The sequence below is a fragment of the Podarcis gaigeae genome (assembly GCF_964106915.1).
Source record: "Podarcis gaigeae genome assembly, chromosome: 16".
Classification (NCBI taxonomy): domain Eukaryota; kingdom Metazoa; phylum Chordata; class Lepidosauria; order Squamata; family Lacertidae; genus Podarcis; species Podarcis gaigeae.
Window position 1 is genome coordinate 29,078,895 of NC_139693.1, and position 142,800 is coordinate 29,221,694.

Consider the following 142,800-nt stretch of genomic DNA (forward strand, 5'->3'; position numbering starts at 1 on the left):
TATGCGCTGGAAGCCACCCAGAGTGGCTGGGGCAACCCAGCCAGGTGGATGGAGTATTATTATTATTATTATTATTATTATTATTATTATCATCATCATCATTTTCAGGGGGAACTCACAGGAACTCAGTTCCAGCACCTCTCAGGCGAGTGCCATTGCCATTCTAAGAGAATGAGGGAGGTGTTCATGGTGAGTTCTGGCACCTCTTTTTCCAGAAAAATAGCATGTATTATTCTATTACCTCCAGGGGCAGGGGCACTCTGCATCTCAATGCCAGTCACTAGGTGTGCTGGGCCCAGGCGTTAACCCGAGTAACGTGGTCCAGGTCCGATCCCGAATCCAAGGATTCCACGAGGAGTCAGTCCTACAGCCAAGGCAGGAAACCAGGCTAGGTCAGGCACAGGGCAACAGGCAGGTTCCAGCAAGCAGCAATGTTGCTCCCACAACCTGGGGCGGGGTCCGGCAGCCTTTTATCTCTGATGGGGTAACGGCCGGTCCTGATCCCCCGGTGACTCACCTCCCTGTCTCGCCCGAAGGCGAGCACTCCTCCTGTGAGTACTCAGGTCTCTCCTCTCAGACCTGAGTCTCTGCAGCTCAGGAGATGTCGGTGGGTTACTAGACCCAGAGGCTGCCTCAGCCTCTCCTGAACCAACCGGTAGTGGAGCAGCTGTAAGTGATTGCCCAGCTGGAGGCAACGAGGTCATCCCCACATCTGGAGCCAGGGCAGGCTCAGGCCCCTGATTCAGCCCAGCTGGTGCTTGTTGCAGGGCAACCTGTGCAGACTGGGGCTCTTCAGGATCAGGCCCCAGACTTGGTTCAGATGCCACCTGAGGCAGAGGATCCGGTGCGGACTGAGACTCCTCCGGTTCCGAGTCCGAGCCCAAGTGTTATGTACTGAAGTTCTCACCCTGGGCCAGCAGGGGGATACTGTAGATACCGTATTTTTCGCCCCATAGGACGCACCGGCCCATAGGACGCACCAAGTTTTTTGGGGGGGAAATAAAGAGAAAAAAATTATTTTCCCCCCCCAGGCGCTTGTGGGGCCGGCAGTAGGGAGAAACACTCTTCTCCCCGCCGCCCGCCTGCAGACCAGGTCCGGGGACAGCGGGAAGAAGCGCTGCGCCTCCCAGCTGTCCCCGGAGCTTGCAGGGCAGGCCGCGGGGAGAAGCACGCGTCTCCCTGCCGTCAGCCTCCAAACCACATTGGGAGACAGCGGGATGGCGGCGTTCCGCCTCCCTGCTGTCCCCCGACCTTGTGGGGCTGGGGCTGCGGCTCTCCTGAAGCCTGGAGAGCGAGAGGGGTCTCTCGCTCTCCAGGCTTCAGCGAAAGCCTGCATTCGCCCCATAGGATGCACACACATTTCCCCTTCATTTTTGGAGGGGAAAAAGTGCGTCCTATAGGGCGAAAAATACGGTAGTTTTCACTCAGGTCCACATATGCAAATAAGGAATTGAAAGTGATGTTCAGTGATTGGATATTTACAGAAAGTTGTTACTGTTGCCTTGTAAGGTAAAGGTAAAGGGACCCCTGACCATTCGGTCCAGTCGTGACCGACTCTGGGGTTGCGGCGCTCATCTCGCTTTATTGGCCGAGGGAGCCGGTGTACAACTTCCGGGTCATGTGGCCAGCATGACTAAGCTGCTTCTGGCGAACCAGAGCAGCGCACAGAAACGCCGTTTACTTATCCGCTGGAGTGGTACCTATTTATCTACTTGCACTCTGACGTGCTTTTAAACTGCTAGGTTGGCAGGAGCAGGGACCGAGCAACGGGAGCTCACCCCGTTGTGGGGATTCAAACCACCGACCTTCTGATTGGCAAGTCCTAGGCTCTGTGGTTTAACCCATAGTGCCACCCACGTCCCTCACTCAGGTACACATATGCAAATAAGGAATTGAAAGTGACGTTCAGTGATTGGATAGTTACAGAAAGTTGCTACTGTTGCCTTGTAGTTGAGCTCTATATAAGCAGGCTGGCTGAACCCTTCAGCTCAGTTCCGTTCTGGCCTGTGAATAAACAAGAGTTGTTTGAAGAATTGCTGTGTTGTCTGATATGTTGACCCACAACTTAACACCAAGTCCCAGGCCATCACACTAGGCAGCAACAGCGAGCGAGAGAGCTCCTGTGCTCATGCCCTGCTTGCTGTCTTTCCTGAGGCATCCAGTTGGCCACCGAATGGGAAACAGAATGATGAATCATAAAATCAAGGGGTCCTGAGGATCATCTAGTCCAATTCCTTACAATGGCAGGAACCGCACCTCACGGGGATCCAACCTGCAGCCTTGATGCTACCAGCATCACGCTTTAGATAGGCCTTTGGCCTGATCCAGTCCGGCACATGGCACTGAGAAAACGTCAGCGCTGGCCTGACAGCAAAACAAACTGACTTTTCTTGCTTAAGGGTAAGCCCTGACCTAGCCACTGTGATCCACACAATGGTCACCTCCAGACTGGATTATTGTAACTCGCTCTACGTGGGGCTGCCCTTGAGACTGACCCAGAAACTCCAGCGGGTGCAAAATGCTGCAGCGAGACTCCTTACGGGGTCCTCACTGCGGGATCACATTCACCCGGTGCTATACCAGCTGCACTGGCTCCCGGTGGAGTACAGGATCAGGTTTAAGGTGCTGGTTTTAACCTTTAAAGCCCTATACGGCCTGGGACCCTCGTACCTACGGGACCGCCTCTCCTGGTATGTCCCATGGAGGAACTTACGGTCTTCAAACAAAAACATCTTGGAGGTCCCGGGCCACAGAGAGGTTAGACCCGCCTCAACCAGAGCCAGGGCTTTTTTGGCTGTGGCTCCGATCTGGTGGAACCCTCTGTCACAAGAGACTAGGGCCCTGCGGGACTTGACATCTTTCCACAGGGCCTGCAAGACAGAGCTGTTCCACCAGGCCTTTGGCCAGGGCACAGCCTGACTCCCTCCTTCGGCAATCTTTGTGGAGCTCTGGCCCAATGGTTGCCATTGGTTTGATTTGAATTAATTTTATAATGAATGATTTTAGAGTGTTGTTGTGGTGGTGTACTGTTGTACTGTTTTAGTGTTGTTAGCCGCCCTGTGCCCGACTTCGGCTGGGGAGGGTGGGATATAAATAAATTTTATTATTATTATTATTATTATTATTATTATTATTATTATTATTATTCAGCATTTTCACCAGTCTGGTTTTTATTTTTTTATTTATTTGCACCCTGTCTTTCACACGCTGCAAGGAAACTGAATTCTGGATAAGCTTCAAGGGAGGGGGTTGGTTAAAGCAGTGGCTCCCCTGCCGCCCGCTTGAAACTGCCCCCCTCCCCAATTACAATAAAGTCTTTTTGATCTCTTTTTTTCCTGCAGTATTATGACGACTCCGATGGATTGCTATGGCAACCGGCCTACCAGGCCTGCATACTAAGCGGGGATGGCAGGAGCAAGGTAGCAGAAAGTGTTAATAATGTAAGTGCATACATACAATGCACATTCTGTGTGGTACTGATGGCGTAAAGGGGCTTTTTGCCCTGAGCGTGCATCTGATGGAAAGGAGGGGCGGGCGTGGAAGAGAGCAAAGTATTAAGTGTAAAATCGTAGCCAGCAATATTTCATGGGCTGGGGGCTGGGAGGAGGGGACAGACATACCCTCCAACATTTCTCCAATGAAAATAGGGACATCCTACTCCACAACAACAACAAATTTATTATTTATACCCTGCCCATCTGACTGTGTTGCCCCAGCCACTTTGTGCGGCTTCCAACAGATATAAAAACATAATAAAACATTAAACATTTAAAAACTTCCCTATCAGTCATACCTTGGTTCTCGAACACCTTGGTACTCGGACACACTTACGCATTTACGTATAAGCTAAACAAGCTATGGTTTAGGGCCCCACTCTCTTGGGGGCCCCACAAAAAATTAAAGGGAAAAAACCCCCTGGATGTACATTTCCAAAATATAAGATAAAAAGCAAATAAAATAAAGCAAGTTTCTAGAGACTAGATTATGAGTCTTTGTAAATTGTGTTTCTAAAGGAACTTTTGTTATTGCCAAATGCCAATGTGTTTGCATTATTAAGTTTGTTATGAATAAAAAAATCATTTTAAGTTAGAGCTTAATAATTATTTCCTTCTTAAGTGTATTTCAGTCCAACAATTACTTTGATGAAATACATATTTTGTTATCTGCAAATGGCTTTAGATACCTATTAGGTCCATAAATTACCATATAGCACATATCCAACACAAAAAACAGCAACCATTTGTTGTTGACAAAGGACAGCTGGGCATATAAAGGGCCCCATTACCTTCAGTAGCTTAGGGCCTCATCAAACCTAAATCTGGCCCTGCTTGGACATTTTGGCTCCCGAACGCCACAAACCCGGAGGTGAGTGTTCCGGTTTGTGAACATTTTCCGGAAGCCAAACATCCGACGCGGCTTCCGTGGCTTCCGATTGAGTGCAGGAAGCTCCTGCAGCCAATCGGAAGCAGCACCTTAGTTTTTGAACCAAAGGGACTCCCGGAATGGATTACGTTTGACAACCAAGGTATGACCGTACAGGGCTGCTTTCAGATGTCTTCTGTATTGTTATGTACTGAAGTTCTCAACCTGGGCCAGCAGGGGGATACTGTAGATAGTTTTCACTCAGGTCCGCATATGCAAATAAGGAATTGAAAGTGACATTCAGTGATTGGATAGTTACAGAAAGTTGTTACTGTTGTGTTGTAGTGGAGCTCTATATAAGCAGGCTGGCTGAACCCTTCAGTTCTGTTCTGTTCTGGCCTATGAATAAACAAGAGCTGTCTGAAGAATCACTGTGTCGCCTGATATGTTCACCCACAACTTAACATGTATAGTTACTTATATCCTTGGCTTGGGGGTTGCATAATGCCATACCCTCCAACATTTCTTGAATGAAAACAGGGACGTTCCAAGGGGAAGCGAGACATTCCGGGATCAAATCAGAAACCAAGATGGCTTTGGTAAATACAGGAATATCCCTGGAAAATAGGGACAGTTGGAGGGTCTGTGCGTAACGTCGGCGCTTTCCCATTGGGCTTCTTGGGGGCACCCTAAAACAAGAGCTTAGGTAGACTTCAAGATACCTGCATGGTGCCAGCTTTGCACGAGGCACAGGAAGCACATCCCTGTGTTCTTCCTGTTTGTTCCCAACACACACCCGGTTTCGTTGGGAACTGCACTTTCCAGAAAACCTAGACTCCGGTGAGCAATTGTTCAGGAGGCTGGAACGGCAGTGAAATCTATCTCGGAAAGGGCTCTATATATAATGCCCAATTGCCATCCAATTAAGACTCTAGCACATACATAATTTACGGGGATCATTAGTAAGTCAACGTCTGGCAGGCCTTCCGTGAGATAGATCCGTCCTTCTTGCATACACTCCCTCAACGGGAATGAAACACACTCCGGGGGTGTTGGGGAGGGGACCCTATACAACCCCTACAAGCCTGCAAAATATTATATCATCATTAATCAACAACACAAACGCCATCAAGCAGAATCACGACAACCATCAGTGTGCACTGATGAAACATGAAGCGGAGAAGTGGGTATATTACGGGGTGTGACAAAGTGGCTTAAGGATTAAATTGATTTTTCTTCTTCTCCATTTTGTTTATCAAGGGTGTTAGTCCTGCTTTTTCCCAGTCCCAATACTAGCTGTTGGCTCCTCTACCATCTCCAAAATTTTCACAAGCCCCAAAAGCAGGTACAGTGGTACCTTGGGTTACAGATGCTTCAGGTTACAGACTCCGCTCTCTTATAGAGCGAAAAATACGGTAATCTGATAGGTTAAAGGTACTGGGATCCTATGGAAACATGGATGTCAATCTTTACTGTCTTCTTTAACCCCATGAAAACTCCTCTTCTGTAAGCTAAGTTGCACCCAAACTTCCAATATCCTTGACCACTGCTTAGAAATGATTGTAGCTAAGTGGTATACCAATGGTTTAAATCAATAAATAGTGTGCAATTCTCGAATCAAACTGAAATGCAGCTGTCTTTTGAAATGTGCACTTCTCTGAATTTTGCTTGCAGGAATCTGTGTATTAGCCAGAACTGCATTTTTATTTTTATTTTTAAAAAGTGTGTCTTGGGATAAACTGACACTGAAATGCTTATGAATTTTCATGAGGACTTAGCCTGAAAATTGCAAGCTGCCGCAGAAATAAATTTAAGAATGCAGGGAAAGAGAAACAGGGAGAAGCCAGAACATAAAGATTTGCACATCCCAAAATGCTACCTGATGGTTCTTTTTAGTAGCCCACGTTGCTTATTGGTTAATTGCACCCCCCCCACTTTTTTCTGCAAGGAGCTCAAGGTGGCGACAACCCTGTGAGGTGGGTCATGCTGAGAAGCCATGACTGGCCTAAGGCTGTTCAGTCGGCTGTAGAGATTTGAACCCTGGTCTCCCAGGTCTTACTCTGATGCTGTCACCACTGTGCCACACTGTCTCTTGCCAAGCCACTTTGCCCAAAATGGCCAGGTGTATATTACATGCATTTCCAGTACCTACAATACACGATCACACATACAAAGTGTGGTCCTCTGCCCATCTCCCACAGCTATAAATGGGAGAGCTTGCAAGGCCCCATAGCTCAATGGAGAAGCATCTGTTGTGCTTGAAGGTCACAGTTTCAATCCCCAATGGCTGCCTGAATCCCTGGAGAGGTGCTGCCAGTCAGTGCAGACAACACTGAAGGAGGTGGGCCAATGTTCTAACTCTGCACAAGCCAGCCTCCAAAGCCCGATGTGTCTGCAAGGGTACCTGCGTGCCTTGATTTCCACTAATCAAAAGCTCCTCTTCTGTTATGTACAGTGGTACCTCAGGTTAAGTACTTAATTCGTTCCGGAGGTCCGTTCTTAACCTGAAACTGTTCTTAACCTGAAGCACCACTTTAGCTAATGGGGCCTCCTGCTGCTGCCACGCCGCCAGAGCATGATTTCTGTTCTCATCCTGAAGCAAAGTTCTTAACCTGAAGCACTATTTATGGGTTAGCGGAGTCTGTAACCTGAAGCGTCTGTAACCTGAAGTGTATGTAACCTGAGGTACCACTGTACTGAGTTGAATAGGATCCAAAAGGCAGTAGTCTGATTGGTTCTAGAACAATAGGATTCAGAATGCAGCAGTCTGATTGGTCCACAGGAGCCACCCAATCCAGCTCCATGTGGAAGGGAATCCGCAACCTGATTGGCCTACAGGTGAATCCCGGAATTAGCCAATCACGTGGGGCCCATTGTGTAAATAATGTGTATAAAGCAGACATTCTGGGGGGAATTCCATTCCTCCTCCCCACTATGAGCTGAATAAAGAGCATGAAATCCACTCTTGACTCCTAGTATATTTCATCTTCCTTTCCCCCCTTTTTCTTTTTAAAGCTTTGGACATGACTGAATAAGCAACCTTTGCCTGGGCCCGGTGCCTGGCGGGTTAAGAAGCAGCGTAGCTATTAAGGGCTCCCCGGTGGTTGCGGTGCAGCCACGTGACTCGGGGAGCACCATGTTGTTGCCTGTTCCCTGACCCCAGGCATGTAAACACAACCGCATTCTGGCAAGATGCTGAATGTCCCTGATTATGTAGAAGTTCTGGGCCAGCTGCCAGCCGGGAAGACCCTGGGCTTCTGCTTCCCTTGGCAAGGCGCCCAGGTCTGCGCTAACACGCCCGAGGTGGCAGCGGAGACACGCAGCAGGGGCAACAGCAGAGCCCTGTAAGGGATTCCTCCCGCCTCCCCTCCCTCTCCAGTCCCAGCAGGCAGGAGCAGCAGACGTGTAAAAGCCGCCGGTCTCTGCATCCCTGCAAAGGATGTAGCGCTGCATGGCCTTGTCCCCAGAGGCTGCCACATTCCAGCACGAAACTGAGACGCAGCCAGGAACGGAGGCTGTGCCCCCACCGGTCAAGCAGGTCCGGCGCGTTCCAAGCAACTTTCCTTCCTTTTAAGAACAGGGAGCCACAGAACGGCCCCAAGCACATCTGCAGATACAGTGGTACCTTGGGTTAAGTACTTAATTCATTCCGGAGGTCCGTACTTAACGTGAAACTGTTCTTCACCTGAAGCACCACTTTAGCTAACGGGGCCTCCTGCTGCTACTGCACCCTGGAGCACGATTTCTGTTCTCATCCTGAAGCAAAGTACTTAACCCGAGGTAATATTTATGGGTTAGCAGAGTCTGTAACCTGAAGCGTCTGTAACCTGAGGTACCACTGTACGTCTTTCTGTTTTGACCTGCCGGGCAACGTCCAAGCAGGTATTGTGAATGGGCAGCAGATGGTCAAGTTTTTCAGGCCACATTTAAAGCGTGTCAATGCCACCTGAACACTCACGGCTTCCCCTAAAGAATTATTGCTACTTGTTAAACTTACTAGTCGCTTTTCCTTTTTCTTTTTGGCACGGCAACTCAAAGTGACTTGCAATATTTCGCAACACGTTTATTTGGTCCTGTGTTTTGTGGACTCTGTCTGAACTTCCTCTCAAAGGAGCTCAAAGTAGCTGCTGTGCATTGCAGACCCTCCAAGTGTCTATATTTTTGAGGGATGTCCCAGAGAGTGGCTGAGGAAACCCAGCCAGATGGGCGGGGTATAAATAATAAATTATGATTATGATTTAGAGAAGCCGTCCTGGTTTCTGATTTGATCCTGGAATGCCCCACTTTCCCTTAAAGGTAAAGGTAAAGGGACCCCTGACCATTAGGTCCAGTCGCAAATGACTCTGGGGTTGCGGCGCTCATCTTGCTTTACTGGCTGAGGGAGCCGGCATACAGCTTCTGGGTCATGTGGCCAGCATGACTAAGCTGCTTCTGGTGAACCAGAGCAGTGCACGGAAACACCGTTTACCTTCCCACCAGAGCGGTACCTATTTATCTACTTGCACTTTGTGCTTTTGAACTGCTAGGTTGGGAGAAGCAGGGACTGAGCAACGGGAGCTCATCCTGTCACGGGGATTCGACCCGCCAACCTTCTGATTGGCAAGCCCTAGGCTCTGTGGTTTAACCCACAGCGCCACCCGCGCCCCTCACTTTTCCTTAGGATGTCCCTAGTTTCACCCGAGAAATGTTGGAGGGTATGGAGTTATCCATCCCCCGAGCCATCTGAAGGCAACCCTGTATAGGGAAGTTTTTTAAAAAGTCTAATGTTTTATTACGTTTTTATATATGTTGGAAGCTGCCCCAAGTGGCTGGGGCAACCCAGTCAGATATGCGGGGTATAAATAGTAAAATTATCAGTATGGAATGGGGCGTTTCTTAATTGGAGAAATGTTGGAGGGTATGACATGGTTCTCCCTGTTCCTTCTTTAATCCCCACAACAAGCCCTTAGACTAGCTCTGCTTTTTTTGGTTAAAAGGTTAAAGGTTAAAAACTATTTTTAAGCATGTGTCGGAATCCCTCATGACCATTTTGGAAGACGTGACTCCCAAACACATGGAAACGTGAAATGCAATCTGCTGGCTTGAGGTTTGGACTCTCTGCCTCCTTCCTTGTGACGCAGGGTTTGGAGAGAGCTAAAGAATTAATACTCCAAAGGTTTAATTAAAGACACCGAGATGCAATCACAAACTGCTGATATCAAGATCTGCCAATTGAACAAATTGTATGGTTGTTTTTTTGTTCCATTGCATCCATCCCTGCCAAGATATTTGGTAGATTTGCCAAATGTTAAAATGAGGGTGGCTTTTACTCAGGCAAGGCTAAATGTCCTTCCGCTAGAGGCCTGGGCAGGCCGGGTCGTCCTCTTATATACCCACTTGGATTGACAAGGCATGTGACCCTCACCTGAATCTCATAGCTCTCCTGACAAGTGCTTTGGTCCCCTTCTCAACTAAGTAATCAATTTAGAATTTAAATTCTCAAAACTTTCTTATTTGTTAATTCGAGCAAGTAAACTACTGCTCTCACTTCATTACAAACAGTATTTCTACCTGCAACACACTTGTAATTATGGGACCAACTAGAAGGATTACTTTTAATAGCACCAGTTTTCCTATAACGATATTGCTGGATAGTTTTGATGAACTGCAAAAGCATTTTTAGTTTGCTTTCTGTTGCCATCCTGAAACTTTTCTTTGTTTTGAACGATTCCTTGCAAATGAAGGAAAACAACTTTTCTGCTTGTATATGTTGATAATATAATTTTGGTTACTGAGGACAAACAAGATTGTACAAAAACAAGATTGGGTGCAGGCCTGGCCAGGACATAGGCGTCCTGACTGTGACAAAGGTGACTTGCTTGATTGATTAACAGCTGTTGGGAACTTCAAGGTCCCTGCTCTCCTTTCTTATGGCCTTTGTACTGGACCTGGAGACTCCAATAGAGAGCATTCCATGTCAAGAAGGAGGGCAAATGGGCACCCTATCAAATGACAGGGTAGGAGCCACACGGAGCAGGGCCTTTTCACTGGTGGTGCACATTGTATGCCTTGCTCTTCCTAGACCTGCTCTCTTTTGGCCTGTATTTTGGAGCTTTATAATTTAGGAAGACTTTGGAAGAACTGGTTGACAAGTCTTATCAGTCGCTGACGTATGAGCAGATTTTATTTGCTGGGCTTCTGGTCACTAAGGCTTTCACCAGTGTAATAGAGTTGGCCAGGATGCCAGAAGGGATACCATTTACAAGTTTTCTCCATTATCTGCACAGCAGGGGGTGTTGAGTCAACAGTGCAAAGGCTGAGCTGAAGCAATCCCTGCTGCTTTCAGCAATAGGGGTTGCTGTCAGTTGGTTAGCTGTCAGATTCTAGAGCTCCCTATTGGTGGCTCTTAGGTAATTCACAAAATACAGAGTCCATTCATAAAACACAGTGTTAATTCATAAAGCAGTAACATAAATCTTCATTGTTACATATTGGGTATATATTTCAGCGGTTCAATGTACAGGTTTATGGCCATGCTGTAGTGTAGTGCTTATGCGACTGTGAATAAAAGGTGGCTGGGCTTATTGTCTTGGGCTTTGGGGGGGTGACAAAACTGATTTCCAATAAGTGCCCCCCCCCCATTTCTTAACAAGTCCTTGAGTCTGTACTTTGAATACTGACACCGGGGACCTAGAAGGGGCAGGGCTTGTCAGTCCAACCCCTACACAGTCTCATCAGGGCTGACCTTAAGGCAAGCTAGATGGATTTTATTTATATCTATAAGATTTTGCAGAGTTTGACTGTGAACTGGGGCCTTACAAAAAAATTCAAGTTGCACCCAACTGCTTCAAATTGGCCCCACTGGCTAGCCCTGAGTCTCATAGTTGCTGGGCCTGAGTTGCCCTGCCCTCGCATGAAGTCTTGGGTTTGCAATTTTGGGAGAGGGGAGACTGAGGCACTAGGGAGCAGGCGGGCTGGCGAGGCCCCCTAGATATAGAGGCCCTAGGCTTCAGCCTACTTAGCCTATACATAAATCCAGCACTGTGAGTGATAAGGGATTCAAATCCTGGTCTCACAAGCACTAGTTTGACACACCAACCACTTTGCCACACTGGCTTATTAAGACCAGTGTTGCTGTTTTTTAAGACAATCTAAAAGAGATTTCTATTTTAATTATACCTCAGTAAGAAGTAATGGTTTCCCCCAAAGAATCTTGGGAACTGTAGTTTGCTAAGGGTTCTGAGAGTTGGTAGGAGACCCCCCTTATTCTCCTCAGGGCCTACAATTCCCAGAGTTCCCTGGGAAAAGGGGTTGACTCTTATACCACCCTGAGAGCTGTAGCTCTGTGAGGGGAATAGTTGGTCTCCTAACAACTCTCAGCACCCTCAACCAACTACAGTTCCCAGGATTCTTTGGGGTGGCTTAAAGCAGTATCATAGTGCTTCAGATGTATGGTGCCTCAGTTTTGACCACCATTTTAGAGTGGGTGGTTTCCCAAAGGGTTTCTGACTGTCTGTGGCTGAAGGCCAGGGGTGGGTGGGGTGGAATTATTAATGGCATTTATTTATTTTTAACAGGAGAAATTTGTTGTTGATATGGGTTGCATATGTTGGAGATACAGCCCAATATTATTTCCCCACACAGAAAAAGCCACTGAGATCAGAGCAGCAAAACAGAACAGAAGCACATACAGTGGTACCTCGGGTTACAGACGCTTCAGGTTACAGATTCCGCTAACCCAGAAATAGTACCTGAGGATTAAGAACTTTGCTTCAGGATGAGAACAGAAATCACATGGCAGCAGCGGGAGACCCCATTAGCTAAAGTGGTACTTCAAGTTAAGAACAGTTTCAGGTTAAGAAAGTTCTTAACCCGAGGTACCACTGTATTCTTAATCTCTCTGGTGTCTGCGGATGGAAATGCTGCACTTTTGGTGCTGAATGAAGGAAAATCTGGTTGCTCTGCAGCTGAATCAAAGAGGAACTTTGCTGTGGACTCCGTGGAAAGTACAGTAGATGAATTATAGAGGTGTAGGAAGCTGCTTTATTCCAGGTCAGACTTTTTGTCTGGTGAGCGCAGTAGCAGAAATCTATGTGGAGATGGAGTTTATATGGCATTAGAACATTGTCCTTTGTTTCTTTCTCTTTGCTGTCTGATGAGAAAGAGGACGGAGCTGAGGCAGAATGCTCCAAGTGTTTTATATGTAAATAAAAGTAAAAAGGTAAAGGGACCCCTGACCATTAGGTCCAGTCATGACCGACTCTGGGGTTGTGGCACTCATCTCGCTTTATTGGCCGAGGGAGCCGGCGTACAGCTTCAGGGTCATGTGGCCAGAGCAGCACACGGAAACGTCGTTTATCTTCCCACCAGAGCAGTACCTATTTATCTACTTGCTCTGGTGTGTTTTCGAACTGCTAGGTGGGCAGGAGCTGAGACCAAGCAATGGGAGATCACCCCGCCGCAGGGATTTGAACCACCAACCTTCTGATCAGCAAGTCCTAGGCTCTGTGGTTTAACCCACAGCGCCACCCGCGTCCCTTAAATAAAAGTAGATTAGCCAAAATGCTGAGCTACTGAGTTCTGTTATGTGAAGCACTAATACTCTGCTGTTCCGCAAGTGTGCTGATCCTTCTTGGTATCAGTTGCTGTGATGTTTGGGCTGGAGAAATCTTTTGAAGCTCCCGAACAATCGACCAGGAGGGAGAGAACATGTCAGCCAGGCATGTGTCTTTACCAAGGTCCTACTTGCGAGTAGGACGATCTTAACAATGGGGCCCATTCTGTATCTTGGGATCCTTGGCCAGTGCCTGAGTTCAGACATGAAGTCATGGTTTGTAAACCTACTTCAAACTACGGGGTTCTTTAAAGTTTGTCTTAGCTAGCTGATACCAAACCATGGTTTGCCAGCTCAGACATGATGCTGAGCCATAAGTAAGCCTCCTACAACCATGGTTTGCTTCAAGGTTTGAATTGGGCTGGAATAGTTGAAGGGAAAGTCATTTGAATACTGAATGCTTTCGAACCTTCCTCCAGCCGTGGGTCTGCTGCTGAACTGTACTGGTTTCCTTTGGAATGGAAAACATTGAAATCCTGAATGTCATTGATGGAAACCACCACTAACAAAAGAGCACCAAACCATCTCTCTAAAAACTAGGGTGGGTACAAGAAAAGAAGGGGTTTTCCTTGGTAAATCAGGAAGGTTGGTGCATCCCAGATGAGATGCCGTTTCCAGACAGCTTTCAACTTCCCACTAAAATACCCCTCCAAGTCCTGGATTCCCTCTGCCACAAAATGTAACTCCTTCCGTAAACTCCGAGCGCTAATTTCCTTTCCACCAGTCTCTCTTCTCGCTGGACAAACACCTTTTTTGTATATTATTGAGTAAGAGAGAGAGGTTTCAGCTTTTACAGAAGAACTGTCCCATAAATATACCTAGTGTATAATTACATATATTTTAGATTTCTTGCTTTATTTCAACAGCTGTCATTAAAGCATGTAATTGCACTATTTAAAAAGAGAGGGGAAATTACAGCCCCATTTTATGCCCTCCATAAATGAAACGAGATCTGGAACACCCTCGTCCTTGCATCCTTTTAACATCGGTGACGGGGAGCCTTAGCCTGGGGGGGGGCCAAAGGCAGCTGTTCCAGCCACCCCCTCCTCTGACTCTGCCCCAAGCCACACCCTTCATAGGCCCTACTTTGCACCCTCCTTGAGTGGTTTTGCCTAGCTGGAAGGTGCCCTTCAACACTGGCCATGCCTCTTGCTTGTCTGAATGGAGGATGGAGAAGGGCTTGTGAAATGTATTTCTTTGTATTTGTATTTGACTTATGAAAAATGAGGACCCTGGTGGCGCTGTGGTCTAAATCACAGAGCCTCTTGGGCTTGCCGATCGGAAAGTCGGCTGTTCGAATCCCTGCAACGGGGTGAGCTCCTGTTGCTCAGTCCCTGCTCCTGCCAACCTAGCAGTTCGAAAGCACACCAGAGCAAGTAGATAAATAGGTACCACTGTGGCGGGAAAGTAAACAGCATTTCCTTGCATTCTGGTTTCTGTTACAGTGTCCTGTTGTGCCAGAAGCGGTTTAATCCTACTGGCCACATGACCCGGAAAGCTGTCTGTGGACAAACGCCAGCTCCCTTGAACTGAAAGCAAGATGAGCACCGCAACCCCATAGTTGCCTTTGACTGAACTATTATATATATATGTATATATATATGCAGGTTTACGAAAGCAAATATCTTACCTCTACGGGGAGGAAACCTTCCCCTGCATTCCTGTACCCGTGAAAATCTACGAAAGCAAATATATATATATATATATATATATATATATATATGAATGAGAAAGGTGTGTTAGTGTGGTGCAGAATTTATCTTGTTTTTATATAATAGTTTTTATTTGGTTTTACAAGTTAAAGTTTACATTCAAAGTCATAATTAATACAAAGGTAAATAAACAAAGATTAACCCGAATCTCTGGACTTTCCCCCACCCTTCCATGGGTTCCATCTCTAGTCCTTTTCCGCTGCATATTTTAAGTCATTCCCATTCTTTTTTTCAGCATCCCATATATTCCTAGTTCTTGTTACACTACAAGTGTTATTCAAATCCCGCTAATTGTTTACAGTGGTTGATCTGGGCCATTAATCAACCCCCTCCCCCCTGTTCAGATAGGTACATTACTATTTATTGTTAACTTATTTGCATATTTAATGATTGCTTGTTGCATTTGTGTGTCTTTCCGCTTGCATTTTCCCTGTTGCCTCTTCAGCTTCCAACGCCTCCTTCTCCTCCCAGTTTTCTCTCTTTTCTCCCTCTGGCCACTCATCAAAATGCCACCATCAATCCCCTGGCTCGGAGTTTCTTCCCCTGGGGGTTCCCTAGGGGCTTCCCTGGCTGGTACCTCCCACCACTCCTCTGCCTCCAGCCGGTCCAGGGCAGCTGACTGGAAACTTACTTAACACTTCATTGGATGCAAACCACAAGGCATAGTTCCCTTTGGGTTGTATTCACACAAGTCATATTCTGAGTAGACACCACTGCAATTAATGGACAATAACAACAACAATCTTTATTACGGTCCAGAGACCCAACAAATCGTTACAGGCAATACACAATTCATACAGCCTACCTCCAGGTTAAACAAGCATTTCCCCCCCAGAATATAGGGATCATTGGTTCTTGCAAGCACTGATAAAAACTTTGCCACTGCTAATGTTCTAGCATTTGTCCGGTCTTCCAGTAGGAACCTGACATAGTGAGCCTCTGATTTTCCCGGGAAAGGTACCAGCAAGGGTAGTATCAGTTCAGCCCTGGCTTGCTCATATTTTGCACAGTGAAACAAAATATGCTTTATGGAATCGATGTCTTGAGCACACGAGCAAAGTCTGTCCTGGTAGGGAACTCCTCTCAACCTGCCATCCAACACTGCAGAAGGGAAGATGTTTAGTCTGGCTTTAGTGAAAAGCCTTCGATAGTTTGGTACTGTCAGGTTTTTAATGTAAGATGTTAACTTAAAGACATGCCCATATTGTACTCCTACTGCCAGCGGACTACAGACTGCGTGTGATCGAGATTGCAAGTCACTGTGTGCATTATCCCATAATCTTTGCTTTAATATCTTTTGGGTGCCTTCATAACCCAGGTAATACAGTTGGGGGGGGGGGAGACAGACCAATAGAGGTGGCTTTTTTAGCCATGGTTTTCTGCCATTTGCTGACAAATTCCTCATTGGTCAGGTGTTGGTACAAACCCTTCCCTATGGATAATAATATATATATATATATATATATATATATATATATATATATATATATGCTTTCGTAGATTTTCATATATAAATATATATAAATAAATAAAAATTATACCCCGCCCTTCCCGGTTCAAAAACCGGCTCGGGCGGCTAACAACAAATTTAAAACACTTAATTGTAAAAGCAGCATAAAATACAGTATAAAAACATGAGTAACAATAAAATTCAAAGTTCAGAAATCAATTTAGGGGAAACCCATCTAATAAGCATTAGATAGTCACCAGGGCTAGCTGGCTGAATTGGTCCTACTTGGGCCAGCGAAGAGGCCAGGGGAAAATTAGCTGTGGGGTCTCAGAGCGGGTGATCTTCATAAAAGGGGAGGGGGAGGGAAGAGAAGGGAAATAAAAGATCAGGCCATAGCTGTCAACCTTCCCTTTTTTTGCGGGAAATTCCCTTATTCCAGCGCCGTTTCCCGCTGCTTCCCGCTGCTATCCTGGATTGTTAGATATCCCGTAGACTGTCCCCGGGACAGGTGAGGCTGCTGATCCCTTATTTTCAAATCTGAAAGTTGACAACTATGGATCAGGCTGAATTCAAATTAAAGGCCAGGCGGAATCAGTGGCGTAGCGTAGGTTGTCAGCACCCGGGGCAAGGCAAGTAATTTGCACCCCCTAACCCGTGGATTTGCGCCCCCTAGCCCTAACCCCCAGATGTTGCGCCCAGTGCGGCCGGCCCCCCCCCTGCACCCCCCACACTACGCCACTGGGCGGAATAGCTCTGTCTTACAGGCCCGACGGAAGGAGGTTAAATCCTGCAGGGCCCTGGTCTCATGGGACAGAGCATTCCACTAGGTCGGAGCCATCACTGAAAAGGCCCTGGCCCTGGTGGAGGATAGCCTGAGTTCCTTAGGGCCCGGGACCTCTAAACTATGGTTATTCTTGGACCTTAAGGTCCTCTGCGGGGCATACCAGGGGAGGCGGTCCCATAGATACGAGGGGCCTAGTTAGTTGTGTTCCCTGTTTTCATGTGCACGCATAGTCTTGGAGGAGAAAAGAGGAGAGGTAACTCTTCTAGAACAGTGCTCGCTGACTGCCATTTTTGTAAGTAATTGTGCTAAAAACAATAAAGCTATCAAATATCTCTTCAAATTAATCAAATTGATTCCCATTTGAGCCATTTAATCTGAGCGATTGATCAACTAAATGATCGTTCCCTCTAATACGGAACGCGGATGGTGCGTGCCGACAGGATTTGAGCAAAAATGGGGCCAATGAGCAACAGGAAGGAGGTATCGGCACGCTCAGGGAAATTGTGTACAAAAGTTTAAAAAAATTAAAACCTGAAGGGTTAATGCCCCGTCCCCTCCAAAAAAACTCAGCGAGGACTGAGCGTGGTCAGTGGTCACAGAATGTCAGGGGATAATGAAGACAGAAAATCAGGGAGAGAGGAGATGGAAGGGCCTGCTTGAGGAAGCTGAAATATAAGCAGCCCTAATAGGAAACAGGATATATGCTGCAACATTTTGTTACAGTTGTACAGTCCTAATTCCCTCCCCATGAAAGCTACCAATGAGGAGAAAATTAGGCATGGATTCTTTCCTCATTTTTCTTAAAGGGAAATATAAAAGGGAAACACAGTTATACAGACACATGCTGCATAGACATTTAAGACATATTCCCTGCCCCTGAAGAATCCTTGAAACTGTAGTTTACCCTTCACAGTACTACAATTCCCAGCACCCTTGACAAACTACAGTTCCCATGATTCTTTGAGTGGGTTTTTTTAATGTGTGGTGGGCATGCAGAGGTGGTTATACATCAGCAGATGGCCTTAGCTTGTGGTGATCTCTAATAATGTGCAGGAGCGAGAGCTAAACCGAGGATAATGGCATGGGGCCAGGCATAGCAGAAAAGGAATTTCACTAGGAAAGGTCCACAGTGCATTGCATATTAAGAGCTAAACAAGGAGAAGGGGACGGCAGAGGACGAGATGGTGGGACAGTGTTCTCGAAGCTACCAGCATGAGTTTGACCAAACTGTGGGAGGCAGTGGAAGACAGGAGTGCCTGGCGTGCTCTGGTCCAGGGGGTCACGAAGAGTCGGACACGGCTAAATGACTACGGCGGTGCATATCTCCAGACACACCACCACTGGAAACCAGCTATAATTAAATATAATTGTCACAGATGTGCCAGTGCACTGTTCTACCTAGGTTAGACTGGCAGCGTGAAGTTTGTTTAAATGGATTCCTTTGGTTTTACCGCCATCTAGTGGTGTACTCCAGCATTGCTTAAATAAATAAATAAGTTATTAAACACCACTTCTTATGAAGAATGTGAGATTGTAGTTGGGGAGGGGGGAGGTATTTTGACCAACAATTAAATCAAACGAATTTATGTGCACACTTAAATCTCATAATCCAGCAGACAAAGGGACCTGATCTCACCAAGCAGGCTGTTCCCCAAGGATCACTATTCATGGATCGCAAACTAGGACGCATGAAGCTTCCACAATTTATGCAATGGCTCAAAACGAGTCCCTAAATATAGAATTAGTGGACAGAAAGGGCTGCTTAGTACATGATCTTGCAGCCTGCAGCATCCCTGGCAGATGGTCATCTAGGCCCCGTTGGTGATATGTGATATACCATAATTTTCTGTGTATAAGACTAGGTTTATCCCCTCAAAAAACATGTAAAAAAATAGGTCTTGTCTTAGACATGGGTGCTTACAGCGAGTGGGCAGACGATTGCGGGCTTTGCCAATCACGCATCTCAGTCTGGCGGGTAATTTTTGATTTGCAATCCCACCCTCCAAAGCTCAACAACTCTGGGAAATTTCCCCCCATTTTATTTAATTCAAGTCCCCCAAAATAGGGGGCATGTTAAAAACAAAAAAAATATGGTAAATGTAAAGCAGTATTATACTGCTTTTTATTTATTTATTTTAATAGATATTTATTAAAATTTCAAAAATTATATAAAAACAAAACAAAACAACAATACAAACAAACACAAACAAAAAACAAGTATAATTTCATTCCCTTATTTTCTTATACCTTAATTCCCCGACTTCCTCATACCTCCCCTTTCTGTATTCCAATTTCTAATTATTAATTCAGCAAATCCTCTCCCTTATTTTTCATATAATTTTTAACCTTTCTTTTCTATTTACTTAAACCATTACAGCTGGGAACCACATAATTTCTAAACGTCATTCTAACATTCATTAATTTTGCAATGTTTCCTAAGATAGTCCTTAAATTTCTTCCAGTCTTCTTCCGCTGTCTCTCTTCCCTGGTCTCGGATTCTGTCAGTCATTTCTGCCAGTCCCATATAATCTAACACCTTCATCTGCCATTCTTCCAAGGTGGGTAGATCTTGTGTCTTCCAATACTTTGCAATGAGTATTCTTGCTGCTGTTGTAGCATACATAAAGAAAGTTCTATCCTTCTTTGGCACCAATTGGCCGACCATACCCAGGAGAAAGGCCTCTGGTTTCTTCAGGAAGGTATATTTAAATACCTTTTTCATTTCATTATATATCATTTCCCAGAAAGCCTTAATCTTTGGGCATGTCCACCAAAGGTGAAAGAATGTACCTTCAGTCTCTTTACATTTCCAACATTTATTATCCGATAAGTGGTAATTTTTTGCAAGCTTGACTGGGGTCATGTACCACCTATAAATCATTTTCATAATATTCTCTCTTAGGGCATTACATGCCGTAAATTTCATACTGGTGGTCCACAACTTTTCCCAGTCAGCAGACATGATGTTATGACCAATATCTTGTGCCCACTTAATCATGGCTGATTTCACCGTTTCATCCTAGTATTATACTGCTTTTTAAAGCCCTGGGTTCCTCTCAAAGAATCCTGGGAACTGTAGTTTGTTAAGGGTGCTGATAATAATAATAATAATAATAATAATAATAATAATAATAATAACAACAACAACAACAATAATTTATTATTTATATCCCACCCATCTGGCTGGGTTTCCCCAGCCACTCTGGGCAGCTTCCAATAAAACACTAAAATACAATAGCCTATCAAATATTAAAAGCTTCCCTAAACAGGGCTGCCTTCAGATGTCTTCTAAAAGTTTGGTAGTTATTTTCTGTGAGAATTGTTAGGAAACCCCTCCCTGCAATTCTGCTAGCAGCATTCCTTAGAAAGATGGGTTGTTACTCTGGGAACCGTAGCTTCACAATGGGACTTAGGTAGGGTTGCCATACATGCCATACATTCAGAATCTCCCAGACATACCTGGAATACCGCAGTCGGAAGCCGTGTCTGGGAGGAAATCGGCAAAATGTCAGGGGAAATCCAGATTTATGGCCACCCATGTTGTTGATTATTCTTAAAAAATAGCTCAGAAACGTAATGGGGGGGGCATTTTGGGCAAAACTAAAAAAAGCTCAACTTTGGCCAAAAAAAGCAAGCAAGCTCAACTTTTGTGTCCGAATTTTCACTTTTTGAAATATGATGACCCTAAATTAGGTAAAGGTAAAGGGACCCCTGAACATTAGGTCCAGTCGTGACCCACTCTGGGGTTGCAGCGCTCATCTTGCTTTATTAGCCGAGCGTACAGCTTCTGGGTCATGTGGCCAGCGAACCAGAGCAGCGCACGGAAATGCCGTTTGCCTTCCCACCAGAGCGGTACCTCTTTATCTACTTGCACTGGTGTGCTTTCAAACTACTAGGTTGGCAGGAGCAGGGACCGAGCAGCGGGAGCTCATCCCGTTGCGAGGATTCCAACCGCCGACCTTCTGAGGCAAGTCCTAGGCTCTGTGGTTTAACCCACAGCACCACCCGCGTTCGAAAGCTCGTCAAAGTGCAAGTAGATAAATAGGTACCGCTCTGGTGGGAAGATAAAGTACGTTTCCGTGCGCTGCTCTGGTTCGCCAGAAGCAGCTTCGTCATGCTGGCCACATGACCCGGAAGCTGCCAATAAAGCGAGATGAGCGCCACAACCCCAGGGTCAGCCACAACTGAACCTAATGGTCAGGGGTCCCTTTACCTTTAAGGTACAATGGTACCTCGGGTTACATATGCTTCAGGTTACATACACTTCAGGTTACAGACTCCGCTAACCCAGAAATAGTACCTCAGGTTAAGAACTTTGCTTCAGGATGAGAACAGAAATTGTGCTCCGGCGGCGCGACAGCAGGAGGAGGCCCCATTAGCTAAAGTGGTGATTCAGGTTAAGAACAGTTTCAGGTTAAGAACGGACCTCTGGAACGAATTAAGTACTTAACCTGAGGTACCACTGTATTGTGAAGCATATATGTGCTGCTGTTGCTGTCAGTGGTGGTTCATGTGGAAGCTCAGACTCGATGACCTTGGTCATAGATAGAGAGCATTAAAAAAATACAAGTGGTCCATGCAGCATTGCCCATTTTGGATATGTCACGTGAAAGCTCAGATACAATGTGGAACTGAACAGTTGGGGAAAGTTGTACAAAAATGGAGTAAACTGCAATATGAATGCAGCGTGTCCTTTGGCCACGGCGGCAGAGACCTGGATTTTGGATCTGGCTGACCACTGTGAGAACAGGATGCTAGATAAGATGACTTCTGAAAAGAAAATGTTAAAGTATAACAAACAGAGGGACATGGGTGGCGCTGTGGGTTAAACCACAGAGCCTAGGACTTGCCAATCAGAAGGTCGGCGGTTCGAATCCCCGCAACGGGGTGAGCTCCCGTTGCTCGGTCCCTGCTCCTGCCCACCTAGCAATTCGAAAGCACGTCAAAGTGCAAGTAGATAAATAGGTACCGCTCCGGCGGGAAGGTAACCGGCGTTTCCATGCGCTGCTCTGGTTCGCCAGAAGCAGCTTAGTCATGCTGGCCACATGACCGGGAACTGTACGCCGGCTCCCTCGGCCAATAAAGCGAGATGAGCGCCGCAACCCCAGAGTCGGTCACGACTGGACCTAATGGTCAGGGGTCCCTTTACCTTTACCTTTATAACAAACAGAAACACACCCCTTGACTCTTTTCTACAGATAGCACCCGAGATAGAAAGCAACCAGAATGCTAAAATACACACAAATGTTACTAAAACCGTATAATAATAAGATTTTTTTAAAGTGTACATGAAAAGCAACAGTGATTAAATGCCAAACAGTGGCCCCGCGATCAATGCAAATATAAGTTGTGCTTTAAAAAATCAGGGTGAGACTGCACAACAATTCTCTTCACTTTAGCCTTTCATGATTCTCTTCACATCCTGTTCAAAACCTAATTTGAATCCGGTGCCACTCAAACCACTTCCCCTTTCTCTCACTTTCCAGATAAACTGGCTTTATGAAATGCAGTTATTTTCTGTGTGCATTTAAATCTGCATGAATTAAAGATAACCAGCAGAGGGCACCGCTTCCAGTGGGTGACAAACCAATGCTAATTTTCAGCAATTGATTTTGAAATACTAAACAGCTGAATCAACATTCTCTCAAGTGTGTTGAACACATTTTCTGGTTATCTGAATTAATATTCTTTAGCCTATTCCATCCCCAGGATGCGTCTTGTCACAGCGTAAGTTTGAACCCCTGGAATGCCCTCCAACTTAGATAAATAAGAAAAATCCAATTTCAAAGGGGCACTGTTGTCATCGTATTTGTTAGTAATAAAATTGTTGTTGTTGATACTAATATCACAAGGACTGAAACACAACCCCTGCCTTCAAGCTTGCAATCAGGCAAAGCACAAAAGGCGGGGGGGGGGGAATGACTGGTATTGGATGGTGACGTTTTAACTCCATGCTGAATATTTGTGGCCCCAAAGTTACAAAGGATGAAATAACGGTGTCAGACCTGAGTTAAAAAGAAAGTTCCACATGCAACAGGTTCTTCATCTCTAAATTAAAGCTTACCAGTGAATTTGATGGATAGGTTTTCATTGCAATTCCTAATAAATAAATAATATCCCAACCCATGGCAAAGGTAAAGGTAAAGGGACCCCTGTTAGGTCCAGTTGTGGCCGACTCTGGGGTTGCGGCACTCATCTCGCTTTACTGGCCAAGGGAGCCGGCGTACAGCTTCCGGGTCATGTGGCCAGCAGGACTAAGCCGCTTCTGGCGAACCAGAGCAGCGCACGGAAACGCCGTTTACCTTCCCGCTAGAGCGGTACCTATTTATCTACTTGCACTTTTATGTGCTTTCAAACTGCTAGGTTGGCAGGAGCAGGGACCGAGCAACGGACCGTCATGGGGATTCGAACTGCCAACCTTCTGATAGGTAAGTCCTAGGCTCTGTGGTTTAACCCACAGCGCCACCAGCATCCCACGGTACATATGTTCAAAAGAGTGCAACCTCCATTTCTCCTTTTTCTCAAAGAAGCTTTGGGTGCCCTGCATTCCTCACTTCAGAAAGTGGTGTGTGCTTTTTATTTAATACTATAAATACTAGCATTTATTTAATACTATTTGCACAAATCTGCAAACTGCTTAACATTAAAATAAATAAATACCCCAAAGGGCAAAGAATATAAAATCATGGAAATGCCACTAAATGCAAAACAACAACATCAGAATAATAAGTTAAAATATCAATGGTACATGTTTGGGTCAGAGTTCAGGTGAAGCCTGTTTAAACACAGAACTTTTTCAGCTTTGAAAACTTTTCACTGTTGATTGTAACAAAACTATTTTTTTGAATGAATGAATCTTTATTTGTGTCAGCCATCAGCCGTAGCAGTAAAACAACAATACGATATACAAGAATAGAAATTAAAAGTCAATTATATAAAATACATTTTAGGGATTTGAATCAGTAGTCAAATAATGGATCTTATTCTAATTGCCCCAGCTATAAACCTTGCAACCTTTGCTGTCACCTGCTTGTCTTGATCTGCCAAGAGAAAGGACACTGTGGCAGTGGCTGGGCGACCCGGAATGGACAATAAAAGAGGGGTGATAATGTCATTCTTCAAGTCATTATAAAGAGTGCAAGCCATCAATTTGGTGCTGCCATCTCCACGGGGACATAAGCGTTTTGTGTGTGGAATCTGTTGGAATCGTCCCTCAAGTACAGCCGAGGGCAATACATTCAATCTTGAGAGAGTAAAAGTGTGTCTATATTTTGGAATTGCTAGATTATGCAGAGAGGGTGCCAGGGAGTCGAAATGGGAAGGTGCAAAATAGTCATACCATGGGCAAAATTTCCTTATTGTGGCCAAGTTGTTCAGATGCTCGATACCATTTAGGCATGGGCAAATTAGACTGTTTACTTTACTAAAACCCAAAGTGAGTGGCTGTAGTGGTGATAAACCACAAGAGTGAAGTTTTTGATAGACGATTTTAGTCCAGGCACTCTTGTGAAAATCTTGTAGCACTAGGGATATTAGACCGGGGGGATTGGAGCTTAGGCGAAGCCAATAGTTAAGTGTCCTAACATAGCCACCATGTGCATTGTGCATGGGATGCTGGACCAGATAGGCCAGTGGTCTGATCCTGCTGGGCTCTTCTTATGTTCTTATGACACCGTCCTAATATTGAAAGGGAGGGAAAACCAGAGGGTATATATCAGCCTGAAGCCAAAAGCATCTTCATCCCCACCCCAATTTCAAGCCCTGCTGCTGCCCCCCTCCTTCCCAACTAGACATGTCCATAACAGCAGTAGAGCACATCCTTTTCCCCACAAAAGGAGCAACGAGATCTTCTGCTGAACTGTTTTGCCAGACTGTTAAGCTTTCAGGGCAGTCAGAGGATGGTTTTGGCTTGGCGCATAATCCATCCCCTTTGTTCACTAGGCTAGGTTTGGTGGCACTGTGGCCTAAACCACCGAGCCTTTGGGCTTGCCGATCAGAAGGTTGGCGGTTCGTATCCCCGCGACGGAGTAAGCTCCTGTTGTTCTGTCCCAGCTCCTGCCAACCTAGCAGTTTAAAAGCACACCAGTGCAAGTAGATAAATAGATACCCCTACGACGGGAAGGTAAAATGGCGTTTCTGTGCACTCTGGTTTCCGTTACAGTGTTCCGTTGTACCAGAAGTGGTTTAGTTATGATGGCCACATGACCCAGAAAACTGCCTGCGGCCTGAAAGCAGGATGAGCGCCGCAACCCCATAGTTGCCTTCAGCTGGACTTAGCCGTCTAGGGGTCATTTACTTTTTTATTTTATTTTTTAAGCAAGTAAAGGTCACCTAGTGAACATCATAGCTGGTCAGGAGCCCAAGCCCAATTTGCCAGCTCCCTATTAGTCCACCCTAATGAAGTGGTTCATTATTAAGCTACGTACAGTGGTACCTCGGGTTACAAACGCTTTGGGTTACAAACTCTGCTAACCTGGAAGTAGTACCTTGGGCTGAGAACTTTGCCCCAGGATGTGAATGGAAATTGTGCGGCGGCAGCAGGAGGCCCCATTAGCAAAAGCACACCTCAGGTTAAGAACGGTTTCGGGTTAAGAATGGACCTCTGGAATGAATTAAGTTTGTAACCTGAGGTACCACTGTACTGCTACATCTGAGGTACACCTGTGCTTCTTTCTACTGCAAACAGAGGGAGCATATTTTATTGGGGTTGGCTCCTATACCGTCGTACCTCGGTTCTCGAACACCCTAGAACTCGTACGTTTCTGTTCCCGGACAATCGAAAACCGGAAGTGAGAGTTCCAGTTTTCGAACGTTCTTTTGGAAGCCAAACGTCCGATGGGGCTTCTGATTGGCTGCAGGAGCTTCCTGCAGCCAATCAGAAGCCACACTTTGGAAGTCGAACATTTTGGAAGTCGAACGGACTTTCAGAACGGATTCCGTTTGACTTCCAAAGTACAACTGTATTTATTTGCTCAACAAAATGTCTACACTGCTTGATTGTTAAAAAAAGGAAATCCTCAAAAGCGGTTTACGAAAACAGCGAAACCTGAGGGGGGGGGGGAATAAATAAATATCGCAGCCATGCTTTGACAAAAGCCATGCTTTTACAAAACGTTTTGGGAATTATAGGGACAGAACTACCCAAACTGTATAGAAATCTATTCATGTATGCTACTACAGCGGCAAGAATGTTACTTGCTCAAAAATGAAAGAAGTCCCAGCAAAAGAAGAACAGATACCAAAACCTATGGAATATGCAGAAATGGCGAAACTTACCGGGGGGAAAAGAAACCAATATAACCTTTTTTATGAATAAAAGAATGGAAACCGTTTACTGAATATTTACAAACTGTAAACAGATAAGAACATCGACAGGATTGTTGCAATAACCTGCAGTTTTATAAGAGCATACATCTAAAATAGATGAATCCCTGAGCAAATTAAGTTAATTTGGAATATGCAGGAAAATATATAAAAAATAATAATTAAGGAGCTGCAGGAAGGAGTTCTGAAAAGTTAAAAGGACTGTAAAATTTGTGATGTCAAATAGTATGTTGTTAGTTAGGGTTCCGTTGTTATGAGGGTATGGTATTGGTCTGTTCTGTGTCGGTTTTTTATGCAGTATGTTTTTTATGTAGTATGTAAATTGTTCTGCAAAAAGCTTTAATAATTTTTTTTTAAAAACACGACTGTAAAATTATGGAAACGTATAAAATTGAAAATCAAGAATAAAATAATAATAATAATAATAATGAAACATAAAGTTAAAATTCCCCAAACTGGAAATTCCAAAATCATGTCCCTGCGTTATCTATCGGCAGGAGGTGCCTGCCCCATTATAAACCCCTCGCTATGCGCGGTGGGGGGAGCGACTCCCCCCCACTCCCAAACGACGCCTCCGCCTCCCCCTCCCCCGCGCGCCTCCTCCTCCTCCCCCCTCCCTCCTTCCCGCCCGGCGCGTGTCAACTCCAGGAAGCGCAGGGTCTATGTAGCCGCCTCGTCCGCAGCCGCCGCCGCCATGCATTGTGGGGCAGCGGCAGCAGATCCAAGATGGCGGCCAGCAGGAGGCTGATGAAGGTAACATCCGAGAGCTCGCCCGCCGGGCAGGGCCGGGGCGGGGTGGGGAGCGGCGGGAGGCTCTTCGCGGGCCGGGCGGCGGAGGAGAGCGGTCCCTTCCCGGCTCCCGAAGCCCCCGCTCCCCCGCTTTTCCCCCCGGCTCGGGCCGCCGGAGCCGCTTCCGCTTCGCTCTTCCCTCTCTCTTTTTTCGCCTCCTCCGCCGGCGCCTGAGGGAAGCGTAGGCCTCGGCTCCCGAGAGCGCCTCGGGAAGGGGCTGGAGGCCGGCGGCGGCGGCGGCAGCAGTGGCGGCTTCTCCTCCGCCTCTTCCCTCCTCACACCGGCGGCCCCGGCCCGAGAAAGGGCTCCGGCGGTGACTAAGCAAAGGGCGGGATGGCGGCGGCGGCGCCAGTGGCCGCCGCCTCCTCGCTCCGGGCAACCCGCGTCCATTGGGGCGTCTCCGGGTCGGGGGAGCTCGGGGGCCCCTCCGTCCAAGCCAGCCCACCCCACTCGCCGGGCCGGGGAGGAGGGAAGGCGGCGAGCCCAGACCCCGCTTCGGATTCGGGGCGGAGTGTCGCCGGGAGTGGGAGGGAGGAGGTGGGTGGTGGCTTCCAACGCTACAAAAGAGGAGACTCTTTCGAAGTCGGTCCTTTGTGGGAACTGTGGAGGGGCGGGGGGAATAAAGAATAAATCGTTATTTTTGATCCAGTAGGCCGTGTGGGGTGGATCTCTCTTTCCCTTTTTAAAATAAGAATGGGAATTCTTCCACGTTTCTCGCCACCTCCCTCTCTTGAGTAAGCTGAAAACGGGTTCAAAAGTCACTTCAGGTGGGGATGGCTCCTTCCTTTTCCCGCGGCCTTCCTTCAAAAAGCCTTCAGATCTTCCAAAGTTTCTTCTTCAGGCACGGGATCAAAGCGGTGGCTTTTTATTTGGTTCTGGGGTTATGTAAGGAAGGAGATCTCCCCCCCCCACCCACCGACAAGGATGGGCAACAAAAGAGGATGGGTGGGAGCTTTGGAAAGCATGTGCCACAATAACGGCTTGGCGTATACTTGGGAGTAAGTGTGACTACGTTAAGTGTGTTTGCAGCCCAAATCGGTTAGGCTTTTTAAGATGACACATATCCTGTGAATTAGTTTCGTTTTGCCCCGACAACGGATTAACACTGTACTAGTCCAGAGGAGGCTATCTTGTTCCCCTGGAGTGATACAGTCATATCTAGGATGAGAGAGTGACATTTGCTCCACAGCCTTCATAAACACAGATTAAAAGCTGTTCTGCATATGCATCATCATTTTTTTGTGTCACTATTAACACATTCCTTTCTCTAACTCATATAGTTTACATCCAGATACAGCTTTTGCAGCTGTTGTAGCATGACAGATTGTATTATGATTGCGCTGCAATATTTGACGAAAAAGGTGCCCCTGATGAATTTATCACAAGTTCATCAAATTCCCATTAGTGGCAAGCTTCATCATAGCAGAGGCATTTCTCATTTTGTCTTTCACAAGAGGGAATGCCTCTTCTAAGATACCTGTCATGAGTAAAAGTTGGTTTTGTTTTGCTTAAGAGATTCTTAATCATAAACCTGAAGGAGCGTATCCACCCCCCTCGTTCAGCCCAGACACGGAGGTCCAGCACCGAGGGCCTCCTGGCAGTTCCCTCACTGCAAGAAATGAGGTTACAGGGAACCAGGCAGAGGGCCTTCTTGGTAGTGGTGCCTGCCCTGTGGAATGCCCTCCCACCAGATGTCAAAGAAATAAACACCTATCTGACATTTAGAAGACATCTGAAGGCAGCCCTGTTTAGGGAAGTTTTTAATGACTGATGTTTTAATGTATTTTTAAATTGTTGTTGGAAGCCGCCCAGAGTGGCTTATAAATAATCAGTTGTTGTTGTTCTGTGCATATGTAATTAGTTATATGGCATTTAGCCAATGAACTATGTTTATAATTGGGTACAGGCATAGTAAGGTTGCTTTCTAATTTATTTGGTGAGTAAAGTTTACTGTCCAGAACTTGGGAAATGTGTGGACAATTGAATAAATTATGTCATTGAAATTGTTTTAATTCTTCTTAGGTGCTGACTGGGAACAGATTTCACTTGGGAAGCTCTTACAACCGTATATAAATCCTAACAGTTTTACCATTTGTGTAGTCAGTTTTTACTGTCAGCATGGCTTTAAGCTTATGTGTAAAGCAAAAATTGGGGTGGGTTCTTGTTTCAAGAAATAACCTGTTCTTTTAATTTAAAAAAAAATACTTAAATCCACTCTCTCTGTATTGATATGCCAGAAATAATAGTCTTGTACTTTTAGGGGAAGATTGAACCGCCCTGAGGTATATGGGTCTAGGGTGGTATACAAGTTCAACAAATAATTATAATAAGAGTAACTATTTTTCCTTGTCATCCCACCCGCACCACCCATCTGTCCTTAAACCAGTTATTTGCATGTTTTTGACTAATAGTATGCAGTTCCTAAAAAGTTTAAGAGGCAAATATATGAATAGTGACCAGTCTGCACAGGAGAGAGTGCAGGACTTTCAGTGTGTTTTTTGAACCCATACCTATGCTGGTAGGATTTACACACATAATTATAATATTGGTGTTATAGACCTGTAGAGATTGTAACTAGAGCTGGACTTCTCAAGCCGTTTGCTGCATATGGTAAATAAGTAATTTTGGACAAAATATAACATACAGCTCTCCAGCATGGTCCTGATGCTGTCTACCAGGATGGGCAAATTCTTGCCCTAGGACTGCTTGCAGCCTTCTGCCTAAGTGTAGGTTTGTGATGAACCTGGAAAGAGATGTGGAAACTGGGGTGGGGATATGCTTAAATGAATGGAGCAATGAAAGGAGAGGGGAAGAAATCTCTCTTGTCAGTGATTATTTCAGGCTTCTTGCAAAAGAGATCTATCTCCTCTTAACCCCCTACCTGGTAGCACACTAGATGGAGAGGAAAAGGAGGAGAGAGAAGGGTGTGGCAGAAAGAAGGAATAACATAGGCCTTGCTCAAAACTGGTTGTGGCCCTTTACACTCCTGACAGGTGGCCCTCAGTGGATTACCCCTAAGGGAACATGGCCTTTGACAGTAAAAAAGGTTCCCTTCCCTTGCTGTAAGCCTGAGCTACTGATGTTAATAATATAGATGTACAGAATGCTTCCACAGCATGTATATACATTTGTGTGTTAATCTTCCCTCACCGCCCATGCATATCTGTTTGCTATAGCAAAGGAGGTGGTGTAATCAGCATTTCCTTCTGAAGAAGGCCAAGAAAGGACATTATTCTTTATTGAAAAGGAAAGTGAAACTTTCATACTTATATCTGAAATGTCCCCCTCCAGGGTCTGTTCTTTGCTTAGTCTACTTCTCAGTTTAATAATATTTGCTGAATGAAGCACGGACCAAAAACATAGGTTTTTTTTAAAAAATAATAATTTTTATTCAAATTTCCAATAACCATTCCGTTTATAATTAAACATCCAATTTAACTTATACATTCTTTTAGACTTCCATCAGCCTATCTGACAATTTTCATATTTATCACAACTTCTCACATTTCATACATTTATGTTGCACTTTGACAATCCCTGTTTTATCTTCTCTTTTAAGCGACATTCCAGTCTATTTTTTCACAGAGCTTCTTGAAATCCAACAAGCATTATTTCCTGATCACACACAGTTTTCATATACTCTGTAAATTTATTCCAGAAAAACATAGTTTTAACCTAAGTTGCTTTTAATCTATATACTCTATTAGAAGTTATTAGTAAATTGCCAATTATATTCCTCACTGGTTCTAAAACTTAAACATGGCTCATTTAATGTTGATTTCAGTGAGAGCTTCACAGAATAATAATTATCAGGTACAGTATTTTGTATCTGAGCCATGAACCACTTTGTCCATAATGAACCCCTCCTTTATGTTTATTTAATTCTACTTGTATTTACCACTACTAGTCTGATACTGGGTTTTGATCTAAAATAAAGTTTCCATAATATGAGATAGCATCATGGCAGCGTAAAGCAGTAGAAATTCTGGGGACTGTGTGTCCTTTTATTGACTGGCTTCTGTAATTTGTCATTCCCTCTATTTTTAACTTGGTGGGCTACAGGTTCCACAACCCTGAATTAGATCTTGGCATATAGATGAGAATTAGCAAAAGTAAATGTTGAATCTGAAAGAAAAGAAAATATTATAATAAACTTCCTGTCTGTTACAAGAGTTATCTTATATACACTCTTTTATATAGTATTTTGAAACAGACAGTTACTGATGAACTACTAAGAACTATCTACAGAAACTGAAATAACTGGAATTTATTGGAAAGCAGAGATTCTCAGGCCTTGTCAGAGCAAACCTTTCCCCATGGTAAAATATTTTTAAGATAATTTAAATAGGGTGATTACATATTCAGACAGTTAGGTGGTTGACAGAAGTAAGTAAATGGAATATAAATGTTAATAATTGCCTTTTAGAGCATTTCCAGAATATATTTTAGTAGAAGGGGTGGGGAATCTGTGGCACCCCAGATGTTGTTGGACCTCCAGCTTCCATCATTCTTTGCCATTGGCCATTCTGGCTGCAGTTAATGCTGCCTGGGTAATACTCCTGCTTTAAACAGTGAGTGGACATCTGAAACCTGGTTTTACATGGAATCTAGAGCTCTCTCCTCAAGTTTGTACTTGTGTTTAGAAGTTAATTCATTTTCTGAACACTAAATGGAAGTGTCATCACCCTTCCATTTCCCACCCTACCCTAGAGTAAGCTCATCCATTGCTATTTCAATAGCTTCATGGCAGGTGATTGTCTTAAGTGCAGCTTGTGTGTGTGGGAAGTGGTCTGTAACTGGTGGTAAGCCAGACACACCTCTGAAGTTTTGAATGTTTTTATTGTCTTCCATAAACACGGTTTTAACAATGAGTCTGTAAGTGACTGTGGAGGCCAGTTCTGGATCCACACGTCCTTCCACAGTGGGGACATTGGTTTCCGGGCGGGAGTTGATCACAGTGTGGATTTGCCAAGCATGCCTTCCTCTTAGCACATTTCTCCCTTGCGTCCTGAGTTTGAGTGTCTTCAAAGGCCATGACACCTTTGCTAAAGGCTGCTCTCCAACTGGAGCGCTTGCCTGCCATTGTTTTCCAGTTGTCAGTGTTTATACTACATTTTTTAAGATTTGCCTTGAGACAGTCTTTAAACCTCCTTTGTTGACCACCAGCATTACGCTTTCCATTTTTAAGTTCGGAATAGAGTAGTTGCTTTGGAAGACGATCATCACATGTTAAAACTGTTATTATGGAAGACAATCTTACTCGGCTACGAGTGATCGCCAAAGAAGAAGAAGAGGGTTTATTTTTCTTGGAGGTGTTGCTCATGCCAAACTAGGCTGCCACTCAGCAGCAATTCCCGTACCATAGGTTTTTTTATGTTTGTTTTTTGCCGATGAGGCTGTTCTGCTCAGTGTTCAAAATTAGACAGGCACCAGGTGCATTATGCACCTAGCTATCAGACTCTTCTGACCAAGTAAAGATGCCTGGAGGTGCATGCCTGGGGATCATTGGATCTGGACTATTTTCACATACTAATACCACATCCTGTATAATTCTATCAGTTATATTTAATCTGCACAATTGGAATCAATTTCTGGAACCAAAAGGCTTTTTCTGTGCAGCCTGGGTAGGAGCAGTCACCAATAAGAAAAAGAGGAAGGAATAGGCCAAAATATATGTGAACTGTCCCTGGATCAAGGGACTTTTCTTCTTCAAGTTCTCAAAGCTCTTAACCTAGCTCAAGGTTGTCATCTGAACTAGCCAGATGTTTAACTGAGAATCAATCACACTCAGTCCATCATTTGAAAAATAAGGCTTTAGAGCTCTCTTGCCCCCAAATGGCAGTTAGACATCCCATTTTGGCGACTGTAACTGGTTTCAGGAGCCATTTGGCGCCTAGCTTATATACCTGAGTTTCCAACACAGGTTCTGTTAAGTAATAGCATCTTTTCACATGCGGATTGGGCAACCATTTTTGCCACAACTTTCTTTAAATGCTTTAATACTCCTCCCACCTTAGCTCTGCACTTACGCTCAGTCTTGGTGTGCTGTCGCACCCTGATTTAAAATAAACTAAAAATGATAGGATATCTTGACTATTATCTGAGGACTAGATGACATGTTATTGCTTTTGACTAACAAAAGTGTAGTTGGGTCATGCACTCCCTGATCTGTCTGTATGAACTCTAATTCTCATACAATATATGTAGTGTTTTACAAATAATATTTCCTTTTCTTGTATTATGGATTTAACTAGAAATCTATATCTCGGTACCAAGAGAGAGTAATTGAAATCTATACCATAGAATTTTGATGACTTGAATCTAGAGCATGGGTTCAGATAGAGGCTAACTAAAGCTATGACAAAATACTGGCCTTTCTGTTTTCAAAGTGGCTGCCTCTTTGGTTGATTCTGTTCTAGTACAGAGTATGACCAAATGTGGCCTTCGGTGTCCCAGTCAAACAGCTGCCAAAGCAGGCTCAAACTCCTGTTTCTAATACAACACAGTAATCCTTTACATTTGGGGGCAAATGGGCCAGCACGGTTCAGCTTTGTCAAATGTCATTTTACCAGGATGTAAATAAAAAAATGATATCTTCTCCCAGAAATGACAGAGGTAGGATAATTCATATAGAAAATTTATTTGTTAATACTTCAGTGTAAGAGCAGGGAAAGCAGCAATATGCCTAATGCTGTTTTACTAAACATTTCTTCAAACTATTTATTTAGTATGCAATCATTTCCCCATAAAAGTCGTTTGAGGTGCACCTGAGACCATCTGCACAACAGTGTGGTGGTGTTGCTACAAGATCCTTGTTCAGTAAACATAAGTTGCCAATGTAAAAGGGCTGGTAGTGGCCTTGTTTCATTCCTTAAAAAGCTGTTCTGTGCTGAAGGTTATGGGCAAGTCCCAGCATAGCAGTGTCGTTTGGCCACTGTTTTGCTATTGGTGGAGTCCTTCTGTCCAATTCTGCCAGCCACTGTCTCAGTGTTGTGTGTACTGATACCATATTGTGTCATTAGCATGTTAAAATCTGTACATTGTCCTAGTTCGGGCATGCAGCAAACCCCCACATGGCGGTGTGGGGCTAATGCAGGGCTGCTGCAGAGCTCATAAGAAGGTACTCTTTGCGTTTTCTGTGCATAAACACCCAAATTCCTTTAAAGTGCTGCCACCATCATGGGAGTTGAAATGACCCCTCCAGAGCACTTCCACGAGAACCTTTTTGTTTCTGTTTCTCATGGAAATGAAATGGACCGCTTTATGTTGGTGGAAGATATACAAATTTATAGAAGATTCTTGGCTATATGAAACCATGTATATTATCTACCAGTTAAGGTTGGTGAAATGAAAGGAACTGCCCCATGTTTACAGCAAATCATTTTGTGGCATCAAAATGACACCAGCTACTTAGGGAAATAAGTTTTTTTTAAAGTTTTTTAAAAACCCAATTTGTGATTTTCACTTTTTAAATTTGGAGTGTTCAGAAACATTGAAATGTTAACACAGTTGTCTTCAAATTTCTGCCTGAAAGGCAAGGAAATAGCAAGCAGGTTGATTTTAAAAAGTTTTTGCTTGAACAGCTACATAGTCAAACATTTACTCAGCTGAACTCCTGCATAAACTAACAGCGGCAAACACTCCCATGAAACTAACTTGGAGCATTTGTATTCAGATCTTTTGTAAATGAGTTGTTGTCTCATCAAGCTATTTATGTTTTTGCTAGTAACTTTTTCCTGTTTAAAAAAAATCTGATATGTATGTGTTTCGTTCGATACTCTGATGTGGTGGTACTGCACCAAGCAACTGGGCACAAGCTCACTAATATAAATATATAATAGTATGTTTAATTGTTTTTTAACAATTCTGCCCATGTTTTTATCTGTTCTTATTTTTATATGTAAGTCGCCTTGTGTTCCTGTGAAGGAAAAAGACAGGAGATATATATGTCGTGTAGACCATAATGCTGGGACATGTTTGGGTAAAAACAATGAGTTTAAAACTTATAGATTAGATGGAGAGTGCTGGTCCATATATTCTTTTCTAACTTTATTTTCAGCTAAATTTTTACTGCCAGATACACCACTGAACACATTATTTGTTAAGCAAATAATATAATTGCATGTAGTGAGGAGTTTCAACAGGTCATTGTTTGCTGTGACCCCCCCCCCAGTTCATTGTTTTAGCCCATCCTTAACGTTAGCAAATGTGCTATTTTTAAATATGCATGCCAGCACGAATTAACATTCAAATTTATGCAAAGTTAGATGGGCGTAGTAATATATGTCTGTGTCTCATTTGAAAATGCATTTGCATGGTTACTGCCACTGGGGGGCTCTGGAGTTAACAGCGACGTCATTGTTCTGAATACTCTCATCAATATCAGTATCCTGACATATTATAGTTCCAAGATAGCCATATTGGAATTATATGCCTAGTTAGGAAGCTGCCTAATACCAAGTCAGACCCACTGATCCATCTAGCTTAGTGTTGTCTACACTGACTGGCAGGGAGTCCATACAATATTCAGAACAGGGAATAGAATTCCTCCCCTCCCCACCAATAAAATAGAGGAAAGGATCTTTTCTCAAATTTTAATTGCAATAACTTGAGACTTAACTCCTTTTTGTGGAGAGGGGGAGGATATTCTGAATCACTTCTTATTGGGAGTGGCAACATATGGCCTCCAAGCCGCATGTAGCTTCCAGTCATTTCCTTGTCTCTTTTTAGATTCTCAGTTTTTTTCTATTTCTTTATTTCTTTGTTTGATGAAAGAGTCTTGTTAGAGTGAAGGCTGAGATTATGATTGATTTGTGTATTTAAGGTTTAGAAGCAAGAATGCAAAGTTAGAGCTTCCAGTGTGTTTTAAATCTAAATGTGTGCTATCATTTGAAATATTTGAGCATAGTAATACTAGTTGGTGGGTGGAGATTCATTCTTTGAGATATGCCTCAGGATTTGTCTCCTGAAAAGGAAATGATGGGCAAAGTGCAGAGTGAAAGGTACATGAGTGATTTCAGCAAAGGAGGCTGAAGTGCTTTAATGGTAAAGATTACAAGCAATACTATATGCTGGATTCCCGTCATGTTGTCACTCAGCATTGCTGAACTTCTGCTTCTCTTTTAAAATTGCCCAATTTCCTCAAAAGGGACTGCTCTAATGTTAGCATCCATTGCTAGCTAGCTGCTTCCTTCTGATTTGTGACATATTTTCCCCATGAAACTTCCAGAAGAGCATGTTGCCAACGCCGGAATCTTGTCAACAACAGACAACATTGCAGGTGGTGTAGGAATGGTTAACAAACAGAAATAAATGTGGCGGTATGTTGTTGCTTGTTTTAAAAGCCACCAACTATTGAAAATTCAGTATGAAGCCAGAGAGACAATAATATGTGATCCATATTGCCATTATTCAGAAGTCGGGGGGCTTCAAAATGAAATAATGAATTTCAAAATGGAGATTAAGCAAATAAAAATGGGTTACCAGACAAAACTTGGCAGAGGCCTGGGTTCCACACCACCAATTTATCACATGTGGGTAGGTGGGAATCACTTGTGGTGTGGAGGTGCCAACTTCTAAACAAAACAAAACTTTGCTATGGAATCCCAGTACCACCCTTCCTCATTTTGCCTGCCAAAATCCCTTCGCCATTCCCAGTGTTTCCTCTTTGGATCTGAGCATCTTCCCCGGACCTTTCCACTGCCCATCATGTGGACTCCTCTTTGAACACCCTCTTACGTGCCAGAGTAGCTGTTTCCCCAAATCCTGACTGCTGCCCCAGATTTCATTGCTATATCCCAATCTCATTCTTCATAGTCACTTCCACCGATTCTATGCCCCTTTCTGTTTCACAGAAATGTGAGAAAATGGGACACTTTATACAGTTATTGTGGCTTGTGCTACTGTTTTGTACCAGAAAGGGGAAAGGGTGTTGCCCTCGTGGCCATTAGTAGGTCAGCCCCTTTTATGCTACTGAAGGCATTGCTTCCTATCTCTGAAGATGGTTCAGTAAGATGTGGGAAGTCTGCTGTCTGCCTTTGGGATACCATGGGTGAGCTCTCGGTGCTCTGTCCCAGCTCCTGCCATCCTAGCAGTTTGAAAGCATGCCAGTGCAAGTAGATAAATAGGTACACTCCGGCGGGAAGGTAAACGGCGTTTCTGTCCGCTCTGGTTTCTGTCACAGTGTTCCGTTGTGCCAGAAGCGGTTTAGTCATGCTGGCCACATAACCCGGAAAACTATCTGCAGACAAACACTGGCTCCCTCAGCCTGAAAGAGAGATCAGTACCGCAACCCCATAGTCACCTTTGACTGGACTTAACCGTCCAGGTGTCCTTTACCTTTTTTTACCCTTAATCTTCCCCAATATGACCACTCTGGCTTGGGTTAAATAGGAGTTTTAATTCAAAACACCTGGAGGGCATCAGGTTGTGGAAGGCCAGGCTTACAGATTGCATTCTGACAACCAGGAGTCCCCTTTTCCTGTTCATTTTCAGTGTTAGCCTTGCCCATATATGTTTTTAAATATATATACATGCACAGCCCAAGTGCTGAGTGAACTTTTAATAGCCATGTGTGAACAACTGAGCAGATACCATATCTGAAGACCCTCCTTATTTTCTTTACAAACAGCTGGGCTGCTTTTTTCAGTGCCCTTACATGTCTTATTGAGACCCTCTTATTGTCTGTACTAGTTTGTTTACTGGCAGGCCAGAGGCCTTGTAACAATACATATCTTGACAGTTCTTCAGACAAAACTCTGTACGTAGTCATAACTATATTGATAGGCTATCAAAACACATAATTGTTAAATGTGTGCACTATAATGTTTCGTTCACATTAAATAGTATGGAACCACATCTCCTTAAATATCATTTTTTGTTAGCTTTTTCTAATTGTTCCTATTAGGAAGACTTTTAAATACATTTTGATTCAGAATGGCTAATTGGTTTAGGATTAGGGAGGTGGAGACTATTTGTATTTGGGTTTCAGCTATGAGAAGCTACTCTCTTAAAGTAACCGCTTAAAACTGAACCAATTGCTTTTTCTTACAAAGAACTGTGGGGGAAACATCTTTGTTGATCATTGCATGGCACAATAGATTGTGTACCTACTTTATCGCTTGTTGCTAAGGGCCTGGGGCTGGGCAGACTGCCACAGGTGTCATCCACTGACAGATCTGGGTGACTGTGACTCATTTTTTTGTGCTTAATAGCAGTCTGATCTCTTCAGTTGGTTCTTTCAGTACTGTAAACTAGGACTGGCCAGCCTGTGGTCTCGCAAATGTTGAAGGTTTTTAACTCCCATCAATCCCAGCCTGTGGCCAGGGATAATGAGAGTTGTAGTCAAACATCTGGTAGGCTTTAGGTTCCCTAAGCCTGCTGTAAGCATTTTACCATTTCATGGGCCTTTACCTTCAATCTCATAGAGAACACTGCTGAGTAACGATTACCAGACCTTTCTTCTGGTTGAGATTTTGTACTTCCTTGTGGGGCAAGAGTCGGGTAGAAAAGGGCAGTTGTATAAGAAAGGAGACAGGCAGATCAAAACAGAAAGGAAACCTGAAAAGGAGAAGATCCTTTGAGTATTCCAGCTAGCATCTGTCTGCAAAAGCCTACCATATTTTTATGATTGCAGCAATCAATTAGCATTTATTTTGAAGTATATGATCAGCCAATAGGCTTGTTTGAAGAAATCTGTGATTATAATTGGCATTTTTTTCCTTGGTGATTTGAATTAACCTTGATACTAACAGAGTAGCTAGTTTCTATACTAAGGGAAGTGATTAGTCACACTAAAGGAGAGACTCAACAAAAACCTGTTGCCTAAGTTTCGCATTCCATTGGCTGTTTCCTGCTTGTTTTATGTTTATTTCCATAGGTGTACAATAAGCTGTTTGCAGAGTGCCATGTCAGATTGGACTGAGCTTTGCACAGTTTTAGCAGTTTACTGAGACATTTTAAAAATAACTATACATTGAGCCTTACAATGGACTTCCATCAGAGTACTTTTTCATTTCATGGGAATGCAGCAAAAGTTGCAGTTATTTTTTTGTTATTGTGTGGGTACATCATGACAGTAGGCACCAGTGATAAATCCAGGTGGATCAGGCTTTTTTTTTTTTTAAGTCCTGGTCACTCACCTTATATCTGCTAATAGTTGGCTTTGTTGTAAATACAACAGGGAGGACTATAGCTTAGTAGCCGAGGCTAATGCTTGCATGTAAAAGTTTTTGGTTCAGTCCTTGCCATCTCCTAGGATTTCCCTTTGCCTAAGACCTGATAGAGATGTTGCAAGTTTGAGTAAGCTAGTCCTTCTGAACCTGGTACCTTCCAGCTATTTTGGACTACAATTCCTGTCAGCACCGGCCTGCATAGCCAATAATCAGGAATGATGGGAATTGTAGTCTAACATGCCTGGAGGACATCAGGTTGAGGAGGCTGGAGTAGACAATAATAGGCTAGATGGTATATAGTCTGGGAGCTAGAGTTTAAAAATGGGATGATTTCTATCTTCCCGCCCCCCCCTCATAGCCCTTGTCCCTAGTAAAATTACCAGTCACAATGTCCATTAGTAATTAGTAGCTGTCCCTGAAAAACATTTTAATTATGTAAAAATAGAAGCCAAAAGTACATAGTATATATTTTAGGTCTATGGGTGATACCTAAGTACTAAATAATCAGATTAGGCCCCTAATAAAGCAGCTTGGTTATATCACTTACACCAGGCTACAGAGACTGAGAGATCCCCTGTCTTTAGTTCCACCAGGTTACCTGAACTGTTTCCTCGTCATTTCTGTAACAGCAGAAATGTGAAGAATTGGCACCTGAGTATGTGTGTGTTTTCTTCCAATCTCCTCCTCCTTTCTTTTGTGTGTCACGCTCTTCAGTTTGTAAGTCTGAAGGTGAGGACTGTGTTACTACTGATCATTGTAAGCTGCTCCGAGAGCCTTTTCAGTTAAAAGAGTGTGGTAAAATGCATTAAATAAAAGCAAAGGTTCTCACGACTTTCAGGTAGGCTATTGCTAGGGAGGCCTGGCCAGTTTCCAAGGGAAATAAATTCTCCTTGACTACACAAACAGTGCCTCCTTAGGGAAGGGGAAGTCAGTGGACCACATGCTTTTGCTTCTGTAGAATCAGTCTGAATGCTTTCTGCATGGGATCTCATTTTGTCCTTCCCATTTTACTGATGTGAGGGCTTCTTGCATGCATGAGTCTTGCCAGGTGAATAGCTTGTTTTGGGAAGGCTTGTCGTGATGAAGTTTGAGAATCTTTTTCAGTGCTCTTTGTCCCCTTTGTTCATATAAGTTTGGATAGCATGTCTTTCCATAATGCCAGTCTCTATTTATATACAATTATTATTTGCTGGCATCTTTGGCTTTTGACAGTATAGCCAGTGTTTGCCTTTTCTTTGCTGTTCCTATGTGTTCTACTTGGGATCAGTGGAGAAACACCATACCAGGTCTGTTTACCTTTAGCTTTCAGCAAGCTTACAAGAAGTAAAGTATTATTGCTATGGCAATAGCAATAGCTGTGACCTACCATAGTTAAAGGAACGCGGGTGGCGCTGCGGTCTAAACCACAGAGCCTAGGTCTTGACAATCAGAAGGTTGGCGGTACGAATCCCCGCGACGGGGTGATCTGTTGCTTGCTCCCAGCTCCTGCCAACCTAGCAGTTCAAAAGCACATCAAAGTGCAATTAGATAAATAGGTACCGCTCTGGCAGGAAGGTAAACGGTGTTTCGGTGCGCTGCTCTGGTTCGCCAGAAGCGGCTTAGTCATGCTGGCCACATGACCCAGAAGCTGTATGTCGGCTTCCTCGGCCAATAAAGCAAGATGAGTGCCGCAACCCCAGAGTCGTCCGCGACTGGACCTAACGGTCAGGGGTCCCTTTACCTTACCATAGCTAAGTTTGCACCTGTCTCTTCATGATGAAACTTCCCAGTCAGTGTACCTGCTACTAGATTATGGCACAACATCATAAGTAAGCAGGCACACTGGGGCAACTTAAGTATGACGGTATTTCAAAATTTCTTCAACCCAGTTCAGAGGACCTGTGCTCTCTAGCAGTGTTAGAAACTGAGGTATGAAAGCTGGCACCTTACACCTAGGTTATGGGCGCAACAACAGGTGCGCTAGGTGCGCTTTTTAAATAAAGAATAGAAAGCTGAAAATGAATGAACTGCAGCTAAAATCTTATGTTCATTTCCCACATGGTCTAGTCCTCATCTGAAGACGGCAGAAAACAAAGCCATGCTTCCCTTGCCCCCCTCCCTGATATTCTTAAGAGGGTCTCTTCAGAGAGTGGCTGGAAGTGAGGAAGCAGAAAAAGGCCCTCCTTTCCTTCCACTGTGCAGTTTTAATCTGAAATCTTAGGTGCAGGACTGCGCCCAGAGCTCAGAAACTGCTCGCACTAATGAAATTCCCTGTCACAAAATGCACCTAGAGCAATGGGAGTTTCGAACGCTGTTCTCAAGACCCGAGCATGCAGGGAATAACATTGGAGAATGTAATAGCAGTGCTGCTTCGTCAGAATGTTGGCATTGCTGAGTAACACTCTTGTGCAATACCTCTGGATTAAACATTTTTTGAAAAACAAATGCAAATGAAAGTTGCCTCCCTTCCCAAACCATAAACTTCCCTGTTGCCCAGCAGGGCTGAATGAGGTGGTCTCTGGGGTATTGTTGGAGCACGCCAGGATAATATTCCTAGAGGACTTCAATATCCACACAGAAGATACTGAGCCAGCTAGAGACTTCATGGTCTCCGTGACAATTATGCGTCTCTCTAAAATGCTCATTGGTCCAACACATCAGGCAGGACACGCCTTTGATGTAGTCTTTGCCCCCCCGCCCAAGTGATATGAGGAATGGACTATCCTCTGAGATTGATGGAACCTGATGTGTTCTCTAGGGTTTTTATTTTTTTTCTCTCTTGGTGTGTTTAAATCATGATTTATTTATTTTTTACTTTTTTAACAAACACTGTCCCCCTTTTTCATTACAAAAAAAATCTAAAAGTGGGTTACAATTGCAATATGTTAAATTAATTATTTAATAACTGCATTGGTTTGAAACAGTCAAACCTGCTCAATAGTAATCTTCATCTCTTGGCTTTGGCCTTAAGGTAATATACTGCAGTATGCTGATATAATTCTGACATATGCTTGGTTCTTCTATGGATTACTGCATTTGGGGTATGTGAAGCACTTTCAAGTCTCAGTAATTTTAGTGGGAGTACCTGCTGGAGTCTTTCTCATTGAAAATAGTGGGACTGAAAGTACATTATTTTTATCAGTAGTGGTATTTATTTTATTTTATGTCTGGCACAAATTAGAGAAACATAAACAAAACTTACTCTCAGCATAGCCATGAAATGTAACCTACCAAAAGTAAGAAGAGTGATGTTCAGCAGTTGATTCATTTTTCAATCCCCATCTACTTAATACGAAAGGAAAAAAGTAATGTGTGTTTTCCTAAACTGTTAACTGTTTTCTGGCTTTTCTTTCTAACATTCTTTTTTTTGTTATTCTTGATTTGTAGGAGCTTGAAGAAATCCGCAAATGTGGAATGAAGAACTTCCGTAATATCCAAGTTGATGAAGCTAACTTATTGACTTGGCAAGGGCTTATTGTTCCTGTGAGTGTGAAAGCAGCTTCTTTTGGTTCCAAAAGTGCTACTGAGGTCGTTTGTACCTGGTGATAATAATAATAATAAATAATGTTATTATTTTTACCCCATCCATCTAGCTGGGTTTCCCCAGCCACTCTAGGCAGCTCTCAGCATATATAAGAACATAGTAAAACATCAAACATTAAAAACTTCCCGATACAGGACTGCCTTCAGGTGTCTTATAATAAAAGTCAGATAGTTGTTTATTTCCTTGACATCTGAAGGGAGGGTGTTCCAGAGGGAGGGTGCCACTACCAAGAAGGCCCTCTGCCTGATTCCCTGTAGCCTCATTTCTCACAGTAGGGGAACCAGCAGAGGACCTTCGGAGGAGGACCTTAGTGTCTGGGCTGAACGATGTGGGAGGAGACGCTCCTTCAGGTATACTGGGCCAAGGCCGTTTGGGCTTTAAAGGTCAGCACCATCACTTTGAAGTGTGCTTGGAAACGTACTGGGAGCCAATGAAGATCCTTTAGGACTTGTGTTATATGGTCCTGGCAGCCACTTCCAGTCACCAGTCTAGCTGCCATATTCTGCCATATTAGTTGTAGTTTCCGGGTCGCCTTCAAAGGTAGCCCCACATAGTCAGTAGTCAAATCGGGAGATAACCAGAGGATGCACAGTCTACAGGCAGGTAGGGTCTCAACTGGTGTGCTAGGTGGAGCTGGTAGACCTCTGCCCTGGACACAGAATTGACCTGCACCTCCATGGACAGCTGTGAGTCCAAAATGACTCCCAGGCTGTGCACCTGATCCTTCAAGGGCACAGCTACTCCATTCATGACCAGGGAGTCCCTCACACCTGCCTGTCCCCCCGAAACAGTACTTCTATCTTGTCAGGAGTCAGCCTCAATCTGTTAGCTGCCATCCATCCATCCTCCAACTACCTCCAGACACTCACACAGGACCTTCACTGGTTCAGATTTGAAGGAGAGGTAGAACTGGGTATCATCCGCATACTGGTGAACGCCCAGCCCAAACCCCCTGATCTCTCCCAGCAGCTTCATATAGATGTTAAAAAGCATAGGAGAGGACCGAGCCCTGAGGCACCCCACAAGTGAGAGCCCAGGGGTCTGAACACTCTTCCCTGCAACATCACTTTCTGGACACAGGAGGAAGGAGAGTGCTCCCAACTCCTCTAGACAGTCCAGAAGGATGTCATGATCAATGGTGTCTGAGGCCTCTTGAGAGATCCAGCAGGACCAGGAAACAGCTTTCACCTTGGTCCCTGGCCCACCAGAGATCATTGACCAGCACAACTAAAGTTTCAGTCCCATGATGAGGCTTGAATCCCGATTGAAAGGGATCCAAATGGTCCACATCCTCCAGGCGTGCCTGGAGTTGTTCAGCAACCACCCACTCAATCACCTTGCCCAAGAATGGACGATTTGAGACTGGGCGATAGTTGGCCATATTGGCCAGGTCCAAATATTTTTTTTAAAGAAGCGGTTTAATAACCCGTCCACATCCTCAGAGGTAACAGATTGGAATTGATCCCATGCAACTTGACCAGACAGGACTCTAGCACTTTCCCACCCTGGCCTCACTACCACAGCAGAACCTACGTCTTTCCGAATCTGAGTGACTTTATCTGCAAAAAACTTTGCAGAATCATTGCAGGAGATCTTGGGTTCTTCACCAGACCCCAGTGATGAAGGTGGTTCTGTTAGATTGCGGACCACCCAAAGAAGTCTGCTGCTGTTTTCTGCAGATGCAAAAGAGGTGGCGAAGAAGGTCCTCTTCGCCAGCGCTTTCACCATTTATTAGGCTCGACGTTGAGCTCTAACTCATGTTCGGTCCGATTGGATAGTTGCTCAATGAAAGCAACAACAAATTACTGTTCCCACTTAAAATTAGGCTGCCAAAATGAAGAAAGCTAACCAGGAAAGGACATGTGGGGATAAGCGGTGACCTCAATCTCATCCTGCTGCTAAAAACATTCCTAAGCTTTGTGGATCTTCAGAGGCCTGCCCATCTTTTGCATTGATAAACTTGATGTCTAGCCGCTCCTGCCTTAGAGGCAGGATGGCTAGAATTTTAAAGGTTACTGAATCTATGAGCACACAGTTGGTATGGATCCAAAAGAGTGGGGATTTTCCAAGATGTTTTCCTTTGTGCAGTAAGCCTCCCTCCATCCCTTGGTTTCAGTTGTGATTTGCCATGTGGCGTTCTCAGTCGGCAACACAAACACTTAAGCCTCTTGGGCGGTGCAGGGCTTTCCGAGTGCTGGCCATTGGATTCGCCTCCCTGAAGAGATGTTCCTGCGTAATTTTTAATCCCTCCCATTTTTAAACGATCTCAAACTGTCTTTGCCTTCTGGTTCCTTTCAGCCACTGTTTCCATGGATTCATTAGTTCATTTGTTCTTTTAACTGGTGTTGCTCTTGAATGCAGGTTTCCTTACTGAATTTTAAACTTCAGCTTTAGGGAAAGTTTGGTTTTTAACACGATGTTTCAGACCAGTGAGGCGCAAAAATGGCAGCCGGCTTTTGTGTCTAGTGAGTGCCACGCGGCCTAGGCACCCAGCTCTTTCCCTGATGCTTTTATTTCCTGGCAGAGAGAACGCTGTTATTGCAGCAGCGTCAGGGAATGAGGCAGAGAGCGTGAGCTAGGAGTGATCAACAGGGAGAGAAGCAGGAGGGGAGAGGAGTAGAAAGAGCCAGGAGGCATATATTGAGTGAGCCAGAGGGACAGCATGGTGTGGGTGTACTATGAGCAGGGAGAAGGCTTGAAGTGAAGGAGGGTCGGATGCACTAGAGGGATGCTCGTTACACAAACCACACATCATAGAATGGAAGCATGTGGAATTGTGCCCTTCGTTGTTGTTTTTTAACTGCAAGGGTATTCCATACACAAGTCGGATTTATGGGGTGCTGGCCCTGTTCCCACTCACTGAAGAACTGGCCTTTGAAGGAAAGGGTATTTGGGCTGTTCTGTAGCGGCACCCCAGAAATCTGATCTATGGAATATCCTTCTTGAAGGCTTGGCAGGGAGTGACTACCTTTTAGACACCAAACAAAAGCTGTTCCAATCCCCAGGTCATTCAATGGATAATTGGCGACTCCTCATTGCTGCTGTTGGATTTTTGCTGTTTTTTGTTTATCCCTCCCATCCTCGCTGCTATTATATTTTTATGATGTATTTGTATGTTATTGAAAATGAGGTTTTATCATGGTAAGTCAGTGGGGGAAATAAATGTGTCCTTGGGTGGGGACAGAGCTTCAGTGATAGCCAGGAAGGCAATTCTAAAAGTGGGTCAAGCTACACATGACGGAATAGAGGGGCATGGAAATTCTCAATTCCCACACTTAAAGCTCTCCTTGGAGGGAGGCAGCGGTGGTGTTTTTCCAGTGACAGCAAGTTGCTTTGAAAAGCCTTTCTCTTGACTCCCCTGGCCTGCAGTTCTGTTGCTGGTTTCTTTTAGCAAACCACAGCTTTTAGAGTTCAGTACAAATCTCCCAAGTTGCAGTTCATTCTGCAAAACACTGTCCTGCATGTTGCTTCCAGTAGCCGACTTCCTCACTAGACTCCTCCTGTGGCATCTTTTCTGTGACACATAATACAACTCCTGGTATATTGATTTTGAATCATTCATATATTAATGTTTATATGAATGAAAACATTATAGTCACAGTTCTGAAGCCAACATTTTGTGGGTGATTCCTCTGAAATCTACCTGTCCCGTATTGAACTGTTCTCAATATCTTCTCATTCCAGGACAATCCTCCGTACGACAAGGGTGCGTTCAGAATCGAAATCAACTTTCCAGCAGAGTATCCATTCAAACCTCCCAAGATTACATTTAAAACAAAGATCTATCACCCTAACATCGATGAAAAGGGGCAGGTTTGTTTGCCAGTAATTAGTGCTGAAAACTGGAAGCCCGCCACCAAAACTGATCAAGGTAAGACTTCCAGCAGATGGCCATGGTTTCTCTCAGACTAATTTATATTTTTAGTGGGAACTTAAGAAGAGTTAACTGTAAAAGGTTTTGTTTAATGAGGGCTTTAGTTCTTATCTGCAGGCGGTGGGATGCAGCCGCCACAAGGGATGGCATACAACTTCTGACCGTAAACCCTCACAAAACATTGACACCCTTGGCTGTACCATGGTTAGACTTTGACAGCAGCAGTTCTGTAATAATAATAATAATAATGATTTATTATTTATACCCCGCCCATCTGGCTGGGTTTCCCCAGCCACTCCGGGCGGCTTCCAACAGAACACTAAAATACAATAACCTATTAAACATTAAAAGCTTCCCTAAACAGGGCTGCCTTCCAATGTCTTCTAAAAGTTTGATAGTTATTTTTCTCTTTGACATATAATAATAATAATAATAATTTATTATAATGTACAAACTCTTTATTGAAAGCTGGGAGAAATAAAAAAGGAACTGCAAAGTAAACCTGGGAAAAGGACACTATCGCTGCACAGTCATAAGATTAATTCCCTATTTTTCTCATAAGTTGGTCAGAAATACAAGCAGACATTGGACCCTTTTGGATGCAATAACGCCAGCTTGCCAAACCATTGCTGAGCAAGCCCAGAATGATTGTCAGGTTCACACTCTCCTCCCTTCGTGTTTCAGCTTCAGTCCATCGGTGTTTAGGGCTGCAGTTTGAAAGTTCAACTTCTCGTGGGTTTTAATAGCTTTGTTTATGTGGTATTAGTAGCACCTTTAGCGGGAGGCCATGGGCGATTGAAAACCTCTGCTTGTTTAAAAGTAAAAAAACCAATAGGCTTGGGTGTACTGAAATACTCTCCCCCCCCCCCAACCTGGCTCTCACACATCAATACTGACATCTTGCGTGCTTTCTTTCGGCAGTAATCCAGTCCCTCATAGCACTGGTGAACGACCCCCAGCCCGAACACCCGCTTCGGGCCGACCTAGCCGAAGAATACTCTAAGGACCGTAAAAAATTCTGTAAGAACGCTGAAGAGTTTACAAAGAAATATGGTGAAAAGCGACCAGTGGACTAAAAAAAAAAAAAAAAAACCCTGACAGAGTTGATGTCAGCCATGTGTGATAGAAGATCTGGAGCAGTGCATTTCAGACACACCACAAAGCAGGACTCTATGGGAAATTGACAAGTGCCACCTCTCGGTGTTAACTTGTGGCTGTTACTAACTTTCTACAGTTTCTTAATCAAAAGTGGGCTAGGTAACCTGTAAAGAAAGGATTAAAAATTTAAGATGTTCTAGTTCTGCTTTCTTTGTTTAAAATCACTGCTTCAATATACTTTTAAAGGATGCTGTTTCTCTTTTTTTTTTCCTTGTCAGAATTTATCAAAAATATCGTAGACTTATAATCTGCCCTTAAAAGTTCAAAAGGTTGTGGCTGTTATTTCTTATTTTCCTTACAATTCCTTCCTCCCACATTTAAGTTTTTCCCCTTATCCTTCCCTCTCCCCACCCCAAAAAAAACCCCACCCCAAAGAAACAAAATCCCACCATCGCACTGATGTCTTAGCAAAATTATCTTGTTGTCCTGGCAAAAGAAAAGAAAAGAAAGAGTTGAATGTTTGGCAGTTTTGCTTCCTTTATCCCTCTTTAAAATGTTGCACTGTGCTTTGTGGAACTTGGTCTCAAGTTTCTCTTAACTCCAGTTTGTAACATAATAAAATCTACCACGTGTACTCCGTAAAATAATCAGAACCGAGCCTAGATCTCGTCTAAATTCGGCTGATGTGATTACAATAATGTTTATTAAATGGGGAACTCCAAGCTTTGTGTGCATGAGTGAATTACAGTATGACTTAAGTCCTGTTTCTGAGAAATTTTTGATACAGGATTTTCTGTAGCAAAAAGGAATAGTGGGATGTGGTGATTTTTTTTTTTAGATTTATTTTACACTTTTATTCTTAGTATCTATGCAGACTATTAGAAGATTTAATTATTCGGAACAGCATTGCAATGGGGAAATTTGCAAATTAGGGACCAAGAGGTACCAAAATGGAGGGGAGGAAAACAAAGTTCCCCCAGCCAACCCCCGCTTTTTCGGGAGGGTTACAGAAGTAAAACGTCATGCAGTGTTAATTTCAGAAAACAAATTGCTAGTCATTGAACACAGTTTCCATCTAATTACCCCTCTCCTGTGGAATTTACCTTCCCGTAATGATGGATTGTCTGATTGTTACTGGAGACACAAGAAATTTCTGTTCAGCAGTAAGTGGCCAGGGCATACTGCCATTCATAAAATTCTTATGCAAAATTCACCGTTCTAAAATTGAGCTGTAATCATTTTCAGGGGTCAGCCAAACTTAAATGTATTTCTTTCTTTTTTTTTAATCCCAGGCATTTCTTCTCAAGTAAGGTGAAGTTCTACCCCCTTATAACTTGAAACAACACCCTTCCGGTTTCATTTTTAGTGTTTTAAAGTTTAGGATACCGCAAGATGCGATCTAGCCATGTGACCAAAAGTGGCTTCTGAGCTGCTGAGTTTTAAACGCCTGGTTCGAGTGAGCATTTGGAACCCCATCCCTGTGGAAACTTAGTAGAGCGCAAGTAGAACATATCATATTCTATTTTGCAGGAACTTGCATCAGTAAACCTTTCCATGGCCAGGTGGGTAATTGTAAGGAGTTTGGAAGTAGGGCTTTGCCTTTGCTACATTTTAGGGCTAACGTACGTCAGGGGAGCAGTAGAGTAACCTTTTGGATTTTTAATGTTTTGTGTATACCCCTCTCTCCCCTCCTCCTCCCCCGCTCCCAACTTTTGATTTCAAACCGTAAAAGATTGACAGCCAAGTACCTCTCTGTTGAAAAGTAAACAAAAAACAAAAAAAAGTTTTTTCTTTTATAAGTTGGGATATGAAGCATCTCTGTTTTAAGTGTTCTTAGACAAAATTCTTTGGTAGGCGATGAAAGTAAAACAAAAAACAAAAAAAACTACCTTTTACTTAATGGACACTTGCATTTCCTTAAGTGTGTGTGTTCAGGCTTGGTGACCAGCACTGTCTATTTACCAAAATTTCCACAATTTTTTTGTGTCTTCATTTGCAGAAAGTTGGTACTGACTTTGTTTCATTCACGCTCACGCAGATTCAAAATAAACAAAAAAAAAATGCCAAATTTCACCTGTCAAGCTGAAGTGTATGTAAATCCTGCATCGCCACGCTTCTCACTTGAGCCCCGTTGGGTTTTCACTGCCAGTCGCATCCGTTAGCATGGTTAGCCCCCTAGTTCCGTACACGCACAGCTCTTATGTTATCCGTCACTCTTGTTAATGTTGCTAGTGAGAATATATAGCTTTTCAATTGTAAACTTCTCAGGTCAAAACTGCCTATATGTGAACTGGTGCTCTCTGAAAAGGGCCTGTATTGTTCAAGGAGCCACTGTTGAGAATCCCCACCTTTGTGCTTCTCTGGCGTTGCTTCCTATTACACCTAGGAATGGAGGCATGCCTGTTTTTGACCTCTTGTCTTGAGATCAGGCAATGTATAACAGTTCTTCGTTTGAGAGGCTAGTTCGCATGCTAGAAATGGATCTGTCCTGAGAGATGCATCGGTGCAGAGAATGTTAACACACGACCCAGAACCTCTGCAGGCGCAGACATTACGACAGCAGTTTCTGTAGGCACGGCGATGCACATTTTACTTTAGATTCCCCAGTTACGGAAATTGTTTCTGCAATTGCATTCAGTGGCTTGCTGTCTCAGGCAAGGCTTCCCACTCTCCCCTAGAACAGCTGGGCCGCATCTGATGGAAGAAAATTCAAAACACGTGAGAACCGGAAGGCTTCAGATCCTGCTGCTACTTCTTTAGTTACAAGATTATCCCGCTTGCCTTCAGCTGTGCCTCTCAATAGAGCCCACAAACTCCTGCCAATCAGCAAGGAAGAGTTTTTGTAGGTGCATAAAGCGGATGGTCAGGTGTGCTTCTTGCAAAGGGGTGTCCCATTTAAACTAGTTCTCTTAAGAGGAGGGCCACAGTGGCTAAGGCCAATTCTTGCAGCACTGCACGCAGTCCAGAGATTCTTCACTTCCCACTCGACCTCAGTCCCTGAAAGCTGAGAAATGGTCTTCTTACTCCTGGATGTTAAGAGGTTCATAAGGACAGGAGTTAGAGGGAAGTGGGAGCCTGCAAATCCAAGCCCCGTTTCTTTTACACACAGTTGTGGGGTGGGGGTTGCACCGGCCAACAAGACTGCCCCCCGTACACCGTAGAGCAGTGTAATTTGAGGCATGCATGAAAGAGTACAATGGCGATGCAATGTCAACTCAGGCGTTCACACTTTTTTCTTCTGGTTCTGTCTGGTTCTTCAAACAGCTGAATTCTAAACTTGTCGTTTTGAGATCCAAGTCTACACCACCTTTTCTTGTATTGGTCTAGGCTTTCTTGCAATTCCATTCTGCTACCCTGAATAAAAATGCTCTCAAAGGCTTTGTGGCATGGCTTACTTCCCTTGCATTTATTATTATTATTATTTTTAACGTAGGCTTTTCGGTCTTGGTGTTAGGTTTGTTAAAACTTTTCCACCAAGCAAACGTTAAGCTAAAGTCCTTCTATTTCCTCCCCTCCCTGTGCAACAATTCAGTGTTAATATCCTTTCAAAGGTGTATGAAGAGAGGGTAGGAGGAATACTCTGTGTCTGTCTGGGTTAAATTCTAATGCCCTCTATCCTGTTGTCATGCGAGGTTTCATTTTGTAACATGAATACGTAAATGCCACAAATATTCCTGTAGCACCTTTTAAGACCATTACAAGACAAAAGTTCATGGAGAAGAAGATAGCACGTCATCAGCTAGAGAAAAGGCTGTAGCTAAGTGACTGAGCACCTTCTTCTAAATAATGATTATTATTTGCATGTAGAGAGTCTCAGGAGTCTTTCTAAAACCCTGGAGAGGTACTGCCAGCAAGTGTAGGCACTATTGAGCTAGATGGACCAACTGTCTGAATCAATAAAAACAGCTTCACATGCTTCTAGATGTGGGAAGAGTTAATCTTAGTTCATCCAGAGGCATGATTGAAAAGGAAAGGGGAAATATCTTTGTAAACTGGGTTATGCTGGGGCTTTTGATGACTACCGTGCTCGCAACAAGCAAAAACTGGCTACCTGTTCCCTAACATGAATTCTACTATTTATTTTTATTTCTCAGAGGAGCCTGAAACAGTGTAGATGGGACTCTTCCCCTTCCTTCTCACAGCATCTTTGTGATGCAGGGAGGGATAGAGACCCAGAAAGCTTTCTAATTAGGGCAACAGAAGCAGCTCACCTGAGCTAGCCAAAGGATCTTGGGCTTCCTGCACCTCTGTGATGTCAGGGCAGTTCAGCCAATCACCAGAGGCTTCATCAGCACCAAGGCCCCTAGTTTTGCTGCAGGTAGTGAAGATGCATGTAAGGGAAAGCAATGATGAGGAAGGGAAGAGCTTGTAAATTCATGCTGTAATTCAAAAGTATATAGCCTCCAGTATCAAAGGCAGTATGTCTGAACAATCCCTGTTCCTGAGGACGCAAGGACAGAGCATGACTGCATCCAGGTACTGTTTGTGGACTTCCTAAAGGCATGTTGGAGGGTTGACAGGACTTTGGCCTGATTCATCAGGGCTCTTGATGTTCTCAGACAATACTGAGCTGGATAGACCAGCTGTCTGATTTTGCATAACACAGCTTCCTTTGTCACAGCAGTGAGATTTACTTCTGAGTGGGCATACGTAGGATTGCAATGTACAATCCTTATGGAAAACCTGTTATCAACTTAGTAGATTCGGTGAGTCTTGGGTTGTTTCTGTTCTTTGCCTCCCACTTCCACCCCAACCTTTCAGTCCAGCAATAATCCACAACTGGGAATGTTGAAAAAGAATAAGGAAATACAAATTTATTGCGACTCTGATAATGGAACTGCACTGGTGACCTCAGCAGAGCGACGTGACATGCCTGGTCTGAAGTAATTTTAGCGGGTCGAAACTATCATCGTGCCTGTTGCCGGCATCCGTCTGTCTCGAGAGACAATGGAGTGAGCCTTTGGGGGGGGGGGTGAAGGCAAACAGCTAAGGTGGCAGCACTGAAATGACCTCTCCAGGGTGCTGGTCGGGTATGTATGGAGGTCCTGGGCTGACAAGACCCGTCCTCTCGCCCTCCTCAATGTGGTCCAAAGGAAAGCATAGCAATACGCTTGGCTGGGCTGCCAGAGTTGCCAGAAGGAGGCGTTCCAAGACACCATCCAACCTTCTCAGGGGCTCCACAATGAATTTGTGTAAGGTTTGCTCCATAGATGGGCTACCTTCCCATCTGCCCCTCACTTCCCTCCACAGCATGAGCAGAAACCACTTACTTGACCCTTGGGCCCATTATTGGTTTCATCCATTCGGTCCGCCAGAGCCTGCCTTCGCATGCAGGGGGAAGTCACCTGGTTTAGCCGGCCAGTCAAAGCTGTTCCTGGGGTGCGGCTGCTGTCACATGCTGACAGCTTCCAGGAGCCGCAGGTGAGAGCTAGGTGTAGGGTGGGGCCCAAAGGTGGACAAACCATGACGTGTCCCCCACCAGAGGCACTATCCTTCCCCTGGCACTCCATAAACCCCATGATTGTGCTTAAGAGGTGGCTATTGGGATACATAAGTGGGAAGTGAGACAGATCAGGGGTATTTCACTGGGAGCCAGACATGACTGACCACACCCTTTCTCTCACTCCCTGTATGGCTGGTTGTCAGCTGACACTAGGGGATCCCACTCATCTGCATACCCAAGCAGCCTTTTGGTTCTGTCTGTGTCCCAAGGATAACTCAAAGGAACAGAACCATATTAAGCCAAGAGTTGATCTGATGGCCATCTCAAAGCCAGAATAGACTGGATGCAGATGTTCAGTGACTATAGCATGCACAGTCCTCTTTAAAAAGAAATTGGGGCGGAGGGAACTAATATTTTGTTTCCACATTGCCTGCATGTGCTGAAACCTTCGTTTAATTTGTGGGTAAACCCAGTTTGCCTCCAAAATGATTGGCACAGGGCCACTTGTTTTAGAATCATGCAACAATGGATCCCTATGGTCTAGGTCTCTGCAAAGAATGACTTGTCTGTGTATGTCAGCTCCTAACACACAAAGCACTAAATTCGGGGACACCACTGTACCCCAAGATGGAATCCTTCAGGAATATTTCTGCCATTGTGCCAATAAATTGATTTGTACATTTCACATTCTGTCCCGTATCCTCATGGTGCAAGCGGTGTTTTTCATGACAGCATTCTACGCCAACCCAACTGCCCACAACATTCAGCAGCCTGCAAATTTGTTCAACAGCCAAATTTCCAGACTTGTGACACTGAAGCTAGCATTTAACATCAGGACTCTTGTGTGTCTCCTTGCCTCTCCAGAAAAAGTGAAATAAATTGTCTGAACTAAGGACACAGATGCCAATTCCCCACAATTTATGTACGTGGTCCAGTTCAGCTTTTATTGGCGAGGCAGGTGGCTGACCTTAGTGGAGAATGTTTATTTACGCTTTGTGCTGAGTTCAAATGCTCCCTGCTTCGAATCCCCTGGATAATGGACCAATATCTTTAGACCAGGCACGTCCAACTTCCAGAAGACTGTGATCTACTCCCACTATAAAAAAACTGGCAGTAATCTACCCATTGAATTGATCACAGTTGTTGAGCTTTTTGGGGGGAGGGGGGCCATCGATCAGGATACCGTGATCAACCAGAGACACCCTGCGATTGGACATGCCTGCTGTAGACTAATAGTATGTTTAATTGGCAGATCCAAATGTGTATTTTTCTATACCAGAGTTCAAACCAGAGGCCCAGCCCACAACGACAGACCCATATAGTTTCCTATGCAATCGTTCCTGCTCCTAGAACCATTTGCTCTACAGATCCTATCCTGCTGGTCCTGTTACTGTCCAAGCTTTCCCTTCCTAGGGATACAACTTCTGCTCCCCAGTGCTGTGAAAATGGGGCACCGCCTCTGTCCTGAGCTGCAAAGGGTGGAAGCTCTCCTTGCAAAGGGAGCCTCTGTGCCACACCATGCGGTCTACTTGGGGGGAGGGGATGGTTCTTAACTCTGCACCTTACTCAGCATCACGCTTAGCCTGGCCCAGCCCAGCCAGCAACAACTGCAGCGTCACATCCCAAGGTCTTTAAATGCACAGAGCTGGATGTTCCTTGTCCTGTAGTGGCTCTGCAACTCTGCTTTCTGGAGCGTCTCAAGTTCGTGCAAGCGTTCCCAGGACTGCGAGAAATCGTCGGGTCCCTTGCCGCAGCCCCCAACTGGTGGGACGCTGGGGTACCCTGGATGCGTCATCAGCTCGATGGTTACAGTTCTGGTTTCTTGATCTGAGCGCGATGGCGAGCCAGGAGGAATGGAGGAATCTTCTTCCGGCAGGTAAGCCGCTGTAGCGTTATCAATGGCCCCCAGGATGTTGGCGATGGACATGTTTTTGCCCATGGTGCTGAGGCCTATATATATATCCGGCCACCTGTGAAAGGAGGAGATAAGCGTTTAATCGCACAAGCAGTGCTGAAGGAGCAAGCATTTTCCATCCCCTGTTTTTCTGCCCAATCATGAAATGCAATCTATTTGGAGCGAAATATTGTAATTTTGAGATTGCCGTGGTGCCAGACCCTTCCTGCTCTGTAACGTGCTGTGAGGCATAAAGATCACAATCGGTAGAAGGGGGGAAGGGGGATTCATCTTCGAGCTGTCAGTTGATTAATGGAATCTTGGTTAATTAATCACATCAGTTTTACTTGGCTGATTAGCAGCTCACTGATCATGGCTGCCAGACTCCAGTCTCCTGGGATGGCATTGCTGAGGCTGCAGTATACATGGGAGAGGGAAAGGTGGAGATGTTCTGGCCTACAATTCCCATACTACCAAATTCAAATTCAAATTTATTTATTTACGGCTATTAGCCCATAAAATATGTACAAACCTAAAAGCACAGAAACATAAAAACCAATACATCTAACAACAGAAGGGGAACACCACGATGCAAGGGTGGGTCATTGAGCAGTGACAAATAACAGCTTGGGGCCCGGAAAGATCCAAGGGACGGTTCACAGAAAAAGGAGAACTGGAGACGAGATCCGTCATGCACTCTCATCATAACTGTCCGATTAGTTTTTGTTGTTGATGTTGTTTTTTGGTGGTTTTTGTGTGTGAGATAACCGCATTCAGGAATCTCGCCACCTGCAGAGTTACAGAAGGATCTGTATCCTGCAAAAGCAGTGCGGCATGTGACTCAACAGGCCTGCCAACCAAGCGCAGTAAAGCAGGACCCAGGAATTTAGTCCTGGCTATGCTATGTAAGGGACAGTTGAACATTATATGTGGAAGAGATTCAACTGTTTTCCCGTCACACTCGCATAGCGGAGACACCAAACCCTTGGAAAATCTGTGGCTCAGCAGGTTCGATGGAAAAACATTGAACCTTGCACGAATAAATGCAAGTCGGTGTGGTACAGATGAAAGAGATGGCATGTATGATGGAAGGCTAAGTGGTGGGGTTATTCCATGATACCTGGGGGAGCAGACACCCCCACCCCAGGGGTTAGGGTTAATTCAACAAAACAGATAGACATTATCTAGTGATACCAGCTATTTTTCTTTTCTTTCTTACACCTCCAGTGCCCTCCCCGCTGCCTCCTTGCCTCTTAGCGCCACCCTAGGTAATCTCACCCACCTGAAGCGGGTGGTACTGCCCAATGTTTTAGAGGAAGAACGCTTTTGTTGTTGCAGAACCTTAGAGAAGGGGAAAGGGAATACCTATTTGGGGATGATGTTTGCCATTTGCAATATTTGCAAGAATTTATATTTTTTGGGGTGAGGTGGGGGGAAATCTGTTGTGCAATTAGTCTCTAAACCATTTCACCCAAACAGAAGGCTCTCTCTAAAAGACACACCAAGCCTTCTAGAGTCACTATGACTATTCTGCTTATGAAATCTTGTGTTTCGGACCCATGACTCTTCTTCCCCAGTCTTCCACTGGATCGCTTTAGTAATAGTAATCATTCGAGTTGTTTTAACTTGCTGGCCAGTGACTCTCTCCTCTCCCTACTCTTATTCTGGCTTGTTTTTTTAAAAATGATTGTACCTTGCTTTTATAATAATCGTATTTTAGCCATTTTTTAAAATGCTGCCCTATGGCCGTAATAAACGGAAATTCTCTTTAAGGCACTCGGTGAGCTGGAAACTACGGGAACTGAGAAGAAAGCCAAGCACTGGCAAAGACCAGAGTTGCAGGTGGCTCACCTTATTTTGTGTTTCCTAAACACATCCACTGTGTTTAGGGAGTCCTTCTCCACGCCCAGGTAAAAGGCCATTAAGTGTGGGTCTATCCAATCGCAGCGGGGAAGGTCTGGCTCGATGGGGACTCGAGTATAGGTGATCCCATAATCCTCCAGCACCTGTGCAAATACGTTTCTGATCTCTGGAAGAGAAAAGGTTACTAGGAAGTCCCTCTCCAAGGAAGTAAAGGGACCCCTGACCATTAGGTCCAGTCGTGGCCGACTCTGGGGTTGCGACGCTCATCTCGCTTTATTGGCCGAGGGAGCCAGCGTACAGCTTCCGAGTCATGTGGCCAGCAAACCAGAGCAGCGCACGGAAACACCGTTTACCTTCCCACCAGAGTGGTACCTATTTATCTGCTTGTGCTTTGATGTGCTTTTGAACTGCTAGGTTGGCAGGAGCAGGGACCAAGCAACGGGAGCTCACCCCGTCGCGGGGATTTGAACCGCCAACCTTCTGATCGGCAAGCCCTAGGCCCTGTGGTTTAACCCAAGGAAGTACAGGCCTTTAAAAAAGAGAGAGCATATTTTCTTTTGAGTCCAAGTCCATTACCGGCTCTGCTCTCTTGCTCCTGGCCGATTCAATTCCCTTGGAAGAGGAACTGACTGTGAAACCCCTCTGTAGCTCTGTGAGGGGAATAGGGGCCTCCAGACAACTCTCAGCATCCTTAACAAAATACAGCTCCCAGAATTCTCTGGGGGGAAGCTACGGCTGTTTGTAAACAGCTGTAGCTTTCCCCTCAGGGAATTCTGGGAGCTGTAGTCATGGTGCCGTCATGGAGAAAGCAGTGTGGTGCAGTGGTCTGAGCAGGTTAGTCCAATGCATGGGACACATGCAGCCCAGGTGCTGGGCTTTGGGAAGAAGGGTCTGACAGGGTCTGAGAGTCCTCCTTTCTCCTTTCCAAAGCCCTGCCAGTCCTCCCAAAGAACTGCGGGGTGTTTGTATGTGTCAAATTTTGGCCTCACTCCCCTCCCTGCATGAAGGCAGTGTGTGGTATGAGAAGTTGGGCCATCCCAAAGGACCACGGCTGCGCAGATTCTGTTAGCCCAGAAATGGAAAGATGGTACAATTCTGACCGAAGAGGAGCGGCAGACAAAACTGATGAACTATATGCTGAGATGGCAAAACTTACAGGAAATATCAGAAACCAGGAATAGGAGGCCTTTAATGAAGAACGGAGAAAGTTTATACAGTCATACCTCGGGTTGAATGTGCTTCAGGTTCAGCACTTTCGGGTTGCGCTTCGCGGCAACCTGGAAGTAACAGAGCGCGTTACTTCCAGGTTTCTCCGCTTGCGCATGCGCAGACGCTCAGAATGACGTCACGCGCATGCGCGGAAGCGGCAAAACACGACCTGCGCACACGTGCTGTCGCGTCTTACGTTCCGTTCAGGCTGCGAACGGGGCTCCAGAATGGATCCCGTTCGCATCCTGAGGTACCACTGTAATTGATTTGAAAAACGATTGTAAACAATTACATACACGGTTAGGATTGACAGAAAACTTGTAGTAAAAATCTGAACTATGGACTGGCAAAGGATTTATAAGAATAGAGTTATGAAAGAGATGCAAAGGGGGAAATCATGAAATTAAGATCCACAATGGGGAGGGAGGGAAGTCAAAGGGGATTATATGTCTATGTTTTTCATTCGTTTGTTTATGTCAACTAGAAAATGGAAAAATAAAATTAGAGTGTCGGGCTAAGACCTGGGAGACCAGAATTCAAATCCCCACTCCGCCATGAAGCTCACTGGGCGACACAGCCAGAACCTCTGCCTCTCAGCCTAACCTACCTCGCCAGGTTGTTGTGGCAGATTGAATGAGGATGGGGAGAACCACGTATACCACCGTGAGCTCCCTGGAGAAGAAGCGGGGCGCCATAAATGCAATAAGATAAATAAATATAAATATATAACATGGCGCTTCAACTCTGGGAACTGATTTACTCTCTTTCTCTTAGTTTAAGCCTTTACAAACCGCAAGGTCTCAATGTTTGGGATTGGAGTATCATTTCGTTTCGTTTTATATAGGTTTTATTAATTTTTCTGTTTTCCAATTTAAAATACAGTGGTACCTCGGGTTGCATTTGCTTCAGGTTACATATGCTTCAGGTTACAGACTCCGCTAACCCAGAAATATTACCTCGGGTTAAGTACTTTGCTGAAATTGTGCTCCGGTGGTGCAGCAGCAGCAGGCCCCATTAGCTAAAGTGGTGCTTCAGGTTAAGAACAGTTTCAGGTTAAGAATGGACCTCTGGAACGGATTAAGTACTTAACTCGAGGTACCACTGTACTAATTTTTACATCCTTAAGATATCAAAGGCTTCCCCTTCTTCTCTTCCCATTGTTCATTTTACATACTATAAATCCTTGCATATTTTACAAAAACTATACCATTCAGTATTCCATTATTGCATCCATCAGAACTTATTTACACTGTTTAATTCATCTTAATGCTGCCAGCACTTTCAGCAGTACGCAATGATTTCCCATATATCCAATAAATGTTTCCCAGTCTTCAATGTTATGTTCTTCTTGTACTCTTATTCTATATCATTTTGTACCATGGCAGAACAGCTTGTAATTTCCTGAAGGCAGTGCCCTGGGTGTGGGGGTGGATAGGGCAGGAATACAGAGAACCACTGCAGATGAACTGCGGACTGAATGGGAGCAGAAAGAGCTCCTCTTGGGATGGGTGTGAATGACCAGATCCATTCTTAAACCAGCTTCCCAAGCACCGAGACTGCGGCACTGCCGGGTACTGTGAGAGACAAGGCTGGGACCTCCCTGCTTTCAGATTGTCACTGGAACACCTGCTCTTTGAGCTGGCGAAGCAACGAAATAGACTCCCAATAGATTCTCGCAACAACAGCAGCGAGAATGTTGGCGGCCACTTACTGGAAAGGAAATAATATCCCAACCAAAAGGGAATGGTTAAGTAAATTATGCGAGTATCTGGAGTTAGCCAAATTGACAGACGTAATAAGGCATAAATCTAAAACTATGGTACAGAAACAACGGGAATGCTTAAATGAATATTTACAGAAACAGGGCTCAAATACAAAAGTTTGCTTGTGCTTTTAGACTAACCTTGTGAAGAATATAGAGAATACAAAGAATTGATGGATTACGAATGAACTTAAAGGAAGTGACTGAAGAACAGATGTTAAAATGAACTAGATAACCAAGAGACATGTTGTGAATGCGGTGGAATTCTGTTATAATATTTTAACTAGGATTTATATACTGAAAACGTTTGAAATATGAATTTGGTATTTTGGTTATGGAAAGTATTTTTTCTCTTCTTTCTTTTTCTTGCTTCTTTTCATCTATCTTTCATCCCTTTTCTTTTCTAATCTACATTTTGAAAAATGCGTAGATAAATGTTTTTATGTATTGTTCAGTATTGTTTCTATTTCTTTTTTCCCCTTTTATTTTCTTGTAATATTCAATAAAATTTAATAAAGACGTATTAAAAAGGGGGGGAGAGAAATAGACTCCCGCCAGGCTTAAGGCAATCTTAGCAGGACAGGTAACCTGACCCGAGGCAGCTGCCTGCAAACTGTGAGCTCAAGCCCTGGAGAGGTGCAGGAGGCAGGGGGGGCCTCCAGTCCTTCAGTGTCAGAGCCCCCCCATCATCTAAGGCATTAGGGCTAGAGAGGGAACCAGCCTTGAGTCCAGAAGCCTGTCTGTGTGGTCCTTGGCACTCTCCCCCCAGAGCTTGTCTCCTTTCTAAGTCCAAGCACCCTCTCCCCAGACCACGGCCTTTCTTCCCTGTTTCTGCCCGACTAGGGATGCAGGCGGCGCTGTGGTCTAAACCACAGAGCCTCTTGGGTTTGCCGATTGGAAGGTTGGTAGTTTGAATCCCATCAACACCACGGTGTGAGCTCCCGTTGCTCTGTCCCAGCTCCTGACAACCTGGCAGTTCGAAAGCACGCCAGTGCAAGTAGATAAATAGGTACCACTGTGGCAGGAAGGTGAACGGCCTTTCCATGCGCTCTGGTTTCCGTCGCGGTGCTCCATTGCGCCACAAGCGGTTTAGTTCTGCTGGCCACATGACCCGGAAAGCTGTCTGCGGACAAACGCTGGCTCCCTTGGCCTGAAAGCGAGATGAGTGCCACAACCCCATACAGTGGTACCTCAGGTTAAGAACTTAATTCGTTCTGGAGGTCCGTTCTTAACCTGAGGTACCACTTTAGCTAATGGGGCCTCCCGCTGCTGCTGCACCACCACACAATTTCTGTTCTCATCCTGAAGCAAAGTTCTTAACCCAAGATACTATTTCTGGGTTAGCAGAGTCTGTAACCTGAAGCGTATGTAACCCGAGGTACCACTGTAGTCACCTTTGACTGCACCACAGCTGTCAACGTTTCCCTTTTTTTTAAGGCAAATTCCCTTATTCCGAATAGGATTCCTCGCAAGAAAAGGGAAAAGTTGACAGCTATGGACTGCACTTAACTTTCCAGGAGTCTTTTACCTTTTTTTACCTCTGCCTGACTGGAATGTGTCCTGGAACTCGGACCAGGCCTCTTGCTCCCCTGAATGGAGGGGAGAGAGTGCATGCGGAAAGATAAAAATCCAGACGTGCGGCCCTGGAAAAGGTGTCTCATCCTTGCCTAAGGTGTGGATTTGCCTTACCTGGGAGGACGTGAACATGCTGGTGTCCATCCATGTGTTGAGGCAGGTGGCCTGTGAGCTCACGGAACAAGTCAACCTGCGCAGTTAGTTCGTGTTTCACCTGGGAATGTAAAAGGAAGGGAGGGCAGATGAGGAGAGTTGCCGTCTATATGAAGAAGACGCCCTTCATTTAGATAACAAAAACAAAAAACAAGTGAAGAAGCAGGGCCAAATGGAGATGTTCAGAGGCTCTAAGCACTGGAAATTTACATAAATTAATAACTTATTTTTCTTATACGCCACCCATCTGACTGGGTTGCCAGTAGCCACTCTGGGCAACGTCTCGCAAAAATACAGGAACGATAACAAACGTTAAAACTTTCACCAAACAGAAAAACACCTACAGAAAAATTATATAATTCTTCTTTCAGATTTGCCAGGAAGGCATTCCACAGGTAGGGCGCCACTACCAAGAAGGCCCTCTGCCTGGTTCCCTGTAACTTCACTTCTCACAGTGAGGGAACTGCCTATGAAATACTACATAATTATTTAACTCTTTCAGATCTGCCCGGAAGGTGTTCCACAGAGAGGGTGCCACTACCAAGAAGGCCCTCTGCCTGGTTCGCTGCAATTTCACTTTTCACAGTGAGAGAACCACCAGAAGGCCCTCACTGGTGGACCTGAGGGTCTGGGCTGAACGACGGGGGTGGAGACGCTACTTCAGGTATAGAGGGCCCCCACCCCTGTAAGTAATTCAAAATAAGAACAATACTAAATAAAATCTTATTTGAGATGACGCAAAACTTCCATGTACGCTGAAATGTGCATGCATGCGCATGGTCCACCTATCTCACCATGTTTCGACACCAAGGATCTCCCAAACCTGGCCCAACAGACCTCCCCACTGTCCTGTGAAGGTGTTTTGGGGTAGCCTTGCCTACCTGCCCCTACACCTGACGTCAGACATAATGTCAGGTGAGGGCAGGTAAGGTCAAAGAAAGCTTAAAGTGGGCTTTAGTTATTAACTTTCTGCCTAGGTTTAATGGTGGTCTTGTAAGGTAATAAAATAATTCTGGGAAATGATATATAATGAGATTTTAAAAATGTTCAACTTTTGCAAAAAACAACAACAACAGAGGCTTTTTTATCAGGAATTATAGGTGCAGATATTCCAAGGGAGCAGAAAAGATTTTTCATGTATGCCATGACAGCCGCCCAGATGTTATTAGTCCAGAGATGGAAAGAAAATAAAGTCCCTACCAGAGAAGAATGGCAAATCAAATTGTTGGACTAGGCCGAAATGGCAAAACTGACCAGGAAGCTCAGGACTCAAGAAGACCAGAACTTTAACAAATAATTGGGGGGGGGGATATAATTTATCTTGGAGACCACTGTAAGCAGATGAAAACACTAGCAGGATTACAATAACACTTGTAATGTAGCAATGGAGACAATGGGATTATATAAAATATGGATTATTGGAAAAGATGCAGTAGAAAAGAATAGAATCTGCAAATGTGGAAACGTATGATGGTATTGTTATAATTTTATACTTGCAAAATCAAATAAAAACTATTTCAAATAATAATAATAAGCGCCACATGGTTTCTCCCACAGTCGATACCACCAGGGCTAGCAAGCAAAACCCTGTATGCGTGTCTTCCTACCTCAGACATGTTCAGGAGACCATCGGCTAATGCTCTTTGGATCCCCATCTTTCCGTGGAAAAACCCTTCTTCGTTGAGCAATGTGGACTTCGCTTTCAACGCAGGGCAAACAGGAGAACCCTCAGAAAGGTTGGCATGGAGCCCTATTGGAATGTGATACCTAGGGAGGATATATTTCAAAACACCAGTTAATTTCCAGCTCTCACTAACACACCACGTTCTGTGACTGATGGGTTTGCAGGGAGAGACTGTGTCATGTCTTTCAGCCCAGAGGCTCATTAGTTCCTAAACATCCTTGCAAGATGGGTAAGAAATACCTCTGTTTTCTTCAGAGCTACACTTAACATCATAGACAGTGCTTCCCTACATTTAAAATTGAGGTTGTCCAGCAAAAAAACAAAACCAAGACCCAATGTTTTGGGTATTTTGGACTTCTCAACATTTTCACATAAAGGCATTGTTTAGTACAGTGGTACCTCAGGTTCAGTACTGGTACATAATTCGTTCCGGAGGTCCGTTCTTAACCTGAAACTGTTCTTAACTGAAGCACCACTTTAGCTAATGGGGCCTCCTGCTGCTGCTGTGCTGCCAGAGCCCGATTTCTGTTCACATCCAAGCAAAGTTCTTAACCTGAAGCACTATTTCTGGGTTAGCGGAGTGTGTAACCTGAAGCGTATGTAACCTGAGGTACCACTGTATAAACCTGTAGTGTTGGGGATTAAAAGCAGGACAACAACAAAAAGTCGATTAACGTGAGGCTTTGTGGTGCAGAATGTGCCCTTGGACTCCGATTGTGCTTTCTCAATTGCCTGGATGGAGAACAGAGAGGGGCCTGCGAGTGTGAAGAAATCAGCCCACTGTACAAAGGTAAAGAGGTATTGCTCCACCCACTTTTGCCTTTGGCTCCACCCACCACCGGCCCTGGGAAGGTTGCCTAGGATGGAATGCGGACCTCAGACTGAAAAAAAAAAAGCCCTTCATGGCCTAGGATTCTCGTACCTACCGGACTGCCTCTCCTGGTATGCTCTAGGAGGACCTTAAGGTCCATAAATAGCAACACCCTGGTGGTCCCAGGCCCTAAGGAAGTTAGATTAGCTTCAACCAGAGTCAGGGCCTTTTCAACACTGGCTCCAGCCTGGTGGAACGCTCTGTCTTATGAGACAAGGGCCCTGCAGGATCTGATTTCTTTCCGCAGGGTCTGTAAGACAGAGTTGTTCCACCTGGCCTTTGGCTTGGAGCCAATTTGATTCCCTCCCCCTCTTTCTTTTTCCTTTTTCCTTTCTCCTGTGATGAGGCTGCATTTTAATATTTTAATGTTTCAATATTTTAATGTATTTTAAACTTGTTTTTAAGTTATATTCATTCAACTTGTTTTTATTACAGTGGTACCTCAGGTTACATACGCTTCAGGTTACAGACTCCGCTAACCCAGAAATAGTGCTTCAGGTTAAGAACTTTGCTTCAGGATGAGAACAGAAATCGTGCTCTGGCGGCGTGGCGGCAGCAGGAGGCCCCATTAGCTAAAGTGGTGCTTCAGGTTAAGAACAGTTTCAGGTTAAGAACGGACCTCCGGAACGAATTAAGTACTTAACCTGAGGTACCACTGTATTGCTTGTTAGCCACCCTGAGCCCAGCCTTGGCTGGGAAGGGCGGGGTATAAATAAAAATTATTATTATTATTATTAAAAGCTTCCCAACCTTGGCAACCACCTGGCCCAGTTCATTTTTTTTATTTTGCAGGATCTGCTTAGGGGCCATATCGGGTGCTTAGCCGCCCCTGGTTTAAAGGACAGCTCAAGATAAAGGCAGGTTATCAGAGGAGGCTTTGCCCTTAGAGAAAAAACAACAGAGTAATTATTTCAAACTAGCCCAGGCTTCTAATTTATGTAATAGGCCCGGGGATGAAGGAAACCCTCCGTAGGTGGCCGATAACCCAGGAATATTTATAGCAGCAAACGCCCACACAGGGACAATCCTTTTAGTCAGCAGAGACGGGTAAAAGGATTAAGGTGCTGGCTTTCAACGACTATATTTATCAGAGGAGTAAGCAAAAAAAGTGTGACCCAGATCTGAGCTGCTCTCTTAAACCGAGGCTATGGGACCTCCAGGTGCCGACGTAACAAGGTTAAGCTCGCATCCACGGTGCAATACCTCGCATGCATAAGTGCTGGCAGGAATTGTTAATTACTCACGCATAACCTAATTAAGTGTCCAAGGCAGGATCTGCATATGTTTTCTGGCTCCCTGCATTAGATTCCCAAGGTAGGAAAAGCCAAGAGGGGGTGCTGGCGTGCTGGGAAGGAAAACCAACCTCTCAGAGTGGCTGAGATAGTGCAAAAAAGCTGCTGCCACTCCGAAGGCTCTGACCTGGATTCGAAGAAGCCGTTTCAGACTGGAGTCACACGGCCTCGCGGGCCGGACTCAGAAGGACTTGTAATCAGAAACGGGGCCAGGTGTTTTCTATATTTACAAAAAGTGTGCCAGTAAAGGCCGTCGGCTCCGCAGGCTGCTTTCAAGAAGAGGAGAGCATCGGAAAAGGCCGTGGGTGGCACTCAAGGTTTCCCCTGCCACAATCTCCAGCCCTAAAATAGCAGAGCTTTATTAGCTGTTGTTACAGTGTTACCTCAGGTTACATACGCTTCAGGTTACAGACTCCGCTAACCCAGAAATATTGCTTCAGGTTAAGAACTTTGCTTCAGGATGAGAACAGAAATTGTGCTCCGGCGGCGCGGCAGTAGCAGGAGGCCCCATTAGTTAAAGTGGCGCTTCAGGTTAAGAACAGTTTCAGGTTAAGTACGGATCTCCGGAACGAATTAAGTACTTAACCCGAGGTACCACTGTATTTGTCATTATTACCCTTGTTATTCTTACTATTATTTTGGCCTTGCACATGTGCTTCTCAAGGCGGTGTATAATAAAAGCAGATAAAAATCAGTTTAAAAACAATACCAAAAACCCAACGTGTGTATGCACGTGCGCACACATACACACAGATACCCATGGCAGAGACCTATTCATTCAACTGGAAAAGCATGTCAGAACATAGCTTCAAAGTGTAGACTGTGAGCGCCTGCCATATCTCAAAAGGGATGTTATTTCACAGATCAGGAGTAGCCAAACTAAAAGCACTGCACTTAGTTGTGCAGGCCAGGCTCCTGAGACCTTTGAAACTTGCACGTGAAGCACTCTCTGTATATAAGCGACAAGGCAGTGATAGGAATCTGCCTTATCCTGAGCCAGACCAATGATCCATCTAGCTCAGTGTTGTCTGCACGGGCTGGCAGCAGAATTCTAGACATTGCCTTTAAGGTAAATCCATTATTTTCTGTGCACGTACACCAGCAACTGATTTGGACTACGCCAATATCATCTTTTGAGATGACTTGAGTTGTGTTTTCCCTGAAGCTCCATTGCAAGTAGCAGATCTTGCACAACATTCTCTTGAAATGGAAGCCCTTTGTGTTCTGTGTTCCTAAACGCTTAGCTTTGGAGCATATGGAACGACGCCTCAGGGCTCTTCTTGCGCCAGAGCGACCCTGAGAGCCTATGCTCAGTGGCTGACTCTCCTCCTTTCACTCTGATAGGCACCAGCCAGCACAAAGTGAGGAAAAGGCTTCTTTCTCCGTGGTTAAAAAGCTGCTTCCCATGTTCCCATGTTCATGTGGCAGAACTCTGAAGCTCAGAAGCCTTGGATCTACGGAAGCTGTCCAATCAAAGTTCTTAAGGCAAATTTTCTCTGTACCACCCTGTGTCCCAAATGCATCATTGCACCTTAGAGGCTAATCTTCCCTCGGTAGAATTACGGATCTGGCATAGGACAATTACCGTATTTTTCACCCCGTAGGATGCACCGGCCCATAGGACGCACCTAGGTTTTTTTTGGGGGGGGGAATAAAGAAAAAAATATTTATTTCCCCCCCAGGTGCGGGGCTGGGGTGGGGGAAGCCCGAGCTTCCCCTGACCCCTGACCCCAGCCCCCAGAACAAGCTGCTATCCGCAAGCCGTGGGAGAGCTGCGCGACTTCGCACAGCTCTCCCACGGCTTGCCAAGAGCTGCGCGAAGCCCGAAGCCTGGGGCATGAAGAGCTCAGTGCGCCCCAAACTTCTGGGTACAGGCAAGCTCCCTGCTAGCCATGGGACCGCTGCACGAAGTCTTGCAGCTCTCCCACGGCTAGTGGAGAGCTTCCTGAAGCCTGCATTTGCCCCATAGGACGCACACACATTTCCCCTTCATTTTTGGAGGGGGAAAAGTGCATCCTATAGAGCAAAAAATATGGTAACTATTGGCTTCGCCTAAACTCAAATCCCCCCCGGTCTAATATCCCTAGTGCTGCAAGATTGTCACAAGAGCGCCTGGACTAAAACCATCTATCCAAAACTTCACTCTTGTGATTTATCACAACAGCTACTCACTTTGGGTTTTAGTAAAGCAAACGGTCTAATTTGTCAGCGCCTAAATGATAACGAGCGTCAGAACAACTTGGCCACAATAAGGAAATTTTGCCCATGGTATGACTATTTTGCACCTTCCCATTTCGACTCTCTGGCACCCTCTCTGCATCACCTAGCAATTCCAAAATATAAACGCGCTTTTACTCTCTCGAGATTGAATGTATTGCCCTCGGCTGTACTTGAGGGACGATTCCAACAGATTCCACACGAAAAACGCTTATGTCCCTGTGGAGATGGCAGCGCCAAATTGATGGCTTGCACTCTTTATAATGACTTGAGGAATGACATTATCACCCCTCTTTTATTGTCCATTCCGGGTCGCCCAGCCACTGCCACAGTGTCCTTTCTCTTGGCAGATCAAGATGAGCAGGTGACAGCAAAGGTTGCAAGGTTTTAGCAGGGGCAATCAGAATAAGATCCACTACTCGACTATCAATTCAAAACCCTAAAACGTATTTTATATAATTGACTTTTTATTTCTATTCTTTGTATATTGTATTGCCGTTTTACTGCTACGGCTGATGGCTGACGCAAATAGAGATTCATTCATTCATTCTGAAGCCTTTTAACTGGGGATGCCAGGATTTGAGCCCAGGACCTGCTCTGCACAAAGCACGGGCTCCACCACCGAGCCAGTGGCCATGCTCAATTTCATGCCTGGCAGGGCTTTGTGAAACAGGCGCCTGCGTGAGAGCAAGAGACAGAAAGCAAGGGAGCTCTCACCTCCTCGCCAGTTGTGCTGCATCGGACGCAGCGCTGCCGTTCACCAGGAGGGACACGTTGGACACACCGCCGGAGAGAAAAGACTCCACGATGCCTTGGTTTCTTCTTGGGCAGTAGCCAAAGTCATCTCCGGTGACTATGAGCTTCACTGCGGCTCTGGGCATCCTTAGGAGTCAGCCCTGGAAGTGGGGGCAGGAGGAGAGAATGCAAGAGGAAGTCTCGAATGAATAAATCACACAAGAATCAAGCCCGCCAGAGCGCCCTCAGGAAATGTAAGGACAGGTCTGGAGCGGATCAAAGCATGAGTCAGCGTTGGCTACAGCTGTTGCCACAGCACAGAAGTGAGCAGTCTAGGTGCCGGTTCCATAATTGCTAGTATCACCTACGTTGCTCTGCCCATCCTCCTGGGAGGTGCAGAAAGCAAGTTTATTTTGCTATTCGAGGAAGGGAGAAAGGAAGGGCGCGTCTGTATGCAAAGTTACTCAACAGGATTAGCCTGGCCTCGCTTTCTCACACACAGCCCTCCCTCCAGATTAAAAGGTCAACAGGTTTAAAAATTCCTGCAACGGGGTGAAAGCCATGCAGCAGGAGCAAAGAGTTAGGTGCTTCCTGCTAAAAACTGACACCTTCACTGGGTGTGGGTGATCATTGCGGAGGGGCAGAGTTAGGCCAAATCCCACTTACACCTGGGATAAAGCAGAGTCATTCCTCTGCCCTGCTCCAACAGCCAGTGTGGTGTAGTGATTGCAGTGTCAGACTAGGACCTGGGAGACCAGAGTTCGAATCCTCACACAGCCATGAAGCTCATTGGGTGATCTCAGACCAGTCTCTCTCTCTCCCACTTGCTTATCTTATGGGATTGTCAGAAGCATAAAAACCCAGCCTGCATTCAAACCATAATACAGTAAGGTGTAATATAAGAAAAGAAAGAAGCAATAGAAAAAGCCAACTAAAAGCCAATAGCTGCCTGGAGAGCTCAGTTGGTTAGAGCACGGTGCTGGTAACATCAAGGTTGCAGGTTCGATCCCCATACAGGACAACAGCATACCATCTCTTCCAACTCTTTAAATTCTATGATTCTGTGAAGGTTAAATTTGGACACTCTGCGTACGAGGGCTTTGCAGGAATCGGCAAATGGGTCCTGCCAAACGAAACCAAGGTGAAGCTGGAGGGTTGGGGTTCGAGAAAACGCTCCCATCCCACGATAAAAAAATTGCACTGGGACTGAAGCTGCCTTAAAACTTCAGCAATGGAGCAGAGGTTTCCCTTCTGCTGTATTGACTTCCCTTTCCCCTCTCCGGCTTTCAGAACAGCTTAGAGCCCCTGTACCGCTCCTTCTTTCCCAAAGTAGGAAAGTCCGGCATTGCGGTGTGTTTGCCCAGCGTCTAGGGTGAATACAAAGAAGGCACTGAGACTCCTCCGTTCCATTTGCGGAAGGAATGAGCTGTACTTACGGGCATCCTGTTGAATCTGCTGAGGAGCAGAGATGAAGGAGACTGGTTTGTCAGGACCGGCGTGGTTTAACCGCTCAAGAGTGTGTTGCCTAAGATAGAAGGAGACTGTCGAAAGCATAGTCTCGATTTCTGGAGGCGGGGATAGGCGTGGCCTGAGCAAACCTAGGCGCTTCTTTGCACAGTCATCTGGACTCTATAAGGAAGTAGCTAGAGAAGGCTTTGCCTTAGCCTTCACGGCCGGCTGGGGCTGATGGGAGATGTAGTCCAAAACATCTGGATTCTAAGCAAGGTTTTCAAAAGGGCTCACAAATAAAAAGGAAATGGGTTAATTGACTGCTGGGGTAGCTCAGTTGGTAAAGCATGGGGCTCTTAATCTCAAGGTCAGAAGTTTGAGTCCTATGTTGGGTAGAAGATTACTGCATTGCAGGGGGTTGGACTAGATGACCCTCATGGTCCCTTCCAACTCTACAATTATACCATAGTAAGAGCTTTGTAAGAGTAAGAAGGGACGTGGGTGGTGCTGTGGGTTAAATCACAGAGCCTAGGACTTGCCGATCAGAAGGTCGGCAGTTCAAATCCCTGCAACAGGGTGAGCTCCTGTTGCTCGGTCCCTGCTCCTGCCAACCTAGCAGTTCGAAAGCACGTCAAAGTGCAAGTAGATAAATAGGTACCACTCCGGTGGAAAGGTAAACGGCGTTTCTGCGCACTGCTCTGGTTCGCCAGAAGCGGCTTAGTCGTGCTGGCCACATGACCCGGAAGCTGTACGCCGGCTCCCTCGGCCAATAAAGTGAGATGAGCGCCGCAACCCCAGAGTCGGTCACAAATGGACCTAATGGTCAGGGGTCCCTTTACCTTTAAGAGCTTTTAAAAAATAATAATCCAGATTTTAAAAACCGAAAGAGCAAAATGCCAGGGAAGGGTAGCAGCTCAGTGACACAACATCTGCTTGGAATTGCTGGTTTATTTATTAAATTTGTCTACTGCCCCCTACGTCTGCAGATCTTGGGGGAGTTAATGATAATAAAATCACAGTATAAAAACCACAACATGCATAATAAAAATAAGAACAAACCTCAAAATCCCCCCTCCCACAACACATTTTAAAAACAAATTGGACGTCAATCTGCCAAAGGCTCAGTTAAAAAGGAATGTTTTTGCCTGGCGTCTAAAGGTGTATAATGACGATGCCTGGTGAACTTCCCTGGGGAGAGCATTACACAGACAGGGAGCTACTGTAGAAAAGGCATGCTGCTGTGTTGACGTCTTGTGGAGGAGGCACACGAAGAAGAGCCTCAGACGATGTTCACAGGGTCCAGAGAGGTTCATATGGACAGAGGTGGTCCTGAGCAGTTTAAGGCTTTATAGCCCAAAACCAATACAGTGGACGCTCGGGTTGCAAACGTGATCCGTGCGCGATGCATGTTCGCTACCCGCAGCGGAACACACGGTTGCGATTTGGCGCCTCTGTGCATAGTGCAATTTAGCACGTCTGCACATGCGCGGCTGCCGAAACCCGGAAGTAACCCGTTCTGGTACTTCCAGGTTTCGGCGCGTTCGTAACCTGAAAAAACGCAACTTGAAGTGTCTGTAACCAGAGGTATGACTGTACTTTGAACTGGGCCTAGAAACTAATTGGTAGCCGGTGCAATTGGGCCAGGATCAGTGTAATATGCTCAAACCTTCTTGTAACCTGGCAGCTATATTTTGCACCAGCTGAAATTTCCGAACCACCTTCAGACGTGTAACACATTGCAGTAATCTAACCTAGAGGTTACCAGAGCATAGGCAACAGTAGTTAGGCTATCCCTGTCCAGATAGAGGCATAGCTAGGCAACCAGCCAAAGGTGATGGAAGGCACTCTGGGCCAATGAGACCACCTGAGCCTCAAGCAAAGGATTCACTCCCAAGCTATGAACCTGCTCCTTCAGAGGAAGTGCAATCCACCAAGAGCAGGCCATCCAGTCTAGGGAACCATCCACTAGCAGTGCCTCAGTCATACCTGGACTGAGTTTCAGTTTGTTGGCTCTCATCCATTCTATTATCGAGGCAAGACACCGGTCCAGCACTTCCACTGCCTCACCTGCAGGTGTAAAGAAAAAGTAGAGCTCTCTGTGTCATCAGCATATTGCTGGCAAGGCACTCCAAAACGCCGGATAACCCCACTCAGAAGTTTCATGTAGATGTTGAACAACATACTGCAGTGGTGTCCAAGAGGGCCAGATTTGATGAAGTGAAGGGCCGTGAGGGCCGACCAAAGTTGTTGACCTTTTTTTTAGGATTGAAGTTTTGAAGTTCACAATTTTCTACCCCCAGGAAATAAACTGCCACAAGGGCCGGATTAGGCCCGCGAAACGGACTTTGGACATCCCTAGCCCAATCGCCTTCTAAATCCAGCCTGTGGATGGTCCGGGAATCAGTGTGTTTTTACATGAGTAGAATGTGTCCTTTTATTTAAAATGCATCTCTGGGTTACAGTGGTATCTCGGGTTACAGGCGCTTCAGGTTACAGACTCCGCTAACTCAGAAATAGTACCTTGGGTTAATAACTTTGCTTCAGGATGAGAACAGAAATTGTGTGGCGGCAGCGGGAAGCCCCATTAGCTAAAGTGGTACCTCAGGTTAAGAACAGTTTCAGGTTAAAAACGGACTTCCAGAAAACATTAAGTTCTTAACCTGAGGTACCACTGTATTCGTGGGGCCTGTCTGGTGTTTTTACATGAGTAGATTTTGTGCTTTTATTTAAAATGCATCCCTAGGTTATTTGGGGGGCATAGGAATTTGTTCCTTTTCCCCCTCAAAATATAATCCAGTCCCCCACAAGGTCTGAGGGACAGTGGACCGGCCCCCTGCTGAAAAGGTTTGCTGCGCTCTGGCATAGGGGATAAAACTGAACCCTGAGGAACTCCACACTGAAGTCTCCACGGGGCTGAAGAGCGCTCCCCAAACATCACCTTTTGGAAATGTCTGTACAAGTAGAACCAGAGCCTCCACAAAGCGATGCCATCTACCCCTAACTCAGACAAAAATGCCATGGTTGACGGTATCAAAATCATAGAATCAGAATCATAGAATCATAGAATCAGAATCATAGAATCATAGAGTTGGAAGAGACCACAAGGGCCATCGAGTTCAACCCCCTGCCAAGCAGGAAACACCATCAGAGCACTCCTGACATATGGTTGTCAAGCCTCTGCTTAAAGACCTCCAAAGAAGGAGACTCCACCACACTCCTTGGCAGCAAATTCCACTGTCGAACAGCTCTTACTGTCAGGAAGTTCTTCCTAATGTTTAGGTGGAATCTTCTTTCTTGTAGTTTGGATCCATTGCTCCGTGTCCGCTTCTCTGGAACAGCAGAAAACAACCTTTCTCCCTCCTCTATGTGACATCCTTTTATATATTTGAACATGGCTATCATATCACCCCTTAACCTCCTCTTCTCCAGGCTAAACATGCCCAGCTCCCTTAGTCATTCCTCATAAGGCATCGTTTCCAGGCCTTTGACCATTTTGGTTGCCCTCCTCTGGACACGTTCCAGTTTGTCAGTGTCCTTCTTGAACTGTGGTGCCCAGAACTGGACACAGTACTCCAGGTGAGGTCTGACCAGAGCAGAATACAGTGGCACTATTACTTCCCTTGATCTAGATGCTATACTCCTATTGATGCAGCCCAGAATTGCATTGGCTTTTTTAGCTGCCGAGTCACACTGTTGGCTCATGTCAAGTTTGTGGTCAACCAAGACTCCTAGATCCTTTTCACATGTACTGCTCTCAAGCCAGGTGTCACCCATCTTGTATTTGTGCCTCTCATTTTTTTTGCCCAAGTGCAATACTTTACATTTCTCCCTGTTAAAATTCATCTTGTTTGTTTTGGCCCAGTTCTCTAATCTGTCAAGGTCGTTTTGAAGTGTGATCCTGTCCTCTGGGGTGTTAGCCACCCCTCCCAGTTTGGTGTCATCTGCAAATTTGATCAGGATGCCCTTGAATCCATCATCCAAGTCGTTGATAAAGATGTTGAATAAGACCGGGTCCAAGACAGAACCCTGTGGCACCCCACTAGTCACTCTTCTCCAGGATGAAGAGGAACCATTGATGAGCACCCTTTGGGTTCGGTCAGTCAGCCAGTTACAAATCCACTGAGTGGTAGCATAGTCAAGACCGCATTTTACCAGCTTCTTTACAAGAATATCATGGGGCACCTTGTCAAATGGCTTGCTGAAATCAAGGTAGGCTACATCCACTGCGAAATTGAGGACAATGAATGGGGATATATTCCCCGCAACAGAGGTCATCATACACGGCAACCAAAGCAGTTTCTGTTGCCAAAACTGGGCCTAAACCCTGATTGATGCATGGAAAAGGTTCAAGGTGCAACCTCTAATGGCATCTTCAGGTAGAGAAATCCTGGAGAGCTGCTGCCAGTCCGTGTAAGCAGTACTGAGCTAGATGTACTCAACAAGTCTGAATCAGTGTAAGGCAGTTTCCTATTTTTCTTGTTGTTGTTGTTTAGTCGTGTCCAACTCTTGGTGACCCCCTGGACCAGAGCACACCAGGCACTCCTGTCTTCCACTGCCTCCCACAGTTTGGTCAAATTCATGCTGGTAGCTTCAAGAACACTGTCCAACCGTCTCGTCCTCTGTCGTCCCCTTCTCCTTGTGCCCTCCATCTTTCCCAACATCAGGGTCTTTTCCAGGGAGTCTTCTCTTCTCATGAAGTGGCCAAAGTATTGGAGCCTCAGCTTCAGGATCTGTCCTTCCAGTGAGCACTCAGGGCTGATTTCCTAAAGAATGGATAGGTTTGATCTTCTTGCAGTCCATGGGACTCTCAAGAGTCTCCTCCAGCACCATAATTCAAAAGCATCAGTTCTCCGGCAATCAGCCTTCTTTATGGTCCAGCTCTCACTTCCATATATCACTACTGGGAAAACCATGGCTTTAACTATACGGACCTTTGTTGGCAAGGTGATGTCTCTGCTTTTTAAGATGCTGTCTATATTATTATTTTTCTTACAGAAGGCCAAAAAAAAAGTTTCCAGGCACAATTCAAGGTTTAAAGCCCTAAATCAGGGGGCTGGAAACAAAGACAGCCCTCGCACTTTTTGAAATACACCGTTTCAGAAAATGAATTCGTAGCATAACAAACACACTGAGATAAATTGAGTGACTGGAATGAATAGGATGCCATTCAAACCTAGAATGAAAGTGATCACTAATGTGGTTTTTTTAAGGTGACTTTTCCCCAAGAAGCTCATGCGCTTATGTCAAGAGGTCTTTGGCCATGCTAAAATTAGTATGCTAATCGTTTTCAGCGCTGTCACTTCCCCGCCCCCCAAAAACACCATGCCTCAGAATATATCCTATCTCAATAAAAAAATAAATTTCCAAGTAAAAGCTTTGAATTTGCTTGACTAATAACACTTGAAGCTCCTTAAATGGGCTTTGTTGATTTGAAATATTCAGCTCCAATTCTTTTCGCTACTGGAAAAACTTCTGAGATTTACACAGCACATAAAATTCACATGGTGTTAATTTAATTGAACTTTTTGTAAGTTTTATTTACTACATGCAAGTCAGACATCCTAAATCAGGTCTTAATTGATTTAGTTGCGGGGGGCAGGGCGGGCGGATTCTGGAAAATGAACCAGCATCTATTTTCTCTCTCTTTCTCTGTCTGCAAATTGAAGATAATGCTTTTTTACCTCTGAGAAACTGGGCTTGGATCCACAAATGTTTTGCCGTAATATAATCATTTAGTCTTTAAGGTAGTAACAAAAACCTTATTTTACTGTACCAAAAATCGAACACCGTCTGTGATTTATTTGCTGGGGCGATTCCAGGCCAGCACACCCAATTTCCTTACCATCATTATCAAAAGACGTTTTATATATTTGTATAGAGCTTTAATTCTATCAAGGTTTAATTGTTTTTTAACGGTTGCTCCCCCCACCCCCGGCTGTTCATAGTGGTTCTTATTGCCACCTGTGAGCTGCCTTGAGTCCCGTGGGGGGGGGGGGGAGGCATTGTATAAATGAACATATGATTAAAAATAACAGCCACCAGAAGGTCCGAGGGCAGTTCCCAGCAACACAAAATAAAAGCAGTTTAAAACCAATTGCAATCTCACAACTGATGTGCAATGCCTATGTATACAGATAGATCTATAGATCTACAGCGCTCAAGTGTCAGAGCGTGATCATTACCTCTCCCAGGTGATGGTAAACAAGGAAAAAGATCGACCTCCCTATTTCAGTTCCCCTGCTGGCCCCGATCCTCCGAGGCACTCCTCCTAAGCTCACCGGCCTCTCCACCCGCAAATCTTTCCGCAGCATTCCTCTGTCCCCAAACGCAGGGCGCCATCGCAGATCGATGAGATCCCACCTTCTTCCTTTGCCCCCAAGGCGATCCGCTTCTCCTTCACACCTCCAGGCGCCTGATCCATATTTTGCAACGCTCAGCCTGGGAATCCTTTAATGTCCCCGGCGCGAATTGCTCCCAGCCCAGCCTAATGCAACGGTGCGATCCTGCGCGCTCCAGAGAGAGGGAAGCCCCAATGTTTGCAGCGGGGCTTTTTTTTTTTTTTTTTTTTTTTTTGCAGCACCTCAGAAGGGATCCTGCAAGAAGTCGCAGCTATTTGGCCAGCCCACCCCCGCAGCGACACCCCCCACCCCAAGAAGGGCAGGATCTGCAAGCGTGTGTGTGTGTGTGTGTGTGTGTGTGCCCCCTAGATATATATATATTTATTTTTGCAAAGGTCCAAGGAAGGGCAAGGGAGAAGGGCCCGCTGGTCTCCCGTGTCCCCCCCCCCCCCCGCCTGGAGATCCGAATCTCCCTCGCAGCGGACCCCACAGGGGACTGCAAAGCTAGGGCGAGGACCCCCCCCCCACCGCCCCACCACACTCCTAATCGCCGCCCACGTGTCCCAGGCTAACAGGAAGGGGGATCTCTCGCACTCACCCATGGTGGAACAATTGCAGCAACAGCAGCATCCATGATCCGCTTCCAGCAGCAGGAAGCTATTTGCAACCTGGGAGGGGAAAAGAATCGACTTGGTCGGAACGGGGCGGCAGCGCCCCCTGACGGCACAAAGGGGGGACGCGTTGGGATTTAAGGTGGATTTTTTTTTTCTTCTGGGGGGGGGGGAGAGGCAGGCAGCTGGAATTAGTTTAAGGACCCCATCTCCAGCGCCCGTTCGGAGCACGAGGCTCCCTCCCCATCTCCAACCCCCAAATAAATCCTGGGAACTGTAGTTCGCCCCTGCCAACGTGCTACAGCTCCCAGCACCCTTAGCTGTTGTTGTTTAGTCGTTTAGTCGTGTCCGGCTCTTTGTGACCCCCTGGACCAGAGCACGCCAGGCACTCCTGTCTTCCACTGCCTACTGCAGTTTGGTCAAACTCATGCTGGTAGCTTCGAGAACACTGTCCAACCATCTCATCCTCTGTCGTCCCCTTCTCCTTGTGCCCTCCATCTTTCCCAACATCAGGGTCTTTTCCAGGGAGTCTTCTCTTCTCATGAGGTGGCCAAAGTATTGGAGCCTCAGCTTCAGGATCTGTCCTTCCAGTGAGCACTCAGGGCTGGTTTCCTTCAGAATGGAGAGGTTTGATCTTCTTGCAGTCCATGGGACTCTCAAGTGTCTCCTCCAGCACCATAATTCAAAACCATCAATTCCTCGGCAATCAGCCTTCTTCATGGTCCAGCTCTCACTTCCATACATGACTAGTGGGAAAACCATAACTTTAACCATATGCACCTTTGTTGGCAAGGTGATGTCTCTGCTTTTTAAGATGCTGTCTAGGTTTGTCATTGCTTTTCTCCCAAGAAGAAGGGGTCTTTTAATTTCATGACTGCTGTCACCATCAGCTAACTAACCCAAATATTTGCTTCCAGCGTGGTGTAAGAGCCAGCTCCAAGGGGCCGAGCTCCTTTCTCCTCCTCCCCATAAAATATTTGAGGGGGCTGCCCCCCCAAGTTGATGGGAATTGCCATTCAAATGGTGTGTGTTCCACATCATGTGATCGGTTATGCGGTTACCTCCCCCCATATTTTATTCAAGTCGGCACCCCTGCAGTGTGGTGTAGTGGTTAGAGTGTTGGAGGCCAAGGTTCTAGTCCACATGAAGCCGCTGGGTGACCTTGGGCCAGGGGAAGGTGAGATATAAATGTACAAAATACAATACAATAGGAGCTTCAGGGAGTTCTAGAAGTGCCTTTACGGCCTGCTCCTTTCATCACTGTTATCAGAGCCAAAGAATTCCCAAGGTTCTTTGTCAGAAGTCATGTGCACTAGGTAAAGGTAAAGGGACCCCTGACCATTAGGTCCAGTCGTGGACAACTCTGGGGTTGCGGTGCTCATCTCGCTTTATTGGCCGAGGGAGCCGGCGTACCGTTTCCAGGTCATGTGGCCAGCATGACTAAGCCGCTTCTGGCGGACCAGAGCAGCACACGGAAATGCCGTTTACCTTCCCGCCGGAGTGGTACCTATTTATCTACTTGCACTTTGACGTGCTTTTGAACTGCTAGGTTGGCAGGAGCAGGGACCGAGCAACAGGAGCTCACCCCGTCGCGTGATTTGAACTACCAGCCTTCTGATCGACAAGTCCTAGACTCTGTGGTTTAACTCACAGCACCCCCTGCGTCCCCATAACATCACTGTTATCGGAGCCAAAGAATTCCCAAGGTTCTTCGTCAGAAGTCCTGTGCACTGACTGGACTTTAAATTTGTGGTGTGGATTTGCCTATTAGTTTATATTTTTATCCTCCTGACTGTATGTGGTGTAGCTGTGGAAGGGAGCATAGCTCAGCGGTAGATAGACAATAGTGAACTGGGTGCAGCGATGGTTTGACTCCATATATAACAGCTTCTTATGGTTTAACCCCATCTTTAGTCTTCATAACAACCTTGCAAGGCAGGCAAAAGGCAGAGACCAGCCCAGAACCACCTCCATCCCAAATTGCCTGACACAGGACGCGTCTGCACTACACATTTAAAGCAGTATCGTACCACTTTAAAACTTTAAAACAGTCAAGGCTTCCCCTAAAGAACCTGGGAAACACAGTTACAGATAGGTAGCCGTGTTGGTCTGCCATAGTCAAAACAAAATAAAAAAAATTCCTTCCAGTAGCACCTTAAAGACCAACTAACTTAGTTGGTCTTTAAGGTGCTACTGGAAGGAATTTTTTTTATTTTGTTTTGACTGGGAAACACAGTTTGTTTAGGGCACTGACACTTTCTTGGAGAACCCTATTCCTGCACGGAGCTACAGTTATCAGAGGGGTTTAACAATCAGTCCTTCTTTCCAGGGAAAAAGTGCCATCTGTCTCCCTAGAACAGGCGGGCCCTACAAACACATGTGGCCCTCAGCTTACTTTTATGTGGCCCCCACCCCAAATTTTTGTTGTCATTTGTTTATTGAGTCATTTCATATTGGGGCCACCTGACAAGGTGCTCTGCACAGCTGCATAGAAGAAAAACGTTTCACACGTGATAGTATGAAATGGCACAAGTTCAGAACAATTAAGATTCCATACCAGCTTGGGAGAATGTTTACGGTCCGATCCAACAAGGTTCTGCCTAGAGATACTGGATATTCAATCTGCAGAAGAGTATTCTACAAAGGTGAGTCTTTGAAGAGGGTGTATGAGGAATATTTGTTAGATAAAATGTCAATTTGGCCGCTTGGTGGGCTAGAACAGATGTTGTGCTTGCATGTTCACCTGAGAGGGTACCAGTGCGATGTCTCAGGTTTACGCCCTGAGAATTGGTGCCCAGGAGGTGAGGATATTAATAGGCATGATTTTAAACTGTTTTTATATGCAACAACAGTGGCAAGAGTATTGTTAGCCCAGAAATGGAAGCAAGAAGAAATTCCGACGGAAGAAGAATGGCAGACAAAATTAATGGACTACGCAGAATTAGATAAAATGACAGGAAGGATTCGAAACCTGCAGAACCAGAGATTCACAGAAGATTGGAAGAAATATACAAACTATTTGAAGAGCAATTGTAATCAACAAATTACACTAGTAGGACTACAGGAAGTTTTGTCAGGAGAAATATATGAAATATTGCAAAGTAGAGAAAGAATAGAGATATTAGTTATGAGATTTAAATGTAATAGTGAAAGTAAGAAATGTATATTAATTGATTAGATTGGAAAATTTTCAGATGTGATTGATGGAAGTAAAAAAACGGTATAAGATATGAAAGTGTTTAATTATTGTTGAAATGATATGTTGAAAGCTAATAAAAATTTATATATAAAAAAAGAGAATCAGTGCCCAGGACTCATACAATGGAGCGCTTCTTCGTGGTGTCTTCTCAATTATTCTCCATCTTGCTGAACACAGCAATCGCTCCCTTTCCCCAGTTTTTAAAAGTCATCCGCTGAAAGTAAATAGTTTAGGCTTTCTGAAAAAAACAATCTAGCCTTCCTTTGCCTGCCAGCTGGGTTGGGACATGGGCAAAAAAAAGAAAGGGTAAAGGTAAAGGATACCCTATGGGGTGCAGCACTCATCTCACTTCAGACTGAGAAAGCCGGCGTTTGTCCACAGACAGCTTTTTGGGTCATGTGGCCAGCAGGACTAAACCTCTTCTGGCACAACGGGACACCGTGATGGAAACCAGAGCGCACAGAAACACCGTTTACCTTCCCGTCACTGTGGTACCTATTTATCTACTTGCACTGGTGTGCTTTTGAATTGCTAAGTTGGCAGGAGCTGGGACAGAGCAACGGGAGCTCACCCCGTCACACTGATTTGAACCACCAACCTTCCGATCAGCAAGCCCAAGAGGCTCCGTGGTTTAGACCACAGTGCCACCAGAGCCACATGAAAGGGAGCATCAGAGAGAAAATGGGACAGAAGAAAGAGGGAGGGGAAATGGCCACGTCACAACAACCCTGCGAGGTAGGTTAGGCTGAGAGGCAGTGGCTAACTGCCCCAAGTTGTCCCCCATGAATTTCATGGCTGGGTGGGGATTTGAACCCCCTACTGGAAGCGGGTGGCACTGTGGGTTAAACCACACAGCCTAGGACTTGCCGATCAGAAGGTCAGCGGTTTGAATCCTTGCAAGGGGTGAGCTCCCGTTGCTCATTCCCTGCTCCTGCCAACCTAGCAATTCGAAACCATGTCAAAGTGCAAGTAGATAAATAGGTACAGCTCCAGCGGGAAGATAAACAGCGTTTCCGTGTGCTGCTCTGGTTCGCCAGAAGCAGCTTAGTCATGCTGGCCACATGACCGGGAAGCTGTACGCCGGCTCCCTCAGCCAGTAAAGCGAGATGAGTGCCGCAACCCAGAGTCAGCCACGACTGGACCTAATGGTCAGGGGTCCCTTTACCTTTACCTTACTGCTCAGCTCAACATCCAGATTTGCATTGTTCTCATATCGTCCTGTAGATGGCAGCAGCCACACATCAGGCTACCTGTGGTTCTGAGGACAGCGGTCGAGACCTGAACTGCTCTCTCTAGTCCTCTCCCTCCACCAAAGGGCCCCTGGAGGGTTTCATCCTGCACGCACACCCCAGGAAGAATGCCACTGCAAAGGGAGCTTCAACTATCAGCCAGAAAAGGAGCAATGGTCTGGATGTTGCCTACTCCCCTTCCTATCAGAATTGCCTTTTTTGCCAATGTAGACAGGTCCGGTGAGGACAACCTGTGAGCATCAGGGGTGTTGATGGACCACAACTCTCATACCCTTGAGCACTGGCTGGGGCTGATGAGAGTTGAGAGTCCAGTGACATCTGGGAGGGGTGTGCTTCTCTCTTGCTGTTAAATATAATAATATAAAATTAGAACAGAGCCTACCTCTATAAATACATCTGGCAGAAAACTCTTATCTACCTGTAAACAGACATCTCTTGCAGAAAAATGGCAAGGGGGTTGTGGAGGGGCATGGTCAGTGGTCAGAAATGATGGGGACTGGACTCCAGCAACATTTGCTTAGTTATTTATGTTTATTTTATATAAAAGGTAAAGGATCCCTGGACGATTAAGTCCAATCAAAGGTGACTATGTGGTTGCGGCACTCATCTCACTTTCAGGCAGAGGGAGCTGGCGTCTGTCCACAGACAGCTTTCCGGGTCATGTGGCCAGCAGGACTAAACCACTTCTGGCGCAATGGAACACCGTGGCGGAAACCAGAACGCATGGAAATGCTGTTTACCTTCCTGCCACAGCGGTACCTATTTATCTACTTGCACTGGCTTGCTTTCGAACTGCTAGGTTAGCAGAAACTGGGACAGAGCAACGGGAGCTCATCCTGTCACAGGGATTCAAACTGCTGATCTTCCAATCGGCAAGCTCAAGAGGCCCAGTGGTTCAGACCACAGCACCACCTGCGTCCCTAGGTTATTTTATATACCACTTTTCATCAAAGTGGTCGCCAATCTCCCTGCTATTCTCTCCCACGACCAAACACATTATCAACTTCCTAGAGTTTCCCCTTCCTACTCCATGTGCTCTGGATACATCCAAATCCAGGATTGTGATGTGGCAGGACAACTCCTCCAATGGGGGTTGCGTGATGACAGCCTTGCATTTGTATGTATACAGGAAGATAAGCACCGTTGCAATAAAAGGAAAAGACAAGTTGTCTGTTTTACAATAATCTTTTGCTACTCCATCTAACTCCCCACTGGGCAAGGTGGTCCTTCAGACGTTGAGGGAGGGACTACTATGGGAGCTGGAAGGGGGCAATTCCACAAACGTCTCCTCCCCACTTCCAACTCTGTTATTGTCTCCGAATGGTCACTGTGAGACACAGGGGCTGCATTAGACTGGCCTTTGACTAGATCCAGAGGGGCTCCTCCAACATTCTTATGAAATTAGGGCCGCAAGAACATAGCAGGCTGGCTTATGCTACTGGTTCACTGATTGGCAGCAGTTATCCAGGGTTTCAGCCAGGGGCCTTTCCCAGTCCTATCAGAAGTTGCTGGAGACCTTCGACATGCAAACAGATGCTCTACTGTTGAGCTACCACGTCTTCTCTCCTTGGCAACATTGGTCCATTTAGCTCAGCATTGTCTCCACTGACTGGCAGCTATGGCCCTTCCCCACAACTGAGCCACTAGGGGATGCTGGGAAGACAACCGTCTTCCCCCAAGCCAGCCACGCTTTCTGCTCACGCATCTCCTGTCCCTCCCATCCCTGTTCAAAATCTGCCATTCTTATCAGCTGGAATGTTGTCTTGGACGTGCCAAGACGCAGCAGACAAGGAATCTTTTTGTAAAACACACACACACACACACATACCAGAACTCTTTTTTTCTTTTTATGAAGGGGAATAAATCCAAGCCATACACAAAGGAATATGCAGCCAAGCGGCATTCTTCCTGCAATTTTTGCCTTACAGATAGTTGTGTGGTGTGTTGGGACGGGCACGAAATTCAGGTTTCTCTAGTCGGGGTAGGGTCCCAAACCTGCAGAAAACCTATTTGTGCACCGGCGTGCAAGAGAAAAGCAACCTGTGTGGGAATGAAGTTATATGGCTTTAGTAGAAATGTTATAAGGAATTAAGTATAAATAGATTATTAGAGTATTAAAGGAAAAAATGAGGTTAGAATATGTTAAGATAATTATAGGATAGAAAACAGAGGAAGATGGAAGGGAATTGCTGAAACAATTAACAGAAGTGGAATACAAAAAGGGAGGTGTGAGGAGGTCGTTGAAATAAGTGAATGAAAGATAAGATATTGAAATTGTTTGATGTGTTTTAAACTGTTTTTGTTTTGTTTTGTTAGTTTAATGTGTTAGTGTTATGTAGTGTTTTTGTATTGTATTGTTCTTTTTTTGTAGTGTTTAAATTGTTGGAAAAGTAATAAATATTATTATTATTTTTTTAAAAAGAGAGAAAAGCAGCCTGTAGCCAATGAAAGCTTGCATAAAGGGCAAGGGGTGTTTTTCATCCCCGGGGGCTGCAAACTCCTCAGGGCAAACCACTGGAGGCTGCATGCCAGTGGGCAAAAGTGAATATTCAATGGCACTTGGGAGACTCTTCCACCAAGTGCACAGCCCCAGCTTCCAGTCTGGTAAGGTAAGAAACTGCCTCATACCAGGTCTCCACTGATTTCTCCCTCCAGCCAAGGCTGAGAGCAGCTGGCTAGGATCTGGGGCTGAAAGTTTCCCATTGCCTCCTACCTGATCAATTTTTCAAAAAGAGGAGATGCTGAGGACTGAACCTGCGGCCTCCTGCCTACGAAGCAGGCTCTCTGCCACAGAGCTATGGCTTTTCAAATGGACAAGTGGAGGCTGGTGTGGATTTTAGAAATGCCAGTTCAAAGCAAGATAATAATAATAATAATAATAATAATAATAATAATAATAATAATAATAATTTATTTATACCCCGCCCATCTGGCTGAGTTTCCCCAGCCTCTCTGAGCGGCTTCCAATCAAGTGTTAATAACAATACAGCATGAAATATTAAAAACTTCCCTAAACAGGGCTGCCTTCAGATGTCCTTTAAAAAGAAGATAGCTGCTTATTTCCTTGACATCTGATGGGAGGGCATTCCACAACAATAAATGCAAATAATTTATCTGTATGCCACTCATCTGACTGAGTTGCTTCCAACAATTAAAACATCAAACACATTAAAACATCATTATAAACTTACCTATACAGGGCTGATTTCCAGTGTCTTCTAAAAGTTGTATAGTTATTTATCTCCTTGACTTCTGATGGGACGGTGTTCCACAGGGCAGGCGCCACTCTGCCTGGTTCCCTGTAACCTCACTTCTCACAATGAGGGAACCGTCAGAAGGCCCTTGGAGCTGGACCTCAGTGTCCGGGCTGAATGATGGGGCTGGAGATGCTCCTTCAGGTATACAGGACCGAGGCCGTTTAGGACTTTAAGGGTCAACACCAACACTTTGAATTTTGCTTGGAAACGTACTGGGAGCCAATGCAGATCTCTCAGGACTGGTGTTATGTGGTCTCAGCGGCCACTCCCAGTCACCAGTCTAGCTGCCGCATTCTGGATTAATTGCAGTTTCCGGGTCACTGTCAAAGGTAGCCCCACGTAGAGCGCATGGCGATAGTCCAATGCCTAAATGCTGCCCTGTTTTTTAGGACAACATCTGATCCAGGCTCGTAATTCCTTCTCTCCTGCCCATTTAATAATAGCTGCAGCTGGGTCATACACAGTTCTATTTTTCTAGAGAAAACTAGAACTCACCATGAGAGCCGCCCTTGTTCTCTTATATTGGCCATGCTGCCCACTTGAGAGGTGCCGGAACTGAGTTCCGGCTGAAAAAAGCCCTAATCAAACATGTCTGGAGGATACAGAGAGTGCCTTTCAGAAACATGGAACGTATAGCTCCCCTCTGGCTGTGATTTCCCTCAGATTGTGCTTTCAGAGAAAGATTTCCAAGTCTGGATCTCTTGCACCAACAAACTAGCTCAGTCTTGGAGAACCTCAAGTTCAGGGCATAAATGCATCACTCTAAGCCTCTCTCTATCAGGTACCTGATGTGCTCATCAGACCACACCTCTCCAGGCCACACCCCCTCTTCCCAGGCCACACCCCTCACCAGATCTATTTTGGATCCTCCTTTGGTGGTTTGGCTGGTAGGAGTGGGTCCTTGATCTCTGCTCATTAGTCTCACTTATCTGGATGGAGGACTGAGAGGGGCGTGTCTGTGTGTTTGTAGAAACCAGCCCACTGTAGAAAGGTAAGATTGGCGTTCATTGCTCCGCCCCCACCTTTTGCCTCCGGCCACGGCCACCCCTCACACCTGGCCCTCTGGGCATTGCCTAGAAGGGAATGTGGCCCCTGATCTGCAAAGGGCTCCCCACCTTTGCGCTAGCTGAACTCGCGCTTTGAGAGCTGGGCTTTGCGATAGGAATGTTCTATGCAAATGAATGGAATCGCACAGGCAAACAGACAGGATCCATTACCTAACAATGACAGAGCAAGATTCTCTGAGAGGCATAAGCAGTTCTTTGGCTTCCGTGTGAACATTTGAGGCAAGAGACTTCCTCACGCTGGCAAAACCCCTCGATGCTAGGTAGCCCGCTGGGCAGGATCCTCAACGAGGAATTTGGAGAGGTAAAGAAACCCCAGGCTCACCTCTTATAATCTGGGATTTTTCACCCTTAATGAACACTATTGTGAGTAGCAGTTTGGTTTTTTCAAAAAAGGCTGGCAGATTGAGTATGGGACGTACTCGGATATGGAAGGGTTTGGTTGTCATACGTGCATTAGAACTGGGATTTTTCTATTCTGATTGCCTCAACTTTCAGAGTTTCTAGCCCTCATGAAACCAAGTGCAGTGGCACCAATCTGGAATACTGCTGCTACTGATATCTGACAGGTGCCTACAATTTCGATATTTCACCTCCTGCTTAAAACTATTTGGTTCCACTGAGTGTTTTTATAGAATTGATTGAGCGTAGCTCAAATCGTTCTGTTTTTATGGCTATGTAATTTTACAACGTTTTAACGGTTTTGCTGCATAGCGTTGTGATGTTTTGAAAGTGCGGGCGGTTTATAAGTATTATATATTTATATCAAAATTAAACCCTCTGTCCCTTGCCAGGTCCACATCTTTTGCTACCAAACTCCGATATCATTCACACACCAAATATTTTCCCTCTATGAAAATGTTGATGAGCACTTTCCTTCCTAGACTTTCATCAGGAATTCACTTTTGAATTCACTTTGTAAAATAATAGTAAAGGTAAAGGTAAAGGGACCCCTGACCATTAGGTCCAGTCGTGACTCTGGGGTTGCGGCGCTCATCTCGCTTTATTGGCCAAGGGAGCCGGCGTACAGCTTCCGGGTCATGTGGCCAGCATGACTAAGCCACTTCTGGCGAACCAGAGCAGTGCACAGAAATGCCGTTTACCTTCCTGCTGGAGCGGTACCTATTTATCTACTTGCACTTTGACATGCTTTTGAACTGCTAGGTTGGCAGGAGCAGGGATTGAGCAACGGGAGCTCACCCCGTCGTGGGGATTCGATCCGCCAACCTTCTGATCGGCAAGTCCTAGGCTCTGTGGTTTAACCCACAGCCCCACCCGCGTCCCGTAAAATAATAACAACACTCCTATTTTTGTGTGTCTGTTTGTGCAGGAAGAGGAGACAGAAGGTGTGAAAAGAAAGGAGAGGACAGCTGCTGTCCTTTCAGCACCATGGTGAGTCGTAGATATTCCGGCTATCTGGCAGATGATGAGAGCCTCAGGGGACCTCAGGTAAGGCCCAAAGAGAGACAGAAATGGGTTGCCCTTGGCCATCCCATTCGAGGAAGGGGAGTCACCCAAGCTGAGTCAGTGTAGTGGTTAGAGTGTTGGACTGTGACCTGGGAGACCAGGGTTCGAATCCCTACTCAGCCATAAAGCTGACCTAGGGCCAGTCACTGACTCTCAGCCTAACCTACCTCACAGGGTTGTTTTAGGGGTTAAATGAGGAAGGGGAGAACCGAATATGACAGGCACATTGAGCTTCATGGAATAAAAAGTGGCATAATAAACGCAACAAGCAAAGTTCCCTCTGGTGCTGCCCTACTTTGACATTGGACTTGCCAGTCTTAGGTGGCAGGAGGGGGTTGCGGCACTCAAAGTAGTGGGCAGCAGCAGAGCCAGCTGCCGTCCAGGATACCTCAAGGACTGCCTGATCCCTTATATTCCTGCCAAATCGTAGAGTTCTTCAGGGGAGTCACTGTTAGTGGTTTCCCATGGCTCTGATGCATGGCTCATAACCACTAGAAGCCACGAGTTGAGTATTGTGGGCCCAGTTTTAAGGAACCCGGTTTTATCTGAACCTACCTGAATTTTGGGGACACTGGTGGCGCTGTGGGTTAAACCACAGAGCCTAGGACTTGCCGATCAGACTGTCGGCAGTTTGAATCCCCGCGACGGGGTGAGCTCCTGTTGCTCGGTCCCTGCTCCTGCCAACCTAGCAGTTCGAAAGCATGCCAAAGTGCAAGTAGATAAATAGGTACCGCTCCGGCAGGAAGGTAAACAGCGTTTCCGTGCACTGCTCTGGTTCGCCAGAAGTGGCTTAGTCATGCTGGCCACATGACCTGGAAGCTGTACGCTGGCTCCCTCGGCCAGTAAAGCGAGATGAGTGCCACAACCCCAGAGTCGGCCACAACTGGACCTAATGGTCAGGGGTCCCTTTACCCTTTACCTTTACCTGAATTTTGCAATGCGGTTCTCCAAAGAATATGCATCTATGAACGAGAAAACATGCACAGAATGCATACATTAGTGAAAATAACATACACAGATGCATTAGATTTTAAGGAAATTGCTTACAAAAACGTGTATATTAGTCAAAACTGCATGTAAACCTGTGTTCATCAGGAGAAATTTGCACTCTGCCGATATATTTTCATAGGTTTTTTAAAAAGGCAAATTGCTGCAGAAATGTGGAGAGCTGAAATTAAGATTGAAAAATGAGAAAACTAGGGAACCAAAATCGACAGATTTGTTGACCTCTTACTGGGGCTGAGCACCACTCAACTGTCAGTAGTGCTTGCTTCTGATGGCATTGGTTCAACTTGTAAAACCAATTGAGCTTTACAAAAGGTCTTCAGCCAGCTGAAATGTAAACATTGGCTTGCAATTAAAAATTCAAATAATTGTAAAAGGAAGTGTTACCATTTAAATTGCTAGCATGAAGTAGGGACCCCCAGCAAAGGAAAGGAAAGCAGTGACTAGCCTCTACCTGCTTATTTCCTCACACTCTGACTAATCTGCCACAAATAAACTTGAAAGCCTTATTATCACCTCCTCCACTCACCAGAGCTGCCAATTACCCAGGCCAAACCTGTCATAATTCCTGCTCTGAAAAAAGTCCCAGAATTACACACCCCTGTGTTTTCCCCTCCACTATATCACTTCCTACATTGCTGGCGTTACATGCATTTTTGATACAGTCCCAGTAACTTCAGACCCCTTTTCACCCTGGTTTTTCCTTGTCTACAGCTGAGACAAGGAGATCCCTCTGCCTGGAGGAACATCCTGAGGCCACCTTCCCGCTGTCAATTCCGGGACCAGTTCACCGCCACCACAGCTTCTGAGTTCAGAGCCTTCAGCCCAGACAAAGGGAAACGAAAGCAGCGCTCCAGCAGTCACGGCGAAAGCAGCCACCTCGCCAACGAATTCTCAGAGTTTGTGGATTTCTTAGCTGACGAGGAGGTCCTGGAAAGCCTTCAGAACATCGTTGAGGATGCCGTGCGGAAGCTGCGGCGAGTGACGACCGAGGATGGAGACCCGATATTTGATATCGAAGAAGAATCTGGCTCCAGCATGGACAGCAGGTCGTGGTCCTTCTCCTGCAGCTCGCAGTCTAGGTACCACACCACCTCGGCCACTTCCAGCTCTGAAGACGACTGGGAAGCATGTCTCACAAGCAGAAGGGAGCCTGGGCTCGAAGGAAAAATGTCCCTCCTGGATAAATATGCCGCCAGGCTCCCGAGGCTAGATGAGAGGCCCAGGGAGGGAGTTTCCGGAGGATTCCACGCAGAGGTATTTGGAGGACTTTCTTGACGGATCGGACCTCCCGCGCCGCGCTGAGAGTTCCCCGCTCTGATCCAGCCAATGTAATCCATGCACGGAAATAAACTTCTGCACAAAATGTCTGGATCCGCTACAGAAAAGCCTGCTATGTGTGTGGGGGGAGGTGTTTATGGGTGTGGAAGTGGTGTACTATATCCAGCAATTCCATAATGCATGTGCAAGGACATAAGATAGTTGTGCATTGTTGCATCGCAGGACCCAGCAGTAGAAAGGAAGCCTTCTCTTTGCAGTTCTTTTCCAGCCACATGCCTAGTGGCCAACTCCATCCTCCTCCTCCTGGAGCCATGGCTTTGAGCCTTTTTCAGATCACTGAACGCTCATTTCATTTACTGAGTCAGGTTGCAGACAATATCCTGCACAGACGCTTCTGTTTTTCCCTGTGCAATCTCCTACTGTTCTCATAGCGGTGCAGGTTCTTAGCCCTCAAGGCACTGTGTGTTGTTCCTGGGGTGTGTGTGTGATGTGATTCTTTCAAAGCTAGTGACGGCATGGCAATTGGAAAGGTTCTCTATAAAACTTGAGTGTCACAGGATCCTACTGGACAGCGCCTGTGACGCAGCTAATGACAGATAAAAATCGCAGTTGCACCCCAGGCTTGAATTATGTTGTGACCCTAATGCAGGGGTGGGGGACCTATGGCCTGTGGGCCATACCTGGCCCATCAAATTGTCCAATTTTGCCTGTCAAGTTTTCTCCAAATCATGCTCACCTACCCATCAGCTGACATCACCGGTGTTTAATCTTACATTGGCTGCACAATCAGGGACGAACAGGATCATGCAGCCTAGCTAGCAGGATTTACCGTATTTTTTGCTCTATAAGACTCACTTTTTCCCTCCTAAAAAGTCAGGGGAAATGTGTGTGTGTCTTATTTTTATTATTGCTTGTAAGCCGCTCTGAGCCCGGCCTTGGCTGGGGAGGGCGGGGTATAAATAAAAAATTATTATTTTTATTATTATTATGGAGTGAATGCAGGCTGCACAGCTATCCCAGAAGCCAGAACAGCAAGAGGGATCGCTGCTTTCACTGCGCAGCGATCCCTCTTGCTGTTCTGGCTTCTGTGATTCAGAATATTTTTTTTCTTGTTTTCCTCCTCCAAAAACTATGGTCTGGTGTGTCTTATAGAGCGAATAAATACAGTAATCCCCATTCATCAACTGATGAATGAAGGATTAAAGCCATTGAGTGTGTGGTGGGGTTGCAGTGGGGAGAAGCCACTTAAAAGAGAAGCTTTAAGACATTCCCTGCACTTCCAACAGGAGCGCAGAGACTGCCTTAAAGCAGTTACCTTTGCAAGTGTCCCCATGTTCCCCATTTAAAGCACCAACAATAAGGGTTTAAAAGGAGAAGCATGGGCAAAGTCACGCCGGGTGGGGTGTTAACTGGTGGATATCCCCCCTCCAAAAAAATAGCTGTCAAGTCTGGCCCATGAGGCCAATCCTGATAATAATCTGTCCTGTGGACCCTAAAATGTCCCTCCCCGCTGCTCTAATGCTATAGAGCTCATCCTTCAGCAATGAATGAACAATGCCCACATCTGTGTTAAGGAATCCTTCCTCCTGCGGGAAGGCTCCTCGATTCTAATTCCATTGTGCAGGGACAGCGTAGCAGGCATCCACAACTGGATGGATGGACTGAAAGAGGGGTACAGGCTCCTCCAGACGGGTGTTTTATTGTGAGTGTATTCTGCAACATATAACAATCACAGTGCATTAGTGGCATATTGATTCTGCTTCAGTTTGTTCCACGGTGTTTCCCAATGCCACTAGATCGTTGCTGTCCGGACAGGCTATAGCACAAGAAAAGTAGGACAAAAATAAACCAGAACATTTGTGCTATAAAACATTCTGGGATTTCAGCAGGGAGTTATGGGATGTGCACTGATTGAAAAGGAAGCGGTGTGACTCTCCCAAAACTTTTTGCAGGGGTGAATATGACCGAAAGCGGGAACACGTGTGACCTCCCTGATAATTCCGTGTGCACAAATCGTCATGAATGCACAATAAAAGATGACACCTGGAGGGGCCCATGGAAGGGGAGGGTGAACAATAGTCATTCCACGATGAGAATCACACTTTTCAAGAATGGTACCTATTGTGTGATCACTTATTAATGTGCAGCAATTATCACAGGTCTCCTATAACAACCTTTCTTTCCTTTCTTTCTTTTTACTATTCTGCTGTTTGTGGGAATGGTTTGATGTGATAAAAAAGGAAAATGAAAAAGTCGGGAAATAGCTCAGAGTACCCAAAGACACAGGAGAACGTAGAAATTGTTCAGAGAGTCATTCGGATTGATTGATTGATCTGGGTTGCTAAATTTTTTGGTTTGTAGGGGTAGACTAGGGGTAGACAACCTGAGACCCTCCAGATGTTGCTGGACTCCCATCCGTCCCAGCCAGCATGGTCCATGGTCACGGATGATGGGAGTTGTAGTCCAGCAGCATTTGGCGGGCAAGAGGTTGCCTACCCTTGATTCAGGGACAAAAGTCTCTATTAGGATGCAAATCCTAAGCGACATGGGAACACTGGCTGTGCCTTTGGTAGCTCTGTGAAATAGCATCTGCTTTCCATGCAGGAAGGTTCAACCCCTGCTGGGCAAGAACCCTGACTGTAACCTGGAGAGCTGCTGCCAGCCAGTGTTTACAATAATGAGTTAAATAGGTCTGACTTTGCATGAAGCAGCTAAGAGAGAGGAAGAGCAAGTGTGCATTTGGGCATTGGTTGTCCAAAGCCCCAGGGAGCTTCTGCCAGTCACTACTATACACCAGTGCTTTTCCATCTTGGGCCTTGAGATATTGTTGGACTAAAACACCCACCATCCCCAACCAGCTTAGGCAATGGGTAACAATTTAGTACAACAACATCTGGGAGCCTAAGGCTGGAGAGTGTTGGTGTGGATGCTAGATGCACCAATCGTTTGGTTCAGTGTAAGGTGGTTTTTTACGTTCCTCCGTTGTCTTATCTGGGAGTTATGAAATGGTCTGTTCCCAGTTTCCACCTAGAATATCCAATCCGGACACATCCCCTTGTTACTTGTTTTGATGCTGTTATAATATACTTTCTTTTCTCTTCCTTTACTCGCTTGCAGACATTTTCAGAACGATCAGGCGACAGTTACTATTTCCGGCAAGAACACTTCCACATTTGGGCCAAACTGGCAGAGTCTTTCACTAGGCTACACCCACCGCACAGAGATTATTTTGCAAAGTTCAGGAAACAGATCCCAAAGCAGACGATGTCCGTAGAGTCCCTGCACAAGGAGATTACCAGTGTTCTGAAACGGCCCACGCCCAGTAGCATCCCCTTGTACTATCCAGGAAACGAACCTTTCTCAGCCTTAGATTTCTTGGAAGAAAACAAAATCCTCGCGGCTCTTCAATGCATAATAAACCAAGCGGTCCTCAAAGTCCTGGAGGTGACAATGGCGGATGGATTCTCCTTTGTGGGCACTTACGACGATCAAGGCCACCCTCTGCTGCCGTGGGCCTCTTCAGTGGAGGAGAGCGAGGAAGGCGAGGGCGAAGAGGAGCTGAGGAGCGGCTCAGCCGACTCCGAGAGCGGAGAGGACACGTCAGAAGAGGGTGACTCCAAATCCGAAGAGGGGAAGGAGGGAGAGGGGAGAAAGAAGAAGAAGAAAAAGAAGAAGGGGAAGAAGAAGAAAGACAAGGGGAAGGAGAAGGAGAAGGAGAAGGACAAGGAGAGGGAGAAGAGGAAGAAAGCAAAGGCAGAATCCATAACCCCATCCCCGGAAGAGAAGGGCAAGCCAAAATATACTCCACCAGTCCTTCCAAAATCGAAGCGGAAATCTATGGGGCCTGAGGAAGCTCAGCGCAAACCCAAATACGTGCCGCCTCCGCTGCCAAAAACGAAGCCAAGGCCGCCGCCAGAGGAGCCCCCACCCAAACCGAAATACGTTCCGCCCCCGCTTCCGAAACCAAGACAGAAAAAAGACTCTACCCAAGGAGTTGTTGAGTCCAAACAGGTACGTAAATTTCTAAAGAAAGGGAGGCTGCGGCCTGCCTGGGGAGTATGACAAGGGTCCTGCAGGCCTTACCCACTTATAGAGATGGGGGGGGGGAGAAGGTTTGAATCCGTCCACACTTAAATTTGCTTAATTTGCGCTTTCCAAAACAATATGTGAACTAAAACACAGCCACCCTTTGAAATTTGCACTTCTTCTGAATTTTGCGGTGCTGTTTTCCAGCCGAGCGATGTATTAAAAAATAAAGTGTGAATGAAAATGCAGGTGTTAGCAACAAGAATAATCAAAATGCTTTGGCAAAAATAACAGTACAGTACCCGTTTTTGCTAATAAATAGTTAAATCCAACCTGCTGGGGTGATTTGCTGATGGCTCGCTACTGTCAGTAGAGTAACTAATGTTAATTGACTCAACCATCCCTCTCTAGCATCTATCCGGACAAGCAAGAAGCATTATCAGAGTTCAGGGATAATAACAATAACAGTAACAACAACAACAACAACAACAACAACAATAAATGCAAATAATTTATCTGTATGCCACTCATCTGACTGAGTTGCTTCCAACAATTAAAACATCAAACACAGTAAAACATCATTATAAACCTACCTATACAGGGCTGATTTCCAGTGTCTTCTAAAAGTTGTATAGTTATTTATCTCCTTGACTTCTGATGGGACGGTGTTCCACAGGGCAGGCGCCACTACCGAGAAGGCCCTCTGCCTGGTTCCCTGTAGCCTCACTTCTCGCAATGAGGGAACCGTCAGAAGGCCCTCAGCGCTGGATCTCAGGGCAGGCAGAATGATGGGGGTGGAGATGCTTCTTCAGGTATACTGGGCCAAGGTCGTTTAGGGCTTTAAAGGTCAGCACCAACACTTTGAATTGTGCTCAGAAATGTACTGGAATACATACTAGCCAGGAAAAAATGACCAAGAAAGGTGTAAAGCAGGGGTGGCCTAGGGCGACAGCCTAAGGGCCCCATCCCTACAGTAAAATATGAGCCAAGCCTTACTTTATTATCCTTTTAAAAATTCTAAGCCTTATATCATATGGCAGAGGTTTTCAATCTTTTTGGTCCACGGCTCCCTTGACCAACTACATTCTTTCTGCAGCACCCCTGTGGGGCTCAGGAGCCCAGTTATGTCACCCCTCGACTGCAGAGCTGGCAGCCCCTCACCCTTTTTTGAACACCCTCCCTTGTGGAGTGTTCCCTCAGTCTCCTCTCTTCTCCCCTCACCTTGGGAATCCGCTGGGCTGCCACCCCTGGTCTCTGAGCTGCCCCCCAGGCCCCAGAGAGAGATGCCCCCTCACACTGCCCCACAGGGGCCTGAGAGGCACCCCCTGGCCAGCCCCAGAGGCACCATTCGCCTGGGGAGTTTGTAGCCAGGGCTGCTGCAACAAACAGCTGTGAAAACCTTTGGGTGGCAGAGATGTGAGAGGGCATCGGAGGTGGGGGAGGAAAGAGGGACAGAGGCTATTATTACCAGTGGCACCCCTGACCATCATTCAGGGCACCCCAGGGTGCCACGGCACACTGGTTGAAAACCATTGTCCTATGGCATTGTTAGGGACCCGGGTGGCGCTGTGGGTTAAACCACAGAGCCTAGGACTTGCAGATCAGGAGGTCAGCGGTTCGAATCCCCGTGACGGGGTGAGCTCCCATTGCTCGGTCCCAGCTCCTGCCAACCTAGCAGTTCGAAAGCATGTCAAAGTGCAAGTAGATAAATAGGTACTGCTCCGGCGGGAAGGTAAACGGTGTTTCCGTGCGCTGTTGTGTTTCGCCAGAAGTGGCTTAGTCCTGCTGGACACATGACCCGGAAGATGTACGCTGGCTCCCTCAGCCAATAAAGCGAGATGAGCGCTGCAACCCCAGAGTCGGCCACGACTGGACCTAATGGTCAGGGGTCCCTTTACCTTTATGGCATTGTTAAGTAGCTCTTTCAACACTTTCTGTCTTCCCTTTCCACTGTTCCAAGCCTGCTGTCTCAAGGCGTATCATCAGCCCCAGCGACATTAAGCGTGCCCGCCTGCAAGGCAAGCCCCTCCCGAAGCAAGCCATCATTGATTTCCTGATTGAAAACGCAGCCAAGCTCATCTTGTACAAGTACAACTACGAAACCCTTCTTTCCGAGAAGCTGGGCTTCATCTCGGTTCCTGTAACCAAGGTCCTGCTGGAGATCATGTTCGGCTACAAGAGAGTTAAGGGCAGTGGGATACGGCTGTCGTCTCAAATCGACTGGTCAAAAGTCCACGACGAGATCTACGCACCACGCAAACCGAGGCCCAAGACCCCGAAACAGAAAGACAAGAAGAAAGGTAAGAAAAAGAGGGTCCTTTGGGACCTGCAGAAAAAATTGGGGGAGAAGAAGAGTGTCCTGTTCAAATCTGACATGCCCACTGGCAAAGTCGTGGTGATGAAAAGCGTCGTGGAGAAGGAAGTGAAGTCAGGCATACTGCAAAAAATAGAGTCCAGTAGCCATCAAGAGGGTAGCCAAGAAACAAATATTTTTGATATAGTTGCTTTCGGAGAGGGCGAATCTGAGGAGTTATCTGTAGAGGGTGAAGGACTTCCAGACCAATTCGTATCAAGGAGATCTATCACTTCTGAAGACAGCAAAACCTTGCTTGAAGCTCCAGATTCTGAAGACCAGTCGCCACTCGATGTGACGCCAAAGGCATCGTCTTCTCAAAAATTAAACATAGACCCTGACGGGGCCAGAGGGTCAGGGACTGTTTTGCCCGAAGTAGGAGCTCCAAGTCAGAACTCTGGAGAACATTTGAAGAAACACTCGTCGTCTCGAAGGTCTAGCCTCAGCGAGGAAGGTAGCAAAACTCATCTGCCCAAAATCTAAAACTGGTATAATAGCAATAAAGCATATAGGTTTGTATACCCTCGTGGTTTTGTAATTTATATGTACTGTATATGCCCAACTACAGAATCTGTGGAAGGTCTCAGAGAAGAAGTCCATTAGCTGATGAGAGAGAATAATATTTGCAGACTGTTATTTTACAACCTCTTTTAGCTTCCATTGTGGCACATGATGAAGTTATGTTCTACTGTCATTTCAGAGCGGTTCAGAACCTAAAGCAGGGGAGGTTGACCCATTAAGGCAAATGAGACACTGCCCCATTTACCTCTGCCCTCATCCAAGCCCTATCTGCCTGCCTTCTTACTTACAAGTAGTCCACTGACTATGAGCTTCCTCCTCCCCTGTCTCAGTTTTGACCTTGTAGAACTTGGTAGGGAAGAGGATGGGGGTAAAGCTAGAATGAGTTGGCCATGCTCCACCTGCTACTGGTCTGCCTGCTTTCTACTCTCTGCCATTCCACCACCGAGCTGGAGATCAACAGATGCCAAATATTTTATACTTGCTTTAGGTAGAAATTCCATAAATGTGTGTAATTTATGTGCCTAAGGTTGAATCCAGCTCAGTGAGGCCTTACTGAAATAATGGACTCAAGTTGGTACTCAGCATGGGTTTCTTCCATATGTTGTTGGGCTAGAACTCCCATAATTCCTAACCGTTCATCATGCTGGCTGGGGCTGATGGGGTTTGTAGTCCAACAACATCTAGAGGGGACCACACTGGCTTCTCTGCTATAGAATGACCAAATGCAAAACCAAAGCAGACCCATGAAGATAAAGCTGGCTTGGTTTTCAATTGCTTCGCTATGTTTTATGGGATAAAGTTGCTATTTAGGACATGGTGAAATAGCACAATACCTCGCTTGGGGACAGATTTAGTCCCATTTCATGGGTGTCCCTAAGCATACCCATTTACCATATTTTTTGCTCTATAACTTTTTCCCCCCTAAAAAGCAAGGGGAAATGTGTGTGCTTCTTATGGAGCAAATGCAGGCTGCGCAGCTATCCCAGAAGCCAGAACAGCAAGAGAGATTGCTGCTTTCACTGCGCAGCGATCTCTCTTGCTGTTCTGGCTTCTGAGATTCAGAATATTTTTTTTTCTTGCTTTCCTCCTCCAAAAACTAGGTGCATCTTGTGGTCTGGTGCGTCTTATAGAGCAAAACTTTATCCCTTATAATCAGGCATAGGCAAACTCTGCCCTCCAGATGTTTTGGGACTACAACTCCCATCATCCCTAGCTAACAGGACCAGTGGTCAGGGATGATGGGAGTTGTAGTCCCAAAACATCTGAAGGGCAGAGTTTGCCTATGCCTGCTTATAATGAACTAACAGTCTCATACTTGGTGTTGCTTGGGAATTCCAAGAAACCAAAAGAGTGGTGCAGTTGTGAAAGCTTAAGTCCAGTATCTTCATTCAAAATGGTATCCATCTGTATCCAAACATAGACAAAAACTCACTCCTTGATCTCAGGAACAATCAAGCAAAATTTGGTTACCACATCTTAAGAGGTGTCCAAGTGCACGGTGACAGAATTTTCCAAAATGTATAGCTGAAACAGCGGGCCCTGGGTTCAATGCTTGACTTCTCCAATATGAAGGCTTAGGTCATGGGTAGGCAAAATAAGGCCTGGGGGCCGGATCCAGCCCAATTGCCTTCTAAATCCGGCCTGCGGATGGTCCAGGAATCAGCGTGTTTTTACATTAGTAGAATGTGTGCTTTTATTTAAAATGCATCTCTGAGTTATTTGTGGGACATAAGAATTCATTCATTATTTTTTTCCAAAATATAGTCTGGCCCCCCACAAGGTCTGAGGGACAGTGGACCGGCCCCTTGCTGAAAAACCCCTGTCTTAGGTTGACCAAGAGATGTGAAAGACCTCTACTTGAGAGCCACTGCCCATGTTCTTTATCTTTGGGCCCACAGATTTTGCTGGACTAAAACTCCCATCATCTCCAGTTGGCTCATCCAGGGATGATGGGAGCTGTGGTCCCACACAGAGAGGACTGGGGAGGGGGGCATATTTGACTTCTCTATCACTGCAAAAGTCAAAATTGTAGCAGCAGAAAGGAACCCGGCTGCAAGGGATGCAACGTTTGAGCTTTGAGCTGTTCTCTGAATGTCTTTATTTATCACTAAGCTCTGGCCTGCTGTGGTTCCACGAAACCATCTTTTCCTTCAAGATTGCAAGAAATAGAAAGAGGAAACTAATATAATAAAATAATAAAAAGCTTGCTTTGAGCCAGCTATGTGTCTCTGCTCCTTCTTCCATCCAGCAGCATGGTCTGGAATGGAGCTCTCCATCTCAGTCTGTGGGTCTCCCAGTACATCCGCCACTGTGGGAAAGTGGCAATGAATTATCAGAGCAGTAAAGAAAAGACAGGCCGGATAATATTTCAACGCCAACCAAGTTCTTTGACAGCAGCTATTCTAAAGGCAATTACAACTTGTCGTTTTAGTTTTGCGTGTGTGTGTGTGTTGTTGTTGCTTTAAAAATACGGCTGAAATGCATTGTTAAGGAGCACAACACAAACTGTACTAAAAGCCTTGGGGGGTTGGTGACCTCCCAGAAAATAAACAGGTGCCAGCTAAAGCCCCATAGGATTGATTTTCTATGGCTAAGCTGGCATCCCGAGACATCTGTTTTGCCCTGTTTCAGAAAAACAGCATGAGCCATTGTCGGCCTTAACAGGAAGGAGCTGCCGTTTCTCATGAAATACAAATGCATTATGCGAAGTGTCAGGCTGCACCAGATTGCTTCCTTTCTTCCTTCCTCTCCTCACTCCCCCCCTCCATTCGGTTTTTTGCTTGGTCTTTCCAGGCGATAAGGAAATCTACACGGTTAGTGCAAAAAGGACACCAGACTGACGCTCCCTCCTAGCATCCCAACCACCGATTTAAGTAATTCTTCTTCGGAAAAGTGTGTCGTCCCCGGGAGAAAATACATGCTCTGATAAATTAATCTCAAAGCACCAGAATATTTGGAAAGGAAACTGGTTAATCCCTCACTGAGAGGTAGCTCCTTTGTTCTCAGCTTGTGGGGGGTGGGGGCTAGGAGAGGGCCTTCTCTGTGGCAGCCCCTAAGCTGTCAAACGCCTTCCCCACAGAGCTGTATTGTACAGTTATCTCTGGACGCTGAAGCAGCACCTCTTTCCCTTGGTTTTTGCCGCTTGAGGTATATATTTTGACAACCACTTATTTCTGGGATGTAGGCTTTTTAAAACTGTTTTTGACATTGTGCTTTAATGGTGTAACCCACACTGGGAACTTAGAGTGAGAAGGGTTAATAATAATAATAATAATAATAATAATAATAATACTGCAAGGATTGGCTGGACCTCAGGCCTGGGGAACAAAGGGCTTAGCTGGCCTTTGAGATGATCTCAGACCCCATCCTCAGTCACAGCCCTCCTGGTTCACAGTCTCCTCACGTGTGTTTGCCTGGTTGGTATGTGTCCCTGAACTAATTTTAGTCTTCAGGTGCTCGGCCGGGACCTATAAAAAATAGCTTTTAATGTGCCTGCCCCTTTTCAAAGGGCTGATTTTGACTTATATAAAGCCTTAAACGCCACATGACTGCCATATCTCAAGGACCGCCAGTCTCCATATGAACCTACCCAGACCCTGAGACCATCCTCTGATGCCCTTCTTTTTGTGCCTCCTCCACAAGAAGTCCAGAGGGTGGCAACACGAGAACGGGCCTTTTCTGCAGTGGCTCCCTATCTGTGGAATGCTCCCCCCAGGGAGGCCCACCTGGCGCCTTCATTGTACACCCCTTTAGGTGCCAGGCAAAAACATTCCTCTTCAACTAGGCCTTTGGCTGATTGACATCCAACGCCCTTTTAAAATGTGTTGGGGAGGAGGGGATTATTGGGTTGTTCTTGTTCTTATTTTTGTATTTATTTTTATTATGTTTTTTTTATTGTGATTTTATTATATATTTTGTTTTTTATATTGTGATTTTATTATGTATTTTTTATTATATATTTTGTTTTTTATGTTGTGATTTTATTATGTATTTTTATTTTTATTATATATTTTGTTTTTTATATTGTGATTTTATTATGTATTTTTATTTTTATCATATATTTTGTTTTTTATGTTGTGATTTTATGTTGGGAGCTGCCCTGAGACCTGCGGGTATAGGATGGTATACAAATTTAAGAAAGAATAATATTTTATTCCCCCATGGAACAGTATTGCTGTCGAGATAAAACACGTGTGCATTGTCTGCACTTTCCGGAAGGAGCCGGAGATGCTTTTGTTCTGACAGGCTTTCCCAGGATAGATAAATGAGTTGTTATAGAAAAAAATAGAGGGTTTGGCTTTTGCTGCCAAACTCCCCAAGGGCTTCAGTCCCCTAAGTCCATGATGAATAGATGGAGGCAAGTTTCATAGAAAGCAAGGCAGATCTTTATTTTTCTCTTTATTATTCCCTCCCCTCCTAGCAAGGAGTTAAGAGAGACCCCAAACAATGGAGCGCAAACCCCTATAAAGACTTTGGAAATTGCACACCCTGTAACCCAACACCCCCCCTCAAAAAAACATCATACCTACATCACAGACGGAGGTGATCTCCAGCAGAAATTTGAGAGTGTTGCTTCTCTCCTGTCTGCCAGGATACCTGATAATGCCTTACTTACAATAATTGCATTTCCTGGGTAGATTTAGTTCCCGAATCTCTTGCAGATATTGATAGTTTGCTCAGCTTAACAGATACTTGCCAGACTGTATTTGCAGGGAGGTGCAGACCCCTACAGTCCAAAGACAATTGGAAAGCTTTTCCCATTTCCTTCCTCCTTGCAGAGAAATATTTGAGGTCAATTTGGGAGAGTCAAAATGGCTTGCTCTCCTGTACTATTTCAGACACATGGTTTATATACTTATGTGTGTGTGTTTGCCTTGTACATTTATGAACATTTATTCTATGTTAGAGACCTTAGAATTCTTATAACAGGGTCTTCGCCACATGTACCCACTTGTTAGGGTTTTAAGTCCTGCTTCAAATATATTTGTTGTTTGTGTGTGTTTAACTGTTGCTATTTATATGTAAATCGCCTTGATTTAGAAGGCGATTAAATACATCAATGATAATAATGCCACCATACAAATATATAGCTAATAATATGTAACATATGGGTCCCCAAAGGCAATGTTTGGAGGTCCCAGCTCTTTAAAGATTGACGATTACTGCTCCACAGTAATATTATTTTTTTAAAAAAAATCACCCTGACAAGGCAGTTAAATAATTGCATGTAGGCTATCCAATTTTTCAAACATGCCTAAGTTTATAATGTAAAGCGTCTTTCCTCTCGGCGGAACACTTTTCTAAAGGAAAGGACATAAAATCTGAAACGGGCAAAGCGCCTTCTTTCAGACAGAAGAGAAGAGAACCTGCAGTTTTGGGCTGAATTGTTTGGGGAGAGGACGGGGCTCGAACCCGTGTCTCAGCGGAGTCAGCCCCTGAGAGAGCCAGTTGGCCGCCTCAGCATCTCGCCTTTCCTATTTCGCTTCGGCCCCGCCCCTTTCTCGGGAAGGAGGGGTGGGGTTGGGGGAAAAGGCGAGGAGGGGGAGGCGCGTTCCTCCGCCACGCCGCAACACCCGATTGGCCGCTCCGCCGCCGCGCACCAATGAGCATCTCCTTCGTTGCTTTCGCGAGCCGACGGCAAGACGGGGTAGCGCGTGGGCGCCGTTGGCAGCCGCTGATTGGTCCGCGCCAGGCGCCGGTGGCGGAAACGGTCCTGAGGCGACAGTTCGCCGTTTACCTCAGCCGCCTCCGTCGCCGTCGCGGTGCTGAGGGACTCGGGGGGATGCGGGGACCGGGTGGTCGCGGCGGCTTCCGGCCCCTGGCTTCCCGCTCCTGGCCGTTGTCGCCGCTCTCTTTGCTCCTCCTCGTGTGCGGCTCGGGCCTGGCGACGGGAGCCGAGGAGGGCGCTGTCACTTGCGGCTCGGTGCTGAAGCTGCTCAACACCCGGCACAACGTGCGGCTGCACTCGCACGAGGTCAAGTACGGATCCGGTGAGGAGACGACTCGGGCGGGGTTCGGGCGGGAGGCGAGCCGAGACAGAGGAAGGGAGGGCGGCGGCCGGAATCTGTAACAGAGCGGGGGAAAGAGGAAAGAGCCGCGCGGCTGCCGGGAGGAAATGAAACCCCTCTCGGCCCCAGGGGGAGGCTGTGGGGCGGGTTAGACACCCGAGGGCCCGTCAGAGCCCCGCTTCGTTTTCCCAGCTAGTGGTCTTCAGAGGAAGGCTGCCATTAGCAGTACAGTGGTACCTCGGATTACATACGCTTCAGGTTCCATACGCTTCAGGTTACAGACCCACTAACCCAGAAATAATACCTTGGGTTAAGAACTTTGCTTCAGGATGAGAACAGAAATCGTCCTCTGGCGGCGCGGCGGCAGCAGGAGGCCCCCATTAGCTAAAGTGGTACCTCAGGTTAAGAACAGACCTCCGGAAGGAATTAAGTACTTAACCCGAGGTACCACTGTACAGTGGTATCTCGGGTTAAGAACTTAATTCGTACCAGCGGTCCGTTCTTAACCTGAGGTACCACTTTAGCTAATACGGCCTCCCATTGCCACCACACTATTTCTGTTCTCATCCTGAAACAAAATTCTTAACCCGAGGTACTATTTCTGGGTTAGCGGAGTCTGTAACCTGAAGTGTCTATAACCCGAGGTACCACTGTAGTGGCATAGGTGCTGGGGGGCCCAGAGCACCAGTGCCGGATTTACGTATAAGCTAAACAAGCTATAGCTTAGGGCCCCGCTCTCTTGGGGGGGGGGCCCAAAAAATTAAAAGGAAAAGAAAAACTGGATGTACATTTCCTAAATAGAAAATAAAAAAACTACATACAGCAATAGTGTTTTGTGTTGTGTAGGCTCCTATGATGAAAGTAATGGGCCCCACCTGCTAGCCTGCTCCCTAAAATATCACTGGTTTGCTCATTTCTATATAAAGGGTGCCTACATTCTGCATATTTTGTTATGTGCAAATGGCTTTAGATACCTATTAGGTCCGTAAATTACCATATAGCATATGTTCAACACAAAAAACAAACAGCAACAATTTGTTGTTGGCAAAGGACAGCTGGACATATAAAGGATCCCATTACCTTCAGTAGTTTAAGGCCTCATCAAACCTAAATCCGGCCCTGCTGGGCACCCACAAATTTCAGGGCCAGGGCCATGCACGCTTCAGGGCACCCACAGCCCAGGGCACCCACAGCCAAGCTGGCACTCCTGAGTAGTGGTGGTGATAATGTTTTGTACTCCTCATCAGCATAAACAGGTTCCCAGAGCATGGGCATAGGAGGTGCTCCCCCCATCATGTAAGTAAATAAAAATACCTATTTTTAGTAGAAATGCAATTTCGACTAAAAGTAGAAATTGCAGAAAGATTTTTATGGGTTTTTCTGAGCCCTTGGGGTCAAAAGAAAGCAGTTTAAAGCAGCTGACATTTCATTCTGAATCTGCTTGGCAGAGGATAATGACAGGTAGCTGCCCTGCACCCCCCAACATAAATCATGGCCATGTCCCAGAGCAACTTGGGAGATGCCCATGATAAAACAGCCCTCTCCCCTCAGGCTTTTACAGTCGGAAAATGAGTAAACCATAAGAAAAAAAGGCATCAGGAGGGAGGAGGAAAAAACATACCCCAGTGCGACAGGCCCTGAAAAGACTCCCAAAGTGGTTTAGGAGGTGTTGGTGATAAAACAGGCAGTGCCCACAGACTTCTCAGTGGCAAAAGGCAGAACCCCAAAAGGAAAAAGGGATCAAGAGGGAGGAGGAACCAAACGTGGCCATGGTGTTTTATGAAAGAACAGGTATGGCAGGTATGCCCAGTCCCAAGGGTGTCTGAAGTGTAAAACAGACACAGGGAAACACGTCAGGGAAAGGAGAAATGGAGGCGTGGGGAGAAAATGTGGCCATTTCAATTATGCACACTTTGATTTGGTTACCACGATACAGGGGTAGCTGGTATGGTGCCCTCCAGTTGCTGCTGGACTACAACTCCCATCAGCCCCAGCCAGGGTCACAGTTGTAGTCCAGCAGCACCTGGAGGGCACCATGTTGGCTACCCCTGTAGTAAGAGGGCCATGGTGAGTGAGGGAATGTTCATTATAGAGGGAACAAGGGAAGGGAAGAAGGGGCCAGGTGAGGCAAGGGATAGAGGTGAGATTGGGAAGGTGGGTCCCATCGTGTTCAAAATAGGTGTCTTAGGCAGAACAGAACAGGATGCCTTCTCTGCAGTGGTGGCTGGTACCCATAGGGGCTGGTCAGGTGGAAGCCCAAAGAGTAGGCAGAACTAGAGCCAGTGAGAGGTAGAGTCATCTAATGCTAAACTACTTACACACTTTACCTTTAATGCACATTCATTACTGCATTTCAGAGGGTTGGACTAGATGACCCTTGTGGTCCCTTCCAATTCTACGATTCTCTGATTCACTCCCTCAAAGAATTCTGGGCACTGTAGTTTACCCCTCACCTAGATACAGTTCCCAGCACCCTTAACAAGTTACAGTTCCCAGGCTTCTTTGAGGGGAAATGATGTGCTTAGAATGTATCAGGGGCTTCTGGCAACTGCTGAAGTTTGCATGGTGAAAGTGTTAACCACTGAATAAGTTTCTCCACCAGGAGCTTATTTGATCTTTTATAAAGAACATAAGAAGAGAGATCTGCTAGGTCAGACCTAAAGGTCTTAATAATCTGACATCCTGTTTCCTACGCTGCCCCCAGCCAGATACCTTTGCATGAAGCTTATCAACATGCAGGACAATAAAGTAATGGATATCTTTGCTGAGAGACTGCTTCTGAACAGGGAGCTTCAATTTTTGCCTATTATGGCTAATAGCAGCTTACTGACCTGCCTACAAGGAATCTCTCTCTCTCTCTTTCTATATATATATATATATGTATATATATATATATATATATATATATATATATATATATATCAAGGACATACAATATGAAGAGTCCCCCAGGTGTGGAGATGCATCATGTTCAGCATTCTGTTTTCAACAATAGCCATACCCTGGTATAGATGTTTCTGTATTCTTTTCTAAATTTACATCCTGTATTATTACCAAAGCCTCAAGGGAGCTAGTTCCAGTACATACAAAAGTAAATAATAAAATATCTGTACATGGAAATGGAAATTATCTGTCATGGTTAATTGCTCCCATTGGACATAGAAAGTTTAGAAACATTAAATTTATTATTTTTATCCTGCTTTTCTGTCTGAGGACACAGAAGGCTGCACAAAAACATAACTGAAGCATACACAACAATCATAAAAAGAAATAAATTGCAGCATATAAAAGCCAAATTCAAAATAGTAAGTTAAAATCCAAATAAAGCTTAATAATGGCAGGGGCGGAAACCAAAGGCATGCTGAAGCAAAAAGAGAAGGGGCCTCACAGATCTCTGTAGAAGAGGGGGGATGATCTGCTTTTTTGTTTGTTTTTTGAAGAGAGCAGTGTTCTCAGGAAAGAAAGAACAAGCAGGTGGAGCAACCTCACTTGGCCCAGTTTTATGACAAAGTCTTATTACCTGCCTCTGTATCTGCACACAATGACTATATAGCAATTGTTTTGTTTATAGGAAGTGGTCAACAGTCAGTAACTGGAGTTGAAGTTTCTGATGATGCTAACAGCTATTGGCGGATCAGAGGCAAAACTGATGGGTCCTGCCAGCGAGGAACGCCTGTAAAGTGTGGGCAAACAGTACGCCTTACCCATGTTAATACAGGGAAAAACTTGCACACCCACCACTTCCCATCACCACTCTCCAATAATCAGGTAAAACCAGAGCTTGTCCTTCATACTTGTTTACTTATTTCAAGTGTCTCAAAAAATGTAAGCAAATAAAAATGGAGTTTACTCTTAAATTGAATTGGAAAGTTATGAAGGCATAATGGAGTTTACTCTTAAATTGAATTGGAAAGTTATGAAGGAACAGATTAAAATATCAGTTGTGCTTTTCCATATGTAGTATACAATTTTATTATAAAGATATGCCATTCAATTCTATGCATGTTTACTCAGAAATGAGTCCCAATGCAGAATTGCATGTCTCTTGATATGTGTTATATCCTCCTCTACTTAATTTCTCTCTTGATGTAGAAGAGAATGTGATTTGCAGAGGGGTGGCCCGGATAACACTTCTTAAGTATGCAGAAAGTGGTTGTTGCTGTGGCTTAGGTTGTATTCATAGTGGTGGACTATTGGTAATATGCCCCTAATTCACACTGATATATGTTAAAGGCTGGTTCTTAGATGTACAACAGAAGATAACCTTGTCCCAGTCTGTAGTTTGTGAACTTCTTCCATTGTAGTTGCTATTGACTTGCTGTGGAACATGAATACATAGAGGAGAGAGAAAATCTGAGTGGCTTCTCTGCAGTACTGTACAAAAAATCTCCTATTACTCTAGATTCTATGATGTGCTTAATGAAATGCTATTTAGTATTCATATAGTAATTTAAAATGTTCAAAATGCTTCAAATAAGATCTCTTATCTGACCTTTACAATAAGGTTTTGCAGCTGGTTAAAACTAAAACAAGTAAAATAATTTATAGAGTTATTAGAACAAGTAAAATAGTTCAAGAAAGAAACAGAATACTATAGATTATAGTGGGTCCTACAGAACAAATACCTTAAATGTCAAAAGGCAGGGCAAATACTAATACCCCTTACCCAGTATTATTATCCCTGTGTTACAGTAAATAGTCTGAAGGATTGTGGCTGGATTAAAGATACCTACCAGGTCCAAGGCAAATGCAAGATGTTAACTGTGGGCTTTGCACTTCTATCCTTCATAGTTATTTTGTTCTTATTTGATCATAAGCAACCCACTGATAATGTACTTCATTTCCCACTTCCATCTTACTATTTCTGATTATTTCAGTAACACTTGGTTTTGGCATTTAGATTCTAAAAACAGAGTTACATTTCATTTAGCCCCTGAGACGTTGCTGAACTACAACTCCAGTCAACCCCAGCAAGCATGGTCAGTGACCAGGGGTGATGGGAGTTGTAGTTCAGCAATATCTGGAGCAGGCACAGGCAAACTTGGCCCTCCAGATGTTTTGGGACTACAATTCCCATCATCCCTGACCACTGGTCCTGTTAGCTAGGGGTGATGGGAGTTGTAGTCCCAAAAACATCTGGAGGGCCAAGTTTGCCTATGCCTGACCTGGAGGGTCAAGTGTCTCCTACACTCTGTTATATTTGTTTGTAGCCAGTTCTAATCCTACTCAAGAGTAGACCCATGGAAATGAATAAAAATGACTAATTTAATTCCATTAATTTCAGTGGGTCAACCTTGAGTAGAATACAATACATTGCATTATTATTTTGAAGTGGGTACCGGATCATTTTATCATTTCCATGTACTATTGTCATTCTGCTTGTGTGATATCACACACACGCAAACAATATCTACCCCCACCCTTTTTGTTCTTATAGGAAGTTAGCGCCTTTGGTGATGATGGAGAAGGAGATGACTTAGATGTGTGGACAGTGCAATGCAGTGGGACATACTGGGAGCGAGACGACGCAGTACGTTTCAAGCACATAGGAACGGATGTGTTCCTTACAGTAACAGGCGAACAGTATGGCCATCCAATCAGGGGACAGCGGGAAGTCCATGGCATACATTCTCCTAATCATCACAACTACTGGAAAGCTATGGAAGGTGTTTTCATTAAGCCCAGCTTGGACTCTACAAAGCACGATGAGCTCTGAATGTGTGGTCGACATTTTATGTTAGAGTCCACCAAAGTGTATGAGCTGGTTCCTTTCTTTAAACACCACCCTCATTTTCCAATATTGTTAAGACACTGGAATATATTTGCAGGTCAATGTTTTCATGAGTAACTGCAATTTTGGTGAATTCAGACTGGAAAGAAGTTAGATTTGTTGTTTGGGCCCCCATCTATTTTCAAAAGTCATTTCCTTTTTCTTATCTCATTCCTTCTTTCCCTTAACTAAGAAAATAGTCACTTGCTGTGTAAACAATCTAATCCAAAGTGCAATAAAACTTAAATTTTTGTAATTCTTTCACAAGTTTTATGTAAACTCATTAAAAATATCTGTATGGAAACCTTGCTTTTAGCAACAACCAGAAGGTGTGGGGGGTGCTATAATGTAAGTGTAGGAAGAGATTAAAAGTTTTGTAGATAAAATACTTTATAATCCTGCCAAAATTTCTGTAGTTCAGTCCTATTCTTTTTAGCTCCCATTATGCATCATTTGCTGCTAGCGTTCATTTGTATCTCTTGGGAAATATGTAGTTGAGTATTTTGGAGTAAAGGAATTTTTAAAAAGTAGTTACATTTCACTAGTGAAGGGAAGGGGAAATTTGCTATGTGGAAGACCATCCTAAGATGTACACTTCTTTGTACAACTTGGGTCAGTTTCATTTAACACCTAGTCCCTTTCCCCTCTCCATTTTGCATACTTAACATTAAACAGGAGCCTAGCTAAAGGAAAGCCAAGTATACTTTATGAGCACATACACAATCTGGAACCCAGTGACTTCCTTTTCACAAAGTTGCAATTACAACCTATTGCACAAAGTGATTGATATTTATATATATTGAAAAAGCCATATCCTTGCACAACTAGTCTTGATTCTGAATGGGTGGATCATTAGGTTACTCTGCCACCCCAACATTGCCCCCATTTTATATCTGAGCCGAGTCATGTGGCTGTACTGCACTCATACCCATTTTTTCCCCAGGAGGCACAAGTATCACTGGGTAGAATTGATGTTCTTAGGTTGTGCTCTTGACAAGGACAACAGAAGCTGTGATGGACAGCACCTGCATGAGCCTAGATGGATGCTGAGATGAGCATCCCTTTTGGATAGGGTGGCCAGAGCCTGGAGGCCTTGTTGAGAGCCAGCGCCTCGCTTTCTGAAGGGCAGTGGATGACCATACTTATAGAGTGCAGTGCATATGTGTTCCATCAGAAGTTACCAAGTAAAATAGAAGCAGCTTTTGACCACTTGAGAGGCTGGGAGTGCTGATGGCATGGAACTCTAGGTTTATTATGCAGCGTGAAAAAGTCAAAATGGGAACTCTTGTGTTCCTATGTCAGAAGGCAGAAGAGTTTTCCTTGCCCTGGATTTTTCCTAACTCTTGGTAGAGAGCAAGGTTGATGAAATGTTCTTGGCAATGCCAACATTTTTTCTTTTTTTGCCAGCACCATTCCAAAAATTTCTGAAAAGTCCCTCAATTCCTTTTTCACTACCATGTCACTGGAAGAAACAGAAGCATTTTTACTTCCAGGATTGTCTTGCTAGTAGGCACTATCAAGCAAGTTATACAAGCCTGCCATGTGCGAGTGTTTTCTAGCCCCCCGCCCCAATATGCTTCAACTAGCTAGGCCAATTGGGCCCATATCCCAGGAGGGTTTTCAGCTGGAAGGTCTGATTTCTGAGCTGGTTGACCTGCAGTAAAGGACCACTGGGGTAACTTGATCTGTCAAAGGGGAAGGTCCAACGACGGGCACCAAGAGACAACAGAAAGGTAAGTCTCACCAACAGGTAGAGATCACAACCACCATCACTAGATTCCACAGGGAGGGGGACTGTAGATTGCTGTTACAGTGTTGGCTTTGTATATAGAAGATCCCAGGTTCAAATCCCTAGCATCACCAGTTAAAGAAGATCAGGTAGCAGATAATGGGAAAGACCTCCCTGTGGGATCCCACAGAGCCACTGCCAGTCAGAGTAGACAATACTAGGCTTGGTGGATAATTAAACCTGGTATAAAGTACTTTCCTGTAGGATTAGTAGTGGGCATTGCTCAAATCAGCCTTCTTTTTCCTTAGCAGAGGATGGGATTATCTTAAGGCTAGGTCTAGTTTTCCTTCCAAAGATACATACTCTCCCTATAGGTTATTTTTCTACCTTAACACAGACTTCTTAATACAACACTAATTGCATACAGCACCAGGGAATTTCACTCTTATTTTATTAGTGACATCATTTATCCCATTTCAGTGTGCTGTAGTATGGCCAGCAATAGCTAGGGATTTTCTGAGTTTCTGTTGCCCCTTCATGAACCTATAAAGAAATTTCTCCTGTAATAGCCTGTTGTAATCATTTTGCTTTTTTATTATTCTGAGATGGCTATGAACTGTTCTCTGTGTTCCCACTTAAGAAGGATCCAACTGCTTCCTGGCTCTCCAGACAACATTAGCTGCATTAGAGTGTTTCATGGACTCATAACTTCCAGGTCAGTAGCCAGTATGCTGAATCAAGTCACTTAGAATTGAAGTTATGGCCTTAATGCTAATTTATATAAATTTTAAGCCATTCATTGGTGACTTAAAAGTAAAGTGCTGGTCAACTGATGAAAACGTCTTTAATCAATTGACAGCCACACCAGATACCAGTTGCTACAATTTTAAACCACATTGTACTGAAATGTATTGCTTTGCTTCATCTACTATAGATTTGGAAGGTCTTGTTTGCTTTGCAATTTGGACTCGTCTTAGGATATCATAACTAAATTTGACCTGATGGTTCTTGTGATAGAGGAGCAGTTTGCATCTCCGGAGGCTGTTTTGCATCAAGATGGTAGACTGAACCTTTCAAAATTGCACTGAATTTTTTGGTTTCTTAGAATTCTCCAGTGACACTGAGCAAAAGGCTGTTGTCCTCTATATGAATTCCCAATAATTTATCTGTATACCAGTTTCAATTGCTCCCTTGAAAGAAGACTGTACTTCCCTTCTACCTTGATATGAATGGACTTGCACCACTGCCTCTAAGTGGTTCTGCAATGGTAGTATATAATACGTTCTGCATATTGATACTTCAGTTAACTCCTTTTCTGCCAGGATTCCCTGTTTTTGCCTTTCTGATCTTGTAGAAATTGCCAAAGGATTGGGGCTAGAGAAAGTAGATATTGGTTTACAAAGGCACTCCAAATAATACCAACTGATTGATCTCTTAATACACACCATTGTTTTAATGAACACTCTAATCAGTTATAATCACATTTAAAAATAATCATCTCAATCTAACATGAGGGAGAAGTGTGTGTGTGTGTGAGAGAGAGAGAGAGAGAGAGAGAGAGAGAGAGAGAGAGAGGAAAAACTTTTATTTCCAGCTAGGGCCAGTGGTTGTTATGCATTGCCAGTTGCCTGCAACTAGTTGGATATCCATTTCGCCCTGATCCAAGTGAAAATACATGACAAGCAGCTGGGACTGCATACGCAGAAGCAACTGAACAGTTAGTCAGCATTAGGGATGGGGAAGAAGTTTCTCCTACTCCAGTCATCTATTCAAAATGAGTTTTGGAAAAATATATCTATATAATGTTCCCTTGCCTGCAATGATGCTGCTGGCTTGGCCTCATTGCTGGCTGTGTTACCTCAGCAGAAACTGCTCCTGTCCTTCAGCAATGAAATCAACAGCTGCAGCCGCAGGCAGGAGCACGTTTAACAGCTGGACTGCAGAGCTCTTTACAGCGGCGGCAGCGTCTTGCTTGGTGTCTGGTTTACTGGGCTGGCGCGTTTGCTGAAGATTTTTGGTCGGCTTCCTTGCTAGCAGCTGCAGAATTAGCCAGCAAATGCTGTCAGGTATAAAGTCTTCCAAGGTTTCCCGACTGATGCTCTTATAAAAGTCTTGTCTAGTTCTTACCATTCACCCTCTCCTATACCGTGAGCTATGAGCGTCATTTGTCCCCCACACCTCACCCCAGTATTTTTATTACATAACCCTCAAGTGTCCCGGTTTTCCTGCGACAGTCCCGGAATTACAGAAGCCACCTCGGTTTCCGATTTGATTCCGGAATGTCTCGGTTTTCCTTTTTCCTTCCCTCCACATCTTGGAGAACAATTAAAAGTGGGGGGGGGGGTGTAGGTGCAAAAAGAGAGTCGTATTTCTACTGAAAATAAAATGCCTCGCAAGACGAAATTAATTTGTTCCACAAGTTTTTTCTTCTTGCGAGTTTTTCGTCTTGCGAAGCACGGTTTCCCATAGGAATGCATTGAAAATCAATCAATGCGTTCCTATGGAGACCGTCCGGGGACAGAGGGGAAGCGCCGCGCGCCTTCCCCTCTGTCCCCGGACCTGTTTTAAAGCAAGGGAAGGGGCAGAAGGGAGAATCGCTTCTCCCCGTTGCCGCCCCTTGGTTAAAAAGGGAGATTGCGGGGCTGGCAACGGGGAGAAGCAATCTTCTCCCCGCTGCCCCTTGCTTCAAAAGAGGTCCGGGGACAGCGGGGAAGACGTGCTGCGCTTCCCCGCTATCCCCAGAGCTTGCGGGGCAAGCTTCGTTTTGCGAAGCAAGCCCATAGGGAAATGCGTCTTGCGAAGTGGCTAAGAAAACGGAAAACTCCTTCGTCTAGCGAGTTTTTCGTCTTCCGAGGCATTCGTCGTGGGGTACCACTGTACCTGCACCAAATGAAGGTAATGATGAAGCTGGCATATGAAGCCATTCCTATAATGTTGCTGGCTTTAGCGGCCAGCCATGTCTTAGGAAACACACAGAGTGTTTATTCCTTTATTGTAGATGTTATTTTTTTATTCCTTTTTGTAGATGTCTACAGTGGTACCTCGGGTTAAGTACTTAATTCGTTCCGGAGGTCTGTTCTTAACCTGAAACTGTTCTTAACCTGAAGCACCATTTTAGCTAATGGGGTCTTCCGCTGCCGCCGTGCCGCCGCTACGCGATTTCTGTTCTCATCCTGAAGCAAAGTTCTTAACCCGAGGTACTATTTCTGGGTTAGGGGAGTCTGTAACCTGAAGCGTCTGTAATCTGAAGCGTCTGTAACCCGAGGTACCACTGTACTCATAAGTAAGTCTCACTGTATTCAATTGAGCTTGGTCTCAGGTAACTGGGTAAAGACTGTGCGGCCTTACACTGACTGCAATCTTAAGCATTTTTGCTCAGAAATAAATCTCATTGAGTTCAGTAGGATTTACTCTCTGGTATGTTCCTGATAAATCTCTGTTTCCATCATTATCATTATATCCCACCTTTCTCTTCGACTTAACGCAGCTTAGAGCCAAAATTTTACTTCATTCCATTCATCTTTTGAAGGTGTTGTACAAGATCCCATCCCTCACACATTATTTCTTTACAACAATCTTGCAAGGTAGGTTAGGGGAAGAGGTAGCAATTGGCTAAAGGTGACAGATATAGATGTGTACATGAAGTCTGTGTGTTCGGTGAGATCAAACACAGGAGAAGCTTCCTGATGGAGAATAGGATATCCCTATTTTCATTTGAAAAATGTTGGCAGGTATGTTATTATATCACTTTATAATCCAATCATAAGAACCATAAGATGAGCCTGCTGAGTCAGGCTAATGATGGTGGCGAAGGAGAATATAATAGGAGATTTCTTTCACCAATGCCAGCATTGGTTGTGTCACGCACATACTGTAATGTAGTTTCAGCCTTACAGGGTTACACCAAAGTTCAGTAACTACTAGATTTCATATTTCAAAAAACGGTGAAACGTCTAACCATGCTGTTGTTGTGATCGCAACAGCACCGGTTCCGTCTCACAACCTGCCTTGCATCTTGAGTGACTAATATGATTTTGTCGGCAAAACTCCTGCATTCCATCTTTAGATGGTTAGAAACAGCAGATTTTAGGAGCAGCTCTGTGCCCAATGAAGAGTTTTGGAGATTTTGGAAGCTTCCTGGCAATTTATTACCTGCCCTTCATCCTAAAGTCTCAGGGCAGGTTGCAACAATTAAAACACAACAATGTTAATGAGCCAAAGCTAACTGCAGAATTAATTTATTTTGTAAACTCTGTCAGCCTTTAAGCAATTAATCAGGGACGCTTTTTTAAATAAAAAGGCATCTAAATTTATTAATTGGTCAACACGCTTTAAAATTATTTTAAATATATGTACTTACTAAGCCTGAAGGTTACAGGCACTATCTTAGAAAAGGCTTTCAGGAGGTCCTATTTCTTCTATTACACCATCTAAAAATAAAGTTGGTTTTTTTCATCCTTTTAAACTAGGGATGAGGAACCTGAAGTCTGCTCACCACAGAACGCCGGGCAGCGACTCTCCAAAACCTCAAGCCAAGGTTTTTCCTAGCTTTGCCCAGATTCAAAGCTCCCAGCCCTTCTGCTGTATGGGAAGCCAGTCTTCAGAACAGATGCCTACATTTCCCTGCCCACCCTCTGTAATTTCAATGTTGAAAACTGACGTTTGGTGCCATTTTGGTTCTCTTCTCCTACCTATCTCACCTTTGTAACATACATGCAAGAGACAGAGGTGGCCGCAACATGACAGTGTTGGGAACACAACTGCCCTAACAGTGGATCAAAAGATTTGCTTAGGGGTGGGTGCTATTTTCATTAATATTTGTGGTTTTATGCAAACTACACAAGGATATGCATTTTTGAATGCATCGCTTGGCTGGAGAACTTCGTTGCACAATTCGGAGAAGTGCAAACCTCAGAGGATGGCTATGTTTCTGTCTGTGTATTATTCAACAAGTACAAATTAGGCAGGTATGCCTTTAAATATAAACTGGATAAAATTTCTCCCGTACCCCTAGGCTTGCTTAGCATCACTTGGGAAAAAGGACTCTGGGGATTAAGCAAATAGCATTTTTTTCTGTTGTTTCTTAAATTGGCATGCAATGTGGATACCAATTAATTGGTCATGATGCACATCTGAATAACAAATTCTTTTCTGCTTTGACTTTCTGATACATCAATACCTGGAAACCAAGTGTTTGATTCAGTGTTAGAAAGTGAGATATGAAAGCCAGGAGCTAAATGGAACCTTAAACCTAGCTTATGGGCACAACAATGGAATGTCTAGGCATGCTTATTTTTTCTAACGAGAATACAAAGCTGAAAATGAATGAACTGCAGCTAAAATATTATGTTCATTTTTCACATGGTCTAGTCCAGGGGTAGGCAACCTAAGGTCCGTGGGCCGGATGTGGCCCAATAGCCTTCTCAATCCGGCCCGTGGATAGTCTGGGAATCAGCGTGTTTTTACATAAGTAGAATGTGTCCTTTTATTTAAAATGCATCTCTGGGTTATTTGTGGGGCATAGGAAATCGTTCATTCCCCCCATATAGTCCGGCCCACCACATGGTCTAAGGGACGCTGGACCAGCCCACGGCTGAAAAAGGTTGCTGACCCCTGGTCTAGACCTTCCCCTGCCCACTCCCCTAATATTCTTAAGAGGGTCTCTTCTCCAGTCTTCAAAGAGTAGCTGGAAGTGGCGAGGCAGAAAAAGGTCCTTCTTTCCTTCCACTCTAGTTTTAATTTGAAATCTTAGGCGCAGTACTGCGCCCAGAGCTCAGAAACTGCTTGTGCTAATGAAATTCCCCGTCGCAAAATGCACCTAGAACAATGGGAGTTTCGAACACTGGTTTGATTCTACTTAAGGCAAAAATGTAGCTTGTGACGGAAGCTCCATGCAGTTTCCACCATGGCCACTAGTTGGCACTGCTCTATTTCCTTTATGCCTCGCCTGGCGTGTGAGTGATCTGACATAATTGCCTGCCTCCGTGAACCATGAAAAGCTCGCTTGTGTTGTTATGTGCGGGACATTCATGAGAATGTTGCAGGTTTGGCAACACCCGCCTGCACTTTAGCCGTGCTCACTTGGACCGCTCGCAAATTTATACATGGGCAGGGTGGGAACGGCTTCGTCGCGGCATCCACTTCCTTTTCTCGGCTTTTGCCAAAGGCACCAAGGCTCTCAAAATGCATTTGGCTGCCTCTCTCTCGTCACCTCGCAACTGCCAGAAGTCGTAGCCAAACGCAGCTGTTTAAAAGCGGAGTTCAAAATGTTGGGAGCCCGCCATTCAAATCATGCATCAGGCCTTTTCCTAGAACTAGTCCCAACCAAAACAAGAAGCCTGCAGCCAAAACCTAGAGTAGTCTGGTCTGCTGAAAAGTCATTTCATTTGAATCCTCTGCCAGTGCTTGTACATTAGATGGACGAGGCTGTAATCGAATATACGCTGCTTTGGAAGGAAGCCCCATGGAAGTCAACGTGGCTTCTGAGTTAAATACACACAGGAACAGACCACAAAAGATTTGGAGTTTTAATTGAGTCTAGTTTATTTATATATCCTTGCAATTACTACACTCACAGTGGGCTCACGACTGATAAAAGCCTACAGCAGTTCTTTAAGTTCCTCACCAAACTTTTTACAAATCAATGAGTCGTCAGAACTAACAGGCACGGAACAGACCGCCTGAGGAATTAATACAACACTCGGTTCCTAATAATGCATTGCGCAAACACAAACCAAACAGCAACCCCACAGCATTCAAAATCGAAAACTGCAACTCATTTCTGCAACCTTGGGGGGATGGGGGGTAGTGGAAGTGTAGATAAGTTGTGCGTGTTAACAGGTGCAACAAAGACATTTTAACACACAGTTTAGAAGCTCCTAGAGAAATGCAATCCTTAGAAGCAAGAACCAACAGTCACCAAATATAAAATGCACAAGGCAGAACAAGAGCATAAGCTTTTTTATTTTTTAAAAAACAACAAACTCGCCAGAGCTGTCAGATATATATTTATTTATTTGAAATAGTAATAATAATTCTAGCAGGAGGGAAACATTTATTTGTGTGCGTGTGTGTTATCACATGAAGTTTTATAAGGTATGGTAAAAAGGTAAAGGGAAGGACGGCTAAGTCCAGTCAAAGGTGACTATGGGGTGCTCATCTCACTTCAGGCCGAGGGAGCTGGCGTTTTTCCAGAGACAGCTTTTCTGGGTCATATGGCCAGCAGGACTAAACAGCTTCTGGTGCAACGGGACACTGTGACGGAAACCAGAGTGCACGGAAACGCCATTTACCTTCCCGCTGCAGCGGTACCTATTTATCTACTTGAACTGGTGTGCTTTCAAACTGCCAGGTTGGCAGGAGCTGGGACAGAGCAACAGGAGCTCACTCCGTTGTGGGGATTTGAACCACCAACCTTCCGATCGGCAAGCCCAAGAGGCTCCGTGGTTTAGACCACAGTGCCACCTGCGTCCCTGTTATAGGTATGGTATGATTTTTCAAAAACATCGCCATGCCTGCCACAGGTGCACCACCTTTTAATAGACATAATGCAAGAGGAGGGGAAAGGGACGGCATGGGAACAAAGGGGCAAACAAACTCAAAGTTGCTGCTTTGTTTATGATGTTGCTGCTCCTATGACAAACAGCAAGAATGAAAGCAAAAGGTGCAGAGGCCATGTTCAGTGCGTGGGTTTAAGATTTACTAGGGTCTCTTCAATTTTTGTCCCCATACCATGGAACACTCTTTAACAGGATGTTTCCCTGGCTTTAGGCCTTGATGTGTAAGATAATAGCCTTGTAGGACTGAGCCAAAAGTCCAATAGCCCAACAGCGAGTTTCCCACAGAGCTAGTCAAATGCCCTCAGAAAATTAACAGTCACGGCTCCACATGGTTCTTGCTGTTTAGATCAGTTGCCCAACAGCTGATATCCAGTGGCATGCTGACCCTCTGATCTTGGGATTCGGTCTGGTCATCATTAAGGAGGGAAGGATCTGTCTTTTTGGAGTCTCCTCACTTTCCAGTCTTCAGTCCTGTTCTCCATCGTTCCCTAGCATTTTTTTGTTAATTCCCTTGAAAATCCTTCAGTATTTCACTGCAAGTTTATCCAAACAGGCACATTTTTTTTTTTTTGGTATGCAGTTTTAACTAACATACACATTGTTGCAAGAAACACACACTCCAGCAAATGCATTTTTGTATGTTACTTTCATTAATATATTCATTTTTATGCACACTTCCCCAAGCATACACAGTTTTGTAAAGATCAGCTAGAGAACTGCATACCAAAGTATGGCTGTTTCAGTTTTCATATAGTTTCAGAAAGTGCAAACTTGAAAAATTCAGCTTCAAAAGTGAACTAAATTGAATTTCTACCCGATCTCTTGTCGTCACAGCTAATAACTATTGATTGATCCACCTGCCTCCATGAATGTGCCTGATCCCCCTTTGAAGCCATCTAAGAGGCCCATTACTGCATTTTAAGGTGTCCTTGTGCTTTCCTGAGGGTATAATCCCCTTTGAAATGCTGTTCTAGTGTGGTTTAAAGATAGAGACCCCTAAGAAGAGAGGTCACCAGGGGACAAACTTCCCAATATGGCGAGAGGTGTTATTTTTCTATGTGAATTGTAATAATTACTGTATTTTCCGTGTATAAGACATTATTTTTTCCTTAGAAAGAATAGTGAAAAATTGCGGGTCTTATACAGATTGCATAGTGGGGACGGGCGATTGGTGGCAGCAGCCAGCAGGAGATTGGCATCGGCGATTGGGTGTGTGAGTGGTTGCTGTGTCAAGGCTTGTGTCAGCGGCAAGGCGTGCAAAGGTCTGTGTTTTCGTCGAGTGAGCAGGCGGGCTTTTGGCGGTGTGCGTGCAGAGCGTACGATTTTCTATGCAGGCTTTAGAGAGATCAATGGCAGTGACACCCCCCCCCCCAAAAAAAGCTCAACAACTCTGGGCATTTCACCCCCAAATAATAATAATAATAATTTATTATTTATACCCCGCCCATCTGGCTGAGTTTCCCCAACCACTCTGGGTGGCTTCCAATCAAGTGTTAAAAACAATACAGCATTAAATATTAAAAACTTCCCTAAACAGGGCTGCCTTCAGATGTCTTTTAAAGATAGGATAGCTGCTTATTTCCATCGCATCTGAAGGGAGGGCGTTCCACAGGGCGGGTGCCACTACCAAGAAGGCCCTCTGCCTGGTTCCCTGTAACATCACTTCTCGCAATGAGGGAACCGCCAGAAGGCCTTCGGCACTGGACCTCAGTGCTGAACAATGGGATGGAGACACTCCTTCAGGTATACAGATATGAGACCGTTTAGGGCTTTAAAGGTCAGCACCAACACTTTGAATTGTGCTCAGAAACGTACTGGGAGCCAATATAGGTCTTTCAGGACCGGTGTTATGTGGTCTCAGCGGCCACTCCCAGTCACCAGTCTAGCTGCCGCATTCTGGATTAATTGCAGTTTCCGGGTCACCTTCGAAGGTAACCCCATGTAGAGCGCATTGCAGTAGTCCAAGCAGGAGATAACTAGAGCATGCACCACTCTGGGGAGACAGTCCGCAGGCAGATAGGGTCTCAGCCTGCGTACCAGGTGGAGCTGGTAAACAGCCGCCCTGGACACAGAATTGACCTGTGCCTCCATGGACAGCTGTGAGTCCAAAATGACTCCCAGGCTGTGCAACTGGTCCTTCAGGGGCACAGTTACCCCATTCAGGACCAGGGAGTCCCCCACACCCACCCACCCCTGTCCCCCCAAAACAGTACTTCTGTCTTGTCAGGATTCAACCTCAATCTCTTTTTGTTGTGGTCCCCCAAAATAGGTGTCATCTTATATGTGTTATACACATGTTTAACATGGAAAAATATAGTATTTCTAGAGTTGCAGCTGTACATTGGCATGTGTTCCTTTTATTCGTTCACTTTATTTTAAAAAAATTATACAGCGGCACCTCGGTTTTCGAACGCGCCTCGGAACTCGAACAGGAAACGCGGCTTCCATTTTGAGTTTTCCGTACTGAGGCTAGCGTTTTGAGGCTTCTACTTTCGGTTTGTGAACGTTTCGGAACTCAAAACAGACTTCCAGAACGGATTACGTTCAAAAACCAAGGTACCACTGTATATACCGCTTGATTGCAGGAGGGAACCCAAAACGGTTTACAATAAATATAAAAATGATCAATAAAATAAAAGTTAAAAACAATTGGAAGCATTTCCAAATAATTAAAATGAACATCAAAATGAGATTAGAACACATCAGCATCTACATGTCTCAAAACAATGTTTTAAGCAGAAGCTGAAGAGTACATTGAAGGCTTGATGCCAATTTACCCTCTTTTTATTTATTTATTTTTTGCAGGGAGGGATGCATACATATCTTGTGGCCGTGAATTTCTTAAATTCATACCTACTGCGTGAGGTTAAAGTGTCCAAATTTTTCTTGGTTCTGCATCTAGGCATTGGGAATCGGAAGCCTCCGTTTCCTGAGCAGACGAAGATCGAACCTGCCTCTGCGCTCAGCCGTTGATTGCATTAGATAACATTGGCTTTGCTGCTTTCCATGGGTTGTGCCTTGCTTCTTGGCTAATTAGATACTTGTGAAACAGCGTAAAAATGTGGTAAATAAGCGAAATCTATTGGGTGAGGGTGGGGAGAGATACTGTACACAGACACCACGTTTCTGCTTCATTAGAGATTTCATGGCAATGTGATCCAGATAAATGGTCTGTGTGCACAGCTATATCTAAAGTAACGCTGCAGGCTATATTTATCCCTCGAAGTGCTAAATATAGTGGCAATTAGCCAAGCTCTCAAGACCCTGCAACAGAGCCCTCCCATCCACACTCGCTTTCCCCCAAGGAGCCACAACCAAAAGGCCCATCTGCTACGCAGAAGCCATGGGTGCCCAGAGGCACACGCAACCCCCAACTGAACTCAAGTTATGGGGCTTTGAGCTCATCCTGGGAGCCGCCAGCTTGGCTAATGTCCCAAGTTTGTCAGCCAGCTGCAGTTGCTCAGCAGGAAAAGGAAAATTGTGCTTCACCTCCCCCGATACATTCCCCCCCCTATTTAGTTGTTTTATTACGTAAAAAAATAAATATGCCACTTGATTGCAAAACAGCGACAACCAGCTCTCAGACCAGTTTAGCAAAACAATGGCATTATCAGTACTGCCAGTTGAAACAAATATTTCTAAACGTTCCAGAATAATACAGTGGTACCTCGGGTTACATATGCTTCAGGTTACAGACGCTTCAGGTTACAGACTCCACTAACCCAGAAATAGTACCTTGGGTTAAGAACTTTGCTTCAGGATGAGAACAGAAATAGTGCTCCGGCGGCGGGAGGCCCCATTAGCTAAAGTGGTGCTTCAAGTTAAGAACAGTTTCAGGTTAAGAACAGACCTCCGGAACCAATTAAGTACGTAACCAGAGGTACCACTGTACTTAAAATCAACAATAAGCTTAAAAACCAGATTAAAACGCCTCTCAATGTTCCACATGTCTGGATAGGCTTGCCCCCCAAAAAATGATTTTAGCAGGTGCCGCTAAAGAGTAGAGTGAAGGCACCTGCCTGGTGTCAACAGGTAGGGAGTTCCAAAGTGTAGGTTCTGCCCCACTGAAAGATCGGTCTCTTGCAAATGCCGAATGGGTATTAATGTGGCACCTGTAACAGCATCAGTTCTGCATATTGAAGCAATCAAGTGGGCATATTTGGGGCAAGGTGGTCTTATAGGTAAAGGTAAAGGGACCTCTGACCATTAGGTCCATTCGTGGCTGACTCTGGGGTTGCTGCACTCATCTCGCTTTATTGGCCGAGGGAGCCAGCGTACAGCTTCTGGGTCATGTGGCCAGCATGACTGAGCCGCCTCTGGCGAACCAGAGCAGCGCACGAAACGCCGTTTACCTTCCCACCGGAGCGGTACCTATTTATCTACTTGTACTTTGACTTTGCTTTCGAACTGCTAGGTTGGCAGGAGCAGGGACCAAGCAACGAGAGCTCACCCCATCGCGGGGATTCGAACCACCGACCTTCTGATCGGCAAGCCCTAAGCTCTGTGGGTTAACCCAGTTTGCTCTCTCTGTATCTAGAGCTTCTGGGGCTGAGTGTCCTCCCCACATAAGAGCAGCAGTAGTAGCTCATTTGGCAGAGCACGAGATTCTTAATCTCAAGGTCATGGGTTCAAGTCCTGCGTTGGGCAAAAGATTCCTAAATTGGGGGGCGGGGTTGGACTAGATGACACTCATGGTCCTTTCCAGCTCTGCGATTCAATGATCCTGTGAAACCTGCCTCAGACCCACCTGGTTGGACCATCAGAAGCTACATGTGAAGTCAAGGGCCTTGGTCTAGCAGGCTCAGTGGCGGTTCGTGTCCATTGGGGCTGGTGTTGCAGAAAGGGAGGGAGACCAACAGTAGGTGGCGCTAGAGCCCACGAGAGGAGGAGACAACTCATTCTAGCTTTGGCCCTGCCCATCCTGTTCCTCAATGAGCTCTAGAAGGTCAACAGTGAGCTGAAGGAGGGGGAAGCTGACAGGCAGTGCCCGCCCCCTGCCAGTCTGGTTTCAGGTAGGCTGGTGGGGGGCTGGCTGAGAACAGACAGGTTGGTGTGGCAGTGCCCCCCCCCAGAAGCTCTAATGGGCTAGCCACCACTGCAACCAACATTGTATACACCAGGGATCAGTGCACCCTGGACATTCAATCTATCTGTACGTTTCCAAGCACAATTCAAAGTGTTGAAAGTGCTGACCTTTAAAGCCCTAAACGGCCTCGGTCCAGTATATCTGAAGGAGTGTCTCTATCCCCATCGTTCTACCCGGACACTGAGGTCCAGCTCCGAGGGCCTTCTGGAGCTTCCCTCACTGCGAGAAGCCAAGTTACAGGGAACCAGGCAGAGGGCCTTCTCGGTAGTGGCACCCACCCTGTGGAACGCCCTCCCACCAGATGTCAAAGAGAACAACTACTACCAGACTTTCAGAAGACATCTGAAGGCAGCCCTGTTTAGGGAAGCTTTTAATGTTTGATGCATTACTGTATTTTAATATTTTGCTGGAAGCCGCCCAGAGTGGCTGGGGAAGCCCGGCCAGATGGGCGGGGTATAAATAAATTATTATTATTATTATTATTATTATTATTATTATTATTATTATTATTGCCTGGGCACACCCCCTTCTCAGGCCACACCCCTTCCCCCAGCCCTGCTTCCCATCCACCCTGCGTGCTTCTGCCTGGAATGTGGGAATGTGCCCTTCAGCTGTGATAATGCGTCTTGCTTCTATGAACAGTAAGGTGGGTGCAGAAACCCTTGACTTTGAATGTAGGTGTACAGCACCTTCATGGAAGAATAGAACCTGCTGATCCACCATTTCTGCCTCTGACCCCACCCACCTGGAAGGTTCCCCTGTTACAGGAATGTGGCTGAAAAAGTTTTCCCATCCCACTCTACACTGGGTGGCAGCAGCTCTCCAAGGTTTCTGGCAGGACCAGGAGTCTTGCCCAGCCCTAGCCAGAGAGATGCCTGGATCAAACCAGAGACCATCTAAATGCAAAGCGAATGCTGTACCGCTGAGCCATGGCCCCTTCCCTAGAAAGAAGCCGCCTTAGACTAGGACAGACCATTGGTCCATTTAGTTCAGCATCCCCTACACACTAAGGCCGTATCCACACCATACATTTAAAGCACTATGATAACACTTTAAACCAGTGGTCCTCGAACTTTTTTCTACGGGCCGCACTTTTAGAATAAAAATGTGCTCGCACACCATTTTTTTTTATTGATAAGAAATACATTGGCAAGCAAAAACGAAACAAGAAGCAGCGCTTGGTTTATAACACAGAACACAACTGCTCTATATCCAGAAAGTATAAAGCAATACTGCAAAAACACGAACGTGAATCGTTCCCAAAATATAAACAAATCTTCTTCAGCACCGTATTTGAATAGCAACTCTGGATCACAACTAGGATTGTCCTCAGTGTCACTTGATGCTTTTGCGCTCATTTCGATCCATATTCTGTAAATAAAATTATTTTTATCCTATCCTACAATGAAACATTTAAATGTTTCTTTGGTTATCCACCACACTTACCATCCTCACCCTTTCGAGAGCCACTGCTTTCAACTGTCATGGCTTCCCCCAAAGAATTCTGGGAGCTGTAGTTTGTTAAGGGTACTGAAAGTTGCTGAGAGACCCCATTCCCCTGGCAGAGCTACAAGTCACAGAGTTCCCGGTGAAGGGGAATCGACTGTTAATCCAACGTGAGAGTTGTAACTTTGTGAGGGGAAAAGGGACCTCCTAGCAACTCTCAAACTACAGCTCCCAAGATTCTCTGGAGGAAGCCAAGTGGTATGATACTGCTTTAAACCTATGGTGTGAACATGACCTAAGTAGCAGTAACTGCCAGGGCCGGATTTAGATTTGATGAGGCCCTAAGCTACTGAAGATAATGGGGGCCCTTTATATGTCCAGCTGTCCTTTGTCAACAAATTGTCACTGTTTTTTGTTTTGAATATCTGCTATCTGGTAATTTACGAACCTAATAGGTATCTATAGCCATTTGCGCATAACAAAATATGTATTTTATCAAAGTAATTGTTGAATTGAAATACAATTAAGAAGAAGCATATTAATAGTGAAATAATTATTAAGCCCTAACTGCATTTATGTAGGTTTTATTTTATATTTTTTTGATCTTATATTTTGGAAATGTACATCCAATTTTTCCCCCCTTTAAATTTTTTTGGGGGGCCCAAGAGAGTGGGGCCCTAAGTTATAGCTTGTTTAGCTTATACGTAAATCCGGCACTGGTAACTGTCCAGGGTTTCAGTCTTTTCCTGACCTAGCTGGGGATGCTGGGGATTGAACCCGGGACCTTTTTGAATGCAAAGCAGATGCTCAGCCACTGAACTGCAGCCCAGGCTCTAACCCAGGGGTCAGCAAACTTTTTCAGCAGGGGGCCGGTCCACTGTCCCCCAGACCTTGTGTGGGGCCGGACTATATTTTGGGGGGGGGAAATGAAGCTATTATTATGCTGCACAAATAACCCAGAGATGCGTTTTAAATAAAAGCACACATTCTACTAATGAAAAAAACACGATGATTCCTGGACTGTCCGCAGGCTGGATTGAGAAGGCGATTGGGCCGGATCTGGCCCCCTGGCCTTAGTTTGCCTATCCCTGCTCTAACCGGTCGAAGGAGATCGAATGATCTTTCTCCCTCTCCCACCTCAGCTCTCTATCCCCGCACAAACTGGTTGCCGCAGAGGTCCTGCAGCCCGCTCCCTCCTTCTCCTATGCCTGATTAGCACTTCCTTTGTCAGGGCCTGCCAGGCTATATCCTGTCTTCCTCCTCCCATGCTGAGCTAACTCCATGGGAGTTCTGCACTAGGGGATCAATGGCAGGATGTAAAAAAACCTGGAAGTTAGCAAAGCGGGCTTCCTGCTGGGAGACAGCCAATAAAAAATGGCTGCCTGCCTGCGTCTGTAGGTGCTCTGTGCGTGCGAGGCAAAGTGCGTAAGAGACACGCAGGCACAAAGAGGAACTTAGGCCCGGTGTCTCAGTGTTCTTTCCTGACAGTTTGCGGGTCCATCCAAGCTTGCCCACGAAATCCACCTTTCATGTAATCAATTTGTCCCGATGGCCCACAACCGAGCAGCTTATATGTGGATGTGATTTTCCACATCCATTCTCCCACAAAGAAAAATCCGAGAGACAGTCCTGTGTTTTAAACCGGGGGATCCAAGCATCCCATCCACTCAAACAGGCCTCAGATAATTTAAGAGTCAAAGACCCGGTGAAAAATAAATAGGTTTTGCCTGCGGCTTAAAGCTATGTTATGATGGAACCAGGAAAGCCTTCCCAGAGAGGGCATTCCACAAGCGAGGAGCCACCACTCAAAAAGCCCTGCTCTCATGTTGCCATGACGATCACAAGGTCCAGGCCAGTTCATATGCAGAGAGGCATTCTTTGGTGTATTGGGATCCTGGCCTGCATAAGCCTTTAGAAGTACAGTGGTACCTTGGGTTAAGAACTTAATTCATTCTGGAGGTCCGTTCTTAACCTGAAACTGTTTTTAACCTGAAGTACCACGTTAGCTAATGGGACCTCCCACTGCTGCTGCACCGCTGCTGTGCAATTTCTGTTCTCATCCTGAAGCAAAGTTCTTAACCCAAGGTACTATTTCTGGACTAGTGGAGTCTCTAACCTGAAACGTCTGTAACCCGAGGCACCACTGTAGTTCATATTACTTCGGCAGTCATGGTTTGCCCCCGAGTCCTGGGACCTGCAGTTTACTTCTTAACAGTGCTACAGTTCCCAGCACCCTTGAACTACAGTTCCCAGGATACTTGGGGAAGTCGTGTGCTTTAAAAGTGCTTCAAATGTATGGCACTCCTCGTCCGTGGGAATACTTTGAAACATTCTGTTGTGGATCCCACTAGTAAACATGTTTTCCTGTAATTAGAAAGGATCCTTTTAATCAGTGCAGAATGCAGCTACTAAAGCCTAAATGGTGTTATGTAACCGATTGCAATGCTTAAATGGCTTCTGTCCAAGCAAAAAAGTTTTTCAGTTCAGTTTCCTTGTCTTTGTGCTCTCTTAAGCCCAGACGCTTGTGGCTGAGTCTTTTTTTTCTTTCTTGTCTGCTGTTCTGATGGTTGAGTTTCGAAGGTCACATCCAGCACACCCACCCACACCCACACCGATGTAATCCTAGAAGCTGGATCTACAGGGGTATTATCATAATTTTCTATGCTTCCCCAAGTGGTAGCAGATGCATTAATGACATTCAGAAGTGACCCGTTGAAGACTAAATGGGGCTCAGAGCATCACTTGTAAAAACATCCAGAGACTCGCCTGCCGACAGAGTTCACTCCCGCACCCCAGGCATGAGGCCAGATCAATCGATGCAAACGGGAAGGAGCTTGGCAGACTCCTTGATTTCTAGGAATGAGAAACCAACACCACCAGCCTGAAGTGAAAGCTACGCTGTAACTACACCAGGTCCCAGGGAGATTGCTCGACAAAAGCGATCTGGTAAGCAGGTCTAGCTCTCCAAGCTTCTGCATTCACAAGAGAATCGTAGGATTGAATGAAAGCAAACTTTAAAATTACGTTATTATCTGGGTGATATGCAAGATGCTTTTCCTATGATCATTCCTGCTGCGGCTGAGCTTGCAGGAATAAATTCACCATTGATTGGCACCATGTGGCCGTCAAGCCAGCGTGCTGCAGTGGTTAGAGGGTCAGATTCGGATCTGGGAGGCCCGGGTTTAAATTGCCATGAAGTTAACTAGGTGACCCTGAGCCAGTCAATGCCTCTCAGCCTAATCTACCTCGCAAGGTTGTTGTGGGCATTAAACAAGGAGGAGAACTATATGTTGGTACTGACCTTTAAAGCCCTAAATGGCCTCAGCCCAGTATACCTGAAGGAGCGTCTCCACCCCCACCGTTCAGCCCGGACACTGAGGTCCAGCGCCAAGGGCCTTCTGACGGTTCCCTCACTGTGAGAAGTGAGGCTACAGGGAACCAGGCAGAGGGCCTTCTTGGTGGTGGCACCCACCCTGTGGAATGCCCTCCCACCAGATGTCAAGGAAATAAGCAACTATCTGACTTCTAGAAGACATCTGAAGGCAGCCCTACAGGAAGGGGGGGAGCAAATGCAGAAGGGGGCACTGATACAATCTATGTGACCTTCTCAAAAGCATTATCTTCAAAACAACGATTCTTGCATGGAATATCTGCAGTGCTTGTGAGAACGACAGCCTAGGGAGGAGAAAGAATTGGGCCTTCTGAGTCTGGTGAGACAGATGTTACAGGAAAATAAGGGGAGACCAACAGAATCCTGACCTTCAAGGGAGCCCCCGAGTCCAGTCTGAATGAAGCAAGGACAGAAGGTCTGGAGGGCCTAGTGGCTACAGACTAAGAGGCAATGTGGGAAGTGCCTTTAGGTTCAAGAGTGTGGTGTGGTGGTAAGAACATGAGACCTCTCACAGCACCATTAACAAGGGACACTTCCAGGAATCTTTGGGGGAAGCCATGACTCTTTAAAGCCGTATGCTCATCACCTTATCGTTGCACGTTCCTATGCCCCTTGTGAGCACAGCCGGGGGGAGCATAATGCTCCCAGCAGGGTCACCCAAGGCGGTAAGGTCAAAGGGGAGGAGCCTGACCAAGAATGATCCAAGAAGTCCTCAACGGCAGAACAGGCGGAAGATAATAAGTGGCGTGTCCAGTGGCGTAGCGTGGGTTGTCAGCACCCGGGGCAAGGCAAGTAATTTGTGCCCCCTAACCCGTGGATTTGCGCCCCCTAACCCTAACCCCCAGATGTTGCGCCCCGTGCGGCCGGCCCCCCCTGCACCCCCCACGCTATGCCACTGGGCGTGTCACAATGGCTGCGAAGGCTGGTGAAGGCTGCAGCAGATAAGAATCGACCGATCCTCGTGATACTCATGCCATCGGGATAGAGCCTTACTGTGGACACTCTGCATTGGTCAGCGTGCACTGATTGACACAGAAATTCACGCGCAGGAATCTTCCAAAAACCCATGCCAAACCGACTCACTGTTAAGACCGTGTTCATGGAAGACAATCTTACTCGGCTACGAGTGATCGCCAAAGAAAGAAGAAGCAGCTGTAGATGGGAGCCATGTTTTAGGCTGGCTTTACTGAGAATTGTGTGCTTAATTACCACCACTGTTCTGTAGACTGACAACCCTGAGTGCGCATTCATAGAGCTTTTCTGTTTTTACTGGAGGTACCACAGATCCGTATAGTTAAAGCTATGGTTTTCCCAGTAGTAATGTATGGAAGTGAGAGCTGGACCATAAAGAAGGCTGATTGCCAAAGAATTGATGGTTTTGAATCATGGTGCTGGAGGAGACTCTTGAGAGTCCCATGGGCTGCAAGAAGATCAAACCTATCCATTCTGAAGGAAATCAGCCCTGAGTGCTCACTGGAAGGACAGATTGTGAAGCTGAGACTCCGATACTTTGGCCACCTCATGAGAAGAGAAGACTCCCTGGAAAAGACGCTGATGTTGGGAAAGATGGAGGGCACAAGGAGAAGGGGACAACAGAGGATGAGATGGTGGGACAGTGTTCTTGAAGCTCCCAGCATGAGTTTGACCAAACTGGGGGAGGCAGTGGAAGACAGGAGTGCCTGGCATGCTCTGGTCCAGGGCATCACGAAGAGTCAGACACAACTAAACGACTAAACGACAACAACAACACTACAGATTGAACTGGGAACCTTCTGCATGCAAAGCACAGAAACGTAAGACGGGCTTGATGGATCAGCATCCAGGCCTCACATTGGCCAAGCAGATGCCTGCAGAAAACCTGTAAGCAGGACCTGAATGCAAGGGCTATTAGACCTAATAGCAGGACCTGTTGATGGCATTTTACCATTGTACTGTGGAGAGTGTATTAACTTATGGTCTGTGTGTGGGGTTTGGGAGCTGCACGGCCAGGGAAAAACCAATGCTGTCCAGGGTTGTAAAGACTGTGGAGAGAATAATTGGGTGCAGTCTTCCCACCTTTGATCAAATCTATGCTTCTGCAAAGCAGTTTCCCCAATTTTGAATGTTATTTTCACAAATATCTGCATTTCTGTGCACCTTTTACCCTAGAGCATATTGCTGGGCTGGAGAACTGAATTCAGTGCGGAATTTCAAAGTAGGGGCTGTGTTTCAGTCTGCGCGGTGTTCCAGAAAGTGCTAGTTTGGAGGGGTTCGCCTTTAAAGGCAAACTGAATCGAATTTATCCCCCGTCCTTATCGTCAAAGACAACACAGCAAGCAGATCGTTCTGAATCACCTCCAAGACTGGCTCTCTAAAAAATCTGGACCACTGAATCCACACCAGCTTTGTGGGGGTATGGGTTAATTTGCACAAAAGCCACCAACCCCCCCTAAAAAAAAGTTATTGGGTTCCCCAGCGCTGCAGATCCTTCAGCCTGCTCAACTTTCCAAGAAAGCAACTGCGATTGAACTGTGTCTGACGTAACAGATACGTCCACACATGCCCATTCCACTTTCCCTTTCTTCCCCGATTTCCACCCCCCACATTGATCCTCTGAAACACCCAGCATTGATCGCAAAGCACTTTTTGACTTCTCAACTATTTATGAAGATTGCAACATGCGTCCCAAAAATGAAATAAAAACCGTGCCTTCCTTTTAACGCCATAAGGGCTGGTCTGGGTGGGGTCAGGGGGAGTGGAGCTTTTAATTGTGGGTTTAGGAGGGGGGGGACAAAACCCCTCCTTCTCTTTCTCCCCAGAGTGTGAGAGGTGCTCAGCGACCCACCAAAGTGGAAGTAATCGCTCTTTAGCTCTTCCTCCTCCCCTCCTTACATTTGTCCTTTCCTGTTTCATTCAGGGATTGACAAACGGTTAAAGAGCATCAGCCCCCCCTCTCTTTGCCCCCCACCCTTTTCACCTCCCCTTCCCCCTTGATTGACTGGGGACCTCCTGGGACACCCGGAGGAAAGAGGCCTCGGGGTCGTGACCCCCAGCTTCTTCAAAGGCCCTGCCGCTACCAGCAGCTGTCGCGGCTCCCACTGCCCAGAGCCACAGAAGGTTAGCAAAGAGAAATAAAAGCGGCGAGGCCTAGGCGGCTCTCGATCTCGCTCCCTCGCACACACCAGACCCAGCTCGTTCCAGCCGGATCTGACACGTGGGGACGCCCAGGTCTCTCCGGCGAGGGAAATGGAAAGGGGGAGGGGGAAACGTGCGGAGAAAGGAGCTTCCTGGGAAGGGGGAGAAAGCAAAACGGGCACCCACTCAGCCCCACGTCGCTCCAGCGGCCATTTTGTCAATGGCCACCTCTTCTCCTCCTGCAGCATCTCTCGACCGCTTCTCCTTCTGCCACATGCGAATGTCGTTAACACAGAGAGGAAAGAGTGCTGCTTTCACATTTTTCATAGGGATGAGCGAACGGGTCAATCTCAGTTTCGCTTTCTCTCAGTTTCTCCCATAATTTCAAGTGCTGCGGGGTAGGGGAATTCACTTTGGACATGTGGAGCTAAACGATGCGAGTCATTTCTTTCGATTATAGGCAACAGAAAACAAAGGCTGTAAACGGAAAATCAGTACTACGCATTAAAAGAGATTGAATATTTACGTCAAATTGAAGGTTCTGAAACCGGTGCGTAAGATGCATTGTGTTTCGAACGAACGCAATATGAATCCTGAAATACGGTTCGTAGGAAGAGGGTGGGGAGTAATCTATGTTCCCATTTATATTTACTTTTCTAATACAGCTTGGTATGAAAATTATATATATACATTTCAGTTCTCCACATTTTGTTATCCGTTTGCAGAGCTTTTCCCTTTAAAAAAAAAGAAAATTCGCCAGCATTTGAGCATGGATTTCTCCTGATAAGACATATTTTTATATGACAACTTGCCTAATATACACTTAGTTTTTGCAAAACGATTTCCCCTAATATATTTTTGCCCTTTTCACCAATATATGCATTTTTATGCACACTTTACCCTACCATATGCGTGTGTGTTTTTCACATTATGTGGCTGGAGAAGTGCACTGCAAAATTCAGAGAAGTGGAAATTTGAAAGGATGGCTGCGTTTCGGTTCACACATTGTTTTGGAAGTGTGAATTGACACCATTTGGAATTTAGATGCATTGACAGAAGTTGGACTTAACTCTGAATCCCTGCTTGGAGGAATATGATTAACACCCCGGATGTAATCACAGTGAGACACTGTGTTTCGGAAAATAAGGAAGTTAAGTTTATTAAGGGAAATACACTCTTGATAGGAAAGTTCCTAGTTCCAGGTAACAAAGGTGGAGACACAAAGAGCCATGCTTGGTCTTCATTCTTAGTGGGAGAGTGAGAGACAAAAGGGAATATGTTTCTTCCCTCAAGGAGGGACAAAGAAGAAGGGAAGAACAGGAAATGAGGTCAGCAACCATACTCTTATCAGTCTAGCTTCAGGTCAGCATTTGTTAGGTCAGAAAGACAGCCTGGGGAGTTTGAAGGCTCATTTCTCAACACAGTTGTACTTTGGAAGTCGAACTGAATCCGTTATGGAAGCCTGTTCGACTTCCAAAACATTCAGAAACCAAAGCGCAGCTTCTGATTGGCTGCAGGACCTCCTGCAGCCAATCAGAAGCCGTGGAAGCCCCATCGGACATTCGGGTTCCAAAGAACGTTTGCAAACTGAACGTTTGGGATCCAAGGTATGACTGTATATACCGTATTTTTCGCTCTATAACACGCACCTGACCATAACACGCACATTGTTTTTAGAGGAGGAAAACAAGGGAAAAAACATTCTGAATGAAACAGTGGATGTATCATTTTTGTGCTTCATGCTGTGGCCACAGACATGTGATCTGATGGTGAATTTGGGCTGACCCAATGCAAAAATCCTGAGAATCCCTGTGCATCCATGGTTTGTAACCACGTTTTTGCACCATTGCAGCCCCAGGCAACAGTGGGTGCGTGATTTTGGGGGGGCAGGCTGTAGCCATGGACATGCTATGTGCTCTGATGGTGAATTTGGGCTGACCCAATGCAAAGATCCTGAGGATCCATGTGGATCCATGGTTTGTAACCATGTTTTTGCACCATTGCAGCCCCAGGCAACAGTGGGTATGTGATTTGGGGGGGGGGCAGGCTGTAGCCATGGACATGCTATGTGATCTGATGGTGAATTTGGGGTGACTCAATGCCAAAATCCTGAGAATTCCTGTGGATCCATGCTTTTTAACCACATTTTTGCACCACTGCAGCCCCAGGCAACAGTGGGTGCGTGATTTTGGGGGGGCAGGCTGTAGCCATGGACATGCTATGTGATCTGATGGTGAATTTGGGGTGACCCAATGCAAGGATCCTGAGAATCCCTGTGGATCCATGCTTTTCAACCACATTTTTGCACCATTGCAGCCCCAGACAACAGTGGGTGCGTGATTTTGGGGGGGCAGGCTGTAGCCATGGACATGCTATGTGATCTGATGGTGAATTTGGGGTGACCCAATGCAAAGATCCTGAGAATCCCTGTGGATCCATGCTTTGTAACCACATTTTTGCACCATTGCAGCCCCAGGCAACAGTGGGTGCGTGATTTTTTTGGTGCAGGCTGTAGCCATGGACATGCTATGTGATCTGATGGTGAATTTGGGGTGACCCAATGCAAGGATCCTGAGAATCCCTGTGGATCCATGCTTTTCAACCACATTTTTGCACCATTGCAGCCCCAGGCAACAGTGGGTGCGTGATTTTTTTGGTGCAGGCTGTAGCCATGGACATGCTATGTGATCTGATGGTGAATTTGGGGTGACCCAATGCAAAGATCCTGAGGATCCATGCTTTGTAACCACATTTTAAGTGGGGAGCGAAGGAAAAACAAAGAAGGGACATTAGAGGGGTGTGCAGAGAAGCAGCTGGCTAAGAATGCAGGAGAAGGATTTAACGGGAGGGAGGAAAGAAAGGCAAAAGTTTCCCCCCACCCAAGCCAGCCATCTCTCTCTCTCTCTCTCTCTCTCTCTCCCTCCCTCCCTCCCTCCCTCCCCCTCTCTCTCTCCCTCCCCCCTCTCTCTCCCTCCCCCTCCCCCTCTCTCTCTCCCTTCCCCCCTCTCTCTCCCTCTCCCCCAGCAGCACCGGAGCTTGCCTGGAGGGGAGGGGCTTTCCCTGCTCTTTGTTCCGTTTCAGCAAACACAGCAACGAAACAGAGGAGGGTGGGCAGTAAGACCCTGAGGCAGAATGCAGGAAAGCAGCCGCTTCCTCTTTTCAGGTTTCGCTTCTCCGTGCAGCGTGCAGCGCCGCGATTTGATTTTTGCATGATTTTTCGGCTCCAGGGACCACACATTCGCTCTATAACACGCACAGACATTTCCCCTTCCATTTTAGAAGAAAAAATCTGCGTGTTATAGAAGGAAAAATACGGTACTTTCTCCCCATGCAAACCCACCAGCTGTCAATACAAGCGGAGTTGCACCCCAACATTTCTAACACCCCTTCTTAATCAAGCTTCAGTTCACGCAATTAATCTTGTCTCACAATTTCTGGTGTTGGACCTTGCCCAAAGCTTTGGTCAATGAGTCAGCAGCTATCTCTTTCACTTCTAGAAGCTCCTTGTCCTGCGTATCTCTTTAGAACGTGGAACTTCATGTTGTTGTGCATCATACTTGAATCCATTCCCTCTGTTTTTGCGAATCGTACGCAGGCTTGATTACCTTCAAGCATCCTGAAGGCTCCAACTCAGGTATGCCTAAGTCTTGTAGACATCTGTATAACCATCTCATCTAACAACATGCCTCAGCAAAAGAAACATACACCACTTCTGTGGAAGACAGTGCCTGTTTCTTGCTTGTGGCCTGCCCAGCAGATAACTGACCCTCCGTAACGAAAACAGGTTTCCACTGGTTGACTTGTGATTTACAACGTATCTGACCAAACAGCACCTGCATATTCCAGAAGCTTGGGATCTGCAGTAGCCGATACTTGAATGGCACTGTGAACCTAAAGCTATCCTGCCAACTCTTTTACCTGCTTCTCATTCTTTCTGGGTTGGTGGGCTGGTTTTCCTGCAATGGTATTACATTTCTACTGCTGTCGTCTTCTCCATACTTTTGAGACTATCCTTTAGCAACTACAGTGGTTCCTCGGGTTAAGTACTTAATTCATTCCGTAGGTCTGTACTTAACCCGAAACTGTTCTTAACCTGAAGCACCACTTTAGCTAATGGGGCCTCCTGCTGCTGCCGCGCCGCCAGAGCACAGTTTCTGTTCTCATCCTGAAGCAAAGTTCTTAACCCGAGGTACTATTTCTGGGTTAGCGGAGTCTGTAACCTGAAGCGTATGCAACCTGAAGCGTATGTAACCCGAGGTACCACTGTAGTCTTGCCTTGTACCTCTGAATCTTGCCTTCAATGTCAAGCTTCTTCTTGAAGATCCATGAGGCATCTTAGTGTTCTCCCTTGCGGTAACTCAGGTCAGTACCCAGGTCTTGTACTTCTGAAGCGTATTCAACTTTCCTTTGGGTGCTTTCTTCCACTTGTCAGCCTCTACTTTGGGTAGGGTTTCAACTTCTTCCCCTCGTGTTGGCTCAAGAATAATCTCTTACAAGGTAGGGCAGTCTCACTTCTGTTTGCACCAGTATTACAAACAGATATGAAAGCTAGGAGCTGAATGGCACCTTAAACCTAAGTTATGGGTACAACGAAATGTCTAGACACATTTTTTTTATAATGAGAATACAAAGCTGGAAATGAATGAACTGCAGCTAAAATATTATGTTTATTTTTTCACATGGTCTAGTCCTTCTCTTGCCCACCCCCTAATATTCTCAAGAGCAGGGGTTGGCAAAATGTTTTAGCCACGGCCTGGTCTACTGTCCCTCAGACCTTGTGGCAGGCTGCAGAAGCAGCACCGGGGGTTGGGGGGCTGGAAGAAGAGGAGAGGGGGGCAAGTAGACCTCCTCCCAACCTCCCAACCCCAGCCGCTGCGCTTACCTTCCCAGGGGCTGCGGTGGCGGAGGGAAGATGAGCGGCATGAATGGGCTGGCTCCGGAGAGGGGCTGCTTAAAATGGCACTCAGCCAGCTCAGCCCAGCGCCCTTCCTCCTCTAGGCAGGGTGGGGAGAAGCCAGGAGGAGGGAGGAGGTGTGTGTGTGGGGGGGGGAGAATGGAATGCCGCAGGGGGGGAAATGGTGCAGCCCAAACGAACTGAATCCCCACGCCGATCCACAAATAGTCCGCAGGCTGGATCCTGAAGGCAATTGGGCCTGATCCAGCTCCCGGGCCTTAGTTTGCTGACCCCTGCTTAAGAGGGTCTCTTCTGCAGAGACTAACTGGAAGTGGGGAGGCAGAAAAAGGTTATCCTTTCCTTCCACTCTGCGGTTTTAATCTGGAATCTTAGGCGCAGTACTGGGCCCAGAGCTTAGAAACTGCTCAAGCTAATGAAATTCCCTGTTGGAACAATGGGAACCTTTCGATTTAAGGTTCAAGGAGACTATGCTACAGAAGCATTACAGTGGTACCTCAGGTTAAGAACTTAATTCGTTCTGGAGGTCCATACTTAACCTGAAGCACCACTTTAGCTAATGGGGCCTCCAGCTGCCGCTGCGCCGCTGGAGCACGATTTCTGTTCTCATCCTGAAGCAAAGTTCTTAACCTGAAGCAATATTTCTGGGTTAGCGTTGTCTGTAACCTGAAGCGTATGTAACCTGAGGTACCACTGCACTTGACTTCTGTCTTTTTCCTTGTACACTATTTTTAGATTCCCCCCACACACACACCTGTTTAGCTGACTCAGAACGCTACAAGAACCTAAGAAGAACATGGTGGATCGGGCCAATGGCCCCTCTACTCCAGCATCCTGATCACACAGTGGCCCAACAGATGACACAAGCAGGACATGAGCACCAGAGAACTTTCCCCGCCTGTTCCCAGCAACCTCCCCCAATTGTGGAGGCAGAGCGTAGCCAACACAGCTGGTGGCTACTGATCGTCTCCTCTACGAATTTGTCCAAACTCTCACAAAAGGAACTTGTGAATCACTCACCGAAGACACAATCAGGTCTCTCGCTTTCTGATCAGCTTCCCTCCAGACATCCCAGCCTGCCAGATCCTCGTCTCCCATAGGACAATCCTCTGTAATTACTTCAAAGGGCAGCTCTTGTCCCATCCGAGTTTCCATCTGAACGTACCATATCGAGTAATTTCCTTTTGTTAACTGGGTTATCAGCTGCTTCAACTCAGCCATTTCCCCGCTCTTCCTTATCTCTCTCTCTCAAAACCTTAGTCTCTGGCTTCTTTTGAGAAGGTGTTCCACACTCCAGATTCAGACTGTCAGCTTTGTGTTTTGGGCTAACGTAACCTGGATGGCGTTTGGAGTTTAAATGTACCAACAGGATTTGAACTTAACTTCGAATCACAGCTCTCCGAGGGCATACTTTACTCTTAGATGTAATCACACCGTCATGCGAAGTTTGGGAAGATAAGCTAAGTTTATTAAAGGAAGTGCATTGTTTGTAGGAAAGTTCCTAGTTGCAGGGCTCGGTCTTTGTTCTCAGAATGAGAGGCAAAGAGAAGATGACTTCTCTCCTAAGGTGGGATGAAGGAAAGAGGAACAGGAAATAAAGATAGCAAATAAAGTTAGCAGTCCAGCATTGGAACGAAGATCAGCATGGTTTAGGTCAGAATGAGTGTCTAGGAAGCTTGGAGATTCTTCTCTCTATATTTACTTTCTCCCCGTACAAACCCACAAGCCTGATGGGTCAATGGTCTTGACCATGGGTAGGCAAACTAAGGCCCAAACTAAGGCTGGATCAGGCCCAGTAGCCTTCCAAATCCAGCCTGCAGAAAGTCCGGGAATCAGCGTGTTTTTACATGAGCAGAATGTGTCCTTTTATTTAAAATGCATCTCTGGATTATTTGTGCGGCAAAGGAATTCGTTCATTAATTTTTTCCAAAATATAATCCGGCCCACCACAAGGTCTGAGGGACAGTGGACTGGAAAAGTTTGCTGACCCCTGGTCTAAAAGCATGTTTTTGAAGTGATTTCCAATGGACTCACACAATAGGATACATTTTCCAGTAGGTGACTGAGGACCCTAGGTGAACTATTTAAAGTTTGATCCAACGTGTAATGGTTCTAGGGGTTGCTCGTGCGTAAGTCGTCGCCACACCTGGCTGGGTTACCTGGGTGAACCCTTTCTGTCCGGACAGCCACCCATCCGTGGCTGTCTCAATCGCTGGCAGAATCCGTCAGTGGGCGTTTCTTGAACTTCTTCCAGCAAAGAAGTTCTTTGACGCCTAGTCTCCTCCTACTCTCCCTGCACGGAAGTCTTCTGCGCAGGAAGGGTGTGGGCAGCGGAGGACCCGTGCTCTCCCCGCTGGTCTCCGGCGAGGAGTCCTGGAGCCCCCTCGCCGATTCCCCCATCTGCCCCCCTTCTTCACTGGTGCTACGCTGATTTCCTTCCCCAACAGATGGGCTGCCTCTCTCCCTACTGGGACCCTCTCCGGCATCCCTCTGGAGCCTTCCCTCCGCGTCTGGCTCCGATGGCAGTTCCCTGACACAACATCACACACCAAGTAGACCCATTGAAATTAATAGGCACGACTGGTTTGGGGCCTTTAATTTCAATGGGTTTATCCTTATCAGCCCCCTGCTGAAAAAGTTTGCTGGCTCCTGGTCTTGACTCACTGTAAGGCATAGCCTACTATGAAGAGGAGAGTTTGCCGTTCAGTGGTAGGACATCTGCTTTGCATGCAGAAGGTCCCAGGCTCAAAGCTTGGCATCAACAGGTAGGCCTGGGAGAAAGCACAGAGAGCCACTGCCATTCCGTGCAGACAATACTGAACTAGATGGAACAGTTCTCAGACGGTGTAAGGCAGCACCATATGTTCCTAACTTCAGTTCAGAGACCTGCTGGATCAAGTCAAAGGGCCATCTAATTCAGCACCCTGTGTCCCACAATAGCCTATCAGATAAGAGTAATGGAAATCTGATGAGGATGATAATAATAATAATAATAATAATAATAATAATAATAATAATAATATTTATACCCCGCCCATCTGGGCGGTTCCCAAGATAATATCAAAAACACAGTAAAACTTCAATTGAAAACTTCCCTAAACAGGGCTGCCTTCAGATATCTTCTAAAAGTCAGATCGTGGTTCATTTCCTTGACATCTGATGGGAGGACATTCCACAGGGCGGGTGCCACTACCAAGAAGGCCCTCTGCTTGGTTCCCTGTAACCTCACTTCTTGCAGGGAGGAAACCGCTAGAAGGCCCTCAGCGCTGGGCCTCAGTTTCCGGGCTGAACGATGGAGGTGGAGATGCTCCTTCAGGTATACTGGACCGAGGCCATTTAGGGCTTTAAAGGTCAGCACCAACACTTTGAATGGTGCTCGGAAACGTACTGGGAGCCAATGTTATGTGGTCTTGGCGGCTACTCCCAGTCACCAGTCTAGCTGCCGTATTCGAGATTAATTGCAGTTTCCAAGTCACCTTCAAAGGTACCCCATGTAGAGCGCATTGCAGTAGTCTAAGCAGGAGATAACTAGAGCATGCACCACTCTGTCGAGACAGTCTACAGGCAGGTAGGGTCTCAGCCTGCGTACCAGTGCTGGTTAGGGTTAGGGTTGGGCTGGTTTTAAGAAGCCTGACATGGGGAGGTGGGGTGCTGGCTAAATGCAGGCTGAGGCTGGTGGGGCACTGCCCCACATGCTCTCCTGGACCAGCCCTCCTGGGAAGCCGAGAGTAAGACTAGAGGGGCAGTTTTCCCAGCAGAGGATCTGCACTGAAGCCTGCTTGACTCGTATATAAATGGTCTGAAGTGAGGGGTGAGCAGGGAGGTGCGTAAGCTAGCAAATGACTCAGGACTGACTCAGTGTAAGTCAGCTTCCTATGTTCCTAAATCAGCGAAGAAAAGCAGGTTCAAAAAGCACAAATGTAAAAAAAAAAAACAGGCCCCTGACTCAACAAGAAACAATTCACTTCACTCTTCTTATAAACACCACCTCATGGGAGACCGATCTCTCGTGAATGTTTTGTCCCCACTAACAGCTCACTTGTTGTTGAGTGACGGTCGCTGCTTAGCCAAAATGGCATTATCCACACAAGAGAGAGAGAGCTATCGGCCAGCATGGTGAAGCCCAGAGGTTTACACATGTCCCACAAACCTCTAATAATTCTACGGCGAATAAAATTGACCCCCACACAAACCAGCGAGGACTGAATACAGTGGTACCTCGGGTTACATGCGCTTCAGGTTACAGACTCCGCTAACCCAGAAATATTACCTCAGGTTAAGAACTTTGCTTCAGGATGAGAACAGAAATTGTGCTCCGGCGGCACGGCAGAAGCAGGAGGCCCCATTAGCTAAAGTGGTGCTTCAGGTTAAGAACAGTTTCAGGTTAAGAACGGACCTCCGGAATGAATTAAGTACTTAACCCGAGGTACCACTGTAATGGGGTGCTGTTGGGGGAGGGCAGAGAACCCAGAAAAACTCTGTGTGTGTGTGTGTGTACGCATGCGCACACGGAATGGAGTTCCTTCAAAAAGGGACATGGCTGACTGGCTGGCATCTTGAACAGGCGCACCCCACGCTGCAAAATTTTGCTGCAGGTCCCATGTGTCGCTCCTAATTCATCCTTCCAAACACTTGCCCCAGTGCTCTCTCACACCTCCATGCCAGTCATTCATCCATATTGTGCTACATAACCACAAATCGTTCCCACTTCTGTTAATAATTACTAAACCCAACACTGGTATATTGGGAAGGGGTAGAATCCACAGCACCATTCGGTCCTTTTCTATTGCCATATTAATAATCACGAAGCAGATTTGCATAAAAGGGGACCACCGCCACATTTTAACCCCCTTCAGGTAAAACTCAGCCAATGTTGGGTCACTTTGAAGCTCACCTTATTTTGATGGCATTTAAAACTGTATCACACACCACTTTAAACCATAGCTGGCAAGCGTCCCTTATTTGGCAGGACAGTCCCTTATCTCAGCACCGTGTCCTGCTGCTGTCCCCTATGGATGATGTCCCTTAAATAAGCTACTGAAGGTAATGGGGCCCTTTCTATGTCCCGCTGACCTTTGTCAAAAACAAACTGTTCCTGTTTTTTTGTGTTGAATATATGCTAAATGGTAATTTATGGACCTAATAGGTATCTAAAGCCATTTGCACGCAACAAAATATGTATTTTATCAAAGTAATTGTTGATCCCTTATTTTGGCTGCTGATCCCTTATTTTCGAGGCTGCTGGTCCCTTATTTTCAAATCTGTAAGTTGACAGCTATGCTTTAAACAGTCATGGCGTTCCACCCCCCACCCACCCCAAAATCCTGGGAACTGGAATTTTGTCATAGTTGCTGGAAGTTGTGAGGAATCCCCTATTCCCCTCAGAGAGCGACAATTGTCAAAGTTCCCTGGAAAGAGGGGTTGACAGTTATAAACCACTCTGATAACTGCATATTTATTTGGGAAAGTGGGAGGGGGGAGTCTCTACGATATGATACGACAGCACAGATGGAGCCAAAGTCTCTTGCACTGAGAAAGTGAAAAGCTTCTGGGAGTTGATATATAACGAGCTGAAAAAAATGTTGAAATATACATTTGCTAAGAAACCGGAGGCTTTTCTTTTAGGAATTGTCGGTAATGAAATAAATAGAAAGGACCACAAACTTTTCCAATATGCAGTAACAGCGGCAAGAATATTACTGGCCCAGAAATGGAAACAATAACAAATACCAACGTTGGAGGAGTGGAGAATGAAGCTGATGGACTATGCAGAACTTGATAAATTGACTGGGAAGATCAGATATCTACGAGATCAAAAGTTCATCGATGACTGGGGGAAATTAGTCGAATATTGGGAATGTATAAGTGATAATGGAATAACGCTAGTGGCATTCAGAGAAGCTCTGTAACAGTTTAAGAAATATTGTAAAAAGGCAAAATGGAAGTTGGGAGTAGGTATAAAGGCAATAGCAAAATTTGGAAATGTGAATTAAAGAAGTTAGAATTTGGATGATTGTCAGAGAAGCCGAAGGAAGTCAAAAATGGAAAATTTAATAGAAATTGTAATGTGGTTTGAATGTATGAAAATTAATGAAATATAATTCACAAAGTCTCTTGCACTGAAATCAATGGGATTTACAAGCGCTCAGCTAGACCAGACCATGCCCTACAAATTTATTGCAATACAGGCAAACTCCCCACTTGCACATGACTGCTGGCGAGTGTGCTGTTTTTGGTACCATAAGTAGGCATGGTGGGGTGGGGAGATTGGGGTTCGGGGCAGGCTAATATGTGTTCTTCTGAACACAACCCCTGCATAAATCGTTAGTTCTCTGTATCCCTGTTTCTCATCCAAATGACTCTTTGACGTAACGGCCTCCTAAAAAAAAGAGAGAATTCAGAAAGGAAAAAAAGGGAACCTCCGCATTAAATAAGCCCATATAAAACCCAAATCTCAACTTTAAAAAACAGAACACAGGGCAACGTGCCTTTATTGAGAAATCATTTCATACAGCCTCATAAATGCTTCTGGTTCAAATGCTGCAAGCTTTCTTCTCCACACACCTTGCCCGACCTACAGAAATAGACTTTCCTTTCTCCGTCGAATGAGAATTGATGGCTCCAGAAATGTGTCCTAGAGATGGACATGTGTCTCACATCCACCACCCCACCACCTCGGACATTCCTTGTGCCCACCTGTACAGTGGTACCTTGGTTCTCAAACACCTTGGTACTCAAACAACTTGGAACCCAAACACTGCAAACCTGGAAGTAAGTGTTCCGGTTTGCAAACTTTTTTCGGAAGCCAAACATGCTCCATTTTGAGTTCCACACTTTTGTTTTGAGTGTTACGCTGAGGTTTGTCTGTTTTTGCTATTTACTTTGCATTTTTGTGGCTTTTTTATTTTGTTTTTGTGATGGTGTGGAACCCAGTTCAGCTATTGATTGATTGATTGATTGATTGATTGATTGATTGTGTGACTACAGTACATTATTGCTTTCATTTTATGGATAAACGGTCTTGTTAGATAGTAAAATTCATGTTAAATTGCTGTTTTAGGGGTTGTTTTTAAAAGTATGGAACGGATTAATCCATTTTGCATTGATTTCTATGGGAAAGCTCGCCTTGGTTTTGGAATGCTTTGGTTTTGGAACGGACTTCTGGAACGGATTAAGTTTGAGAACCAAGGTATAGCCCTTACTCTCTGTCTCTTATTAGCCCCCCGCCCCACCCCACACCTTCAGACACTGCAGTGGCTTTCTCCCAAGCTGAGCTGGCCAAACATGTTTTGCATGCAGGAGGTTGCAGTTTTGATCCCCAGCGTCGCCAGCTTTTTAAAAAAGGAAGAAGAATCAGGGTGCCGGTGGCAGGAAAGTCTCTTCTCTCGAGAAACCTTGAGAGAGCTGCTGCCAGTCTGAGTAGACAATACTGGGCTAGATCCGGAATACGGCAGATTCCTACATCCATACAAAAGCTGCTGACAAAAAACAAGGGGTTGGGGAGCCCTCTTCTCCCTACAGCATAGTGGGACTCTCACAGCACAGTCCTAACCATGCTGGCTCCATCCTGCCAAATTCAGTGG

The 142,800-nt window shown here is 45.5% G+C and overlaps 4 protein-coding genes and 1 long non-coding RNA gene across 9 annotated transcripts; 4 read left to right on the top strand and 1 right to left on the bottom strand.

Annotated features, from left to right (window-relative positions):
- The first annotated feature begins 26,845 nt into the window (after positions 1-26,845).
- Positions 26,846-51,060, top strand: UBE2L3 (ubiquitin conjugating enzyme E2 L3). The gene is made up of 4 exons (XM_083717793.1): positions 26,846-26,978; positions 42,554-42,649; positions 46,395-46,581; positions 47,506-51,060. The coding sequence occupies exons 1-4, from the start codon at positions 26,952-26,954 to the stop codon at positions 47,658-47,660; spliced, it is 465 nt and encodes a 154-aa protein (XP_083573919.1). The 5' UTR covers positions 26,846-26,951; the 3' UTR covers positions 47,661-51,060.
- On the top strand, positions 28,844-31,155 carry LOC310834342. Its single transcript, XR_014559206.1, has 3 exons — positions 28,844-29,079; positions 30,191-30,377; positions 30,683-31,155. It is a non-coding gene; the product is annotated as an uncharacterized lncRNA (long non-coding RNA).
- On the bottom strand, positions 48,508-76,874 carry YDJC (YdjC chitooligosaccharide deacetylase homolog). Of its 3 annotated transcripts, none has more exons than XM_083717607.1 (6): positions 76,766-76,874; positions 68,363-68,541; positions 63,189-63,348; positions 61,543-61,642; positions 56,871-57,048; positions 48,508-55,095 (listed from the first exon to the last, which is right to left on the bottom strand). In XM_083717607.1, exons 2-6 carry the CDS (start codon positions 68,524-68,526, stop codon positions 54,741-54,743), a joined length of 957 nt encoding a protein of 318 aa, XP_083573733.1. In that variant the 5' UTR covers positions 68,527-68,541; positions 76,766-76,874; the 3' UTR covers positions 48,508-54,740. The 3 variants fall into 3 exon arrangements, with proteins under 3 accessions (XP_083573733.1, XP_083573735.1, XP_083573734.1); XM_083717609.1 differs by lacking the exon at positions 76,766-76,874 and adding an exon at positions 76,012-76,338; XM_083717608.1 differs by lacking the exon at positions 76,766-76,874 and adding an exon at positions 69,817-70,113.
- Positions 76,875-85,709: 8,835 nt separating this feature from the next.
- On the top strand, positions 85,710-96,199 carry CCDC116 (coiled-coil domain containing 116). Of its 3 annotated transcripts, XM_083717137.1 has the most exons (6): positions 85,757-85,848; positions 85,881-85,914; positions 86,879-86,997; positions 88,735-89,277; positions 92,419-93,312; positions 95,288-96,199. In XM_083717137.1, the coding sequence occupies exons 3-6, from the start codon at positions 86,938-86,940 to the stop codon at positions 96,161-96,163; spliced, it is 2,373 nt and encodes a 790-aa protein (XP_083573263.1). In that variant the 5' UTR covers positions 85,757-85,848; positions 85,881-85,914; positions 86,879-86,937; the 3' UTR covers positions 96,164-96,199. The 3 variants fall into 3 exon arrangements, with proteins under 3 accessions (XP_083573262.1, XP_083573264.1, XP_083573263.1); XM_083717136.1 differs by lacking the exon at positions 86,879-86,997 and having other exon boundaries at positions 85,710-85,848; XM_083717138.1 differs by having other exon boundaries at positions 85,743-85,914.
- A 5,675-nt stretch (positions 96,200-101,874) lies between these two features.
- SDF2L1 (stromal cell derived factor 2 like 1) lies at positions 101,875-108,236 on the top strand. Its single transcript, XM_083717712.1, has 3 exons — positions 101,875-102,192; positions 105,782-105,978; positions 107,648-108,236. Exons 1-3 carry the CDS (start codon positions 101,985-101,987, stop codon positions 107,924-107,926), a joined length of 684 nt encoding a protein of 227 aa, XP_083573838.1. The 5' UTR covers positions 101,875-101,984; the 3' UTR covers positions 107,927-108,236.
- Positions 108,237-142,800: the final 34,564 nt, after the last annotated feature.

Excerpts from the sequence above, each read along its gene's own strand:
- UBE2L3 (XM_083717793.1), top strand. The coding sequence starts at position 26,952 with ATGGCGGCCAGCAGGAGGCTGATGAAG. Across the intron at positions 26,979-42,553 it reads CCAGCAGGAGGCTGATGAAG|GAGCTTGAAGAAATCCGCAA; the intron begins GTAACATCCGAG and ends CTTGATTTGTAG. Across the intron at positions 42,650-46,394 it reads GGCAAGGGCTTATTGTTCCT|GACAATCCTCCGTACGACAA; the intron begins GTGAGTGTGAAA and ends TTCTCATTCCAG.
- YDJC (XM_083717607.1), bottom strand. The coding sequence starts at position 68,526 with ATGCCCAGAGCCGCAGTGAAGCTCATAGTCACCGGAGATGACTTTGGC. Across the intron at positions 63,349-68,362 it reads GCAGCACAACTGGCGAGGAG|GTATCACATTCCAATAGGGC; the intron begins GTGAGAGCTCCC and ends TATCCTCCCTAG. Across the intron at positions 57,049-61,542 it reads GCATGTTCACGTCCTCCCAG|AGATCAGAAACGTATTTGCA; the intron begins GTAAGGCAAATC and ends TTTCTCTTCCAG.
- CCDC116 (XM_083717136.1), top strand. The coding sequence starts at position 85,805 with ATGCTAGGTAGCCCGCTGGGCAGGATCCTCAACGAGGAATTTGG. Across the intron at positions 85,849-85,880 it reads ATCCTCAACGAGGAATTTGG|AATCTGGGATTTTTCACCCT; the intron begins AGAGGTAAAGAA and ends CTCACCTCTTAT. Across the intron at positions 85,915-88,734 it reads CACCCTTAATGAACACTATT|CTGAGACAAGGAGATCCCTC; the intron begins GTGAGTAGCAGT and ends CCTTGTCTACAG.
- SDF2L1 (XM_083717712.1), top strand. The coding sequence starts at position 101,985 with ATGCGGGGACCGGGTGGTCGCGGCGGCTTCCGGCCCCTGGCTTCCCGC. Across the intron at positions 102,193-105,781 it reads CGAGGTCAAGTACGGATCCG|GAAGTGGTCAACAGTCAGTA; the intron begins GTGAGGAGACGA and ends TTTTGTTTATAG. Across the intron at positions 105,979-107,647 it reads CACCACTCTCCAATAATCAG|GAAGTTAGCGCCTTTGGTGA; the intron begins GTAAAACCAGAG and ends TTGTTCTTATAG.